Source organism: Sinohyriopsis cumingii, chromosome 12, assembly GCF_028554795.1.
Source record: "Sinohyriopsis cumingii isolate HCF-2022 chromosome 12, ASM2855479v2, whole genome shotgun sequence".
NCBI lineage: Eukaryota > Metazoa > Mollusca > Bivalvia > Unionida > Unionidae > Sinohyriopsis > Sinohyriopsis cumingii.
The window spans coordinates 20,618,156-20,762,334 of NC_142972.1; the positions used below are offsets into that span (position 1 = coordinate 20,618,156).

The 144,179-nt window shown below is 36.1% G+C and overlaps 2 protein-coding genes across 4 annotated transcripts; both read right to left on the bottom strand.

The window, feature by feature from the left end:
- Positions 1-4,295: 4,295 nt before the first annotated feature.
- On the bottom strand, positions 4,296-68,404 carry LOC149786070 (hsp90 co-chaperone Cdc37-like). 2 transcript variants are annotated; one of them, XM_089976360.1, is made up of 12 exons: positions 68,272-68,404; positions 54,801-54,934; positions 51,222-51,273; positions 49,143-49,184; positions 42,754-42,858; positions 38,965-39,015; positions 31,798-31,857; positions 28,992-29,150; positions 26,171-26,283; positions 20,872-20,992; positions 10,671-10,739; positions 4,296-6,862 (listed from the first exon to the last, which is right to left on the bottom strand). In XM_089976360.1, the coding sequence occupies exons 1-12, from the start codon at positions 68,308-68,310 to the stop codon at positions 6,638-6,640; spliced, it is 1,170 nt and encodes a 389-aa protein (XP_089832486.1). In that variant the 5' UTR covers positions 68,311-68,404; the 3' UTR covers positions 4,296-6,637. The 2 variants fall into 2 exon arrangements, with proteins under 2 accessions (XP_089832486.1, XP_089832487.1); XM_089976361.1 differs by lacking the exon at positions 49,143-49,184.
- A 5,360-nt stretch (positions 68,405-73,764) lies between these two features.
- On the bottom strand, positions 73,765-107,012 carry LOC149786071 (uncharacterized). Of its 2 annotated transcripts, none has more exons than XM_089976362.1 (11): positions 106,716-107,012; positions 102,837-103,018; positions 95,071-95,178; positions 91,649-92,245; positions 90,137-90,376; positions 86,727-86,834; positions 85,364-85,525; positions 84,746-84,870; positions 82,917-83,130; positions 81,110-81,391; positions 73,765-74,290 (listed from the first exon to the last, which is right to left on the bottom strand). In XM_089976362.1, the coding sequence occupies exons 2-11, from the start codon at positions 103,003-103,005 to the stop codon at positions 73,875-73,877; spliced, it is 2,421 nt and encodes an 806-aa protein (XP_089832488.1). In that variant the 5' UTR covers positions 103,006-103,018; positions 106,716-107,012; the 3' UTR covers positions 73,765-73,874. The 2 variants fall into 2 exon arrangements, with proteins under 2 accessions (XP_089832488.1, XP_089832489.1); XM_089976363.1 differs by lacking the exon at positions 106,716-107,012 and adding an exon at positions 104,487-104,506.
- Between the last annotated feature and the right edge of the window lie 37,167 nt (positions 107,013-144,179).

The following is a 144,179-nucleotide window of genomic DNA, read 5'->3' on the forward strand; positions in this document are numbered from 1 at the left end:
AAGTTTGTATTATAGGGAAATAAATTAGTTGTTGAATTTCACAAAATTATTTGCTGAAAGTTTTTCAGCGGTGGCTAATCTTCTTTAAGTAAGCAATGTTGAATATAACATGGCAACCAAAAAAATAATGAGAAGACAATGGTACAAATGCCCAATATGTGTGGGGTTTTTCATGCTGGGGTGGTTAAGAGTTTTGAAAGCTTCTCATTTACCCTAATGGGAGGACACCATTTTTGTCATTCAGCCAGGTGATTTTGGAAAAGTACAAGCTAAGCAGTTGCAACAGCTCTGATTTTTAACTGGATGTACAGTGGATAGGTAGGTTGATTGGTATATAGACAGGTATGTAGGTTGGTGGGTAGGTGCATCTTTATAACGATGGCGGTCATGTTCTTTCAAAACATCTTAACTAAGCCTACATATAAAATTGTATACAATTTTATATGGTGTCATCCACTGTTGTTCCAAAACATTTTAAGTGAGCCTACATATAAAATTATATACAATAAAATTGTATACATTTTTATATGGTGTCATCCACTGTTGTTGTTTCAAAATACCTTAACTGAGCCTACATATAAAATTTTATACAATTTTATATGGTGTCATCCAATGCAAAATTATAAGGCATCATCCACTGCAAAATTTGGCAAATTGCAATGGACTAAAAGTTAAAAGAAGGTAAAAAAAAAAATGTTTATCCATTATCCAATCAGGTTGAGGGAGCTACATTTACATACATCATATAACTAAACATTAGTCAATCTATTAATGAACACTGCATGGTAATATCAAAATGTTCTCCTTTCATTAAACATTCTATATAGAGTACTAATGGTGGTGCTTCACAGTTACAAAACAAATGAACAATTTTAATGACACATTTGTTATAGCTGGGCCATTGTTTTAAACGGGTGTTTTTTATAAAAGGGTATTGTATTTATTCATGCATAACATCCATTGACTTTGAATGGCATAGATACAGATCTGCAATCGCATCAAGTACCCACAGATCTGGGTCAACACTTTTCCACCTAAGTAAATATAATAGTATTTACACTGATATCATAACACATTATATGATGGCAGACCTGGTGTTGCAATGTTTGGGATTGAGCATGAACATAGAAAATACTGTATCTTCTCAAGACTCAAGACATTTTAAACATTATTGTATGTGTACTGTTTAATGTCACATGTATGAATGGTTTTCAAAGTGAATGATGAGCCCGCAAGTCAGCTGAACACTAAAACAAGTCCATCCAACTTTTTGTTGGTTTTAATGGCCCTTTTAACACATTATTGGCTATATCATGCAGAGGAAAGGGGAGATAATTGCCTTTCCCAAGGACACATTAAGACAGCCAACCTAGGCTGATGTAGTTGGGTTTGAACCCGTGACTTTTGGATTTTAAGACACTCAACCAAGTTACCACAGCTCCCTGATGGATCACACAGTACAATGTTTTTTTAAATACACTAAATTATAATCTGCATAAATTAACAGATCTTGTAACATTACTTTAGGGAAGAAAAAGTTTTAAATAAATATGTATATATATATATATATCAGTATTATTGTATATTTCATAATGAGATATTGAAATTTATTACACATTTCATAATGAGAGTGTAAAATATATCAGTGGGAGAAAAATATCACACGGTGATGACACCACTTTTATTGCCACAGTGATATCACTTTTTGGACTACTTTCTTTCTCATTTTTGATTAGTACATCTGCCCTTATGTATGTTATTCAGACCTGCATTTCCATATTTAGGCCTATTTTATTTTCTCTCTCTCCCCCTCCCGGCCTATTTTATTTTCTCTCTCTCCCCCTCCCTCCTCTATCCACATCATGATGAATAGATCTTAAAGACTGTAGACCCTCTAGTATACATTAATGTAATCAATGAAAGGTACCATCAATAATGAATAACAATGGACCACCAACAAAAAGCAGGCTTCAAGTAATAACTTTTATATAGTTTTCCACATGAATAATATAAACTGTCAGTCACTAACTTACATCAGCTGTTGTTATTTGATATTCTGTCACCCATACATATACCAGTTACAAAACTTACACTCAATGGCAAATGGTACACATTTGTAAGAAAAACACTTCATTACATATACTAATAAAATTGTTTAAGTAGTGATTTTAACTGTCATCACTATGATAATCATGTCTGAAAATGATGGACTAATCAGGCACTGATTAGTGTTGATTGGAAACCAAAATTAAGTGAAAATCAAAACTTGGGTGAAGAATCTGTAACCAAAAATGGACTGCAAGCCTGCCATCACACAAAATTCATCTATAAATGCAGAAGAAAAAAAGAAAACTAAAATAACAGTAAAAATCATCAGAAGTAAACTTCCAATCATTAAAATCTATTGTTCAATGATGTTACGCATTGAAACGTGTTAGTGGTATGTCATGTTATAGTAGCCCCCACAATGTTCACTTATCAAACCATGCAAGAACTGGTAACAAAAATAAAAATTTCATCTTTGCAAAAACATTAATTTGACAAAATCACAATTTGAAGAATTATAATCCACAACAATCTATTTCTAAAAAGTTGCTGTCCAAACATTATTGTAAAATGTTTGAATTTGTTATTGATGTAGTAATGCCACTGTTAATAGCAATGACACACAATGGAGAAACTGATCAATGGAAATTGAATTTGTTATTGATGTAGTAATGCCACCATTAATAGCAATGACACACAATGGAAAAACTGATCCATGGAAATTGAATTTTTTTATTGATGTAGTAATGCCACCGTTAATAGCAATGACACACAATGGAGAAACTGATCCATGGAAATTGAATTTGTTATTGATGTAGTAATGCCACTGTTAATAGCAATGACACACAATGGAGAAACTGATCCATGGAAATTGAATTTGTTATTGATGTAGTAATGCCACCGTTAATAGCAATGACACACAATGGAGAAACTGATCCATGGAAATTGAAGGCTTTAGCCTTAAAATATACATAATACCATAAAAAGAATCTGTTTTTGGAGCAGATATAAGAAAATATTTCACTCATGAACTGGAAACTGTATTGTCACAAGTCAAAAAAATGTATATATCTTCTTTATATCAGTGTGTGTGTGTGATTTGATTTTTTAACATAGCTTTTAGCAATTTTTCAGACATATTGCTATGATGTGTGCAGTGTAAGACAGTTTATAGTGATATCTAACACTCAGGCATCATACCGCAGACATGTAGCATAATGTCCCACCAAGTCACATTATCCTGACACCAGGCCGACCAGTCCCAACACTAACCTCTTAATGCTGAGCATCTAGAGAAGCAGCTGTGAGAAAAATGATAACACCACAGTGGCAATACCCCTTTGGAAAAACTTTTTCCTATTTAGGAAATATATCTACCCTTCTGTATGTTAATCAAATCTGTATTTCCATATTTAGGCCTAATTCATATTTCTTCTGCTGCTCTCTCTCTCATAAGCAGATATTAAAAAAAAGTGCAAGCAAGTCCAAAATTTCACATCTGAATGTAGAAATGAAAAAAAAAATAACAATACAACTATCATTAAAATCTTGAGTTTAAAGAGTTTATTCTCTGAAATTTGTCAAATTTTGCTTGAAAACAGTCATTAATTTGACAAAATACACAATTTGAAGTATTATATGTATAAGCTAAATTTTGTCTAAGGTTGCTGTACTAAAACGATTATCAATTTTAGAACTTCTTTTTATTTATGTAGTAATAATGCAGGTGTTAATCATATAGGTACATACTGGTGAAAAAAAGTCCATGCAAATCAAGTTTTTGTCTTAAAAAAGATATTATTAAAAGGAAATCTCAGGGTTATTATTTTAAGTAGATACAAGGAAACCTTTCAATCATGAAGAGGAAACATTCTGATTGTCACTTGTGCTTTTGCCACTTGCAATAATATTTCTCACATCACTCACAAAATATTTCCCTATATCTATGAAACAATATGTAGATATCCTCTGTATAGCATATGACCGTTTTAAAGTAAACAATACTCATGAACATACAATAACATAACATCTTGTCTTACTCATGAACTAACTTACTGTAACATCACATCTTGTCTTATTTTTTGTCTATTATCAATAAACTGGTGCAGGAAGTAAAAACCTCTTACTTAATATAACAGGAAGTTTTATGGGTATTTACTCAAGGCTAATTAATGTAATTGTTCATGATTTATGATCAATGTCCCTTAATGCATTTTATTTAAGGTAAAAAAGACAAATAAGAATATAGGAATGGTAACAGTATTTTATTTCTGACAAACTGATTCCATGTAATAGTGTTGAATTTCAAGCATACTTAGTCATAGAAATGAAAGCATACACCTAAATCACAAGAAATTTAATTTTACATCCACAGTACAACTATCAGAACTTTGTTGTACACAGGGCAAGAATTGTGAGACAAGAACTTCTGAAATGAACCATTTCTCATCAGATGTACACAGACATTTTGCATATATTGTTTTCTTAATCCTCCATATTCCCTTCCTCACACAGAATTCAATTAATCCAATCCCCTTTTCTTCCTGAATTTTAATGTACAACAGATGGTTTCCAATTTAATCTTATGCTTAGTGTACAGTGGAATTAAACATGGAGTACCAACTAAGGTTTCTAATGCGCTATAAATTTTATTTTCTTCAGCCAAAGGACAAGTGTTTGATAAATGAGATGAACATGGACATATTTTCCTCTGCATTATGTCAAGATCTATTGCTTTTCAAGGCAAGATCCAGGTATTCTGATCCTTCATTTCACATAAATTTCTTTCTGAGAAGTATGAGACAATCTAATGATATGCGACTGAGAAGTATGAGAAAATCTTATGGTATGCAACTGACAAGATGCAACTGATAAGTGTAAGGAAATCTAACAATGCAACTGGGAAGTGTTAGGAAATATGATGATATGCAACTGACAAGTGTAAGGAAATCTAACAATGCAACTGGGAAGTGTTAGGAAATATGATGATATGCAACTGACAAGTGTAAGGAAATCTAACAATGCAACTGGGAAGTGTTAGGAAATATGATGATATGCAACTGACAAGTGTAAGGAAATCTAACAATGCAACTGGGAAGTGTTAGGAAATATGATGATATGCAACTGACAAGTGTAAGGAAATCTAACAATGCAACTGGGAAGTGTTAGGAAATATGATGATATGCAACTGACAAGTGTAAGGAAATCTAACAATGCAACTGGGAAGTGTTAGGAAATATGATGATATGCAACTGACAAGTGTAAGGAAATCTAACAATGCAACTGGGAAGTGTTAGGAAATATAATGATATGCAACTTTGCTAATACTGCTCATCATCTCTATGAAAAGTGTCAAGATATTTGAGAAAAAAAACATGTCTAAAAATACTCCACATTCTAAATTCATCAAAACAGAAAGTTCGCATTAAGATCATGAAATAAACAGTCATGAGAAATTACAGCCTTTATAGTACAAGATTTCATTGCATCAATCTATACACATGATAAATTTTATGTAAAACATACTATTAATTACACTGTTCTTTGACGAACATGCAAAGTCATTTGTTCTAGTAATTATCTGAACACCGAAAACCTGTAAATCCGAACACTTTTGTCTCCACCACACTCCTATGGATTTAAGGAAAAATCCAAAATTAACAAATCACTTCCATCAAAAATAGAGGAAATCAGTTCCCAGAAATCTTCAATTGGATACCCAGACATCATGATAATAGAAATCTTCAACTGGATACCAAGACATCTTGATAATAGAAATCTTCAATTGGATACCCAGACATCTTGTTAATAGAAATCTTCAATTGGATATCCAGACATCTTGATAACAGAAATCTTAAATTTTATACCCAGACATCTTGATAACAGAAATCTTCGATCGGATAGCCAGACAAAAACCATGTAAAGAATTTAGCACATTGATGACCATGATAAGCTCTCTGCATATTTTTATTCATTTATATGTGGAAGCATGGCAATAAAATGCTGAGCAACCATATGTAAAAATGACATAATTTATGACTTCATGTCACACTGACCTGGTATTTTCCTTCTGTTTGAGTATGGTCTTCATGTGACTCACATTTAACCAATGAAAGAAACTAGTCAGAGGTGGGATAAATTAAATTACATATATAAAAATGTATCTTCTTTGGCTTTATCTCTAATTCTATGACCTTTCCAATGTTTATGATGCAACCAACTTTGGTTTTTGTTGTTGTTTAAAACCAATACCTGCGCATTACATTATTGGTACATAATATTTACAAATTTTAAAAGAAAATCTTAGCACTGACAATTCTGTCATTGTTTGCCTGTTGCTGCTATCTGCCAAAGCAAGCAAGGCAAGAAGAGCAGAAATATATAAGACAGAATGTAAGGTGGCAGATTTTAATGAGAGTCCATTTTCATCTGTTGTTCCTCCTCATGCAAAGAAATGTATCAGCAGCTGAAAACAGAAAAAAATAGGCTGAACTAAATATAGAAGAAAAAATCTTCGGTCAAATGCTCTCAAGTCTTTCATCCCACCAATACTGTGGCATCATATGTTTGCAAGTCTTTTCACTATGGAGTTTCATTTTTCCCCAGGCTCATCATAAGTCTCCTCTTTATCATCATCTACATCCTGTTCTCCTGATTCCTGTACTCCAAGCTTTTCAGAGCCTTCACGAGCATTGGGAACCCACAATCCTGAATCTACACATCGCTTCATGTAAAACTCAGCCTCTTCCTTTGGGAGTTCCAAGATCACTTTCTGAAGAAGCTCAGTGTCTTTTTTCTCAAAACATTCTTTTAATTTCTGAAATGAATGGAATATGGTCAAAATGAGAAATGAAGTTATATTGAAATAAACAATACTTACATTCATACCATTCAACAATCCTGCTAAAAGTAGTATGATATAAAGTCAGTATGAATCCCAATCATATTCTAGAATTCATGGCATGCCAATTATACACTAGAACTCAAGGCAAGCCAATTATACTCTAGAATTCAAGCCAAGCCAATTACACACTAGAATTCAAGCCAAGCCAATCATACCCTATAACTCAAGGCAAGCCAATTATAATCTATAATTTAAAGTAAGATGATCAAACTCTACAATTAAAGTCAAGACAATAGAACATACATGAAACCTTTTATTTGTTCAGTTTTGAAGACAAGAACCCAAGAAATAACAGTAAAAGCTATTAACACATTAACCCCTGACGACGAGTATACTCGTCGTACTTTTCCTCCCTGATCTCCCACGTGCTTCGCTAACATGGCTGAGTTTACATAGCTTGTATCCCGAGCGCCGAGTTTGCGAGGCAGTATTTATCAATGCCTTTCTCCCACATGACGAGTTAAATCGGCACAAACCATTGGTTGATTTGAAGCCATTTCCTAATTATACAAGCAGCTTAACCAATAAAATTGTAGCTTACATAGATAAAGTGAACACTGCTGAACGGAGGGAAAAAAATTTGACTTCGATGGCAGCAGAAATAGTTAAAATATATACATCTGAAAATTATGCAAATTGACGAGAATCATCAAGTGGGAGCAGACTTTTACTTGACAGATTCTGATGGAGAATTTTCAGGATTTTACAGTGAGATTGATAGTGACATCGAAAAAGCTACTGAGAATAACAGCGGTAGTGACGAGAATGAGAATGTTGAAGAAGAAGAAGAAAATGAAAGTAGAGCTGATCGATGATCGTAAATGATAAAACACACATTGACAAGAGGCTATACAAAGGACCAGCAACGGATTTAGACCCTGATGCAAATGCATTTGATTTCGTGGAGCTTCTTTTTCTTTTGAATAATCATTAAATAAATGTTTGGGAAACATATGTTGTTAACATGAGTGTTCTTAGTTCAAGGTTTGTTAAGTGTTTTATTAGTTTTAAAACTTTCAGTGAGAGTTCTAAGGAAGAAAGGTAAGTAAAGAGCAAGTAAAATATGCCCATTTGTGTACAGTATTCACAGGATGTTTAGTTTACAAGAGACGACAAGTGGAATTTCTGTGTACATAAAAATAATTATTTCATGTGTTGATGGTGTTAATAATTCTGTGTGAATTCATAATGGATTTTATGCATTATTCACGGCAAGAGAAGCAAATTGGCAAGTACATCATTTGTTTTCACCATCATGCATTAGTTTTATTTCCGCATGTAGCATGAAATTTATACCATTAAATATGTAAGTTTATTGAGAACTGCCGTGCCAAATTTCAGCTGAATTAAATGAATACAAATAAAATAATAACAATTTTATTGCAAGTAGCCCCCTCTATAAAAATCTGCAATCCAATTGCTGTCAGCTAGTCTCAGGGATACAGGCACTGGAAAGGCTAACACTGCTCTAGGTGATCTCTGCAAGTATGCTGCACGGGACTGCCTAGCTGTTTGGCTCAGGGGTTAATGTGTTAAGAAACCAAACCTCAACATGATCAGAATGTTTACTGCTATCAGGTTTTTACGTAGAGTGGTAAAAGTGAGTGGTCTCACTGTAAGGCACCACAGTACAATGCTGCCTTTATATATAATGGATCCAATTACAATGCTACTTAATTTATATCCACATGTATGCACAATTTCACTTTTTGATAAATAATAACCCATTAAAATTTAATATAAGTTATAATGTAAAACATTGATATTTTGCATACAATATAAAACCATAATAATTATAACAGTAATTATGTCTTTTTTCAGCAGGAAACCCAATTAGTTTACAAAAAGTAGTCTCCCTTGGTGTTTTCTATTATGCATGGGAGTTTTACAGATACTATAACAATGCCCCGTTTCACTATGCATCTTTGGCTTTGCTCCTAAAACTAAGATTTTAAAAATATTCTTATTGTTTGATTGTGACAATTAGTTTATCATTAAACATTCAGCAAACATCATGAAATAAACAAGACACAGGACAGTTTGGTGGGGGGTGCATGAATATAAAAGGACAGTACTTAATGATTCTAGAATCCAAATATGATAGCTATCCCTTCCAGGACTTGTGACTACAATAAAACTTTAACTGAAATCAGGAACAAGAATTTTAAATGACCCTGACCATACCTAAGGACTGGTGGGAGGGTTGAGGTACATGGATATGAAAAGACAATGTTTCTTGATTCTACAGTCCATGTATGATAGCCATTCCTTTCAGGACTTATGACTACAATAAATCTTTAACTGAAACCTTGAACTAGAATCTGAACTGACCTTGACCTTACCACAGAAGCAAGGGAGGGTTGGGATACATGAATATGAAAGGACAGTGCTTACTGATGCAACAGCTAAATATGATATAGCTCTCTCTTCCAGAACCTATGACTATAATAAAACTTTAATTGAAAACTGGAAGAATTTGAAATGACCTTGACAGTACCTGAGGACTGGAGAGAGGGTTGGGGTACATGGATATGAAAGGACAAAGCTATCATTTCTACAGTCCATGAATGGTAATAAAAACCTTTCATGGCTCTGGGACTTGCAAGAATACAATTATTTTTAACCAGACATGCAGCTTGCCCTAGGGCCACTGAGAGGGCATGGGTGTATGCATATTAAAGAATAGATGTCAGTAATCTTAAGTCCAAGTATGACAGCTAACCTTTCAAGTGCAAAGGACTTGTGCAAATATGGAAAACTTTTTATAAAACCTGAACATTTTCACACAGCCTTGACCTTGCCTGAGGGTCAGAAGGAAGGTAGGGTTGTGTTAATATCAACCCTTTCCATGATTTAGTACTTAATGATCATACAGAAAAACTTCAACTGAAAATTGAATGAACATTTTCCAATAGCCATAATCTTATTTGGGAGACAGTGGGATGCATGTAGTTGAAAGAACAGTGCTTGTGGACTATACTCTCCAGGTTTTACAGCAATCCCAGTAATGGTTTTGGACTTGCAACAATACGGAAAAAAATTAATAAAATATATTATACTTTCAAATGACAATAACCTTTTCTGGATACAGAGAGAGTAGGGGTGTTTGGAGATGAAATACCAATGCTTACAGATTTTTTAATTTAACTATAAGAGATATCCATGAAAAAGTTAGAGAATTTTTAACATGCAGAAACAAATTAACCAAAACCAAAATTTTGATGCCATTGCCACTACTATCAGATTGAAAGCCCCCATCTTGCCATCGATTATATATATATATATATATATATATATATATATATATATATATATATATATATATATATATATATATATATATATAAAGAAACAGGCAAGACAAGCAGTATTTATATTTTGAATTTCCTGTAAATATTTGTCTATTATCCCCTATTTTTTCAGCATTTCCTAAATCTAAGGATTTCCAACTTCTTTTTCTTCAATTTTAACAAAGTTCCAAGACGTACAGTCTTAAAACTACAGTTATTTTACATCATTTTTTTATTATATTTATGGCAAACATCCTAATTTTATGAGAAATATCATAAATCAGATCAAAATGTAAACTCTCAATTTGATAAATTTTTAGAAATTTATTGAAATTGGGAACACATCCATCTTTAAAAAGTATGGAGAAAGAGATATTGCTTGCATCTCCATGATTCTAACATGTGGATCAGATTCTATGAACATTACTTACATCTGGTAAAGATTCAAACACTTCAACTGGATCTAAACCACCTGGTCCAAGTCTCTTCTGTCTTTCTTCCTGTACAGATAAATTGATTATGTTAATAAGGATGCTGTATGAAAGAAATTAATAATTTTATCTTAAATAAAGGAACTGAAACAACTGCTGAATAATTTTTTTTTGTTTTTATGTTTTGTGATCACTGGCCTGAATATTTATTACAACTACTCAAGTTCAGACTCAGATTTTAGTAGTCTGTAATGAAGAAACTAGTCTGTATACAAGTTATTTGGAACGTTGTGATTTATTTAGCACAAGAGGAACTAAACAAAAGGAATTATTTTACAATGCTTTTCATACATATTAACTAATCCTGTCTTGACAAAGATCAGCCCCTCACTGTAAGGACATTCATCACAATACAGTTCTTATTGTAAGGGAAGTATGGTCATGGATCCACTAATAGTACTTACATTACATGTATCAAGTACTTACCATGTACACTCACTTGTAAGTTGAGTGAAACTGCAAACAACAAAGGCCATGATCTGCTATAGCATAATGCACCTGAAGATCAGGATTTATGTTGTTTGTTTTACAGATTACTCCTAACAAACTGCACAGATCCAGTCCTACCAAAGCATTATGTGATGGCAAATCTGCATCTGTGCTGTTAGCAGCTGGACTCAATTTGTAAGCCAGTATTTCATCATTCTAATCTCATTATAAGGCAGTATACTCTATGGCTCTCATGGAGAGCATTATAATGAGGTAGTACTTTATTTTAAGAGTATAACAATCACAGCTGACTCCAACAAAATTCCAACAATCAAGAAATTCTTGGATGAGAATCTACACTTCCAGCAGGGACACTCACACAATGGACTGATCTATAAATCCATGAATACAGATTCTGACACAGTAACTCTATACATAACAACTGGTAAAATTCATGTACAAGGGCCAGGCTACACAGAATGGGTAAATTATTTTATCAGCACTTGTCAGCAAATGGTAGACAACACCAGATTGAAATCAATTACCTCTCAGCCAAGGGCTTCAACACCCATCCCTGAAGCCCACAGATTTCCAAATCCAGTCAACAGTAACACAGCTTTACATGAAATAAGCCAGATTGCTATCAATGTGGAGGAAACTCCAGGACCCCAGTTTATGATAGGTGCAACAAATTCCTTTGAGTTCCATGGAACCCATAACCAGCCTTGTACCTCCACACAGTGCTTAGTAGTGATAGGTATTCTCCAGGCCCAAGTAGAAAGGTTAGAACAGGAACTCTCTGCACTAAAGTCAAAGAGTCTACACAGTGTTCAAATGGATAAACCAGGTGCCAAAAAAGTGTGCCAGACAACACAATACACAGACATGTCAAAGGACCAGAAAGCATGTCAGGGCACTCAGACCATACCAAAACCAGCTATTAGAAAAAAATCTTTATGCACACAAACAGATGCAACCACACCAATTAAACAAGATGAGTCTCTTCTACAGGTATTAGATGGGCAGAGCCAAAAGTTAGCTAAAGCACATGCTGTAAACACTGACCATCATGTGTCTCATTCGACATCAAGTCCAGGTACTGAAGAAACTGTTCTAAAGACAACCTCCAATTACCCACAACAAGGAGCTAAATTAAATACAAATACTAAATACAGCAGTCGCCAAACTCTCAGTCAGTCTAGTCATGGAAATCAAGAAGTTCAAACAATGCATCTGAACCCCCCACTGGTCAAAATCAACAACATAGTTAAAGACAGATCTCTTCTCCTAGGATCATCAATAATCAAAGGAGTAAGAACAAGAGGGTTATATAAAACTGATGTAAAAACTCATAGAGGTGCTACTATTAACACTATTACAGAAATAATATTGGAAATGGATATGTCACCATATCATACTGTAATTCTTCTCATTGGTGGCAATAATTACAGTAATGGCCAATCTTTGAAGGGCATTGAGGATGATTATGAAAGTTTGTTGTATGCCATCAGGTCCAAAAACGCAGAGTGTAAAATAATCATCTCAGGTCTACCGCCAAGAAGGGATGCACTTATGACTCAACTAAATGACACCATAAGTATGTTGTGTGAAAATTTCCAAATACTCTTTGTTCCGCAATACTGGACCTTCTTCAAAGACAATCGAGTGAACCAACAATTGTACCAGCGAGATCAAATCCACTTGTCCAACAGAGGTACTGCCATGCTCCTTAGGAATATAGACCAGTACATAAGACTTATAAAAGGGGTTAGGCATGAGACAGACAACTGCTTGTATTGTGGAGAGCACGGTCATGTAACACAGCGGTGTCTGCATGGAAAACAGATTCGCTGCCATCTTTGTAACGAACTAGGACATAAGCAAAAGTTGTGCACATACCAATAGGTAGAAGGCTATGATGTACAGGCCTGTGCAACACATATCCAGCAACAAAATGCTTTAGAATATGTGTATACTTTTCAATGCAATAATTATAATTCTATAAACAGGTTTCAGGCACTATCTGATTTGTGTACAAAGTGCAACTTGTTAACATGTAAACAACTGTGTGATACTGTTCAAGTTACTTCTCCCTCTGAGGCCCCCCAAGTGTCTAATATGTCAATGTCTTCTTGTATGTATGTAAATCAGTCTTGTGCTGAACATTTTCATGTATCCACTACATGTGGTCATGGTACAACAGATGGATCTTGTATGTTATCTTCTTCATATGTTTATGTAAATAATCAAGGCAATGTAAAGAAATCTGTCAAGTCTAAAAACAATACATTGCATACTGCCTTGTCTGAAGATCAATCCTCTGATCAAAATTGTCATGTATTTGGCCTCCTCAAAAGAGGTCTGCAAGTAATCAACCTAAATATTCAACACATCATTCCTAAACTGAATGAGATAAAGTTAATATTACAGCAAACTAGATCAGTCAATATTCTAGGTCTATGTGAAACCTTTCTTTCCGATGATACTGATGATTTGGCTCTCCAAATACAGGGGTTCAACTTTGAAAGAAAAGATAGGGAATCCATGGGGGGTGGGGGTATTCTTCTCTATGTAGACAGTTCCATTAGTTATAACAGACGTGTTGATCTAGAGACTATTGGGGTAGAGAGTATCTGGATCGAAGTAACCCTTGCCCAATCAAAGCCAATACTCTTATGTTCGGTTTACAGGCCACCTAGTTCCACAGCTGATTGGATTGATAGATTTGAGGTTCAAATTCAAAAAGCATTACTTAAGGAAGATTTAGAAATTATCATATTAGGTGATTTTAACATTGACTATATGAAAACTCCACCATTAACATGGATAAGTAACTTTGAAACTTACAACTTTACTCAATTAATTAACACCCCAACTAGAGTAACGGATAAAAGTGCTACTATCATTGATCATATCTATACTAATAAACCTGAAAATGTAAGTGAAATTAAGGTACCAGTGTATGCACTGAGTGACCACTACCCAGTCTGTATAACTAGACATGTTCCGAAATCATCTAAAAATGGCCAACACATTGAAATTCAATACAGGGACTTCAAACAATTTGATGAGGAAATGTTCTTAAATGATTTAGTTTGCAAACCTTTCCAATCAGTCTGCACTATAGCTGATGTCAACACTGCCTTGGACAAATGGTATCAGATGTTCAATGCAGCCTTAGACAAGCATGCCCCAATTAAAACAAAAAGGGTTAAACACCAAATTACACCCAAGTGGATCACCCCTGAGATCAATGAGGCTAGGCACCTAAGAGATAATTTCCACAAGAAAAAAGACATCAAAAGCTATAGAAAGTGGAGAAATAAAACTAAGCACCTGATAGATAAGGCAAAAGAGAACTACTATAAACAGGCTATTAATGAAAGTAAGAGTACCAAAACATTGTGGAAGCATCTAAAAGAGCTGAACCCATGCAAGAACAGTTGTCTTCCCCCTAGACTTAAGCAAAATGATGATATAGCAACATCTGTACAAGACATTGTGGAAATGTTCAACAATTTCTTCATAAGCATCTCCAGTAAGAGTATTCAGAACCAGACTAATATCCCAACTGAACTTGATGCTCTTCTATTATTTATAAAAGCTAAAATTCCTGATGATAATTATTTTTCAATAGCTAATGTTAGTGAAGCTGATGTTTTTGATATGCTAATTAAGGTTAATATTAATAAATCCTCTGGATTGGATGGTATTGGTCCACGAATTCTTAAAATTGCCGCACCAGTAATAACAAAGTCACTAACGCATATCATAAATTTAAGTATAATGAGTGGTAATTTTCTAGAAACACTGAAATGTGCAAAGGTTACACCTGTCTTTAAGAAAGGAGAAAAGGAGGATCCAGGAAATTACAGACCAATATCAATTCTACCTGTATTGTCAAAACTATTTGAAAAGCATGTAGCCATTCAGGTCTATAAATTTTTCGAAATGTACTCTCTATTTCATAAAGCTCAATCAGGATTTAGAAAGTACCACTCGTGCCAAACAGAACTTACCAAATTAATTGATCTTTGGCTGAAGGAAATGGATAATGGACATATGACTGGGATTGTTTTCCTTGACTTCAAGAAAGCCTTTGATCTTGTTGATCATGAAATTCTGCTGCAAAAGTTGAACTGTTACAGATTTGACAATCCTTCTTTAAACTGGTTTAGATCATACCTAAACCAAAGGTCTCAACAAGTAAGCATTGGTAATATTAGCTCTCAAACTCGCACTATTCATTCAGGAGTCCCTCAAGGCTCAGTTTTGGGCCCTCTCCTCTTCCTTATCTATATCAATGATCTACCATTAAATAATGAATCCACAAACACAGATTTGTTTGCAGATGATGCAACTTTGTATACATCTAGTTCTGATACTGAAGTTATCCAAATGAAATTAAACTCAGACCTTATCAGAGTCCAAAACTAGGCACAACAAAATAGGATGATAATTAATGAAGGTAAAACAAAATGTATGATTTTAGGGACATCACAAAAGCTACACAAATCAGGGAACCCAAAACTGTCTCTTGCAATAAATAATCATCCATTAGAAAATGTCAAACATGAAAGGCTTGTAGGTGTGTCTGTAGATAATAATTTATTATGGAATGACCATATTGATAAGCTTTGTAAAACACTGTCATCCAAAATTGCCCTTCTCAGCAGAATCAAGAAATATTTACCTATGGAAACTCGCAGTCTATACTACAAGTCATATATTCTTCCAACAATGGATTATTGTTCTAATGTATGGGGAAACTGTGCCAAATCTGAGCTTGACAGGATTTATAAACTTCAGAAACGAGCAGCACGTGTAATTTTAGATGCATCTGTTGATCATCCCTCAAAAGCATTATTTACATAACTCAAATGGTTCACAATATATGACAGGATAGATTTTCACAAGGCAGTTCTTTTATATAAATGTCTACATGGAACTGCACCAGAGTATCTTCAAGACTTATTCAGGCCTTTTTCAGCACAATACCAGTTGAGATCAATATCACATGGAAACCTTCTAATACCAAAACCAAGAACAGAGCAATTTAAAAAGAGTTTTCAATACTCTGGTACAGTTCTGTGGAATAAGCTTCCACTACATGTAAAATCTGCTGAAAATATTAGAGTATTTAAGAAAAGATATCATGAGCATGTATGTGTTTCTAACAGATAATGGAATTTAGTATTTTAACACTAAACATGTTAAAATAAACAGTAATTATTGCCATCTTCATAAAATGTGCATTGTTATACTCTCCTTAAGAGGGCCTCAAGGGAGAATAGTCCTTGACTAATGAGTCACCCTCTATAAATAAAGCATTATTATTATTATTATTATTATTATTATTATTCATCCTCACCCCTATATTATCAAACTGATTGAAGATTTGTTTGCCAATCACTATTAATGAACTTCATTTAGTCACAAGACAATTACAAATTAGTTATAAATAAATTAAATGTTATTGCAAGATAATTACCAATTCACTTTAAGTGCACTGTATGTTATTACAAGATAATTATCAATCTGCATAAATGCACTGGATGTTATCACAAGATAATTACCTATTTGCTAGAAATGCTCTGGATATTATCACAAGGTAATTACCAATTTACTATAAATGCACTGGATGTTATCACTACAAAATTATAAATTCATTATAAATGCATTGGATTTTATCACAAGATAATTATGAATCTGCAATAAATGCATTTGATGTCACAAAATAATTACCAATTTTCTATAAATGTATTTGAATGAGAGAGTATGTGCTGCATCACATTTAACCGAATATGGGATGTATGCCATGCCACATTCAACTTGGAACACTGTTGGAATGTAACCAAGATGGTCAGTTGTTCAAGTTGAATACAGTATAACATTTACATCTTATCAAATACACAACATTATGTACAAAGTTGGTAAATTGCATCAAAACTGTATTTATACATATGTTGTATTGACAAAAGTATTTAAGCTTACAAAGTTTTATAATGGTGAAGGATAAAGCATCATACACAGCATATTTTATACAACGAATATCTTGCATCTATTGTTTTCTTTTCCAAACCAGAGATGGTTTCATAATAGGATCAACTGACTTGTAACCAAAAATATGAACTCTTAAGTGAATAATTTTGAAACATTTTCATTTAGCTTGCATTTCCTTTGCACTTTATCTGCATTTGAAATGTACTCAAGATTAATCGCATTTGCATTTCAGATTTCATATTGTTTTTCATATATGGTTTCAGAAATGCATTTCAATCTTGCAATTATTGTCTCCATTCATTGTTAAAGTGCAAAAGACAGCATTTAATTTATGATAAAATATAACCATAAATGCAAAAGACTAAAACAAGTGTCCCTTATTAGAGCTGCGAATGGGTACCCTGGTACTTGGGTATCCACCCATTTATGATAACCCCCCGATAATAAAATGAGCCATCAGGTACACACTGACCATATACAAGTTTTCTACCAGTGCATGTAGCCCCATAAACCCTTGGTTTGTAAAGGCAGTACTCACTTTGTTTTCAAGCTGACAATCCTTTTGATCTTGCCATGAATTTAGTACATGTATCTGTTCAGTGCCAAGCAGAGTTCTTCTTCTACTAGTAACTGTTTGACCTTAGTCTCTTAGCTTGTTTTCCCAAATTTTATTGGATTTAATTAGAGCATATTGCAAGCTGTTAATTTATTTGTGACATATGCCAATCAAAAATACAAGTAAATTTTACATGGTCCATCTGTCCATCCATCTATCCATTTATCTATCCAGTTAGGCTTATTTATTTTTCCAAAATACAACTCTGGTTCACTGAAGACAAGTCACCCCTTCAGACAGATCTAACTTCAAAATACATTCTGACTTACATGCTTCAAACACTAAAAAAATACACTTTTGCATGCCGTTTGTGTCAGTGTCAACCTACAACAAAGCAGCTCAGGTTTGTACACATTTAATACAACTTCCTTTTGATTGGGCATCCGGGTAACCAATCAGTAAGATTGACAAGTACCCAGTAGAATTTTTCTAAATTTTCACATCTATATTCCTTAATGGCTCTGATCTCTCCCAGCTGAAAAGAATTTCCAAGCTTTCAAGAAAAAATACTTCTTTTTCACTGCTGAAACCATCTCTTATATTTTTGGCTGCTGTGGCATCCATATTGGATGTATGATCTGATTGTTACCTGATGTTGATATGACCATTCATTCAGAATGAGCAGCAATAACAGTATCTTCAAGATGGCCATTCTGGTGGCCATATTGGATGTTAATGGTGGCACTCTACAGTTTCATATTTTGCATAGGGTTAGAATTTTAAAGAAAAAGAATTTCCCTAGCTTTCCTCACTGGTTATACTGGCTATTTAAAAAAGACCTTGTATATCTTAGGTATAATTCAAAGAACCTTTAATTCCCTATATTTTGATGTATGATTGATGGGTGTAATATGGATTATTGAGTATACAGCTTGGCCTTACTCTAGATGTGCACCTTTCAAAAAAGCACTAGCTCTACTTGGTCATTTTCACTTCCTGAACTCCAGAGGTAAATTGTATAATAAGGAGCCAATAACTTTTTTTTACATTTTATATAGTTGGTAATTTATTCATTGCACTTTCAGAAGCTGGTATTGTCTAGTCTGGCAAAATTCATTTTCCCTATTTTAATAGCTTCTATGGATAGTGTACTTTAGACTAATTCAGGCATATTTTTTAGCACAAGGGAGCAGTCATTTTAGTTAACAGTGTGCTTAAATCATGTACAATTTCCAAAAGTACAATATCCAAAGAAATATCGTCCACATTACATTAATATAGCATAGAGGTATGCCAACATTCTCTCCACTGTGCATGTTTTAAATACCAACAACTTCACCTTACATACATCACTCTCTCAAAAGTACATAATAACTGGTGAGTGCCCCCAATGTGGAATCATTTTCCTTCCATACCAACAAGACATCATAAGAATTGTTCTGGTGAAAACTTCATTCATGAGTAGCAACAGCAAGATTTCAAGATGGTTGCCATGGCTATTATTCGGGATGTCAAATTGATACCATTTTTATTTAGGACCAACCAGATATATAGGAAGTATTTAAGTGAACACCTCATGCTGATATGACCATCCATTCAGAAGCAACAGCAATAACAAGGCCGATCCTGTGGTGGCCATAATGAATGTCCGAGCCCCACCAGTTTCTTTTAGAACCAAGTAGACCTTGGGATGTATGTGTGTGCAGAGATTCATGTTTGGGAAAGGTAGCAGTAACAAACTTGTGGTGTTGGACATAAACACACTGGAAGTCAGGCAATGGATGACACAACTGATTCACCAGGAAATATAATTGCTGTTGCTAAATTTAGAAAAATTTTATGGACTTGAAAACAATGAACAGAATTTGACAAACATTAACATGCAAGGGTACTTTCGATCCAGATTTGACATATTTTGTAAAGTAGTTTTTGATAAGCTGTTCAAATGTTTTTATATTTTAGTAACGGCTGCCATATTTGATGGTAAACCAACATAATTTCTATTTAAAAAAAAACTTTTGAGGCCCTAATGCCATGATACCTTCTTTCAATTTTGGTCAAATTCTGTTCAGCTTTTTTGAGAAATCATAGGAATGCATTTCTATTTTTAGCAATGGCAGTCATGTTTAATGGTAGATCAGCATCATTCTGAATAATTGTGAAAGCCATTCATACCAGAATGCTGTCACATCTGGTCACATTATGTACAATGCCATTTTGAAAAGATGTTTATAGTTTATATATTTTACTAATGGTGGCCATGTTTGATGGGAGACAGGCATCATTTGCAAAAAACACCAAAAAACATTTATGGCAGGATGCTTCCAGTCAAATTTACTTAAATGTGATTCACAGGTTACAGCAAAGTTGTTTAAATGTTTTTGGAATTTTAATATCAGTGGCATATTTGATGACAGATCAGCATCATGTATAAAAATCTTAAAGATCTTTATGCCAGGATGTTCTATGCCAAATCTATCTGACACTGGATGAGTGGTTTTAATAACTTAAAAATAGCAACTGTTAATGGAGGAATGAGGGACAACCTTAAAGCCAGGTGTGGTAAAAAAAAATCTTGTGACACCTATAGCAACACTAATAACAGGAACAACAACAATAATCTGAGCTCTGTATAAAGATTTAATAATCTGGTTATCTGAATCCCACGTTCGGAATTAACTGCATTTAAAAAAAATAAAAATCTGACATTTTGTGATCACTGAAAAACTAGCAATATGCAAAATTATGATACCAGACTGAGTCTTAAAATATCAACACATTAATTATGCCTATTTAAATGCACCAAACATCTTAGTGATCAAGGCATGTCCACAGTAACAAAGTATTATCAATTCAAATGTGCACAGAACATCTCAACCTGAACCCCATGCATTGCTCATTTTGATGAATGTGCCATAATGTAACGTGGAATGCATTTACAGCAAAAAGCATACGAGACAACTTTGAATTAAATTGTTAAACTTTGCAAGTTTTAAATAATTTGAATACATTAATGAGATCCTGTTACTAGTTGATTTGTCTGTAGAAAGGACAGAAATAGGTTGGTTATCTAGAACTATGAATAAAAGAGAAATGGCGATATTCAAGTTTTGTTATTGGCTGAAGCTAGTAACACAAGAAGGCACAACTTACTTCTTCATGTTCTTTCATGGCTTCTTCTATTCTTGCCTGGGCTCTTTTCTTCACTCTGTCTTTGAAGGCATCAAGCTCATCATTGAAAGCGTCCATATATTGTTTCTCTCCTACTTTTATTCTGAAAATAAAAAAATACATCATATTTAATAAAAGTATTTAAACCTGTGCAGTAAGTTAAACAAGTAAGTCCAAGATCACTTGTGTGCCCGACATCTGCCTAACAAGAGTGTAATTGGTCAAGAACTCTATGTCCGAAGAATGTTTTCTCTACGAATTTCATCCAATATTGTTGACTACATATGTCATGAAAACAATTATTTCAATGTTTCTGTCAGAGTTGCTCAAATTCTGTTGAACAGTATTTGAGGTAAAGTTGTGTAAATGTTCTATTTTTAGCAATGTCCATGATATCTGATGTTGGATTGACACAATTTCTATAAATGTTAAAGGCCTCTATGCTAGGACAATGTCCATCAAATTTGGTTTTAAAATGTTAACCTGCATTTCATTCTATTTTTTTGAGCACCAGCCACATCTGATGGCAAACTGGCATCCTTTGTACAAAACTTTAAGTTATTCATGCCAAGATGTTTTCTGTCAAATTCTGTGTAGTTTCTCAGATATCATTCAAAAAGGATCTTTTAATTTTAGTAATGGTAGCCATATTTGCTGGCAAATTGGCATCATTTGTATATTTTTTGGAAAGTCCTTATTGCAGAGATGCTTTTGGTCTAATTCTGCTAACCAGTTTTTGCAAAGCTGCTTCAAGATTTATTTTTTTAATAATAGCAACCATATTTAATTGTAGACTATTATTATTCACTAAAACTTAAATGCCCTTTACGCCAGTATGCTTTCTGTCAAATTTGATGAAATTCCTTTAAGTGGTTTTTAGGAAGTTGTTTCAGGTTTTTCTATTAATGGCAACCATATATGAGGGCAGATTGGCATCAACTGTAAAAAAAAATTGAAAGCCATATATGCCAGGATGCTTGCTGTAAAATTTTGTAAAATTCTGCACATTAACTCATTTTTCTATCTTAAGCTCAACTTGCCAGGATCCTTTCAAATTCTGTTGCATGTTTTTTTAAATAAGTCTTTTAAATGCTTTACTGCTTTTAACAATTGTGATCATATTTAACAGTGGATTTAAATCATTCATAAAATACTTAAGACCCTTCACACAGGATGCTTTCAGTTCAATTTGGTCACATTCTGTTGAGAGGTTTAGGTCATTTAAACATTTTCCGTGGTGGTCATATCTGAATGTAGATGAGCATCCCTTTCATGAACCTGAAAGCCCATCAAGCCTGGATGCTTTCTGTCAAATTTGGTCAAATTCTCATAGATAGGGTTTTCATGAATAAGACATTGCACTGTTAGTAGTGTCTCACAAACTGTACGCTGACGACACCCAAATATACAACTCTAGCCACCCAAACGAAGTTGATGCTACCATCCAAGGTGTAGAGAGGTGCATTTCTGATGTGAAATCATGGATGACATGTAACTAGCTACAGATGAATGATGATAAAACTGAGGCCATTCTGATCACAACACAAAGACTTTCTCAGTCACATCCTTTACGTTAAACAATAAATATCAGCAACACCAACATCAAATTCACACAGTCAGTACAAAATCTAAGTGTCACTCTGGACAGTACTCTCATGTTGCACCAATATGTCATGAACATATGCAAGGCTGCATATCTTGAGCTGAGACGCATCAGCTCCATTCACAAATATCTTTCAATTGATGCCTCTAAAACACTTGTATGTTCATTAGTACTTTCAGGGCTGGACTATTGTAACTCAATTCTGTCTGGTTCATCCTGATATCTACTTCAGCAACTTCAAAAAGTTCAAAACACAGCTGCTCAGATCATACTTAGAGTACTACGATCAGAGCACACCTCCCCGCTGCTCTGTACCCTAAACTGGCTATCCATTCGATCCAGAATCAAACACAAAATTTGTTCTCTGTGCTTTGTTTCAATGACGGACTCCAGTCCACCATACCTATCCAACCTCACCCATGTATACACACCAGCAAGATACTTATGCTCCTCTTCTGACAATCGTATACTCATTATTCCCACTACAAAAATGAAGCCATATGGATAACGTTCTTTTGCATATCAGGGCCCAGCAATATGGAACGAATTGCCCACTGAACTTAGACACAAAGACACAGTAATCCCATTCAAGAGTGTTCTTAAAACTCACTTATTTTGACTGCAAGAACAAACTTAAAGACCTAATAATGTTCCCTACCTTAAATATTTACAGCATCTTTTTATGTTTTCTAATTTCATGGTGTTTGTTTTCTGTAATAATAATCATTATATATGTTTTTTGTGTTATAGGTGTTGTCTAATGTTGCAAAGCACTTAGAGCTTCTAAAGATTAGGTGCTATACAAAGTCCTCATTATTATTATTATTATTATTAGCAATTTAATTTAAACATATTTCCAAAATTATCCAAAAGGGGTCAGGCCACAAGATCTCACAACATTAGATAAGCCATTCTCCATACAAGTATAGTAGTATGAAATAATCAAACATGACAAGCAGTAGAAAGGAAATGGAAAAAATACAAGAAAACAAAAAACTGGAGGTGCTGAAAATAGCTTTGAAAAAAGAAACAAAGATATCCATGGGAAGCAATCAACAGTATTACAAAATGTATGAAAAAAATAGAATTTATTATGTTATGCACATGCATCAAATATCAACTGCTCAATGGACTGTCTAAAGAAACTGTTCATTTGTATTCAGAATTTGAGGAAGAAGCAATATTTAAAATGGCTTGGATACTTAATCTAATTTTTAAAAAGTTCAAGATATTCAAATTTTGTTAGTTTTTAAGTTCAGGTGAGGCAAATAAAATCATATTTGTTGCAATGGGAAATTGCATTTCATTAAAACGCTGTATTAGATTTTGCCTTTGAACTGTATATCAAGTACAAATGAAAATACAAAGATATGCACTTTCTGTTTTTAACACAGTCACACAAGGGATTATGTTATCAGGTGATTGTCATACTGATCATTTTAAGGTCAATACATTGGGAACAATAAAGTATTTATGATCACCAGAAAGATAATAAGAAAGAGTAATACTTCATGTATTAATATAATTGTCCAAGTTGGGTAAATCTCCGCTTTGACATATTCAGATCAGTTATTTCATATGGGAATACAAGAAATAATGAAAGATTTATTTTCTTATGTTAAGTCTAGCCTTTGGTCTACACAAGTTTTGTCAAATACATCAATTTTATCTTGTTTTTTTGTGTGTGCACTATGAGAAATTAGAAGTCTTGTTGTGAAAACTGCAGAATCAACAACTCAGTGTTTCATTTGGGGTGCCATTATTGTTTCCTGCCTATACTAGTAATATTGCCAATCAACTTAGCCTCATCAGAATTTTTGCTGATGACAGTTCTCTTTCAATGTTCTAGAACTTAGATGTATGCAAGATATTCACTGCATACTCAGTGCCGAGTCAGAAACTATAAATGACTTGTCAAATCAGTGGCTACTAAACATTACCCCACCAATGACTGAATTCATGTTATTAGCAAAGAGAATAACCCACTCTTTTCCAAACTGAAGTTCCAAAACAAATAAATGAATTATTTTTGACTATCAAAGACACTAGAAGTATTGCCACAGTGTGTCCCAGCTTGATCCTGTGCACCCCCAGCCAAAAGTTTGCTTTTCATCAGAAAATAATGAAAAAAAAACTTTTCTTTAGTGGATATCCATCCATGCCTGTGTTGGCACTAGCAATGGCCAGAATAGCTCAAGGTGATAAAACTATAAGATGGCAATGAATATCAACTTTAAAACATCTTATCAGGTAATAAAAACATTCAAAGTTTGTGACTGTTTACCAAGTTACAATTTAGTCCTTTACGGTGTTTGTGTAACATTACGGAAAGGGAAGTCATGTATATGGCAAGGGAGATTACATTTATTTTGAGGTTTAATTAATGACAAATGAGGTAAATTTATGCAAATTCACAATTTGTAATTTAATTAGTAGTCTATTAACTTGAAAAGAAAAGTAATTATAAACCAATGGGAATTTATTATAATAAGTGCTGGTAGTGATGACTGAACACTACAGTAACGGTGGTTATATCTGATGATGGCTCAGCATCATTTATACAAATTTAAATGGGGGCCCTGAATGGCCAAGTGGTCTAAAGCACTCACTGTTCCGGATCACTGCCATCTCACCTCTGTCTGTGTGGGTTCGAGTCTAAGGCTCGGCTAGCATGGGTATGTGGGAAAGCCTGCCAGTAGCTTCTCGTGGGTCGGTGTTTCTTCCCTGGGTTTTCCAGGGTTCTTCCTCCACCAGTTATACTGGCCACCATGTATAGCCTATCTTGTGCTGAAAAATGGCATTAAACCCTAGAACAACAACAACAAATTTAAACAACCTCCATGCAAAGTTGCATTCAGCCACATATGGTTCAAATTGTCTGTTTGTGTTGGAAATAGTAATTGTTAACAGACACATGACACATAACAATCCATGCAAAAACAGATGCATGGCTATATCATAAGCTCAGCTGGACTTGGAGCTAGAGGACTTGAGAAAAGTTATTTCTAAATGTGCACTTTTTAAATTTCCTATGCTGTCATCAAAATAGCATTCAAAAGTATTTAAATAAACAGAAATCCTTATTAAATTCTTTTTATCTTCTGAAAAAAGTGGTTTACTCGGTATTTACCCTTTTTTAATAGTTTGATGATGATAAATTCAATCCATCTATAATGTCATTTTAATCAGCCTCCATCCATCATTAAAGTATTTCTTTTTTCTTATTTGGTCATAAGCTGGACAAACAACCAAAATGGAATTCATCTTCTACCAAATAAACATTATTTAAAGCACAGCAATTGCATGGTTTGGTGACAAATAATAGTAAAAAATATGGGGTCCATTTGAGCACATGGAACTTGAGTCAGGGCTTGTATATTTTTTGTAAGACAACAGCCCTGGGCCTGTGTCTGAAAAACAATTTCTTTAATCACTGGCCTGTAAAACTGATACCATGAACTTAAGTCCATATTTATGTGAAATACTCAACTACAGTGCAACAGTAAGAGTAAACAGCTCTGCTAGACAACGGTTTATGACAAATTTATATCACCTTTAATTCTTTAATCCGTGGCCTGTAAAATTAATACCTTGAAATGAAATTCATATTTATGTGAAACACTCAACTACAGTGAAATTGTAACAGTAAACAGCTCTGCTAGGTTTATGATAACTTACCTGGAGAAGAAGGCCCTTATACAGTTTTTGGGATCAGTATCCAGTTGCTTAGCTAGTTCTAGCATAAACTGCATCACAATAGTCTGATGGGCAACTTGATTCATTAGCTCTTTCTGTAGAAACAGAGGAATATTGGGAAATGAAAATTACTCTCGCAGTCAGTTTTGAAAATCAAAACGATTCGCAAAAAATACTCTCATCAACTCAGACTTGCAGTGGACCCTTAATAAATATCCAAGTCCTGACTACAGAAGTTGTTTTTTATAAACATAGCTACCTATCTTTATCATTCAAACTATAAGGGCATGTTAATAAAACCCTGGAAGACTTTGCAAGTAAGCATGTGAGGAATCATGAATGCAAATTAAAAAGTGTAACAAACAAAAGTTATTAAAAAGTCATATCTCTCTTACATAATTTAAATATTATATGTAAAAAGTGATTGATACTCTAATAACTGAAAAGAAATTCCAGGAATTCAAGTTAAGACCATTTCTTCTTTTCAATGCCATGTGCTGAAACCATCTCTAATATTGAGTGACAAGAGCCAGAAGTCACAAGGGTCAGAAGTCAAATTTACAACAACTTCAGCTGTACTGACATGTTCAAAATATTTTATAATCAAGCTTTATGTATACAGTCACTGCAGGAAAGCTTATCCTAATGTGATGGCATTTGCATTTTATAACCACTGGGTCACAATCACAGGGTGTGGATGAATATGGTCACAGGGGGAGATGATGACTGTAATATTTATAAAGTTTCATGCAGATCCAATGAAAGCTGTGAGACTAGTTGTGTTCACAACATTGCCATACACTGCATTCAGGGGCATTAACTCATAACAAGTTCCTCAAAGAGACTAATGTTCTACTGCCTGAATAGGATTTCATGAATTCAAGGTAAGACCATTTCTTGAGTCTTTTTATTATTTTCAATGCTGAGTATCAGACCTGCCAACTACATGTAACTACTGGATTTGACTGAAAAACATTTTGACCAAAAATGATCAAAAATTACTCACCAAACATTTTGGTATAAAAAAATTTTTTTGCCATGTGAATCCAGGATGTTCCCAGATAAATCAGAACAGTTGGCAGGTCTGGAGTATGGAAACTACCTCCAATATTCTTTAGCAATTCCAACATACCAAATCTGGTAACAAAAATTTGTTATGGATTCTGGCACTGAATCTGATACCATGGATAGTAAACCACTGAGCTTGTCTCATTATTAACTTGTCTCAATGTCAACATATATATACACATGCTGAGTTTGGTTAACTCTATATTTAATATCTGGAGGTTTACTGTGTGGGGGGAGGGGAAACAAAGTGACACCATTCAAGGTATTCATCAGATGTGTTTGATAAAATTCTTATCACACTTTTCTATATTATCTCATGCTCACAAATCATTACAGCTAAAAACAAATGATCGTAAAATCAATGTCTGAGTGTCAAACTTTTTCACTGAAATATAACTAGAAACAAAGTCTGGTCAAAATTTACTTGCTGTGTTCAATTAGGTAATAAATGCAAACAATACCTCTGACTTGACACCAAGGTCAATTAGGTCTGGTTTTCAAAACACATGCAAGGAGTTTTGGGAGTCAGAGTTGCATAATTCTCATTCAGAATAAACTAAATATTGCACAAAGTATTTCTGAGAAAACCTAATTTTTGTATGCACCATTCATGCAAACAGCAGTGTGAACAAAATTTTCATTACTGCATTTTTTTTGTAATCAACTTTCTCTCTCTGTCTCTCTGTCTCTCTCTCTCTCTCTCTCTCTATATATATATATATATATATATATTTTAAAAGTGAAAATCCCATGACTTAAGGACCATATGTGAGACTAAGGATGGATAATAGATAATCAAGGCAGTAAGCTCTTCTGAGCTATGACCAGTAGCGCTAAAAACTATCAGTAAAGTGATTTTTCCATTTGTGCAGCTTTAGGTGATGACCATAATATATATCAAGTTTCATGGCAATCCATCATAAATTCTGGGAACAGCTAGCAATGCTTACAAGATTGTGTACCATATCAAACAATGAATGGATGAATTGATGGACAGACATGAGAATTGCTATATACATATATATATATATATATATATATATATATATATATATATATATATATATATATATATATATATATATATATATATATAAATAAAGAGTTATAAAAACCACAATATCAAGATTACTCTGAAGCTGAAGGTGCTGTTTCACTGTAGAAGAAATAATGATAAAAAAACTCAATCCATGGAATGACCCATAAATCTGAGAATGACACAAGATAAAGATACAGCAAATACTGAATCTATATTCCAAACCTAAACAGGGAGGGATAAAATGGAACCGATATAAAAGGCCAGTAGAAAAAAACGTAACATTTAGGTTAATCTAAAATGTGAACTGATATACAGATGAACAAACTGAAGACTAAATCAAGCTTCCATCAAAGTGGACTTGAAAAAACCCTCAGTGTTTTCATCTCATTTCTTCACAAATTCTAGCATTTAAAAGTTTTTTTTTTTATCACAACAGATTTGACAATACTGTGAATGATAAAATATTAACCAGCTTGAAAATAAAACCTGACACATATTTTCTTTTAAAAGATTGTTAATATTTATTAAGCAGGAACCAATACATTGATAATAGTAACGACAATTTGACTGTCCATCTCAGATCAGCTGTTTCAGTATAATAACATGTCACCAAAAGTTAAGGAAAACAAATTCCTACAATTTACAGATGCCTAAAAGATCACAACTTATTAAAATCACAATTATCATCAGGTTTACCTCTTCAATCTGAAGGTCTATGCACCAAAGAACCAAGTAGTTTGCTGTTTCCTCACATACCAGGTAGGGATGTTCCAAAAGATAATCCTGGCTTGTATCATATTTCCGCATCATTCCAAACTTTTTAATCTCATCCTTGTATCTCTTCACAAAATTTTGCTAAGAAACAAAAACGTAAAAAAAAAAGTTCAAAGAGTAAGTCATATTTATTATTTGGATGAGACATTTTGAATTTTTGCTAAAAGATAAATTTAAATAAGTGTTCTGTAGAGTGAGATCACTTGTCTTGCTTAGACATTGTTGATGCAGTCAGCACTTGTGGAAAAAGCGACACCGTATGTTTGGCACTCTGGACATAAAAATGAGTGGTTATGGGTTTGAACTACTGTTGCATCCAGCTGTAAATGGAGACCACCTTCATGATAAACTGCTATGTACTGATCTCTTGTATAGCTAAGTTTGTACTCTCAGCCACTCCTGTCTTGCAAAGCAGGATAACTTCCCACTTCATACCCAAATAATTCCACGCAGCTGATGTTGTTTCTGAGTGGTAGGTTTGGAGATATTTTTTCAAATGCTTGTAACACTGGATGATAACAATTTATAAACTCATTTCAAACTGAAACTGGATAAGCAAAACTGGTGCAGAACAATTAAAACTTTAATAATACACTTTGCATTAAACAATAGTAATGGGATTGAAAATATGTACCAAAACGCTAAATGTAAACACCTGAAGTGACAACATGTATGGATGATATTCAAGTGCAAGTTTAAGACGTGCTAGAAAGTCCATTTTCTGACAAGGTAATTCTTGAATACATGAAGAGCAGGGTTGGTAGGTGACTATTTTGACTAAAAAACACTGAAAACTATCAATAACTATGGACTATCCGCTGTTTTATCTACAAATAGCTTTATATAAGTCGCTGGACTCACCAAGGCAAAAAACAGTGAGTCAAAATCCAAACCTATGAGTCTTATTCAAGCCGATGATCAGTTTTCAGTAGTTTTTAAAAAATTACATTGTTTAAACACACAAAAATAATATTAGTTATATAATGAGACTAAAGCCAATAAGGCAATTCCCTTGCCAGAAGCATCTGAACATTCTATATTTGTTAAAAATCTTCTTGATGGTTTCATGTCATCTGAAATAATCTGAGCATATATGACAAGACGTTTATTTTTGGCTATGTCTGTGCTTTCATCTGCCATTGCTGTCACAAAGGACGAATTTTGCATGTCATGTATAAGACTATCCTCAACAATGTTTGATTGGCTCTCCAGTAATTCAGAACAGGTAGTAGCTGAGTCATACTGATTGCCATAATTCTTTAAATGCCAATGGCATCAATTTCTTCAGCCATTAAGTCAGCTATTAAATTAAGGAGATCTGTATTTAAAAACGGGATGTCTTCTACACTCAGCCAATGTAAACACTTAAGTTGCACTTTCACTGCTATGTCTTGTTTGGAAGAATGTTTTTTTAAACCTGCATTCATATCTGCCTGGTGTTGTGTACCTTCAATCAGCAGTTTGTGTTCTGGCAACCCAACATGCCTTGCCAGTGTACTGTTCTTTAATTATTCTTTTTGCACATTTGGTCATGGAGTTTTTTTTTTAAGCCTCTGTACATATAAGGCAAAACATAAAGGCTTCTTCACTGTCACATTCTTCACTTAACTTCTTTTTAAAAATGCAGCCACTGTGTTTTCAACCACTGCTGCACAAATTACGTTTTATCTTATGAGTAACCATTACCTCATCTTTGGATGACGAAGGCTTCACTGGTTCAATAACAATTTTATTATCATCGTCAGTCCAAAACACTGTCCAAAAGATAACTTTGTTTGTTTCTGATCTATTTTAATATTTTTGCCTTGGATGCCATTTTCAGTCAAATGCTGACAGATCTTGGAACAACACAAGGCATACAACTGAGCAAATGGAAATTGTTGCTTCACTGCGTGACAAAAGTGCACATAAAATAGTAGTTTCTTGTGAGAATCATTTTAAAATCATGTGGTTTTTTTCCGCCTCTTATTTGGGTGGGGTGATTATGCGGTTCTAGCATCCTTTTTGCTACAAATGATGTCACAGTTACAGGTCACATAAGTTCAGCTCTAGGCTCCACACTCAGTTGTAACCCTATGTATTATGATAACATTAGCGTAAAAAACTGATGTATGCATGTTCTCCCTGTTTGGGAGAATTGCAATCTGGCCATTAAAGTAGTTAGACCAAACCTTAATTTTGTGTTAATCAGCAAAACATAATAGTGAGGTGCATCAATTTATGTACTGGCAACAATTTTTAGACAGAACCTTTATTTTTTGTTAATAGGCAAAGCATAATTTTGTGACACGTCAATTTACAAACCGGCGTCGATTTTTGTGCATCAAATTGGAAAAGTCTGCATATTTGACACATGGCGTATGGGTAGATAAAACACTGGCTATCAAAGAATTCAAGTGGAATATGATCAGAAAAAAAATATCCATGAAAAGTATTTAATTCCTAGAACATAACTTTTCATAGAAAGAAAAGATGTCTTCCAGAAAAGAATAAAGAGATATACCATTATGAATGGACCTATGACTTGAAGTCAGTCTGGGTCAATGCCAGCTAAGAACTTTCTAGAACAGAAGGATGGTGCATCTGGAATGAACAAGGGGTTCTTAATGTGGAAAAGTAATCTAAACAATAGTGACAGGTGCCATGTTACATGTACTTATATTAAACTATAGTTAATTACCTAGGGTACATGCTGAAGTGGATCCCAGAGAAAACTAAAATTAATTACCTGTCTGTTCACTTTTTCCTCTTCTGTTAATTCTTCCTTTGGTTTGGGTTTGTTGATAATCTGTAACACAAGAAAGTTTATATTACTAACAATTATCAAATCTTGTCTGATGAATTTGTCATAAAGAAAATTAAAATACTTGCTGTTATGGCAAATTTTTTTTATTGTTTATAACCTAGAAAAAGGTATGAATTTTAATACAAACAGTAACTAAAGGACACATTAACACAAATTTATGCAAATCTCAAGCTGTTTCAAGTTTGCAATATCCAAAACTTTGCCAAAACTTGACTTTACAGATACAAACCTGCACCCTACACTAAGTTTCTCTTCAGAGACCTCCAAATAAAATTATTTTTACAAATCATATACCCAAGTTTTTTAAAAATATATTGCTATGTTGTCAACACTGAGGGGCAGAGGAATCATTATAACACTAAAACCGTCAAATATTAACAACAGCATAAGAGTTCAAAGAATCACTTAAGGATGATCACTTGTGGATGTGAAGTATTCCACTTTATAATTAAGTGCAACTTGAAGGGACAGACACTCTATTGGCCAAAATGTATTTCCAACAATCCAAGACAAGACCATTTGTTCTTTATAACTGCTGAGTTTAGAACTATCTCTTTATATTCTTCCACTAAGAGCTGAAACTGACAGATCGTTGACTGACTCTTGGGAAAATCTGAAGACAAAGAGTTATGATCTTAAACCCAGGAATCAAGAAAATAAAATTGAAAAAGAAAATAAACCTCTGAAATGTATTTACATTTATTGTTAAACAAAGAAAGCATCAAATAATGTTATTTAATTTCAACATCACATATTACATTGAAATGCATTATTTATTAAAAAAATCACTACAGAAAATTATTAATAACTTCATAAAATTTGAAATTTGTATTAACCAGACCTCCTTCCATTATCTAAATTGATTTTCATCATTTGGCACGATGCATTCATGGTTTTCATGTGCATTTTAATAGATTACCATCTTTCCATTTCTTACTTCCATATTCATAGTCTGATTCAATCTCATACTGATATTTCAATAAGATAAATGTCAAAATAATCAAAATAATTCCTCTGATACACTAAATTGGTATTAATATGTAATACTTAATTTAAGAATCAAATCAGTATATCCCCCAGGGCTGTAAAATTGAGGGTAACAAAAAACCCTTGGTGTCAGAACTGGGGGTCAAATAAAAATAGTGGGGTCAAAAATGTACTGACAAATTTTCATCTGACCCATACTTTTTCAGCTTGAAATAGGATATTGCAACTTGCACAACATACTATCTCTTTCTCTCTCTCTAAACATATAAATAAACCAACATGCACAATTAAGAAACAAATGCATCTTCCATTCAAAGATTAATTGTATTTGTTTTCCTTTTAAAGTCATACAGTGTACTTTTAATAGTTTCCTTAAAATCTTTTTGAAGAAATATTATAGACCAACACATTATATATAAGCCAATATAAAAAAGCCAAATAAATCTTTTTAACCAAATGGCAGTTAATTTACTGTCTGTCATAAAATGTGTACTATCATCGGTTTCATTGTACTTCGTCCTAAAACACATTTATCCAAAAATCAAGGAGGCTAATGATTCATCTTCTTTCTAATAAGTTACACTTGAACTTTAAGATCTTTCTTTTAATGCAGCAAAGTTAAAAACTAACAAAATCTGCAATGACCCCCTGACTTTGTAATCCAAATAACGCATCTGTCTCGGCAAGTCTACTGATTTCTTTGTTGTGAAAGAATGTCTTGGGTTATAATGTGTTCTCCAGATATCTTGTGGCAAATGAGGGCAGATTTCTTTTTAAATTCTTAAACCCTGTCACGAAAGGATTATTCATTTTTGCAGTCTTTGCAATCACACGAGCAGAAGTCACACCGGGAATCCTAATGGATGTGCCGTATTCCAGTCAAGGGAATTATTTTCTCCATTTTTCATTCAAGTGAGATCCACAGTTACTCTTTTGTGTTCTGCTTCTTTCACTTTCTAGTGCAACATTTGATACCTGACATCTTGCTGAGCTCAATGGAAATCATGTGAGAGCTCGTGAGATATGGGGAAGCTACTCAGTCATAACATTGCCTATGCTAGACTGGTTCCCTGTTTTGTATGCTTCCTGCGTTGCACTCCGCTATACAAACAGGAGTGTACCGCAGGAAGCAAACAAAGCAGGGAACAAGTCAATGCCTATGTTCGAAGTATAAACAATGCCATCCCTCATCCAAAGCATTGGATATTAAATAAATCCTGATTACATGATGCGAATCCTTTGGGTCAAGAAAACGCACGGCAACAAAATGTGTGCGTCAACTTCTCCAGTGTGCACCCCTGACGCACAAATGTGCGTAAAGGGAAACAGTGTAATCAAATTTGATACATGATTTCATACAATCAATAATGCAGAATGATGTACATCATTTAACAGTAATGTTTGAAACGATAAGATATGAAATAATTTAATAGAAACTTAACTGAAATCAATAATAACTAGTTTTTCACAGATATTATAACATCAAAAGAAACACATGGAACTCGCTGAAATCAATTCTCTTTGATTTCATCTGCCATTTTTAATTTCTAGTCATCATTGCCAATTCGATACTTAACTTAATAAAAGGTGCTAAATTCCACATATCTCAGTGCCACTCAAAAAACCTTTTAATCTTCTCAAAACAAAAGATTAAAGTTGAGATCCACATCAATTATCAGACAATCCCACACAGCTCTTACAACTTCTCATGAACACCCTCCTAACTGATCAACAGGTCAGGCCAGTGCAAAGACTTGTCTGTCCAAACAGCAGAAGTTCAAAGGTTATTATATATGAATACAGCATTTCACACGAAAGGCAAAATTTCCAAGAGTTGAACTGACACACAGGGTGGAATGCACACAAATCAGTCAAATATGAAATCCATGCAACAGAACCTACGAGTCTTGGTCAAAGGGAAACCTTGAATGATAGATGAGTTTCCATTGGCCTCTGTGGTTGCTATAATCGATGTAGGACTAACATCATTTTCATTTAGGACCAACCAAACATCATTATAAGTCTTTTACTCTTTCACTGAAAACCTGATATCAATCTGACCATCCATTCAGAAGGAGTTGCTGTAGAAGATTTTCAGGATGGCTGTTCTGACTTCTATATTGGATTTTAGACTGGCACCATTTTTATTTAGAACCATCTAGATCTCACAAGAAGGCTTTTGGAAAAAACCCATGCTGATTTGGCTATTCATTTGGAGGCATCATTTTCATTTAAGATTAACTAGTGATTGGCATCATTTTCATGACGAGCAATTGGCATCATTTTTTTTATTTAAGACTAACTAGAGTACTGAATGGCATCATTTTCATTAAAGACTAACAGGCAACTGGCATAATTTTCATTTAAAAGACTAACCAGAGTATTGAATAGCATCTTTTTTTATTAAAGACTAACAAGCAATTCACATCATTTTAATTTAAGACTAGAGAATCTATTGGCATAAGTTTCATTTAAAACTAACTAGCAGCTGGCATCATTTTCATTAAAGACTAACAAGCAATTCACATTATTTTAATTTAAAACTAGAGTATTTATTGGTATAATTTTTATTTAAGACTAACTAGCAACTGGCATCATTTTCATCAAAGACTAATTGGATCATAGATTGGCATAATTTTCATTTAAGACTAACTAGAGTATCAATTGGCATCATTTTCATTTCAGACTAACTTGTGTATCAAATGGCACCATTTTCATCTAATACTAACTACAGACATGACCTTGGTCTTCCATAAAAAAAGCTGAAAAAATCTGATAGGGGGTTTGGGGGTCCTCGAGGTCTCGAGGGACAGTGCCCGATCCAGGGGTCCAAAGGCCCTCAGCCAAAAACGCATTTTACACTGATAAAAAACTGCTCCTGGTGCAACTTATGATGATAAAATAAACCACAATAATCATTTGAAAAACTAATAAACTTACCAAAATGTTCAACTTGAGTTCAATAATTTCACAATATTTATAGTCACGTGAATTTGTTTTCCAATACTATTGATGCTGAAGTTATTTCATGTGCATGTTTGTGTTCATATCATAATTAAATAATTTGCAGCAATTATATTTTATTTCTCTCTTTTCATAACAAATCAGTAAAATAAACACCCAAGTACATTAACTATATACAAATAATCCCATACATTCACTTGTCTTTTTCTCCAATGGACACAATCTGTTGATATGCCAGTGAAGCTCTTTCTGAAGCTTTGGCAAAGATTTCTTTAGCCTTCCTTTCTGTGCAATCATTTCTTTTCCTTCTCAATGACAGCCTTTTTTCTTTCAAGCTGGTGCTTGGCGACATGGAGTGTGCATATTTTGATAGAGGGCTACACCTGTTTTCTCATGCAAGAAATCTATCTTTCTTATAGTAATTAATTGCACTTTTTCCATATGCCTTCTGAGCTTCAATTTTTCTGTATGCAGCTTCTTTTGTGGGTGCTGTTCCAAACTCTTCCAACTGCAATTACCGTAATTAAAATCTTTATTGCAAAGGTCACAAAATTCCAGTCCTCTAGCTTTCAGTTTTCTTATAAACTGACCAACTACATTTCTGTCAACTTTTTGCCCCGGCCATTCCTATTTCCATACGTTTTTTAAACATTTATCTAAACTTTTTGTGTCATGGTCGCTCTCAACAACTCGGGACACCATGTTTTGCATTACACGAAGATTCATTGGATGAATTTAAACCTTTGACCGATCAGAATAATCTTTATGTGAGTCGTGTGCTAATTAATATATGGAACGAATAATTTACAAGGGTCATTGCTGAATGGGAGCAGACAGACAGTTTTTAAAAAACTGGATCGGAGATGATATAAAAAAAATGGGATATATCAAGAAAAATCTGATTCAGGTCAGGAGAAAAGCAGAATTCCGCTTTAAAACATAGAAAAATCATGTCTGTAACTTGCAATTGGCATTTTTTTCATTTAAGACGAATATCAAATGACATCATTGTCATTCAAAACTAATCCAGAAATATTTACAAAATGATAAATAAATTATTTATAGAAGAATCACAGTATGCAGACTCGCTGTCAGTAAATATTGAATATATGTCATAACGTGTGTAATTTTTATTCATGTTGTGTTTTATGTTCGTGTATTTTCATATGTTGTATTTAGGTCAACTGTAAGCAAAATGTTCAATGTCAATTGTCACTGATATTGTTCGTATACTGTATCAATTGCATCTACTAGTTAAGCCTTTTACATTCTAATTCATGCCATCCACTAGTCCAGCCTTTTACATTCTAATTCATGCCATCAACTAGTCTAGCCTTCTACACTCTAATTCATGCCATCCACTAGTCCAGCCTTTTACGTTCTAATTCATGCCATCCACTAGTCCAGCCTTTTACATTCTAATTCATGCCATCCACTAGTCCAGCCCTTTACATTCTAATTCATGCCACCCACTAGTCTAGCCTTTTACATTCTAATTCATGTCATCCACTAGTCCAGCCTTTTTCATTCTAATTCATTCCATCCACTAGTACAGCCTTTTTCATTCTAATTCATGCCATCCACTAGTCAGTCTTTTACATTCTAATTCATGCCATCCACTAGTCCAGCCTTTTTCATTCTAATTCATGCCATCCACTAGTCCAGCCTTTTACATTCTAATTCATGCCATCCACTAGTCCAGCCTTTTTCATTCTAATTCATGCCATCCACTAGTCCAGCCTTTTACATTCTAATTCTTGCCATCCACTAGTCCAGCCTTTTTCATTCTAATTCATGCCATCCACTAGTCCAGACTTTTACATTCTAATTCATGCCATCTCCAATATACAGCATAATTTATAAAACTGTTATATGACCATGCTTTCAGCAGGAGCAATAAGAGTTTCAAGATGTCCACCATGATGGCCAAACAGGATACCAGAGAGATACCATTTTAATCAAGGGCCAACTAGGCCCTGAGATGACTGTTTTCTAAGCTTCACATCAATCCTCCAAGTTTGTTTGGGAGGTGTAAAGATAGCAAACTTGTGCTAACAAATGGATGGGTAATGGACAACTGGCCATCTAATAAATGCTTCTGGTATATGACCAGCAGAGATAAACTTTTGTATTACTAGAAAGCTAAGGGTTCAATAAAACCAAAATCACTAAAAAATATAGGCTGATGTGTATTTTCTTGCAGTACGTTTAGATGATTCTCTTTCCCAAAGCAGGGTTTACTGCATAGATAAGCATGGGGAAAAGAACCCTGTCACAAATTGCCCAAGAAAATAACAGCAGAAACATTCATCAAATTTGCACAGCATGAAAATCTTAGACTCCTCCTATCGAAGAAAGGCACAATGGTTGGTGAATTATTTCCAGTATGATGCAATCATGGAGAACATATTGGCTTTCTAGAAAAGAACGCATGTACAGTTTATTTATGGCAGGTCATAAATCACTAAAGATTTTCCAAAATCTTGTATAGTTTTTGATAAACTTATTAAAATTTGTATAACAAAAAACCTAAACTGTCACCAAGAAACTTCCAGACGAAAATTATCTATCGCTATGGACTTTTACAATGGTGGCCATGTACTAAACTTGGGTCAAAATAAGAGCGCTTTGAGTGGAATCATCACAATCAAGGGCAGTACAAATTTGTTTATCAATATGCGTAGCTCTCATTGTGACATCACAGCACGCAATATTCAATCCGGATTGTACTGGATCACACCTTTAGGTTCATTGCGTCCAAATATGTCTACATACTTTAACATTGATTTTGGCATATGCACCTCTCAGGGCATCTCAAAATGACCTTCCAAAGGAATATGGGTGTATATGAATCCAAATGAAGTGAATGCTTGCAACTTAAAGGTATGTGGAATCAAATTCTAAAAAATGACACCCATTACTGAAATAGCCAGTATTGAATGCCCACATGACCTGTGTGACTTGTACTATATTTATGAACGGCAACAACTGCTTCACAGCTCCGGCAGAAGGTATGTTTGGAATCTTTATTTGCAAGGCTATCTGATTCCATGATTGATAAAAAAAAAAACATGTTGCTCTACTACCTCCATTAAATGCTTTGTATAAATTACCAACAAATTAATGAATCATACTCACTGTTTTTGATTTTCCTTCATGACATATTGTGTCAATATTCCATGGGGTGAGCTGCAAGAAAAATGACATTATATTAAATAATTAACAAATTATTGGACATATATAGGAACAAATGAAAAAAATCATTAAAATATATCTCACACAGAAATTAACTGTTACAACACTATGGTCTGATGTAACAGAAAAGAGTGAAAATAACAAGTTTTGTGAAATTCAACAATTTATTTCCTTAGAATACAAAGTGAAAACGTAAAAAAACTTACAGTATTGTGAATTAAAAGTTCTATCACAAGTCCAAATGCATGAGTTGCAACTGAATTCCAGTGGTATTTCAAATAAATTAAGAAAGTGATGTGATTATGTGCCTGTAGTCTCAAATGTGCTAATGTGCTAAAAGTCTTTTGATGAATCAAAACAATATAATCCAAAATATCCTTCTCTTAATTCACTATAAAATTCCTAATTAATGTTTAGTCCAAGAATATTATTGAGCACTTTCTAATTCTAGTGAATATTAATTCGAAAAAATTAACAAAAATTAAAACTGAACACAACAATAAGACTCATTCTGCTTCAGATGTTAAGTCAAGAATAATGCCAGCGTAAACAAAGTTATATACTCCTCTAATTGACATAGGTTGTGATTACCATTTTCTGAAAATAATCAACTTTAGGAAATTTCCATTCTGGAAGTTTCTAAGGTCAGAATAAAGACTGTATCTTCAACTCAAATTTAAATAAACAGGTTTACAATGAATAATGATCTGTTTTAGATCACAGGACAAAAAGTGATCTAAATATTTAATCCACAATAATAAGGAAATGTTAGCTATGTATTATGTTGTTTACAAAATATGTCACTGGTCAGGTACACTATTCACTTAATGCTGGACAAGGTCAAGTATAAAATACAGATGTACATAACAAATAACCATTAAAAAACCAACAAATAACATAGATTAAATATAACTGATATTATGTCATATCACATTTACTTAGCTTTCATCACACAGGGATATATAAATCTGTACATATGCATGGTTGTCACTGGGCAACCAGCTTTGAACATGGTTACCACACTTTCTGAAACAAATTTTTCCCAAGTTTTTTTCCAGGTTTGGATGAAAATGATTTGATCATATATGACCAGAACAGAATCAACAACCCTGAATCATATTAAAATTTGAACTTTTAATCAACACTATACAGCCAGTAGGACCTGACATGCCATTAAAGCAGGCAAGCAAATAATTAACCAATCTACTTACTGTGGTCATAAAAGACATAAAACAATAAAAGAACATTTTTCCCATATCAAAGTAGAGCAGAGTTGATAAAGCCAGAGATTTTTTTTTGTTGCATTAGTACAAGCATAGTTCATCCATCAATGATTACCTTGATTAACCAGAGGTGAGGCCTTACATATAACTTATGCAGCATGAGTCCACCCATCTAAATCATATACACTCACATTCCCATACAGTTAATCTGTTGAGGAAGACCTATCACAATATACAGTATGTATACTAACATCAAAAGCTGACTATTGAATAATGATGGATCTTTTCTTTTCCTATGTTAATACTGGATATATTTCAAAACACATGATATTTTAATCAAACTTGCTTCTGAATCAAAGTTCAAAAGAATAAACCCACTCTTCAGGACAACATACTCTTACCCCCACCCCCTTTTTTGTAAATTCACCTCATTTTCATAGCCTAATAATATAAATATACGTGACTTAGCCATAGGATGTAGCTGACCTAATCTATCAATTCTGTAAATTATTTGACCCTATCTGAAAACAATGCAAGTCCAATTCAGAAATGCATCAGTGAGTTTGTCATAGTTGTCAAGGAAAGGGAAATGACTTAGAGACATGAACGGCATCTGGTCAAATTTCTTTATCAATGATCAATTTCCATGTACAAAATATAAGACAGTTTCTACTTATTTGTTTTAGCTCACAAAGTACTCGTTTTTGTTGTTGCAAGTCAACCTTTGTAAACGCGTACTATCAAGTGTCACATGGCATGATGGGAATATTTTCACATGTGAAGGATATATTTTTCACATGTAAAGATAAAGACATGAGGAAATAATATGAAAATTATTTTGCCAATAATTGTCTATATTTCACACTTAAGTATCTAATATATATATATATCTATTTGTACATCCACACTCTAACCACTGTGGAGATCTTAATAGTAATGTGAACAGGTAAGTATTCTGAGAAAAATATAAATTACTAGAAATTTTTTACTTTCTCCATTGAATGTTCCCCCCATCCCATTAATCCTAGAATAGGGAGCATATACAGAAGCAGAAATCAGTGTGTGAAAGGGAAGGACCTGCTGTAGCCAGTTCTGGGAACTCATCTGAATCCACCAGAATGGAGAGGATATCACTGATTATTCTGATGGCAAGACAGGATTGTCTTTTCTGGACTCCATCCTCTGGTGTCAAGAGACTTTGAAAAAGCCGAGACACTGAAACAGGGTTTTCATTATCCTGCAACCATTCACTGGGTACAAAAGGACTAATCCCACTATCTTTCCTCCAAAGCAAATGGGATCAATGATCCCTTTTCAACAATCTTTGAGGATAGTGAAGGCCTTCCCCTTTTGTTGAATGAGGCAGGAGGGGACAGAGTAGGTACATAGCTTGTCACATTTACTGCACCTTAAAGTCATGTCATGGAGGTGGTGGGGGTCAAGAAAACTCACTACCAGATGGCGTGATTTCCAAAAGCCCATAAAAATTAAACTGGAATGTAGGGGAGGTGGGATTAACCTAGAGAAAAGTGGGTGGGAGGAGTATTGACCCAATCCATGTGCCTTTTCTTTTTTTAAAATATTATCAATCAAAACTTGTCAAGTTGCTGGAAGAGCACTGATGGTGACCAGCACTCAAAGCATGTGCCTGATGACAGATCCAAGACCAGTGTGGTGAAAACCTGACAGCACTCGGAGCATGTGCCTGATAACCGATCCAAGACCAGTCTGGTGAAAACCTGACAGCACTCAGTCTGCTTCAGATCTATCAGAATGTGAGCACCATTCTTCCCTATCTTCAGGAAGACACAATGCACTCTTTTCAGTCATTGGTATTTCACCTCCCTTAAGAGGGTGCTGCCTATTCCTGCTGGGAATGCACAACTTGCTCTCAGACACCTGCACATTTTATCCCTCAGGAATCAGAGGCCTTTAGGCAATCTCCAAACCACAGAAATTAAATGGCTCCTTGTCCATGCCCACTGGGAGTGTAGAGTTTCTTAAGATTTTAGTGATTCAGACCTTTTCATAGGAATGGACTACATCAAGGGTCCTCCCTTCCTCCTCAGTAAGTGAAACAACTTTCTGCCAAGTCCCACAATGCATCTGTCCACATGCAACAAACAGGACAGAGTGAGATATTCCTTATGTTACCTATGACTGAGGAATCAGACTGGGATCATGTTCTTTTAAATTCTTGGTCCTCAATTAATAACTGGAAAAGAAATATTTACCTCAGACTGGAAAAGGTAAGCAATGCAACATTAGCAAGTACTATATTACTGATATAAAAACTTTTAAATTTTTCATAATAATTTTTGGGTTCCCAGACCAGTCTTTCATTTTCAAAAATGGGATTGCCTGATAATAATTTTTATGTTATAAATGCAACAGTCCCCAAGAAGTGGAGTTACATGAACGAATTTTACACTAAAACACGCCAATAACAAAAACATGATAGATGGAAAAGTGACAACTATTTCTTAAGCAAAATGAAAACTTGAATTACCTTCTCTTTCTTCTTAAGCTCTTCTTCTTTTTGTCTAAACTCTGCTTCCTGTTTCTCCAACTCAGATACTTCCAATTTCAAATTTTCTAATGCAGGTACATCTGACTGTGGATAGAAATGATAGAAATTAATAACACAACAAGACAATCAACGATATTTTAACAAGAGTCCCTTGAACGGACTGATCTCTAATAAATACTTTAATTTATGAGGGTAATTCAGCAGTATAATATACTATTCTTTCCACCTTATCATGAACAAAAAAAACTATTGCAAATAGTAAAAATATTATTGACTTGAAGAAAAGAATATCCAGGAATCACTTATAAGTTGGGGTGGGTGGGTGTCTTTTTAACTGCCAAGTATTGAAACCATCTATGATATTCTTGAGAAATTCCATCACAATAAATTTGCTACAAAAAAACTATGTTCTTATGTTTGAGATAACATGTTCACTTGATACTTGCCTGAGAAGCTCTATTATTATTGACAACCAGCTAAATATCACTAAAGGTCTTCCAGTGAAAATATCCTGTCACTGTGAATATCCATTCTGAAGAAGCAGCAATGATAACAAGACTGTCAAGATGGCCACCACAGTGATTACTTTTGTAAATTTAGGACCAACTAAACATCGCAAGAAATATCTCAGTGATAAACCTCATGTTGCTGCAGCCATCCATTTAGGAGAAATGGACTTAACAACATTGTTATGTATGTATCTTCCATCAGTTAATATCACCTCAGCACAATAGTGATTATATGGCTAAAAGCAATGTAACAAATGAAGTACTTAAGATAAAACCCTTCCAAACAAATGCAAATCTGACATACAACAAGACAGAATGTAAGGTAAAGATGTTAAAATTCTGTAAAAGGTGTGTAAAATAAAAGATAAGGAAACATACAATGCAAAACCCTTAACACATATGATCAAAAATATCTAATGCATTCCCTCAAAAAGTCAAATATTGTCATGGCTGGATCATACTAGATATCTGAGGGTCTCTATTTTCATTTAGGTCAAACTAGACACTGGGATAAAGGTGTTTTAAAAGTTTCATGGCAATCCTTCAAGTAGTTTAAGAGTGACAACTTATGCGAATGGATGCCAAATGACTGCCAGATTGTGGCTGGACAATGGACAAAAGTCCGTCATACAAGCTCTCCTGGTGTATGAGCAGTAGAAATACAAATCTGAAAATGAAGCCTGATGAGGGCCATTATATTGAAAATTTCTGGTATGATCAATTTATCAGGTTTCTTTAAGTATTTCATACAGCTGCTTTTATTTTGCCAATGATTTTCCATGCCATATTCCATACAGATTTCATCAATCATAGAGTTGTTGTTGTTGTTGTAGGGTTTAACGCCATTTTTCAGCACACGATAGGCCATACATGGCGGCCAGTATTAATGGTGGAGAAAGAACCCGGGAAAACTCCGGAAAGAACCACCGACCCACGAGAAGCCACTGGCTCAATCAAAGAGCAAGACTTGTTAAATCTTAGTTACATAAATTCAGATTATAACTTCTTTATATATATCAATGGTATATTTAAAACTAGCAATGTTCTCAAAGTGCTTTTGATGGTTTAAATTTTGGAGTGAGAATCAAGGTCTAGGAAGTGGTAGAGATCTTGAAAGCCAGGCTTGGAAATCATAAAACTATAAGTCTGAAATTGAGTTTCAGCCAATCAAACATGAGATTACAATTGTAAAGTTCTTTGTGATTGGCTGACATCAAATCCCATGCTCAAACTCTATCCCTTAAGTTTTATGATTTCCTGGCCAGGGGAGACCAATTAGATACAGTGGGTGACAACTTACATTTGAATGTTTTGGAATCAAAATTATTTGCTGGGTTCAAAACATTCAATGCCTTTATTATTAATCTGATATCGTACAATTATTCATTATTCTTGAGGTGAACATAAAGTTTGATGAATAGGAAATTTTGTAAAATTTTTATTCTGGGCAAGAAGACCATTTAAGAATTTATCTGGGTCAATATGATGGGATAAATGGTTCATAAAATATCCTATTTACTAAAAATAAACTCCACCACATTATATTTCAACGAAAAAGTTGCAGTTCAGTTTGTTTTGGTAAAGTAGAAACATCAATATAGCTTCATCATGCTAGATTGTAACACACTGGGGACACAAATATGTCAATAATGTCGTACAATATGTAGCTATATCACGTATCATACAGTAGGCGGTCATCCATGAAAATGTTAGATCTCACTGTAATCAAGCAATAAATATTTTAAGCAGCATTCTGTGTGAACCAAGGTAACTCTACAATGGTCATGTGGGTCTTAGGGGAAAATAGTACTTTATATCTAGTTATCCTCATAATATAAAGTGTTTATTATCATTATCATTATCATCATTAAAACTACACCAGAAACAGTGAAATGTGTATGTAACTATTGGTTCCAACTGTGTTTGGTTTAGGACTGGTTAATTGCAATATTCTCTGGTTCGTTCATCTGTCCCCAAAAATATAGTTGGTGGGGGGGCTGTTTTTAATAATATAATATTTAACTACAATACTGCACTGCTCATCTTTCAGGATGCCAAGTTCCACATCCAAGCTATAAGATCATACGTGATCATACCCGAAACTCTGACAAGTAAATGAACCCTAGCCATAATCATCACTGAACCATGAACCACTCTTTGCTGCTGAAAAGGTAAGATCATTCCTCCTCCTCATCAAGGCAAAAATAAGCGATAGAACTGACTTGAAGGAGAGACTTGAAGCAAGCCCAAATCAATGGTTCCCAAGAGGTGATGGTTTATTTTTTAAACAAGGCCCAAAGAACACACAAAAGATTCTCTCTAGGTATTAATGAACAAGAAACCAGTCTCTGCAGCTCAAAATACCTGAAATGGTTGGAAAGATGAGGATTTGATCTGATGTAAGGACCTCTGAGTGGGTCAAAAAAGGAATGCCCTATAGCCCTTAACTCATTCAGCCCCAATCCCACCTGTAGGCGTGATGAGGCTGTACCCTACTTCTGAGCTCTGCAGTATCAAGGTCATTTAAGACACACCAGAGTGAGTGGTATTACAAAAAAGCAGACATATGTAGCTTTACAATGATACAAAATAAACAGGACTTTCTACTTGCATTACAAAAAGCAGAGAGAAAAACATTTTTTTAAGCCCAATTTTTTTGCACCCAAGATTTTAAGGCCGGATTTTAAGACTTTTTGGCCTGTGATCTAAGGCAGACTGGTCTGAACTGCACACAGACAGGTGATCCTTTGCAAAATGTAGAATAAGTTGGGGATTGGGAGTAAGAAATGGCCAGAAGATGAAAATGATGGGTCCAATAAGCAAAACGCCGAAAGAAAGAAAAAAAACTCCAACTTTTACTCTTCTGTACATGTGCATGCCAAATAGCCAATGAAAAATGACATCTGTAGAATAACTACACATCAGTCTAAGCAAAAAAACTCTTGGATGTATTATTCAGAATTAATCCCCAAAATGTGTTTCCTATCCCTATTTCAGGCGAAAATGACACAAATCTCCAGGGCCAAATGAGTTAATTGGTGAATTTTGGTGACATCACAAGCTCTGAATATTCTCTATCTATTTGATCATGTGTGCATTAATCTTGCACATAAATTTTAAAAAAATATCCATTCCTTGACAATATCTAAGAAATTTCCAAAAACCTTGTTAATAATGGACACTGAAAATTCTCTCTCCTTGAAAAACAGGTAAAAAAATCAGCCACTGCACTTAAGACAGCTAACATGCTTCCTACTTCCCAAATCACAGATTCTCTGCTTTGCACTAGAAATCCTAGTAGTGAGGCTGTCATATTGACAGCAATGCACTTAGTAACCTTGCTCATAAAACTGGCCTGGTGGTTATTTTGTTAGCAGTAATCAAAGTGTGCCAGTGAAGAATCTGGGCTAATGTGAAAGAAGGTCCCCACTCTGTGATAACCTCTTGGTATCAAGCACTAGAAAGTCAAGGAGATCACTGATAACAAAACCATAGAGGCCACAGGGATGCTACTTGTGTACTTAGTCTAAAAAGTGTGAGGGTGCACAAACATAGACAATGCCACTTAAAACAAAGACAATCACTGTCCAGAATCTCTGAACCTGGACTTGTGAGATGTAAAGGCTTGGTTTTTGGTTTGTCATCCTGTCTCATTGTAAACAAGTCTGTCACAGGTTTCAGCACACTCAAAAACATGATTGTTCTAACTCCTGGTACAGAGAACATTCAAAAACCATCCAATGATTGTGCACCAAGACATTCCTCTAGCCAGGAATATGGTGGACCTCAGCATGATCTCCGTAACTGCTGCCCATTTATTAATGTAGGAGGGTCCAAACTTCCAGTGCTGCCCCTCGTTTGGAGCATCTCCCCTTCCAATGATACAGATTATACAAGGCTCGCGTCAAGGTCCTGCAAGACCAAGGATGTTTCCAAGGCAACATCCCTGTGGAGGTAAAGCACCTCTGCATGGAGTGCCATAAGCATCAACAATGCATGCCAAGCAATATTAACCAATATCCTGGCTACAAGCATCAATTCCTCCCAGGTTTTAACTGAAAGGACAAGAAAAGGTCCCCATGAAAATTCCCACTTGTGATGTACATCATGCGCAAAGGGGGGGGGGGGGCCTTGAGGGGCAACCCCACAATAAACCTAATCCCTGTCCTCAGACTGATAATGGGACTATCCCTACTAACAGACTCTTCAGGAGGATGAGAATGCCTCCCAACCCTTTTGAAGTAGTCTAGAAGAAGAACGGCTGGTCCCCTCCTATTGTTAAGCTCCACAGGAGCATGAGGAACTGACCCAATCCTTGTCCTCAGACTGATGATGTAGTTATGACCAGTTCTAGAAGACATAACCAGTGACCAGTGTCAGAAAAGACTGATGACCATTTTCATCAGAAATAGATTCTGTACACTCCTGAAATCAAGGAATGCCTACACTGATGGAGTTCTACAATTCTTCAGATGCATTATGTTACTTGATCTCATGAGACAGGTCCCATATATTGCTGGGACTGAAGAAAATCCTATTCTGAGATCCACAGAACAAAGAACATTCAGTATTGTTCTTAGAAAAAACCCATATATATTGCTGAAGCAAGTACACTCTGAAATGAAAGATATAAAAATATTCTAATGAGAGTATTCCTCTGCTGTGCAAGCATGTACTTGTAAAAATATTGTCATGTCATCTTTTCTCAACAGAAAAAAAAAAAAGGATTCAGTTCCTTAACTATAAAATGGTGTGTGTGTGTTTGTGTGTTTTGGATATTTAAGGTAGCTTTAACAATTTTTCAGTCATATCGCTACAATGTGGCTGTTTATAGTGATGTCTAGCACTGGGGCATCATGCCCCAGGCATGAACATGATGTCCCACCCAGTCACATTGTCCTGACACCAGGCCAACCAGTCCTAACACTAGCCTCTTAATGCTGAGCGTCAATCGAGGCAGCTATTAGTACCATTTTTATACGTCTTTGGTATGACTCGACCAGGGATTGAACCCACAACCTCCAGCATCTGAGGTGGATGCTCTAACCACTAGGCCACCAGAGCAGTAACTATAAAATGGTTGTTGGTGTTGTTGTTGTTCTAGGGTTTAACGCCATTTTTCAGCACAAGATAGGCTATACATAGCGGCCAGTATAACTGGTGGAGGAAGAACCCTGGAAAACCCAGGGAAGAACCACCGACCCACGAGAAGCTACTGGCAGGCTTTCCCACATACCCACGCTAGCCGCTATAAAATGGTAGCAATACTTACTTGATGCTAGAATTTATTATATATACTGACAATTCAAGTATTTATACAATATTGTAATGTCAGATTTTTTAATCAGTTGGAAAAGGGGAAAAAAATCCAAACTGTGTGTGTGTGTGTGTGTGTGTGTGATTTGGATTTTTAACGTAGCTTTAATAATTTTGCAGTCATATCACTATGATGTATGCAGTGTGGCAGTTTATAGTGATGTCTAGCACTGAAGCATCATGCTACAGACATGTAGCATGATGTCCCACCCAGTCTCATTATCCTGACACCAGGCCGACCAGTCCTAACACTAACCTCTTAATGCTGAGCACCAAGCGAGGCAGCTGTTAGTACCATTTTTGTAAGTCTTTGGTATGACTCTGCCATGGATTGAACCCACAACCTCCTGCATCCGAAAATTCAAACTAAAAGCAAATAAACTGCTGGAACATTAAAAAGAACAACAATATTTACCCTATATAACCATTTAGTTTATGTACTGCTGGAGCAAGTACTTACAGAAATAGTGTTATATAATCTTATTCTAACTGGATTAAAATGAAAATAAAAATTCTTAAGTACAAATCGGTAGTAATACTCACCCCTGCAACAATTACTGTATGTACCTCTGAAGCAGTCTTACTCTGGATGAAAAAACAATGAATAAAACTCCGGTCTGCAACCAGACTGCAACAATTTATTATATGCTGCTGTCTGTCCCACACCTACCAAGTTCATGAACAACTGTAAATAGTACACAGCATGTGCTGCTGTCTGCCCCACACCTACCAAGTTCATGAACAACTGACCATTGTACATAACATATGCTGCTGTCTGCCCCACACCTACCAAGTTCATGAACAACTGTCCATAGTACATAGTATGTGATGCTGTCTGTCCCACACCTACCAAGTTCATGAACAACTGTCCATAGTACATGGCACGTGCTACTGTCTGTCCCACACCTACCAAGTTCATGAACAACTGTAAATAGTACATAACATGTGCTGCTGTCTGTCCCACACCTACCAAGTTCATGAACAACTGTCCATAGTACATAGTATGTGATGCTGCCTGTCCCACACCTACCAAGTTCATGAACAACTGTCCATAGTACATGGCATGTGCTACTGTCTGTCTCACACCTACCAAGTTCATGAACAACTGTAAATAGTACATAACATGTGCTGCTGTCTGTCCCACACCTACCAAGTTCATGAACAACTGTCCATAGTACAAAGTATGTGATGCTGTCTGTCCCACACCTACCAAGTTCATGAACAACTGTCCATAGTACATAACATGTGCATCTAAGCAAGAGGTGTGAGTAAATACATTGGGCTATCACATGTGCCCTTGCTTGCAAATTTTGCACTGAAAAGAAATATTTTCACAAGGAAACAAATTCTCAAACTAAAAATGGGTAGGAATTACTTAACTGCACCAATACTATCAAGGGGCACATAGCAAATCTACCGCAGTCTGTCTTTTACCTATTAAGGTGCTATCCTGTCTTAAAAACCCATGAAATAAAAAATTCAAGTAAAAATAACACTCAAAAGTTGCAAGGACTATGGGGACTAACACTATAATGAATGAAATATACAAATGGATTACTGCTTCAGTGGCCTAGTGGTTAGAGTATCCACCTTGGATGCAGGAGGTTGCTAGTTTGAATCCTGGCCGAGTCATACCAAAGACTTATAATAAAAATGGTACTAACAGCTGCCTCGCTAGGCGCTCAGCATTAAGAGGTTAGTGTTAGGACTGGTCGGCCTGGTGTCAGGATAATGTGACTGGGTGGGACATCATGCTATATGTCTGCAGCATGATGCCACTATGCTAGACATCACTATCAACTGCCACACTGCAGATATCATAGTGATATGACTGAACAATTGTTAAAGCTACATTAAAAATCCAAATCACACACACACACACACATTTAAGTGGATTGTGGGAAACACATTGCGAAAACCAAGAGCAAAGGCAAAATCAATGAGTGACATAACAGATTTGATTGATGGTGCATCCAAGTAAATGAGGAAGTAAACTGAATATGGAACTGATACAGAGACATCAGACTGGGACCAGGTTATTTTCTATTTAGAATATTCCATCCTAATGGGAGAAGTAGTCATGTATGATCATGTATAATCTGTAGCTTGGTCATCAAACTTAGCATCATAGAAGGCAAGCAATACAATATTGGTAGGTAATCATTACTGCTAGAAAAACAACATTGATAACAAAGTAATATTCTTTCAATGATACAAGGATACAAATGAGAGGCTTGCATGACAGGAGAAACTTTTATTTGTATATGCTTGTCTCTGTATACAATGTCAACAATATTACCCAAATTCTACCAAATAGTCAAATATTATACTGTTCCCTTGGCAGCACATTTCATAATTAACAAATGTATTGGAACCATCTTGCATCATTCAGTATGAATCTAATACCAAGTTTACAGCTATTAAAACATTTTCTTGTGCATAAAACATTTTGTCATTTATACCACATTGTGAATTCACTATGATTTGTGGTTTATGCATTTTCCCAGATTTCATGGTTGCTATCAATAAAGAATTATTAGGTCTTCTTTACATTTACAACAAGCATTACAAGAATCAAGGAAATAAAAATAAAAACTTTTTAACTGCAGTTATTTTATCTACCTTTTCTGCCTCTGCTATTGCTTTCTTCATCTCAGCCATTTTCTGCTGATGACTAAAATATAAAGAAATATATGAAAACAGGGTTGTGAAGATCTCTCAGCCTGACATATGGTACAAGTGAAATTTTTGGTCGGGTTATTGAAACTTTCTCAGGTTTGGATGTACATGCTAAACCTCCAGACTGGCAAAGTTGATTTGCTGTCCCAAAGGGGGTAAGTGTGCAAGACCAAATAAAGCAACTATGTGCAACTGAGATTAAATTGTCTTGTCCTATAAGACAGTAAAAACTGACAATAAATTCAATTCTGAATAAGAGTCCCTTGAAACGACTGATACTCCGGTAGCCAAAACAATTAAAAATGTCCATGAATTCATGATAAAACCATTTCTTCTTTTTAATTGCCAGGTGCTGAAACCATCTGATATTTCTGTGCAATATAATTTTCAAATTAGCCACTGTGCCAGCCATATTAGATGTAAGATCAGCATCAAAGGACAAACTGGACAACAGAAGAATTTTAGTGATAACCAAGGCAATATGACCATCCAACCAGGAAAGTGACAAAATTTTCATTACTTTCATTCTTGCAGCTATATGTGAGGTCCGACTGGCACCATTCTCATTCAGGACCAGCAAGATATCAATTTGTCTGCCAGTGACGTTCCATTCTGGAAAAGTAGCATTACCAAGATTTTCAAGATGGAAGCCATGTTGGCTACAGTTAAATCATCACAATTTTTATTTAAGACCAACAAGACACCGTAAGAAGTAGTTGTTATGACTCTATGGTCTAAACAAAAGTAACAGAAAAGAGCAAAACCCAACAAGTTTTGAAAAATTCAACAAATAATTTCTTTCCCTAGAATACAAAGTAAAAACTTAAAAAGGATTTAAAGTATTGTTAATTAAATCCCCAATAGTCCTAAATGTCCTATCATGAGTCCAACTAAATGAAGTCCAAATTGAATTCCAGTGGTATTTCAAATAAATTCCAATAATGAATGCGTTAATGTGCCTGTAGTCTCGAATGCACTAATATGCCAATGACCTGTAATGTGGTAATGTGTTAACAATCTTCTGATGCATCACAATAACATACTAAAAAATGTCCTTGTCTGAATTCATCACAATTTCAAATTAATGTTTTTGTCCAAGAATATTACTGAGCACTTTGAAATTCCAGTGAATAATAAATTGAATAGATAAATAAATCCAACCAAATTAAAAACTGAACACAACAGAAAGACTGATTCTGCTTCAGATGTAAAGGCAAGAATGAGTAATGTTTCAAGTAAACAACATTAGATAAAAGCTAAGAGACAATAATAAAGCCAGGATGTAGGTCAGTTTCCTTCATAAAATATTCAAAGTTGTCAACAAGTTTACAAATTTCCAAGTAAAAACTAGTGTCCTACATTCAGACAGAAGTAAATATGTTAATTTCCATTGATAATGATCAAAGTATATCATCTATACATTAGCTATATATTATGTTATTACAAAATAAACATCACTGGTCAAGTACACCATTATCTTGATTCTGGACAAAGGACAAAAACAAAATACAGATGTACATAACATATATTCATTCAGAAAAGCCAACAAACAATACGAATTAAATATACATAACAAAGTCATCTTGCAAAAACTCTATGCTATCTGTTCAGGGGAGTAGCAATAAGATTATCAAAATGGCTGCTATGATGGATGTCAGACTGGAACCATTTTCATTGTTTCATCACACAATGTCTTTTAGTGAAATTTCCAATGTCCAAATGGGACCATTTTCGTTCAGGACTAACTAGACACCATATTCAGCCTTTTGGTAGAAATTTCATATCAACAAGTTTTTATGTTCAGAAGGAAAATCAATAACTAGATTTTCACAATGGCTGCCATGACCAGACATCATACTGTCACAATTTTTATTTGGGACCAACCAGATATTACCAGTCTTTTAATGAAACCCCCATGTTCATATGAACATTCACCAAGGAGTAGAGATAACAAGATTTTTAAGATGGTCCCAGTGGTGGCCATACTGGAAGAATTTAATAAACTTCCAAATAAAATTAGCTGGCAAACATAGCATTTTCATATACATTATCATCACTCAAATGCACCAGGGTTTCTCTTGACCAGTACTCCTGGATTCTGTGACCTGAAAGTGATGCATATGAATTCCACCCTATGCATTGGTTTGACTACCTGAATTATTTTAATTCAGTATCAAATTCTATCATCAGTACTATATAATAACCTTTGACATTCTTGATATTTGATTAACTATCTGTATGCACCTGTGTTATCCACTAATCAATTACAACTGTTCTCATGAGAAGTTGTAAGTCATATGGGTCTGTCCAATAACTGATACAGATGTCAACTTAGATCTTTTGATTTTTAGAAGATAAATAGATTCTTTAAACAACACTAGTTGAGATAATTGGAATTCAACACCTCTTTATAAAATAAGATGGCAAATCAGCTGTGATGAGTAGCAATTACAAATGGCAGTCAGAAATCAAAGGGAATTTATTGGTGTAATTAATGATTTAATTGGTTCTCTGTAAATTGGTCACGCTTCTGGTATTAGTGAATTATTTCCTACTTTATCAGGTCAAACATTTCTGTTACACAATTCTTTTGTTGATCAAGCATCATATGAACTGAAAGACAGACAATTAAAAGAATTCCCAGCAAAAATTTACTCTGACCTATAAGAGGAATAACTTTTTAATAATTTTTAACAATTAGCTTTAATCAGCTATGAAAAACTAAATTAAAGCTGCCTTCCCAGAATTCAATAAAATCTTTATATTAAAGATGCACTGTTCTGTTATTTTCTACTAAATAATTTTTCTGTTATCAGCAGGGTCAGGAGCTATTCAAAAAGGTGAGAAAGATTTTCAGTTGACTACTTGTCCTTACTCAACTTGTGCTAATCTGACTCATCCTACACGGTACATGATATTGAAACGCTTCTTGACTCCTCTCACACAATACACAATACTTAAAATTGGACAAGCTTCACATTACTTGCCCTTCCTCAGCCACTACTAATAAATACAAGTGGACAAATGAACTTCTCAAATGCAGACATTCATTGCAAATATGAAGAAAATGAGATAGTTTTATTTTCTTTCAAATATGTATAAACAGGTATTAACTGATTAAATATTATGAATTTATCAATTAATGATGCTTGTAACTAATCATCCTGGGTGAAATTCTACACGATTTTGGAGTCGAAAAAGACAATGAAACAAAACCATTCACATATTTTATGTGTTTGTATCAATTATTTTAAATATCTGACTTTCACTGCAAGAACACCATGCAGTTTCTGGTTGGAATATTCCTTCTTATTATGAATCAAGGGACTACAGATTTAATGCAGCAAGAGTTCAAGAGACAGCTCTCCATATCTTATTTCTATGAAGGATTCTATCAGGATTTCAGAGGCTGTTTAAGTAATCCCAGGCATTCAAACCAACTGTTTAAGTAATCCCAGGCATTCAAACCAACTGTTTAAGATAGTGAAACTTGCTGATACAAAAGAAAAATAAGATAGCAACCTTAGGCGTGCCTTTTCAAATTCTTCTTTTTCCTTTTTCTCTTTCTCCATTCTCTCAAGCCTAGCCTGGTGCCGCCATCGGAATAGACTAGGTGTGTCAATATTGGGATGTGTATCATCCTCATCATCAGATATCTATCAAAAAGAGAATAATATATAAATGGTCTTTATGGCATAAAATGTATTCCATATGGAATTTATTCTTAATATTTTGACCCTGCATTTAATCAAAATTACACTGTTTTATTTGCATGTCACAAAGCTAGAGATTATATCTCTTTTTTTTTAAACCTTTAAACTGCTTTAAGAGTTCTGAATCTACCACATCTTAGAGACAAGATAGAATGCAGCTGTAAGAATGTGTGATATTTACTGTCAGTCAAAACACAATTTCTTCATGCTTCAATGAACTGTTTTGTAATCAACAATTTTCTAAAATTACATGAAGGTATCTTGCTTAAATATACCAGAAGATGCATCTCTTCAACTACACCAGCAATAATGAAAGCTAGGCATTTTCCGATTTATTTATACTCACAACTGAATGATCTCTGAACACTTATTTTTGGTCATATAATTATTTGCTGAACAGCAAGTATATACAAGTCTCATGCATCACACAAACAAAAGACACTGAATACCATTTGTGCATGCCATTTTTTAATACAATGATTGTGATTCTAAAGAAACCAATTTTTTTTACTAAAATGTTTCTTTAACAAGATTTACCCGATCATAATACCTTAGGAGAACTACTACATCACAAATCCAGCCCACCCAGATTAAAACTTTTAGCTAAAAAAGCTAGATGTTACCTACCCACCTTGATGGCAGTTAGAATGATCTCCCCTTAATACTGGGATTGCAGTGACATTGTCAGTTACTATTTATGCTCATGCTGAGTAACATTCTCTCTACATACATAGAGCCCTCGCAAAATCAATACAAGCAGTTTTGAAGTTATCTATCTTAAACAAGTTGGAGGGAAACATATTTGAAGAGGAAACCAAGGTGATCAATCATCAGATACAACTCAGACAAGTGCCTTTTATTTCTTATCAAATAAATCACACGAGTCAATAAAAAATTATTATCTAGTCATCAGCAACATGCATGAAACAACTTCTAACCAGCATACTTTTGAAAGTTGTTAGGCTCGAACATTTGGGGTTTATAATCTAGGCTAAGTCATGGCTTGGAAGTAGGTAAATTCTTTAAACGTCAAAAAATTATGATTAAAATTTATTTTCATTTGGCAGATAGCTAATTGCTTTCCAAATTGGCTTCAAAAATGAATTACACCTGAACATTATTACAACAAATGAAATGATCATGCTCTGCATTTTATATATGTAGTGAAATCCGACTTCAAAGAAACGCTGCCGCTGTTCACAAACTTGTCAAAAATATAATATATATGGGTTAAATATTCTCATTCAAGGTAATAATATGTAATAACTTTTGTTCTTGTACATGCATCTATCATTTGTTAGATATACCTATAATGGGAATGGGTTGTTCCACTTCCTGATCCAACCTATGCAAATTAGCACAATGAGCTCAACCACTGCAGCCTTCAAACACTTCTCAATAGCTTTTTCTTTTGTTTTAATGATTACTGAAAATTGTGTTTTCTCAAAACACAACTGTGTCAGGGGGTTTGGGAGTACAAAATCAAATTTTTTCCATGATGTACCATGCTTCAATCTGATTAAAATCCGATCTCAATTTCATGTTGGACAGTGAAGATCTGATTTTGACTGTGCTGTGTTTTGGCAAGTATGTCAACATCTTGAAAATACATGTACACACTTCAGTAACGCAACCAAAGTTTCCTCAGGCAAATTAGACTTTTTTCCGACCTCACTTAGAATACAGTAAAGCTGTACCAATGTCACTTTTTGCCAATCATGCAGACACCAAGTATAGCAGATTTTTAAAATTGCCGATACCAATTATGAGACCGATTATTTCATTATTATTTGTTTTATAACAATGACTAATTAAGAAACATAAACATATTAGTATAAAGGTATTTTGTCATGTGAGTTATCACAATCGTTTATGCGGCAAGTGAATTTGAACTTCTATACAAAAACCAACAGAAACCGGGCAAGTACATTGCAATTTAGAGAAAACAATGATCACACAAACATAAAACTTGAAAAACTTTAAACTAACACTGATAAAACTTATGGTTTTCAAATTCAAGACATAAATAAATGAAAATGCATTAAGCTAGTCTTTTAACTTACGTTCAGTGATGCTGGTCGCCATTACTAGATTTCAATAAATAACTAAAAAATGTTAATAACGATAGCCCAATAATAATTAATTAAAATTAATTATACACATGCTTTAAGACTAAAGTTAGATGTCACTGTATGCTGGCTGCAGCTAATAGTGAACGAATAGTTGAGGTAGGTTGGATTTAAACAACAGTAACATTTCTCCCTTCTCACCAAGTAACGATCCGAAAAAATCTGGCCTGCGCCACTAAATAGCTTCTCACTTGGAACGCTTGAAGCTGGTGAAGACAAATACCGTCTAGCTAATTTGGCCAAGTAGAAGAACTGAAACCTGTGAGCACTCCACCAGCTGCATATGTCTTCTTCTTGTAGCAACAGAGGGATGGCCAGATACAATTCAAGTATCGTGTCAATGGCTTCTTGCAAGTGGGTTGTTTTGTTGACGGTATAGACAGGTTTGTCACAGGCCACAGAAAACAAATCCCGAAGATGCGATGTTGATGGTCCAGTGGCGTTTGTTTCAGTTTCAGTTTTTCTTTTTTTGGTCGTGGGTTCCTCCTGCTTGTCAGCTAACGCAACTATGATGCATTCTGCTCTTAGCCATTCTTTGGATCTGATCACAAGTATACTTCGCTGAATAGGTGATGTTTCAATCATGGATTCAAGATGTGACCAAGACAAGCTTCTTGTTGCTGGCAATGTCAGCAAAGCATGTGTTTAGTAATGTCAATATATCAGGGTACATTGTCTGAATACCTTGACTCACTTAATGCTCTCAAGCCAGCAACATTCTGAGCATTTTCAGCATAGGAAGAATGAGGATACTGATGTTTGGCTATCTATCACTTACTTCCTTGGTAATGTCCATGAATGGGTCTAACGTGTCCCCAATATTGTTAATCAAGACCAACTATTGAGCTGTTAGGCTAGCTGGGTCATAGAGAGTAGCGTAAGTCTCAAGGACTTGTTTTTGTTCATAAAACAAAACCAACATATTGCATGTAGAATTTCAGCATGTCTGGACATCCTGGACGAGTTTCTGATGGGCAACGCCAAATTCGTCCTGCTGCTCTTTGAGCTGCTGTTGTGCCAGAACTTGCAGACTATGGACTGCAAAATCGCCAAAACATCTCTGACAGCTCATTGTGACAGAATGCCATCACTGACAACAAGCTGCAGTGTGTGTGCAAAACAGCTGATGCTGCTGATTTCAGCTAGACACATGGCTTTAACCATGTTTGCACCTCCGTCACGCAGAAGAACATGGATCTGAGTTTTGGGAATGTTGTATTCCTTGCATAATTTGTCCAGTTTGCTCGCCAAATATTCTCCTGCGTGTGATTCCTTGAAAGGCATTGCTGCTAAAATTACCTGTTTCCGCTGAAAGTCTTTTGTCAGACAGTGTGCCGTAATAATTAAGTCAACAAGGCTACGCCGATGGATGGGTCTGACCACACATAAGAGATCAAACAAAGGTCAGATTGGGCAGACACTTAATCACGCACCTTGCTTTGTATTGCCTTATGCATGTCAGGCATAAAAAATGTGGAAAAGTACTTCCGTCTTGGAATTTTATAGCTTGGTTCTGCCTTGGCCATCAGACGCCAAAATTCAATGTCTTCAACGACGGAATATGGTTGCACATCTACTGCCAAGAGCTCTGCAATAGCTTTGTGCCAATTGATAGCTCTCGGGTTGTCAAATGCAAATGGATGCATCCAGTTCAGCATGGCGTCAATAGTAAGAGTACGAGGAGTCACTGCAGCTACTGACGTTAACTGTACAGCATCCTTTTCTTTTTTCGATCTGCCAGAAACATGCCATGTTTGACATGCAGCGCAAGTGCTGGACAAGATTTGATGTCGTATAGTTTTTAGAATCCTTTCCACCTCTGGAAATGCATGCTTTGCAAAGTGTACAGTTTGCTTTGGACTCGTCAACTGCATTTACTTTTAAGTAATTCCAGAGTAAACTTGAGCGTTTCGAGTTCAAAATTATGCATAATCTTGGTAGAATATTTAACAGTGTACAATATCTAGTCAATATTAATAATCCAATCGACTCGCTCTCTTGAAACAATGCTTTAAATCAATTAAGATACTACTAAAATGTCCACGAGGTTGGATGGATGCACACACCACTGCAAGTCGTGTGCTGAAGCAGCTCAGCAGCTGGGGTATCCAGGGGTAACGTCGCTCGCACTGGCATGACAATATCAATGCTGCATAATATTTGTATGTCAGCATTCAGCTGCTTCATTGTCCAACTGCTATTCGTTGATTAGCAGCATTGCAATACTGGCTAAAGAACAGATTAACTATAGTGAGTCATAGTTTCATAGTAGTTGGAAATTCCGCTAGCTATCTAATCTGCCTAACTATCTGCTAATGCGTATGCTGAAGTTCAACAGCCACACGAGGCCTCATTGGCTGGTTGGCTGCTGTGATAGGGATGAATGCATGAATGGTATTGATAATTTGTTGTGTGCAGACAAAAAGCAGTAGTTTACAGCAAGTGTGTTAAAAAGTATTTACTTTTAAGAATATATTGTCTTTCATTTAACCCCCAAAACAAATGTTTATTCCTTAACTTCCAATATTTAATTCTTATTTAAAATTCAAGCCATGTTAAGATGAATGTTATGACTGAAATTATATTTTGGATATTTGTTTACATCGGGAGAGATCATTTCTGCCGATACCGATTGTTCTAATAATCAGCCTGATTATGAGTATGGCCGAGCCGACTAATTGGTACAGCTTTAGGATGGGCCCAATCTAAAATTTGAAGGGCTCCAGGCATCGTACTGGAGATTTTATTAAGCACTGAACACGGTGGCCATATTTGTTTGAGTCAGTATGTTTTCAAGCAAAAGATGTTTATTTCATCATCTACATTTTGGATTTATATCTCTTTCAACCCATGTATAAAAGAGTTCCTTCTATTTATCTGTTTGATTCATGTTAAAATATTATAACTAGACACTGCAAATATTGGATGTAGACAACAGTTTTTACTGAAATAGACTATTCTAGAAATGAGAAATGGACAGCGAGCTTAGACGGTGTAAGGAACCCCTTGGACACAATCAGGTTAGAAATTATAAATCGATGAATGAAATGACTGAGTTTTGTGCATTTTTTTATATCCTTCAAGTATATACAAAATGACTGCACAAAACTTAGTCATTACATTAATTGATTTGCACATTCTAACTTAATTGTTGCTAGGGGTTCCAAAATACTGTCAACTTGCTCGCGTTTCAAATAATAATAATAATAATAAATAATAATACCGTATTTACCATATGTTTTCGGACTGCAACAAATAATTACTTTTTTTGTTGTCCGAATACATATCAAATTCTTTAATTAGGTGTCCGAAAACATACATTTGAAGATAGATTTATCCCTCGCCATGTCTGTAACGAAGTTACCGTTAGCTCACATGACGACGTGCTGCCATGAAGTAAAACAAGTATTTTGTCAAGCACCACGGAAAGGATAATGAATGAAAATCAGGCATTACTTGCCTATTTTGTCTATGTGATACATGTCCATCCACCAGAAAACACAGCCATACATGTATTACAGCCACGACTGTGTGCGTATTTTCCAAAAGAACCGCCATATTACTATATAATCTTGCAATCCACAGTTTAACCCTCTGCTAATCGGTGATCATTAAAATCTACATTACCAACGCGCGCAAGCTTAATTTCTGTGTAATTAAGATATTAATGCAAACTAAATAAAAAGATTTTAGAATTATAATTTTTAAGATATTTAAGACAGAAACATTAGTATCGAGAGTAGAAATACCGGTACATGTATGATGGCTAATCTTAGAGCACCAAAGGTGAGAGGCTCCATATGGGGTGAGTATTGTATGCACGCATAGGAAGGGTAAAAATAACAAGCAAATGTTGCAATATACGAGTCGGCGTGTTTAATATGTTGGTATTTTTAAAAAAAAATAAAGGTGGTCTATTTGTTGTGGTTCTCTCTTTTTTTTCTCCCCACCTAGCCGAGGGTAGCTTCAAAATGAGTAGAGCTTGCTGACTCGAAACAATCGACTGCTCAAAGATTGTTTTGATGTACCGTTATGTCGGAGATTTCAAGGTGTCTAGGTGATAATTGTTAATAATAAAACTTGTGGGATTTCTTTGACATGTGTGTTTGGAAATAAAATGCAGCCATCTGGATTTCATTAAAAGAGCACACGATGTACCGAACATTTAGCACCCACAATCAATATTTATCATCTACAAAGAGGTTTACTACCAAAAGAACAATAACTATGTTTAAACTTTGGTATATAATGCCTCAGGGATAAGGGGTTTGTTTTGTTGCACAATGCCAATGAATTTTACTAATCCATACCGACTCACCGATGTATTGTTTAATGATATAAAGCAGGGGTCATGGTTTCTAATCAAAGCCATAACTGTCACACCTGTCTGATGTGGTTTCATGTGTAACAATGTCTACACCAACAACCAGTTGTATTTTTTTAGCCAAATCAAGCTATTAAAATATAAAGTATAAATAAAATACCCACCACTATCAAAAGTTTATATACTGGATAGCTGTCATTGTGAAACATAATATTGTTAGTACTCTAATAATTTTGATGGTTAAGTTTATCATACGTTATGCAACAAGCGAGGAGGCACTGCCTAGTTCGTGGAGGGACTCTCCCTTGCTGAAATCGTCTCCAAAGAGGCCAGTAGGCCGTCCACAGAAGCGACTTCGAATTAATGATTCTGAGGATGCATCACAAAAAGAACTGCCTACGAAGAAAGCTGCTCTAGATGACGAGTCTGATTATCTTGAACCCGAGAGTGTTCCACCCAGTTCTGTACGTGGTCACTATAAACATTATACATTAAAGCAAAAGCAGGATATCGTTAACAATGCAAAATGTCTCGGAATTAGACCTACAGCAGAAAAATTCAAGATTCCGAAATCCATGGTGAGTACCTGGATGAAAATTGACTTTTCTGCCTATCTGAACTTGAACGGACATTTGCCTAAGTGTGGACGACCCATTTCATATGGACAAACTATGGATGATAAGATAGCTCAATGGGTGCTCACTCAACGTGACTTACAAATTCCAGTCAGTGTTGAGGGAATATGTATATATGCCAAGGAGCTTGTCTCAACAGAATTTCCAGAAAGCAAATTCCATGCCAGTCGTTCATGGGGAGTTTCATAAAAAGACATGACTTTGTGCTCAGAAGCAGGACCTCTCCTGCCCAACGTTTACCAAAGGATTTGGAAGAAAAGATTGCTTCGTTCCACAAGTTTGTGATGGATAGATGTGAGGAGAACGAGTTTGACAATAAGTTTATTATTAACATGGACGAGACACCGATGTACTTTGATCTTGTGCCAGGGAAAACGGTGGACAAAGAAGGAACAAAAAGCGTTCTGATTCATACAACTGGCGTGGAGAAGAGACACATTACTGTCGTTCTAGCCATTGCAGGTTCTGGCGACGTATTACCGCCAATGATTATTTTCAAGGGAAAGAGACAGCTAGATCTGAAGGCTCCAAAAGGGTGGATTATCGCAGTTCAAGAGAAAGCATGGATGGACGAAACGCTAAGGCTGCGATGGATTGAAGAAATTTATTTGCCATTTACCAGAAGAGAGCGATCACTATTAGTTATGGACTCGTTCCAGGCTCACATCACTGATGACGTGAAGAAACGTCATGCCAGCAATAATACCTGGAGGCTGCACATCCAAATTGCAACCTCTTGATGTGAGCATCAATAAACATGTTAAGAGCTACCTCCGCCGCAGCTGGACGGAATACATCAGGGATGCTACGAATGCATTAATATCATCTAATGAAAGCAGCAACGGACGGATCAAGACAGCCAGCAAACAGACTGTATTGGACTGGGTTGTAAATGCCATGGACACATTGAAGGAAAAGTGCACAATGATAATTAAATCTTTCAAGGTGTGCGGCATCAGTGTCAATCTGAGCGGAAGTGAAAACGCGCTGATCAGAAATGACAAACAATTAAATAATATGGATGATGATAGTGATACAGAATTTGAGGGCTTTTCACCCGAGGACCTACAAAAGGCTATGGACAAGCTACTTGATACTGAATAATATATTTAAATATATTACAGCATTAAATCATATTTCTTTTCATTCTTTGATATTGCTACTTATTGTGTATGGCTTAATATAACAATGTTTATCTATCTGCATACATACATACATAAATATATACATACGATTAAAAAATTTAAATTATATTAGTTCATGGAAGTTCATGATCACAATAAATAATTATCTACCAAATGAAGCGAATTTTGTATCAGTTAAATTAACGGTAAATACGCTGTGAATTTTACAACAAAATGAGGCAACAGATCTTCCTAGATTGTGTCCGAAAACATAAATTGTAGAAAAAATTATAGCAATGTCCAAAAACTTACAAGGCATTTAAATATTATATTTTCACAAAAAAAAAACGGTGTTCGAAAACAAACGGTGTCCGAAAACATACGGTAAATACAGTAATGACTTTATTTAGAGAAAGTAACTCAATTAGTTACAGAACTAATCTACCTTGAGGCCTTCTATCTGTTATGTACAATATATACAGTATATACAACATGATGTGAAGAATCTGACTTGACACTAAATAATTAATTAATTTTAAAATTCAAAGTATCTAGCCTGGAACACATGCAAAGGCATCTGTGAAAACAACAAACATACATAACACATAAAATATCATCCTGCATTGAAAAATTCAACTATGAAAATGATGCAAACTTACAGAAAAGCAGGCGGTACATTTTTTTACTAGAACTGTTTAATTTTCTAAAGATTTCATCCATAAAAAGGCATTGATTATGAAAAGATGAAATGCTAGGAGCCTGCTTTAAGTCACTGGGAATGTTGTTCCATACCTGTGGACCAGTATATTGAAAACTTTTTTTCAAACAATTCCTTCTTTGGCCTCGGTATAATGTAGTCTTTTGCTTCTTATAGATCTTAAATTTGGAGTACCATGAGCATCTCCTTGGTGACAGATATTGCTTAGACAGACAGGAATGGCTTTTCTAGATACTTCATACTTCAGTTTGGCCTTTCTAAGAAATATTCTTTCATGTACTGATCAAACCTTTATATTATTCATTACATCTTGGAAATTGTTTTCACATTGATCTAGAATTAAATTGAAAGCCCTTTTCTGGAGTTTTAAAAGTGTTGTTATGTTTGAATTAGAGGTATTACCCCAAATTACATTACAGATGTCCAGATATGGCTGAATATAACTTTTATAAAAGATGACCCTTTACTGAAGAGGAATGTCTGTTTTGATTTTCCTCAGTAGCCAAAGATAAGAATTAACCTTTTTTGAAACACCTTTAATGTGAATAGAGTAAGATGGTCATGTATGAATATACCATGAATTCTATCTTGAGAGGTCATATTAAGGCTCACGCTGTCAAATAGAATCTGGAGTTTGTCGCTATCTAGCCTTGCTCATTTTTGTTGTGTTGTAATTAGTAGGGCTTTCGTTTTTTTCTGTATTTATGATTATACTGTTTTCCTCGCACCATACTTGAAGTCTGTTGAGAGCATCTTGTAAGTTATTTTCAAGTACTGTTTTGGTTTTACCCATCTCAGACAGTGTAGTATCATCTGCATAGAGGTCAGTGGAAGAAATTGAAGTTTCAATCCTAAGAGGTAAATCGTTGATTAACAGAATGAATAAAAGAGGTCCAAGGACAGAGCCCTGTGGTACTCCACAATTAATCTTTTTACTTTCAGAAAGTTAACCATTCAAAGATACTTATTGCACTCTATCAGTTAAGTAAGAAATAAACCAGTTTTGGGAGTTTTCACTGCATTGATAGATTTTTAGTTTTTCAAGCAAAATTTCATGGTCTACAAGATCAAAAGCTTTATGAAAATCAACCATAATAGTGCCTACCATTTCTCCTTGATCTAATGCTTTCAGCCATTTATCAATCAAAGATACAAGTGCAGTTTCACAGGAGTGATTCTGGCAAAAGCCAGACTGATTATCATGAATAAGGTCATAAGTGTTCAAATACATGTAGTTGGGAAAAGAATCATATATGTTTCTTCTAGTAATTTGGAGAGACGAGGAAGGATAGAGATGGGTCTGTAGTAATTTACATCATCTTTTGTTCCTGCTTTATGCAATGGTATAACCTTGGAAGTTTTCCCCGTTTGTGGAAATTTATTAGACCTAATACTTTCATTGCAAATGAAAGCTATACTCTGTACGATTTGCAGGTGCAGCTACCTTTAGTAGCCTTGGTCCAATCATATCAAGTCCTGTGGCTTGACAAACACCATTTTTTAATAAATTTCAACACAAATTCTGGACTTATTTCAGGAATTTCAAACTTTATATTGTTTGCTACTTTTTAGCACAAAAATATCCGAGTTCCATATGATCAGATGAAGTTCTGGGTTCTTATAAGTTTTTCAGCAATTTGAACAAAAAAGTTGTTAAAAATATTTGAGATGTCAGTTGGATTATCAGTATAAATGTCCAAATGACTAAGGGATAAAATTTCAGTTTTACTCTTACCTTTGCCTGCACCAAACCCTGTAAACACTTTCCAGATAGCTTTGGAGTTATTTTGGTTTTCATCCAGCACTTTTTTGTAGTGTGCTTGTTTGGCTTAATGTATCATTTTAAACTTTATTCCTCCAAACTATATATTCAGTTTGATTTCCTACTGATTTTAGTTGGTCTCTTTGCTTTATAGCTTCTAAAATTTCTGGGGAGATCCAGCCTGGCTGGTGGTCTTTCTTTATCCTGTGTTTTTAAAGGGGCATGTTTGTTCACTATACTGATGAATAGATCTGCCACAGTATCTAAAACATCATCAATATCTTCTAAGATCTGCACTTTATTCCATGGAATCTGTTTCAGATCTTCTAGAAATTTAACAGTATCAAAAGTTTTGAAAAGATCTATATGTAATGGATTTATTGATATTATTTTTTGATGATATGCCATTGACTTCACGTGTTAGAAAAATTGCAAAGTGGTCACTTATACCAATCTTTGGAACCATTACTTCCAAAACATTTTCTTTTGTATTGGTATAAATATGATATATGTGTTTTAGAGGTAGATGTTACTCTGGTGGGTTCATTTATTAGTTGCTCCATACCTAACGAAGCAATAAAATTCATCCAATTCCTTTTATTTGATCATTGAGAAGGTCTCTATTTATATCGCCTAGAATGTAAAATTCTTTCTCTTCATTTGAAATTTTATCTACTTGAAGTTCAAAATATTCACATCAATTAGTATGTGATGATGAGGGTCTGTATGCAAAACCTACTAAATAGGGCTTAGCTTTTTCTGGAGTGATCTGTAGCCAAATGGATTCTATTTCCTGTATTTCTATGTCTTCCAGTCTGTTACAAATAGTACCATTTCTAACATACACAAGAAGCCCACCACCGCCTGCTTTCCTATCCTTTTGATAAGGTTTGTCATAGCCATTGATATACAAGAAATTTTCATCCTGATTTTCTGTTAAAATTGTTTCTGAGAGTCCAAATAAATGGATATTATTATTTGGAGAGGTTAGCAGTAACTTCACTGGATCAATCTTTCCATGAAAACCCTGAATATTTAAAGGACCGATGTATAAACCTTTGCTAGAAACTCCTAAATTCATGAGATTAATATCAATGCTATTAGAGGCACTCAAGGAGACATTAAAAGTATTAAAACCATGTTTACAGGGATCATTATTACAACTATCATTACTGTATAAAAAAAATTGTTTTTCTACAACTGCATTTTCTGCTTTTATAACCATTGTATAAATCTGAACTATCAGTCATATTTGAATATGTACAAGGAGCTAGCAAGTTTCACATTCAGAATATCCATCAGCAAGGGATCAAATCTGTTTTGACAAGGGATGCATGGTACATATGACAGTCCTTGATAGACTGGTCCTACTGCTGAATAGTCTTCCAGTGGAGTTGGAGTTGAGATGGGTTTACAGGGATGAAGTTTGTAATGTGGCTGTAAGACCAGACTACATGAATGACTGCATTTATATTTTTTGCCAGCTTTTCAACCCCTTTGGTAGTCAGGTGAATATTATCTCTTTTTCCAAATAAATGTTGCATCACTTGCTCCTCTTCATCCAGGAAACTCATGTAATTGTAAACAATATCACACTTTCCTTCATTTGACAGTCTTCAAATGACCTCATTGATATCTAACACATCACAATCTCCCCTGGGGGCCATTTCACACAATGCAACCTGACAGCTTTGATTGTGCTTATGGATGTGTGCAAGTAATTGGTCATATAGTTCTTCAAAATGTTCTAGATCAGTCACTTCACTGGCATTGTTCCCTCCAATATAGAGGACTATTTTAGTAAACTTGGAAATCAAAAGGGGTTTCTTTAGTAACACGGTTGCCAGATTTTGCTTAGTCCAGTCTATGCTTTCGAGCAACAGATCTGATGTAGTTCACCATCTTTAAAAATCTCAATAATTCTATATATTCTGGATTTACATATTTTTGATCACATTTATGTATGTGTTCCTCCTATTTATTTATTCAATTTCTTTTAGAAATATTAAAACTAGACATTGCAAATACTGGACACAGACGACGCAGTTTTTATTCAAACAGACTATTACAGAAACCAGAAACGGACAGCGTTGTCCGCTTGCTTCTTTACATCGGGAGCTTCCGTTTGCGTTGATACCCCAAAAATTCGATTGTGTTAGAGGCCTCTTGGCTACTTTCAGGTTAGAAATTATAAATCAGTGAATGAAAATTTAAGTTTTTTGCATTCTTTTTTCCTATCGTTTTTCGTTTTAAAAGGGGGGGGGGACAAACATGAAACAAACGGGAGGGTATGCGAATATGTGATGTTACAGAACCATGTGAACAGGAACACTATTAAAATATTTATTAAATTAAAATATTAAATTAAATAGTATTATTAAAATATTCTTTCAGGTGAAATAACTAAGTAACTTCCTGATTTTTTAAATATGTTCTGCGCTCACAAACTTGTGCATTGCCTGGAATAAAAACAGCTGCTTCCAGAAACTTCCACATACTCACCGCCCACAATTTGTTGGTATTTACTTGCTCAAAAATGAATGAAATTTTTTAATTTTGCACAATATTATTTTACCAAATATCCATACCTCAATGTGATCCCATTTACTGTAATTAATTGTTGACATTTTAGATGAACGACGTAAATCAACACAATTGTTGCAGCTTCTAACTAGTCTCAAACCGGAAGTTTATTGATTCGACGTTAACATCCAAATCCGGATCAGGAAAAGAAAAAGTGCTTGGGTACGGAAACACTGATTTAAATACACTTCTACAAATGTTCGAACATTATTTCAAAAACTTTTTGGGACAATAATAACTAGATTTGTGTACTTACTGACTGGCAGATTGACAAATATAGTTGTTGGTAATATTTCATAGCACTCTTATTTTGTAAGAAAGAGACTGGTTAACAAATATTTTTGTTGGTAATTTTTCATAGCACTCTTATATTGTATGCAAGAGCACCTATTAGTTATGAAATTATTTTCCTTGGGAATTTTTCCATTTAATTTTTCCCTTTCATCTGCTGGAAAAAAATATTTTTATTTTCCTTATATCAATATGCTTTGTATTATCATGTTAGAAAACCTCTCCCATTAATTAGGATCAAGCAAAAACGTATGACCCAGTTTAATTCTTTTCAAGACACCACTACCACCAACCTAAAATGGTATCACATTTCAAAACAAACAAAATTATTTTGATTTTTCACTTTCACCATGAGTATATTATACACTCATATGTTGGGGATTTTACAGTGTACATTAGGTACCCAGAGCACAGTAAATAACTTAAAAAAATAAATCCTCTCAACTCATATCTGAACACAACAGCAGATGATTCCACAGACTGAACTTAAAATAGAACATTTGTTGACCTCATCCTATATATACTAATTTCACCTGACCTAAGACAAAATAGAATGCCAGGATATAGGTCATTTAAAACAAACAATTCATTGAACTGTAAACAAGTTTGCTTCCAGAACATTCTAAGTTTGTAAATACAGTAAGGCTTTAAACTCAAATCAAAGTAAAGATCTTTTTAAAAAAATACAAAAGTGAAGTAGGCCAAAATTCGACCCTAAATCACAGAAAAATGTCAAGCACACAATATAAATTAAATATACATAACACATTGACAAAATAATTATCAAAAACATCTTAAAATAATTAAATGTTTAATGTGACATGACAGAGTGGACATAATCTTTCCTCTGACCTTCCCACCCCTTGCTATGATTAGCAGAGGCATAACTATTCCTTTGACCTTCCCAATACCTTACCATAACTACGTGGGCATAACCTTTCATCTTACCTGCCCAAAACACTGTCATAGCTGAGTATGTACTACCTTTCCTCTCACCTTCCCACCACTTACCAAGATGGAATCAGCAAAACCATTCCAGTATATGCACAGTATCTATCAGGGGTTGAAGATCATATTTAACTCCAACTGCCATTCAATCCACTCAAGGATGACTAAGGTGCCATTACAGTCAACCCAACCTTAGTGGACATGCCCATAAAAATGACATATGATCACAAATAACATACTTTTATTAACCCCTTCTCTTCATTTTATTTTACATATTTCACTTTATAAAAATGGTACCTATTCATGAACACCACCTTTCTGTGGCTGCTGTGTCCTTTCTAGATGGATTTCACAGCATATGCTGCACAAACTGCAGTGAGCTCAAAAAAGAATAATGAAAATAAGGAACCTTCTTAAATTCAGGGCTCAATGCACTGCCATGGGCAATATACTGGGGCACCATAATAGCCCAAAGGTGTGCAATTCTTTACTCAGGATCTTAATATTTTATGTCCCATCCTGGCCTTTGGAATGAGTCCCCATACAATTGGCTTGAATCTCAATTGCTTCAGTCAGCTTAGTTGTAGGTGGGGAAAAAACATTCCTTCGAAAATTAACTTGTGATGGACTTTTTGCCTCCCATCCAAGAGAGGTAGTGCTTGTGGCATCTGTCACTCAAATAATACAAGCATGCCACTGACCAATTCTTTTGCCAGCTGTATAATCAGGCTAAAGCGAGCCCAACCAAGTAGAGCACATACAATTTTTCCATTTAACCACTTGGTAATTTTTTATGTTAAAATGACAGTTTTAATAATAATAATAATAATAATAATAAACAACTTTTTAATGTTTTAATCAGTGTAAAATTAGTTTTGTGGACTTATATAACTTCTGACCCTTATATTATTTACATATTTACACGACTGATAATAATAATAAACAACTTTTTGATGTTTTAACCTGGGTAAAATTAGTTTTGTGGACTTATATAACTTCTATTATTTACATGATTGATTACCAGATTCAGCTAATGTGGGTATGTGAGAAAGCTTGCCTGTAGCTCCTCATGGGTTGGTGGTTCTTTCCGGAATTTTCCTGGGCTCTTCTTCCACCATTAATACTGGCTGCCATGTATAGCCAATCATGTGCTGAAAAATGGTGTTAAACCATACAACAACAACAACATGATTGATTACTCAGATTCATTCAACACACTTTTCTCTCCTTCCCACCCTCTCTCCCTCACAAACACACACAAACACGCATGCATGCACACATGCACATACACACAGATGCATTTTTCTCTGATTATAGTGACATCAGATTGTAGTTTTGATAAGTAAAATAAAATCATTATATTTGACAAGTAGATGTTAAAATCCCCAAGATATTTACATCGACATTATTTACACAACATTGTAAAAAAAAGCAATTTATTTACAACATTGACATCATTTACATGATATGCAAAACGCCCTGAGTTATTTACAACACTGACATCGTTTACATGATATGCAAAACGCCCCGAGTTATTTACAACACTGACATCATTTACATGACATGCAAAATGCCCCGAGTTAATTGACATCGTTTACATAAAATAGTGTAGCTGGAGCAATTGCAGTGGACGTCTTTCAGTGTAATAATCGTATAAGTTATTAGTCAATCAGTGTTTAGTCTTATATACAATTTACCAGTCAATAGTGAAACAAATGTAATGTTGCAATTTCCATTATTTTCTTTGGAATATTGTTCCAAATGGGTGAACTGGAGTAATGAAAACGTTTACAAAATACTGTTCTAAATGAGTCAACAGCAGTAGCAAAAACTTTGTTAAAAAAATCTCTTTGAATGGTTTTTGGAAAAAAAACATGGTTGGCTGAAATGGATACTAAATTTAATCCATTTCCTTGCTCCCCGATATGAAACACTTCAGGTTATGCATGGAAACTGTGTTCTTGGAAATTTCTGTTTATAATAATTCTTGCATTAGCTGTTAGAATTTTCTTACTATATATTGCACATTAAATGTTGCCAATATCATAAATATAAATTACTGATAAGGGTCTGACCTACAGTTTGCATGTTTGTATTGTCTAGAATGAGATACACTGATCAATCTCAAAAATGTATTATCATTATAGACCATACCCAAGGTATATTGATCTAGAATTATGAAACCATATTAGACCCCTTCTTATGTAGTCTTTAAGAAATATTTGTAACTCACAAATTTTAAGTTTACAAATTATTGCAAAATAAACAAATCCAAACCTTACAGTCAATTACAACAATAAATTGAAACGATATTCATAGGAACTGACTCAGAAGTCAAATTTGTCACAGCTAAGTATTTTCTTGTCCAAGGTGGCATCCATATTGGATGTTCCAAATGTTTTAAAAAGATCTATGTGTTAATGATTAGTTAGAGCAATTCTGTTTTCTTTCTGTGAAGAGCAATTCTGTTTTCTTTCTGTGAAGAGCAATTCTGTTTTTTTTCTGTGAAGAGCAATTCTGTTTTCTTTCTGTGAGGTTAACTGCTTCATGCTATAAAACTGGGGGAAAATTCCAACTTTATTTGCAACTGGAAAATCAAGAAGGCCATAACTTTGACATGTGTTACCGTGGGAACATAAAATCTTTGTTTTAATTATCCCAGTGAAAGAAAAATGGCACTTGTATAGGATCTACAGTTAAACTCCCATAATTTGGCCCCTATCTAGCCCAGTTTCTACAAAATGACCACACCTTTTGATTCCCAAAGAGCAATCACAATAGGAATCAAACCTATCTAAACTGGACAATACTATAAAACAATATAAAAGTAGTTTCAGTGGTGATGGTTTTGGAAAGCTTTGGCCGAAAGGCAAGCAAATTGGGACTTCAAAACTGAAGATTTGGAGCATGTTATTGGAATACAATCCATGACTTCTCCCTAACCAAATGCAAATTTTCCAAAAACACGTTTTACCTCAAACATAGATATACAAACTTTCCATTGGTAAACATCTAAAACAAAGAAAATTACCATGTCTTCATTGATAAACCCATCCTCAATAAGACCATTGCCTCTTTAAAAGATGTTTTAGCAAATTGTTATGTTAGGAAAGCACTACCTAATGATAAACCCATACCTATTTTTTCAATGAAGGTATGCAGCTAGGCTCCTGTGTTTATCATGGAAGAAATACAATCATTTATGAACCTCATAACACGTTTTATTTAATCTTGGCAAGCTTTGATCATACAAACTGATAAAAATATTAAACTTTGTACCATTCTTTCCCTGTGTACCATGAGCAATGTTTCAGTCACTTTCACTTAACAATATTAGCAACTGTTAAACTCTTATTTTCCAAACATATTAAACTTATTTCCAATTACGTAAGAATTTCAAATGTGGTATTGTTTTGGTTTTTAAAAAAAATAGTTCTCCTCAAATAAATGTATAAACTTATGTATGGCTTGTACAAGACATGATCTCTTTGGAAATAAATCATATATTGGAAAACAAAAAAAATGACTTCTAAGATAATTAAACCCTTGTGAGCTCAGAGATGTAGAATGGGGCCTAATCACCCTCCTGCAGGTTGTAAAAGGCCCTAACATTTTTGCACTTAAACTTGTCCCTTGATGATATTGCAGCCGAGGAAATCTTCAACTATCTGAAAGTATTCTGTTTATATTAAAAATCTGGCTCTGAATTTTGGAGATTTTACCACTTTGCAGTTTTATCTTCATTCTGTGCTGCCCCTATTTTACAATTCCTAAACTTACATGGCATTGTATTTCCAAGATTGTGTTGATCTGCCATTGAACTCTATAGATACATGCATATGCAAACAATTATTTTTAACTGTATAAGGAAAATTATGATCCTTAATTACAAAAAATCATGGAATGTTAAGCGGTTAACAAGCTAATGATAACAGACAATGAGTGACAGATGGATGGTGAACACAGGGTCATACCATAATACTGGAACATGTTTGGAAAGAAGAAAATGAAAATACCCCATCCCAAATTCCTTTCTATATCATACCCAAACTTTTGACCACTAGTAACTTACATTAGTTTGTTAAAGGTTTACAAAGAACACTGGGTTATTATCTGAAATTTTACTTTCTAGAACAGGACAAAAAGAAAGAATGACAGACTGATGAGCTGTCAGACAATTCAAATGAGTCTGAGAGAGCAAGAGATGAATGGATAGCAGGACACTAAAAAGGGAAACTGTTTTCAGAAATACAACACAATAATGTCTGAAGAACTTTAATACGCAAATATTTATTCTTCAACAAGTTGATAAATTTGTTCAAATGTTCTGATAAATCCATGAGCAATCTGATCCTTATCATAGTTTAATTTAATTATCACTACTTCCAATACAATTATTTGATTGGAAAACATCATCAGATGTAACTGATTCATCAATCTTCATTCTGTATTTACACTTCTTCCAGTGGCGATCTCGGTGATATTTGGTTCCAAATCGTTTATCACACAAATTACACATGAATTTTCTGTCTCCTGAATGGACAAGCATATGCTTTTTCAGATTCTGGCTTTTGTAAAAAATTTTACCACACAAATCACAGTTATAAACAACTTCTTTAGTGTGTATGTACATGTGAGTCTTTCGGTCAGAAGGTCTGGCAAACCATTTATTACAATGCAAACATGGATATTCTTTCTCCCCCGAGTGAGTCAAGAGATGAGAGTCTAGATGAGCCTTCTGTCTAAATGTTTTCGGACACATTTGACACTGGAATTTTCTTTGCCCTGTCAAAGAGAAATCAATATTTTATAGTAAGATATATTCTTTGATAAAATTTACCATATACTGAAAATCAATCTCCCAGGCAAACAAAATAAAGACATTTTTTACCCTCTTTTGATTCAAAGATTACCAAAGAGAATCTCTGAAACCTGAAACCATCCAGAGATATCTTACCTTATAAAGTAACTCAGGGCTGTTCCATTAAAGCATACATGGGACAAAGGGAAGGCGCTTTGAAAGTGGGGTACTCACCCATAGATGTAGTTTAGAATTTTATTTTAATGTGAACTCTGTGAATCAAAGTACCCTGGCATATATTTTTTAAAAACTGCCTTCCCTGGGTACCATGTATGTTTAAATGGAGCAACCCTCAGTGCCACCAAATAGACAAGCGAAAAATATCTCTTTTGCTTAGGAGGGCTAAATTCTGAAGTAATGGAAGTATCTTCTAAGGATTTATGATTGGACAATGGATAGAAATTGGGCCTATGGCCCTGAACCTGTTCAGCATTACATTCTAACGGAATGTCAGCATTACATTCTAACTGAATGTCCTGAAATTCCAAAACAGTGTAACTTTACTCAGAATATAGTTTGATCCATAAAGATTTCAACAAAGTCTCTTTTACTGCATACTGTGTTACAATAAGGTGTACACAATGTGTTTATCATGATTTGCAGGTTGCAGTCAAGTTTTCTGCTCAACAGTTTCACCACAATAATAGCTATGAAAGCATTTTTTTAAAATAAATTATATTTCTCCGATATTTACCTAATTACTTTACATTAGGAAAACTTTCTATGCATCCTCCAAATTCAGCCCTCCCAAAAAGACCAAAAAATGTCTTCTTTCTGTGTGCGTGTGCGTGTGTGTATATATATATATATATATATATATATATATATATATATATATATATATATATATATATATACACCCCCACCCACCCATACACAAAGGGAGGTAACTCTTACAGGTTAATTCCCCTTTCTAGCTGTTAGGTGGTCACTGTCATACCTGGATATACTAGCATTTTTAATTTAGGGATTCTTGGAGGTAAGTATTATTAGAGAAACATTATCTGATCACATCATATTAAGAGAATAGATAAGAGGAGAATGTATGCTGATCATCCTACCGTTACCTGTCATCTAGCAGAAGTATGCTTGATGTGCAAAAAAGATTAACTTCACCTAATGATAGTTTCGCACAACAAGAGACAATTTGTTTATACACATGCAAGGGAAATCCTTGTGGGATTCAGGACTTGATTATTGTCTCTCCATCAAAAGTTTCCTAGGTGAATCCAATGAAAATGGTAAATTCATGCCAGGGTCTAACAGTGTGCTTTGATGAATGGGAAGTGGTTACTGTCTGTGCAGCTACCACTAACCCAACAAGATTCAGTTCTCTCCTTAGTGAGGCCATGTCATATAAATGGAAGCTAGAGAAGGCAGACTAGTCAGGTGACTCCACTATAACCCAAACTGATATATGTACATTATGTTCAATGCCAGGCTCATGGAAGTTGGTCCTATTTTGTAAGTTGAGATTTCATGAAATCTTCATTAGATCTTGCTGGAGTTCAGAGTACACTGATTTAATAATTCCCATTAGCCAAGCAGCCAGCATTTGTGGAGTTATGTCTTGTATTTCTGCCCTTTCAGAAGTATGTCAAATGAATTGTTCAACATTATCAATAATGTGCTAATCAATAAGTTCCATACATGTGTGGGCGGCACTGAGAATGGCTTTCATTTCCAAGAGGTTGATAGAAGAGCTTCCACTTACTACTGACCATCTCATTAAGTCCAGTACTTAGTGTGCTCCCCAACCAAAGAAACAGTTGGGGAGCCATAAAAGACAATGTTTTGTTTCATATTTTCTTTTATGCATAGGCTATACTTTAGACGAATTTGGGAGAAAGATGTCAAGTTAATATGTCTCATGCATTCCATATCTATGTGGACAAAATGCTTAGAAAGGACAAGATCCAACTTCTTTACTTTGATCATCAATTCTGAATCACTTGTGAGGGAAGTAAGGTTGTTCATGTTGTGAAACAAAAACTAAACTTAACAAATATTTCTGTAGTATGTTGACCAGGAATGCTGCCTTCTCTGTTAAGGACATCATGAACTGCTCAAAAGTCTTGTTAATAATCCAACTTCCTAACTGGTATCTTCTCCAATGGATGAATTATACTTTCCATGTGTTTGGGTAAAGACGCCAAGTTTATATGTGTTAAGGGTTCCATACCAAGTTGGACAAAATGTTCAAAAGTGATCAGGTCTTACTTCTCTACACTGATCATCAAACAAAAACCAAACTTACTGAACGATTTTTATGGTATGTTGTGCAGGAACATTATTTTCTCTGAGGCAGACATCCTGAACTCTTAGTGAAGGCCCAAGCACAGGGATATTGTCTAATAAATCAATATATGAAAGGATGCGTAGGACATGTCAAAATTAGTGAAGACCCAAGGGCTCTGATTGTGTCTTAAAAATCAGAATAGTGAAAAATGCGTTGGACATGTCAAAACGTGTCACATACTCATTGTAGGTCCCAAAGGCCAGTGGATTTCATCACGAAAGTTATAGAGTCAAAGTGTGTGTGGCTTTCATACTACCTACACCATCCTTTACAAACAAAAAACTAAATTTTCTTGTGTAAAACACACCTTTCATAGGATCGCTTGGGAGTTGCTTCATAATGATATTGAAACTGGAAGGGTTTGGACAACAAAATTCAGAGACCTTTTGGCACAGTTTGGGTCAGCCATCATTTTCTGAAATGACTTGTCCAAATTTGATGAAAAGGTAGTCGACTGGAACTTCAGGTGGATAACTACAGGGCATGGGTGACAGTGTATCACAGACTATTCATGGATAACCTGGAGAAGGAGAAACTATGTTCCTCCATGTCCCCTTCTGATCTGTCTATGAAAAGCAAGTTTCTGAGTAAATTATGTTTTCCAAGAATACTTTAACATTACGATATAAGCTTGTTACATCCCAAATCCAGCCCAACTAAAAGAAGAAAATTTGTTTATGTATATATTATATAAAATGGAATAACTCTTGCCCATCACCTCTCTTGCCACCACAAGCTAGTGTGATGAAGGACCAATCATTGGAAGTAACATGGGTAGGAATTGTTGACAGAAAGGCAGAAGCCACATCTACTATCGTCTACAGTATTGGAAAAGATCAGTTTGGTATAGAAGAAAAGAAGCAGGGAAATACATTCCCAAACAAAAACCGCAGACTTCGAAAGACTGCTAATATTAGAGCAGAGTTGCTGACAGAAAGGTATCACAATGAAGAGGCTTAAGAGAAAAAGGGGATGAGTGACCTCAAAAATCACCTACATGAAAGGCTGAAGACAGTGAAAAGAGCAGAGAATATCTGGAAGAACAGAAGAAATCATATGCACTTCACTGCCAATCCATCTGGCTTTGTTGAAGATCTGTTAGGAGTATAAAAATCAGGAAGACTTGAATGTGTGAAACATGAGCTAGAAGAACACTTGAGAAAAAACAACCAATTGCAACAGACTTCAAAACCCCGAAGAACCAGCAGTTGCAACTTACAATTCAGAATAGATACTACAATAAGTGAAGGGCATCATAAAAGATGCATGGGCATCAGCTCCTGGACCAAATGGTGTTTCTTGCAAAAATATTGTCCACGACTAAATGTATAATTTTGGGGGCTAATAAAGGTCATATGGAGAAGAGGCAAGCTGACAGAGAGTTGACCGCTTACAGAGGCTGCTTTATTCCAAAGGAAAAGAATTCAACAGGAATCAAGCAATTCAAGACAATATCCCTTCTAAACATGGAAGATAAGATATGCCCCATGTCTGATTAAATATGTGGTAGAAAAGTACATCGATACTTCAGGTCAGAAATGTGGAGTCCTGGAAGTACCTAGTTGCCTTGTGTTAACTGAGATCATCCAGGAGACTAAGGAAAAAAAAAGGTGATTGATCTGAAAGTGTTGTGCTTAGACCTTGCCAATACACACAGTAGCATTCCACACAAGTTGGTGAACCTGATTTGAGAGGATTATCATGCAGAAGTTCAAATACATGCTTCAACACTACCTAAATAACTTCAAAATGTGTATCGCCCTATCAGACTACACAACAGCATGGCAGTGATTAGAAGCTGGCATCATAACTGGATGTACCATTTTGTTGGTTATATTTTTAGTTTCAACAAATCTCCTTGTGAAGTAAGCTAAAATGATGAGTCAAGGACCAATTATGTCATCTGGAGTTCAGCAGCCTCCTACAAGGGATTTCCTGGATGATATGAAAATTACATCAAAGAAGGTAGATGGATTTTAGAAGATCTTGGAGACCTGTTTAACTGAGACATGATAAAGTTCAAGTCATCTAAGTGAATAAGTCTGACCTGAAGAAAGGGAAGGTGCAAGATAGATACAAGTTCAAAATAGGAGAGGAAGTGATACTAACATTGAGTGATCAACCGGTTAAGGATCTCCACAAGTGGTTTACGGACTCCATGAATGAGAGAGAGAGTGCAGCAGACATGAAACAAGAAGCCAAGTGCTGGATGAAATCCAGTCAAAAGTGGGCTACCTGGGAAGAAATAGACCTGGTGCTACCATTATGGTGTTACACCAAAAATACTTTAGTCACTTCTGGGAAGTCCTACTGAATGTTCAATTCATATCTGTAATGATGGATGGGAGTGCCAAGAAACTTCATTAGTACTGGCATGTACAGTACTGGCACAATTACCACTATCATCAGTGACAGAGGATTTGAAGGCAGGGTTATTAGCCTATTTCTTTAAAACATTTCAAGGTTTTTTCAAGTTTTTTCAAGGTTCAAAATCATGTTTTTCAAGCTGCATTCTTACATTAATTTTAAAGGATACATCAATGAAACTGTATGTAAACACAAGTTAATATGGTACTTACTATTACTTCATACAAGGAACATTTCTTGCAAATGTGTTTCATTTTAAAAAAAATGAAGCCAAGATTATGATTATTGATATCATTCCCATTAACAGTAAACATTCTACACTGGGCATTAGGATAAGGAAGAGCTAATGAACAATGTTCATTTCACTCTGTCTACACTAAACTATGTACAACGTCCAAAATAATTTAGAGTGAATTTTTCAGTTCCTGTAGCTTGTCATCAAGCCATTTTTCAAGAGTTCTAAGTTCAGCAATTTTGTCCTTAACACTTTTCCTCAAACTATTTGATGTCATGATAAAGGAAATGTTCCTATAGGTCTCGGCTTTCAGTACATAGTCATCATCAGCAACTGTCATTCTCTCAATGTCTTTTTCAGTACCTGTCTTTCTTCTTCACCCACACCCATTCAACAACAAAAAAAAGTAACAAAGGATATTTGTTTTTTTGTATTATCACTCATTTAAAAACAGCATATGGATATTTTAAACCATTTCATATTAGATATATTAATATTTCTCTAAGCTTAGCTGTAGTCTATATTTTTAGATTCATCGTGTTCATTGCACTTATTGTCTGTCCTATTTCCACTCAACCGAACTATGGAACCAGAACGAACTAATTTCATAATTAAGACTATATACAGTTACTATTTTAAAACTTGAATCTGTGTTCACATACTTCTATTATCAAAAGTAATTTCATGTTGAAGACTTCTAGTTTTGTTTGCCATAATAGCCACCATTACGAGAGCTTGGTGTATTTTTCCCCAGCTGCATGTGACCATAGAGCAGTCTCTCCCATTGCAAGCAAATCAATATCCTTCTGACATAATTGGCATTTTTCAAAGCTCTCTGAGAAAGATCTCATAATCCAAACTTTATATTTTTCTTCAACTAGCCACCAAGGTTGGAATCGGCGGCCAGCCATTTGGAAGCGTACAAATGATTCAAATCTAAACCATGGCTACATCCGGGCTTCATACAATTAGAAGTTAAAATGTACAACTGCACAGTGGCCAGTTACAGAAATTTCCCTTCTGGCACAAACTTAGCAAGAGGTCTTTTCTTCATTTCTTTTTTTATTTAAATCTGTAAAACAAACACTATTTATTAATTCCTTTCATTTGAAGAAATTCAATACTTTTCAAGTTGCCCAGATAATATTTTGAATTTTCAAGGTTGCCTACAGACCCTGTCAAGGTGACAAAGACCAGGCAGGTGATGAATTTGAAAGAAAGTGCAGCAGTGGAGGTACAAACACTGCATAACTGCTACAATAATGATATTTAGTGCATAATAATTGCTCACAAATCAATTCTGAATAGTGAACATGTGGAGGTCACCTATGTACAAAGGCCAGTTTTGACTTTTCCCATAGGTGGCCACTACTGACATGTTTGACTATCATTATTTTTTGTTATTCTGGTTGGGATTTTTTCTGTTGCAGTGGTTGTTGTGTTGTTCATTAATGCTACTGCTACTTATTCTATATAATTAATTTATTTACATGTAAATATTTATGTGTGTGTGTGTGTGTGTGATTTAGATTTTTAATGTAGCTTTAACAATGTTTCAGTCATAGCGCTATGATGTCTGCAGTGTGACAGTTTATAGTGATGTCTAGCACTGGACATCATGCCGCAGACATGTAGCATGATGTCCCACCCAGTCACACTATCGTGACACCAGGCTGACCAGTCCTAACACTAACCTCTTAATGCTGAGTGCCAAGTGAGGCATCTGTTAGTACCATTTTTGAAAGTTTTTGGTATGACTCGACCGGGGTTCAAACCTGCAACTTCCTGCATCCGAGGCGGATGCTCTAACCACTAGGCCATTGTGGTCAAATATTTATTTACCTGTATGTATAGATAGATGTGTCCTGAGATTACTAGGATCAGAGAACTGCTTTCCACAGGTGTTGCAAGTATGTGGCTTAATGCCCATGTGACTTAACATGTGGTTTTTAAGCTTGCTGGAAGAACTTAAGCCCTTGCAGCAAATCACACAGTTCCACCCCTGCCGATGTTCTTCTGGATGCTGCTTCCGTGTGTGTTCTTTTAACTTCATCTTCCCTGAGAACAGCTTTCCACAGAACTGGCACTGCAAAATTTTTTGAACACTTGGATCCTGGGATACACCTACAAAGTCAAATAAAATAACCAAATATTTCATTTCAAGTATTGGTAGGTACAATTAATTAAGAAATTAGACATCATTCCATCATAATCTTTCTCTTACAGAGATTTAAACTCAAAACTGGCAAAAAATAGACAAGATAAAAGGCAGAATTAAATCTCTGAGTACAAACCAAGAACTGATAAAATGACTGTGTTCAACATACTCACTAGCATCTCTGCATTTTTGAAGTTGCTTTATGTTAAATTTTCTGTGCATAATGCACTTTTGATCTCATTCAAACTATTTCATTCAAGTTGCAAGCCATGTTACAAACATTTTAATTTGACAGATATATTGTGATGCTACAATTCAAAGTACCTTTGCATTGACCCTGACAAAACTAGGAGACATAAATTTGATAGAGCATGTTCTAAGAAACACTTCTACCTGGTCTGATCAAAAGTGACCCAGTCATTGTAGAGAAGTTGAAAATAGGTTTTCTACATGGTTAATAGTTAACGTGTTGCAACAACGGTCACCCTGAACATAACTTTGATAAAGCATTTCCTAACAAACCTTCATATCAAGTTTGATTAAAATTAGCTCAGCCATTGTAGATCAGAAGTTTAAAAAAACACGTTTTCCATATTGCTGCTAGGGATAATACACTGTTGCTCATGAAGCCATATGAAACAAATTTTGATAGAGCATGTCCAAAAAAATATTCCAACCATAGTTGATCAGATGTCCTGAAGAACAAGTTGAAAATGGACTTTACATATGACTGCTATGGAATATACCCCATTGCTAGGGAATATACCCCATTGCTATGGAATATACCCCATTGCTAGGGAATATGCCCCATTGCTAGGGAATATACCCCATTGCTAGGGAATATACCCCATTGCAAGGGGAGCTGCCCTGAACATAATTCTGATAAAGCATATCCAAACAAACATTCTTACCATGCCTGATCAAAACTGGCTAAGCCACTCTAGAGAAAAAATCAGAAAAATATCTTCCACCTAGTTCCTACACTGCTGTTAGTGGCACCATCCTGGATAAAAGATTAATAGCTCATATCATAACAGGCATTTTCACCAAGTGTTTGACTGGTTCAGCAGTTCAAGAGCAAAAATAGGTTTTTGACCTTGTTGGTAAGGAAGTTAAGCAGCTGCTAGGGGAGCCACCCATAAAAAAATTTTGGTAGTGCATACTCAGAAACATTACAACCAAGTTTAATTAAAATGGATTATTCATTCTGGAAAAGTCAATCACTGATAGGGAAAACACAAATATTTGGTTAAGTATGTATTGAGGAATATTCATACTAAGTCTAAAATCTGCCCAGTGCCTATTCAGTCAAAGTTGAAAATAGCAATTTCCAGTGACACACCCAGGTGAACTAAACCTTCAGAGGTGATTTTGTCCTGATTTACTTATTGCTAACACAGTCTGCTGAGGTCACCAACAAGCCAATATTGATTAAATGTTGTCAACAGATCAATTGCTAAACACTACTGAATGTAGGGCTGTGATACTAACCCATATTTTTAGCACAATTTGTGGAATACCAGACAAGCAACTCTTGGTCTGGGTCAATCTCTTTAGAAGTAATGACAAATATGTCGCTGTTTTGCTGGTATGCAATGATATTCTGGTCAACAAGTGAGCTGGCGAGACGAAGAAACATCATCCAATTACAATTATCCTCATTATTCACATCTATCATCTCTGCCTTACCCTTTTCATCAAATACCTGCATTAGGAAAGAAAATCAAGTAAGCACAGAAAACCTATTGCAATGAATTTTGCAGACTTTCTAAACAATTATTGTGTGAATTATAAATTACACTACTGAGATTAGAATATTAAAGTCATTATTGATTATTAAACAAGCTTCGTTACTACTAGCAAGATTGGGAGCGAACAGGATTTCTTTCATGTTATTCATGGCCATCTGTATGCGTCATCACTGCAAACTACATCTCTCCAAATAGTATCACTAGTTGCATTAAAAACTAAGTCTTTAGTATACAAATATCTAAGGAGAGAGTGTACTATTCTTATGATTAAACTTTAGTCTCTACTATATAAATATCAAAAATAGAATCTACAATTCTGATGATAAGACCTCCGTCCTCACTATACATGTACTTAATAATACATTACTCTGGTGATTAAGCTTTAGTTTAACTATCCATGTACTTAAGGATACAGTCTACTATTCTGGTGATTAAGCTTTAGTTTAACTATACATGTACTTAAGGATACATTCTACTATTCTGGTGATTCAACTTTAGTTTAACTATACATGTACTTAAGGATACAGTCTACTATTCTGGTGATTAAACTTTAGTTTAACTATACATGCACTTAAGAATACAGTCTACTATTCTGGTGCTTAAACTTTAGTTTAACTATACATGTACTTAAGGATACAGTCTACTATTCTGGTGATTAAACTATAGTTTAACTATACATGTACTTAAGGATACAGTCTACTATTCTGGTGATTAAACTATAGTTTAACTATACATGTACTTAAGGATACAGTCTACTATTCTGGTGATTAAACTTTAGTTTAACTATACATGTACTTAAGGATACAGTCTACTATGCAGATGACTAAACATTTGTCTTACTACACATGCACCCAAGGATAAATCCTGATGATTAAAGCTGTTTACTTTTTATTGTCCATTTTAATTATAAGTAGACTTTGATAGGGTCAGTAACATTATTCCCAGTTAAATCTTTAGAAAAATGCATAGGCTTTCATGTCCATTATGTGGCAATTACGGTACATGTCTGCTTGAAGGTAGCAGAAGGTATTATGGGGAAAGTCAAAATGTCTAATCTTTAGTAAATGTTTCACAAGTAACCTTGAACTTGGCCATTGGCCTGCTCAACAAAGCGATCTTCCATTTGCCTGACACTAAAATCCATGAGTAAAAGTGGTGATTATCTATCTAAGCAAACATGAAGTACTGCCCTTGAAAGAAAAGAAAATTTACTAAACCATTAAGCACTTAAAGAAAATGACTACAACCCAGCTGAAACAGTTTTACGATCTAGGTTAAAAATGAGTCACATTTCTTTCAAGATCTGCTTCAGGCAAAGATCTGACTATGAGTATTCTTATGATTATAATGCTTAAGGTTGATTTGAAACTAAGATCTGAATAGTGCAGCACTTTGCAGCTTAGTGTCCACAAAGCACCTACTTGGCTGAATCAATGCCAACCCAAGATCAGTGGTTGCCTCTGAATTTCATAATCTCTTTCATTTCAAAGACCATCTGAGCCATGGAAAGTATGTGGTATGAGTTCTCACAACATGTACAATCAATGAAATCAAAAGTAGTATTTTTACTTTCCAAATGCAAAATCCAAGATCCCCATTCTTTTCTTCATGTGGTGGAGGGGGAAATGGCTTACGGAGCCCTATTAAAGGTCCAAACCTAGTCCTTGCACAAATAGTCTGTTTAGCCCAGACTCCTGAAAATCAAAATTTGGGAAACAGAAATAAGTATATATGTAAAAAATCAAAGCATAATCTACAAAAAATTATGGGATGAAATTACTAGCAATATGCAAAATAATATATTCTTGGACTGACAAGTGTTAATTTCTGATTGTAAGAATATCTATTTATGAAATCTTTCACACAAAAAGTGTGGAAGGTTGTGTACGATTGATGATTAGAAATGGTGGTTGCTGGCCAATCTTGCCTTCTCCATACCAAATACAAAGTATATATTCATTTCATCAAAGACATTTGAAAGAGTAATAGAATGAAATTCCAGCTGTATACATTTTACTGACCACTCATGTCAAGTGTTATGTAAGTTGACAGATTAAGTATCACCATGGGCAGCACCTCCCTTGTCGAATTTCCATTAATTAACAAAACTATTGATTTTAATAGATTAATTCATTTCACCTGACCTGCAACTCTAACAAATAATTCCAGCTGATGGCTTCCACTTACCCAGGTAGTTAGGAAACTGTGACATACATGACTGCCTCAGGTACAGACAACTGGGCAAGGAGGCCCTTGCTCGGGACAGTAGTGGAGAGTCATCCAAATGTGTAAAGTTTGTGTTGTGTAAAAGGCACCGCTCTGACAACAGCATGTTGCATTCAATACAAACTGTACAAAATACAGAAAATCATGAAGTACAGAGAAACCTGACAACAACAACATATTGCATTCAATACAAACTGTACAAAGTACAGAAAATCATGAAGTACAGAGAAACCTCTGACAACAGCACGTCTCGTAAGACCACCCCTTCTGCAAATAAAAAGTGGTCTCTTAAAACGGGGTCATGCAAGATTACCTGTTTTCAAGGTGTAAGCAAAAATATCAGAAGCAGCTGTACATGCATTTTATTAACTATTCAAAGGCTTCTTAAAATATTGCAATCATTTCATCTCAAAGTAATTTTGTATAGCAATAAAGATACACATCTATCATAAAACATTTACAATTATATTAGAAGATTATATGCAAAAATACAGTATCATATGAATTGCAAAAATTAAGGTAATAATTATTTATCCTGTCCATTTGTTAACTTGACATGTCCATACATTTCAGACTTAGTTCATCTGTAACATAAGAATTGCACTTTGGTATAACCCTTATTCATCTTTCGCATGAATTGCACTGCAGCAGTTTTGATCAGGCTTTATGGAATATGTACATAATAATCAATGAAATCAAAGACAGAACTCACTTATCAAGAAACAAATAAACTTAATTAAGGACAAAACTAAATAAACTTAATTAAATAAATGTAATTACAGACAAAACCAAAATGCTTAATTCAAAGATAACAAAAAAAGATTAACTTAATAAACAGGCTGCACCATGATAAATAGATGATGGCTTGGTGTGTGGGTTTTAATAACATTAACATAAAAAAAATCAATAAACAACTTGAACATTTCATAATGCCAATCAAGTCTGGTAAATGATAATCACTTGTTAAAGGCAAGAGCAAAAACAGGTCAATCTACATATTAATAAAAAATAGGCATACCAATATTAAATTGTCTCCCTTAAGTAAGTTTGATAAAATATGCTTACAAAGATTTTGGTCAAAAAATATGCATACCAATATTAAATTGTCTCCCTCAAGCAAGTTTGATAAAATATGATTACAAAGATCTTGGAACACACTAAAGGTAATAAAATATGAAACTTTTGGCTTGATTAGGCTCAATGGTGTTTAAACCATACTGTTTACAAGAAATGTAGTGAATTGACAGATAAACAGCGAGCACAAAACCAATGCATCCCCTCTCCTGAGAATGGGGTTAGACAAAACATACATTTCTTTACTTACATGTGGATTGGTCTGTCACTACTGGTGGGTGAAGAGCAATACCCTTGCTTGGTAGCTCTATCTCTCTGGCATACACTGCCTTGGATTTTGACACAGTTACTGGTACATCTGGGAAAGAAAGACTGTTCTTCATTAAAGATTTAATTTAAAACATGAAAGCCTGATACAGTGACACAATAATGTTGTTTTCATAGCTTTGGGTACTGTACACAAAAGGATTTATTAAAATCTCTCAACTGTGTTGCATTTTATATATTGTATCTATGTTGTCAGACTCTTTCAATAGCCAACAAGCTTTTACATAACGATTTCTGCTGGATAATGCATCTCAGTTAATCAAATAATATATAATTATAGAAACAAATGAATAAAACACAAGTATGACAGTGTTTGCACCAGTAAATTTACAGTTATCATGCTGATAAAAGCAGCAATACTGGCTAATAGGCAGGTAAAACCATGGCAGGTGATGTGCACCATATCATTTACATATCATAATATATGATATATTTATCATACTGCATGCATCTTCTCTTTTATATACGTGAATCGGGTGACTAGTGTAATGCATATAATCATGGCATATGATTATATCCACTGATTTAAATATCTCCTTAAAAACTGTTCACAAGTGAATTTTAAAAAATGAGATATATCCAAGAAATTTACATAATGCATTGTCTGTAGTTCTTGTACAATTTTGTATCATTTTATAAATAAGTTTATAAATAATAATTAAGCATAAAATTAATAACCATTTTTTGCTTAAAACATTTTCAAAGATTTAACAGGAATTGATTTCTCTGTACCATAAATCAGTGGACAAAAAGCAGTCATAAATTTAAGGTCAGATCACTGAAGGTGTATGAAACGTTAAAGACATTGCAACAAAAACTTCAAAGTACAAAAGAATTGTATATATGACATACATGGCAACAACCAATAATGCCCTTCCTATGTTCTACTTGACAGCCACACTACAACTAGTCTGTGTTTCCTCTGACCCTTGGCACCCCATTTTTGATATATGATCATTTATGTTGGGGTGCAGGGTCAGAGTCCACTGCCTATCAGAAAGTTGGAATTTGCCGACACCATTTAGTGTCGACATAAGGTAGCCGTTAACAGAAGATATAAAAATGTGTTCACCCAAGCAAAGTCGTGTTCTACACGACTGCTATACAACTCTATTTGATACATTATAAAAGTCTCATTAACATAATGTTATTTCTGTTTAAAGTATCCACCTGCGTAAAGAAATATATTTAGATGTAAATAAATGATATTTTAGTTAAACTGGATCGGTATTTAGCATTCCTTTACATTTACATGTCAGAGAAAACATTCAGTTACATCTACAAATCAAAGCAGCATTCATTTAAAACATCATAAAAAGGGAGCATTCATTTACATCAACATACCAAAGGGAGCATTCATTCGTTACCTATTGAAGGGAGCATTCAGTTACATTTATTTATCAACGCGAGCATTCATTTATGTCTACATATCAAAAGCAGCATTCGTTTACATATACATATCAAAGGAAGCATTCATTTACATCTATATATCAAAGGGACTGACCAGGAATATTAACTTCTGTCTGGTGGCCAAATTATTATCCTTGACCTTAACGCATATATTTGTCATCCTTCAAGCTCCTTAAGACAGTTTAACAGTGGAATCTGAATATAACCCATCTGTGACATTTATGAAAAGTAGACAAATCAAATTTAAAATGAAATCCCTGACATAACAAAGATTTAACATATAACAATCTAATTCCATGTCCACTTTGTTGCCTATCAGATAAAGCATTATATTTCTACAGTATTCAAACACCCTCCCATTTATTTGTACCCCCTGCCAATGTTAAAAACAAAGTGCAACAAGGATATAAAAATGGTAAAAAACGTATTAATTTCATTCATTGATTTACCAGCTCTAACCTGGCAACCAGGGGGTCCTAAACACTGTTAACTTGGTGTTTTAAATCAAATGGGAGTTTCTTTAGTAACACAGTCACCATATTTGCATGGACAAGTCTATGTTTTCAAGCAACAGATGTGATGTAGTTCACCATCACTGATAATCTCAATAATTCCATATAGGGGGCACTCACTAGGTATTATGTACTTTTGAGACAGTGATGTATGTAAGATAATAATAATAATAATAATGAGGACTTTGTATAGCGCCTAATCTTTAGAAGCTCTAAGTGCTTTACGACATTAGAAGTTGTTTGCATTTAAAACATGCACAATGGAGAGAATGTTGGCATACCTCTATGCTACATTAATGTAATGTGGATGATATTTCTTTGGATATTGTACTTTTGGAAATTGTACATGATCTAAGCACACTGCTAAACTAAAATGACTGCTCCCTTGTGCTAAAAAATCAGCCTGAATTAGTCTAAAGTACACTATCCATAACAGCTATTAAAATAGGGAAAATTAATTTTGCCAGACTAGATAATACCAGCTTCTGAAAGTGCAATGAACGAATTACCAAATATATAAAATGTAAAAAAAGTTATCAGCTCTTTTTTATACAATTTACCTCTGAAGTTCAGGAAGTGAAAATGACCAAGAGAAGCTATCACTTTTTTGAAAGGTGCACATCTGGAGTAAGCCCAAGCTGTATACTCTATAACCCATATTACACCCATCAATCATACACCAAAATAAAGGAAATTAAAGGTTCTTTGAACTATACCTAAGATATACAAGGTCTTTTTTAAATAGCCAGTATAACCAGTGAGGAAAGCTGGGGAAATTCTTTTTCTTTAAAATTCTAACCCTATGCAAAATACAAAACTGTAGAGCTTCACCACATTTTGGAGTTAATCTCTTTGAACATATGTATACAAGAGTTCCTCCTTTTAATTTGTTCAATTTGTTTTAGAAATATTAAAACTAGTCACTGCACATACTTACCTCAAAAACAGTTTTACTTCAATGGACTGTTCTAGAAACCAGAAACAGACAATGAGCAGTCTATCTTATGTTTACAACGAGAGCTTCTGTTTGCTTTGAAATGCCAATAAGTCCAGGTTAGAAATTATAAATCAATGAGTGAAATGATTAAGTTTTGTGCATTTTTACATCCTTGATGCTTTTCATTCTTAAATTTGTTAGAGGGGTACAAACAAACCAGAGGGTATGAAAAACACTATAGTTAGGGAAAGTTATTGTTAGCATATGTTTCAAACAACATTTGTCACATATATAAACATGAAAACTATAATTTGATTAGTGAATGAAAAGTTAACAGAGAATGGTTCTCTATCACTGCCTATTACATTTAATTATTATAAAGGAGGTCTTGAATTTAATCTTACTGACTAGTAAAATTACAAGCCATTTTGAAAAACGTAAAGTTAATCCCTGATGAATAACACCAGTAAGTACCTGGTGAGGATTGTAGCGATAAATTCTGGTTGACTGACTGGGACCCCTGTATTTCTGCTTGTGACCCATGAAGCTGTAGACATGGAGTAGTACTGAGGTTTTCTCTTCCTGTAACATCCTGTAAAACTTCCATTGTTGTGTGAATGTTAGATGGAGAACTAAATACATCAGGCGTCGAAAGCAGCGGACTTAAGGTACCTTGCATTGTCAGACAACCAGGCTGGCTAGTAGTGATCACTTCTGAAATGAAGCATTTTCAGTGAAATACTCATTACGTCTTTAATTTTTAGTTATCGTACAATTTTTTAAAACAGCATACTAGTGAAGATTGCTGTAGATACTGAGTACCTTCATTTTTCACACTTTCCTGTCTCCTGGATCAGTAGAAAACACTTATATTGTTCCCAGTATCTGGTGAGTACACTTGTACACATTTTATCCTACAATAAATCAAGAACTGGAAAATTTTGTTTTCACTTTCTAGCATTTGTAAACTTGAAAAATAAAAGGATCCCTTGACAAGCCATGCCGATGTGATCAGCTCTTGTTCAAACAATTAAGTTAATGGTCTATACTTGTAAAACAAATGAAAATGGCTGTAAAACAAATGAAAATGTTGATTTCACTGAAGAAAAGAAATCACAATAATACAGTTACTAAATTCTGCAGCAATTTTGTGGCATTCAATTCTTGTATTTTGTAATTCTGTATCTTTTCAAGAAGTTGAAAAGTACTCCTATTTAATTTTTCAGACAGATTTCCTTTGCAAATTCCAAGGAAATGTATAGCAAGTGAATCAAAGTAGCTTTACAGTATTTGTTTTCTAGCTGATTATTAGCTGTGTGTGTGTGTGTATATATATATATATATATATATATATTTGTCCATGTCATGCATAGTACATAGAAAAATTAGTTAATGTAACAGAAGATCAGAAAAATATCCATGCTTTATTTCTTCAGAATATATATATATATATATATATATATATATATATATATATATATATATATATATATATATATATATATATTTCACGAAAATTAAAGTACAGGTTGTCTATTTTGCATAAATATCATGAAACTAGAAAGAGTTTGTTGACAACTGAGTGGAAAAGCAGTAAATGATAGGGCATAAATATATATTTAATATCAGAAATTACCCAGTTTCTATATTTTCACACAAAAAAGAAAACACACTACTAAAATTAATTTTATTATTCATACCCCTTAAAATAATTCCTAAAAAAAATTTTTGATAAAAGTTTAACAGTTCACAATTAAGCATAATTTACTAGTAAGGATACCAACTGCCTTTAATAATTTCATGCATTATTGTGTACAAAGTAAAGCCAGAAAAAAGGTATACTTTACCATTATGGATTCTAACATTGCATTGCACTTCAAACCAATGTGGTTACCATTTTAGAAAACAACTTTCTTAAATCATAAAGAAGAAGAAAAAGAAGATGAAGACAACATTAAAATAAAAGTTCATTCCCTACTACAATACCTGATTCACTGCACCCTACCACCGTTCCCAATGAATCTAATGATGAGAGTGACACATCCTGTACTGATGACCCTGTGTTAGTATCTCTCCCGCTCTGTGAACTACCAGGCACACTTGCTCTATTAACCATGCCACTAATGTGACCACTGATAAAACTGCCATTTGTGGTGAACACATTAGCAGTTTGACCACCGGTCTGTCCAGTCTGTGTGATAACTCCACTCTGTCCTTGGCCATTTATTACTGAATTATTTGTAGAGGTCAAAGTCCATAGATGAGTATTTAACAACCCTGCTGCCAATGGCTGGCCATGGTTGGTCTTCTGAGTACTGCAGATTGAAGCACTAAACTGATCAGTGTTGACACTACTACAACATGGAAGCATGTTGCCTATTTGTTCATTTCCTCCCGAGCTAAGAAGGCTTTGCGAGACTAAAGCCTGAAGCAACTGAAGATCAATCACAGGAGTGGCTCTGTCATTACCATTTGTGTTAGGAACAGGTGCTGGTGCAATTGGTCGCAGATGAGAAGACTGCAATATCATCTTTTCTGGTGGTGGAGGTGAAACTACAGACAAGGGAACTGCAGTAATTGACACTGTAAAAAAATTCAAAGAATTAGCATTTACAGGGTATTGCACTTTAGCATATATAGTGTATTAGACTTTAGGAAAAGAATTGCAAAAGAAGTTTGATATTTTCAACCTGGAATCAAGAACTGAAATTATAAATCATTTAACATTGTTTTATACTATCTTAAATACTGTGGTATCCTTTATTTTCATGGACCTCAATTGGTGTGATTTTGTAAAAGACTTTTCATGAGAAATAAAGTTGGTGGTTTTGCCTAAGTCTCAGCCTCTGCATAATTGAAGGCATTTTTAATTTTGTGGATTAAACTGTCTATGCAAATACTGAAAATAAAGAATACAAAAGAACAGAACTATGCCAAAAACAAATGGCAGCTGCTTTAATGGTTGCAACAATACTACCACCTATATGGGCACAAAACAAACAGCAGTGAAGATCAATCAATTTCCTTATGCTTTTTCTCTTTTCTCTCTATCCAAAACTTATCTCACAACATATTGATTTAAGGCAATGAGTGGAAATTACAGCTACTAGATACTGTATACTGTGCAAGCTGACTGGAAAATTAATGTGGGGATTTGAGCTTGCCCCTAATTAATAATACAATATACAACTAAAGTACAGATTTTTTCAAGAAAACACTTAAATTTTGTTTTCTTTTATCTTTGCTTGCACCTTAAAACCATATGCTGATAATTATTGTTATGAAAAATACATGTAAATAGAAGACTGATATGTAGTTGAAGACAGTTTCTATGTGTATGTTTCTGATTAAAGTTCAATTGATCATGAAGATTTAAGTATCCTTCCAGTAAAAGAACAAGGGAAAACTGAGTCCCTTGCTAAAATATTCCATTATCAATGAATTGGCTCTTTGTTTTTGTTTGTTTCTTCTGGAAAGTGTTGTGTCCACTCACATTCATGTCATGGGATTTTCACCTTGAAATCAGAGACTCGTCATTCTCATGGCCCTTGCAATACATTACTTAACATGGTTCTTGCAATACATTACCTAACATGACCCTTGCAATACATTACCTAACATGGCCCTTGCAATACATTACCTAACATGGCCCTTGCAATACATTACCTAACATGGCCCTTGCAATACATTACCTAACATGGTCCTTGCAATGCATTACCTAACATGGCCCTTGCAATACATTACCTAACATGGTCCTTGCAATACATTACCTAACATGGTCCTTGCAATACATTACCTAACATGGCCCTTGCAATACATTACCTAACAGAACAAAATAAAGTACAGGTACTCTAATTCATTAAAATTAGGTCAGTAAAAATGTGACAAGTGAGAGTTTGGGTGACAAGTGAGGTAAAGTCCATTTATATTTATTTATGAATATTCAAGATTTTCAAGATGGACACCACTGTTTCCATGTTGGATGTAATATCAGCACCATTTTCATTTGTGAGCAACTAGAAATCTTGAGAAGTCTTTCAAAGAAAATGCCATGTCAATATGACGTTTGTTTCAGGTGCAGCAGTGATAGCTAAAATTTCAAGATAGCCATCACAGCTGGCCATAATGATGTCCAAAGGACACAAATTTTATTTAAGACAACTAGACATCATGAACATCTACTCAGAAGCAGTAGTTATAACAAAATATTCAAGACAGTAGCCGTGCTGGAGGCTACTTTAGCACCCTTTTCATTGAAGATCAACTGGACATGGGCTTTCAGGAGAAGCAGTGATGTCTGAGGGACACCATTTCTTTTTCTTTACAGCCCAATTAGATCCTGGGATGAATGTGTCTGAAAGTTTCATGGTAATGCTTAAATTATTTTAGGAGAAGAAATTCCAAAAAGAAAACTTTCAATAACAGACAGATGACAGACATGTCACAGTGACCCACTTTTGTACTGAAGGTGTGGTACTCATCACCAAGTTGTATGATTCCAGGTATATATACAGTGTGCAAATTCCTACTTTAAATGCAGAAAAAACACAACCAAAAATGCACAGCTAATATACACAACCTTGGCCTGCTCAGCCCTGTATCCATTAAGTATACACTATGAAACAACTCCATAATGCTGTCAAGGACCTAGAAAGTTTCAAGTACATCTGAGGCTGCTTTTATCTATGCAAACACTGATGCTAATGTCAAGGTTAGGATGCTCAACAACTCATCTCTACTTCAAGAGCTCTTCTGTACTTTGTAAAGGACAGTAAATTACAAAATCAAATAGTAAGAACATATAAACTTGGTTATTTTGTGCAGTTAATGAATATCAATTTCAATTAAAAGAAACACTGATAGAAGATGATGATAGACCTGGAAAATACCTGTACAAATGGCCATGTTTGCATGACAAATGGTAGTTTTTTCAAAGGTATTATAAGCAAAACTGGTATCTGGTTCTCCATTGCCAAGATTTTTATTGATACAGTAGTTTAATGAGTAAACCTGTAACACTACAGCAGTTTTACCCACACTGCCTTGCTGAAAATTACCCACAATGCCTTACAAAAAATGGTTAATTACTACAAGAATTTCTATGCCTATCATATTTTGCTAGAAAGTAGACATCAAAATGAAACAAACATTCATTTACCTCCTCAAAATAACCAAGCTTATGTGTTTTTAAGGTTTGTGGTTATCATTTTTAATTGGTAAAATACTTTTTCTGAAAACTGGAAGTGTCTACCTATTAGACAGTGCTAAAGTGGGCTTTATCCAATGAAAATATTAAAATAAGGATCACACAAAGTCTTGAACCTAATAAAATGCATTTTTATTTTCAAGTGACTTTATACAAAGAGTTAAAGTTCATATGATCTCTTATTTTCCTGCAAAAGACTTACCAGGTATACCTTTCTTTATCCCCTTGTTGACAGACAGCATTAGTGGTACTGGTATCGATACATTTGACAAGGTCATGGCCGAGTTCGGACTTGCCGAGGCTGATGAAACTATAAATTTAGAAGGAAAATTAAAAGCAGTGGAAAACAATAAAACTGATATAAAAGTCTGTCCCCTACACGGAACTTTACGATCAATGTTAAAATATTCTGTTTAAGAATATAGTGTATGTTGAAAGTGCTTATTTGTGCTTGTACTTTTCATAGTTCTATTGCAAAATATGTCACAACTAGGAATCACAATCTTTAACAGAAGCATTACTTTAGATTGGTCACCCATCTTTAAAATGTTATAGTTGTAAATAATTGTCTACAAATGTTTTGTTTAAAATCCTCAACAGGGATTTTTATGCTTTGAATAGATGAATAGATGACTGTACTATGCAAAGGACAAGGTGTGATAATAACCAAGTTTGTCCCCCAATCAGATTCCTATAAAAATTACATAAATAAAAGAGGCCCCTCTTTCTTCCCAAAATATTAATTCTTATCTAAAATTGCATTTAATATAGAAAATCAACTACTACAAAGCCAAACAGTTTCCCCCTTTGTTGTGGAACCTATTTTTGTGCATTAAAGACACTGCAGCTAACATGCCACTATCATGCAGACTGCTGAAAGAGATAATCTGAAATTCTGTATCTGCACACATTATGCCCAATAATCAATGAGAGTATGTCTTTTTGTTTTGAAACATCATCTAAATGATGTATATATTTATGTTCAGTAGAGCTGATTACCTCTGACACCTATTTCCGTTTTCATTTAAACAGTTATCCTTTTGATTATGTTTAACAATTACTAAGCATATCACATTCTTGACTTGATTGCCACAGAATAAGAACTTGTGAACTTCCTTACCATAAATAAACACCCAAACACCACACACATCTTTTGAGTAGTAGTAACTGTGTATAATTACGACTTAAAACCAAATGTTCAGAACATTAGTGATCAAAGCAGTTTTGCATATGTATCAGCAGGGGAAAGCTTACATTATACTTTATTTTATTACCCAATCAATAAAATTCTTCTTTATATTGGTCATTAATCACAAAATTTAGATACTTTTTTGCAATTTGTACGAGAAAGTACATTAGCTGTAAAAGCATGGGGAACACACTCACCGTTGGGCATCTGTTTTTTTCTTTATTTAGGAAGAGATTATAAACACACACATGCATGGGCACATACCTCAGACATGACATTCAGCTTTTGAGCATCTGGTCTCTTTTTTATATAAAAGCAGCATACTTGAGGATAACTATAATTTGTAACTGATTTTTTGGCTGATATTCAGTCTATTAATTTATTGTTTAATCTTAAATAATGCAGCAGCTATGGTTGACAGTGCTGCCAGGTACTGACAAGATTTCAGTTTGTGTATGCATACACTCATACGTGTATATACTCCACACACATGTACAAACCAAGTTGAAAAATAAAATAAAATATGCATAAGACATTGAAAATGTAGCAACTGAATCCTGGCAAAGTACTAAAGATATGCTCCAATAGGACCATCACCACCACCAGATTTTTCTATCTTCACAAAGCATAACTCTTCAGGGATATTGATATATAAGTACATGTATATATGACCATGGTCCCCCAATTCACATGTAACCATATTATGTATAAAGAGGTACATAATCCCCTCAAAAGAACTGTAACAGGTAAGGTATTCTGACCTAAAATGTATGCATACAAGCCTCATGTGACACTTGCCCTTGAAAGGTTTGTATAGTCATATATTTTGCAGCTGAATGGAGAATTTATGCAAAATGCCAATAATAACCATTTTTGATTCAATTTACTTGTGATACATGCCATCCCTTTATGACTAAGGGACAGACAATTTCATTTCTTAAGAGGAGGGGTGGGACTTTGTTGTTCAGTTGGCAGAACATCATATTCATAATCTATGGGTCGTGGGTGTGATACCTTCAAAAGCCATAACCCAGGTCTGGCTATCTTGGTGTGTCAATGGAAAAGGCACGCTATTTCCACTTCTGTGGCATAAAATCATCAATATCTATAAACCCCATCTACCCTGGCCATTTTTTGACAACATTAACGTATAAGCAGTCAGTTAAAATTGGCTTATTTTCAAGAAAAAATACTTCCAAAGTTATCTTAAAGCTCCTAATTCTAACCTTTGGATAAATAGCAGTTCAATTTCTTTTAATCAGAAACATGTAACAAATGGAAAGTAAGACAGAACTAAAGAAATTGGTGTGAACAGAATACACATGAATAACAGAAGGCAAAATAAATATACACTATAAAAAGTATTTATATTGAAAAGAAGACAAAAAAATTTAATTTAAACACATTTTTAAAAGACAAAATAGCCTACAATTGGGCTCGAACTGCTACTATCTTAAACAACAGTACTTAAGGCACAACCAATTTACATTTACATCATCAACCAAGCTAAACAGAGTGTTGACAATTTACTATGTATAAACAACATCTTCAATTACCTGGGTTTTTTTTTAACAACAGATTTTATTCATAATTTTGCACTAGAAGCAAACAAACTGTACAATTTCTTCAATAAATATTTCTTTGAAAATTGCTGGAATCAATAGTTTGTGTTCAAATGTCCCAGTAGCTCACAGAGTGGGTCTATTTTAAATCCCTTCTACAGATGAACATTATAATAATCAATGAAATTAAAACAAATGAATACTGACAGCATTGAAAACTGTATTTCATGTGACTGGATTCAGTTCTAATTACATAACTTAAATGTGTGAGTATGATTCATGCTGTTCATATTAGCATCCTATTTCCCCATCACAGTAGAGTATAGTATAAATAATAAATGCAACTTAATATAACTAGGTAATAAAAAATATGCAGAGATTATGTTTCTTACAATCATTCCATTTGAACAGGTCATTTAGCCAAAAATAGCAAAATCGGCATCTTCTATATTTAGCTCCTCTCATCCAAATATTCTGATTGTGATCTATGCTAAAGAAGTGCCCTCAAAATGCAACCAAAAGCAGAAAGAGAAAAATACAATTGCTTAAACAAATATCAACTGACTTTTAAATGTCAATTTTGTTGTTGTTGTTGTGGGGTTTTAACACCATTTTTCTGCACATGATAGGCTATGAATGGCAGCCAGTATTAATGGTGGAGGAAGAACCCAGGGAAAACCCCGGGAAGAACCACCGACCCACGAGAAGCTACTAGCATGCTTTCTCACATATCCACATATGCTTAAGGAAACATAAAATGACATTCTGTGTTACTGTGAAATGCTCCCCTAAACTTGTACACTGAAAAAAATGGCATATGGTCTAAGTTGTGCATTTTGCATTCATTTTTCACCACACTGGCACTGAGTAAAACCAAGATCATGTATAAAATCTGTGTATATGTTAAACAGTTATGAAAAGTATTTTCTGTCAAAATAAGAACGTATTGTCGAATGTGCTGTTAGTTTTTGACGACTTCATAGAGGCTGAAATCTGTTAAAATCTTTTATTTTTTTAAAGATCAGCCTGATTAGGAACAAACTTTACTGATAATTTCACAATATTTTATTATATCAAGTGTACTTATGTTGCAGTTGATATATACTGGATATGGCAAAACTATAACAGACACCATAAATAAACTACCAGTAATAGTCAATTTCAAATACTGATTTTATATGTATGATTGAAAATGACATCAATGCTCGATGATTAGGTAATGTCTGCTTTAGAATCTAACCATTTCTTTGAAAATTAATGTACCCTGCATGAGTGAAACAACATCAAATTTTTATTGATTTCAACTTCTTGAAAGTATCATGTTGTTTCTTGACCAAAGGGATAGTTTAATTTGTATAAATACATTCAAGTCAGCTGCACTTTTCACATTTTCTAAATTTACACCTTATACACAGGTGCTGATAACACAGTCGCATGTGATAAATATGATCCTTTATAAGACAAAGGTATATGCATACAAAATGTATAAAACAACTTTTAAGATAAAGACAATAAATTTGTGACATTTTCTGAGACCATTACAGAGATATGAAGTCCATACTCCTTTCATTTAAAATACTGCTTCCATGTCGGCAAACTAGCACATGGATGTTTACAAGATTCTGAAGGCAAAGTCGAATTCTCAACCAATAGAGCATACAGCTTAAAAACGATCAAATGATGCAGTAAAAACACATTCCAGTCAAAGCTGTAATTTGATATCTTGCCTCTGTGAATGTAATCTCAGTGAATGTAATCTCTGTGAATGTAATCTCCTTGCATATAATCTCAGTCAATGTAATCTCTGTGAATGTAATCTCAGTGAATGTAATCTCAGTGTCTCAGTGAATGTAATCCCAGTGAATGTAATCTCAGTGTCTCAGTGAATGTAATCCCAGTGAATGTAATCTCAGTGTCTCAGTGAATGTAATCCCAGTGAATGTAATCTCAGTGTCTCAGTGAATGTAATATCAGTGAATGCATCCATTGTGTCTTTAGCAACCTCTGTATTACTTTAATCATGTTTCATATGTAACTAACAAACAACAAGAATAATATATGAACTAGCAGACTAGAAAGCATGTATATAAATATACGCCTTTCCTGCATCGACCCGATATAGAATGATGAATGCATGCATGCATGCATGCATACATACATACACACACTCACACACATTTCACAGCAAACCACAAGAAACTGCAGGAGTAGTTGCACTGACAAAATTCTGTCATATATTGTATCCAACTTAAGTCAAAATAAGCAACAAGTTCTGTCAAAATGTCCATCTTTAGAAAATGACCATAAGTACAGTCAAACCAATTTATTGATTATCTCAAGAACCTGTGTATGTCAAGTGTTTTTGTCCGATCCCAAAAAATCCTTTGTTATGCTAATTTTTCCACACTTATCTCAACCCCTGTTAAGTCAATAACCCCATTATGTCGGGCACAAGTTTTGGTCCAAAGTGACATGTGGACCCAGCTTAAAAGTGCAACTTTTAATGTCCATCTCAGAGAAATTTTACAACAAATGATCTGGCATTTCCACTACACTGGCAAGGATGGAAAAAGTTGGTACAAGACCAAATTTTACCGGTACAAATGCTAGTCAACTAATCTCATCAATGCATAGTTTATGTCTTGAACAGAGTGGAGAAAATGTAAACAATATTTCAAAGTAAAGAAACTGAATCAATGCATTTCTGACCTTTACAGGAGCTATGTTCATAATGGACGGGGTTACATATCAACACCAAGACAATATAGTTTGTTCCACGCAGCAATCGCAAATTTTATCTTATCTGTAACTCAATAAATGTAGCTAAAAATACCTAATTCGTTTTACATTATATATTTAAAATGAATTAGGTACTTCTAGCTACATTTAATGATGCAGTTACAGATAGGATAAAGTTTGTAATGCTTGTAGTACAAACTACAGTGTAATCCCATTCCAGTATTGTCAGTCAGTCACCAACTTAATCCATACACAATTAACAACTTTGATTCAGAGTTTTCTTTATAATGTAAATCAGTAATTAATAAGTGTTTCCAAGCTAGATGCATGGCTAGATCACGTGACTTACAATCATCAATAAGTAGAAACTGGCAAAATTCCAAACCAAGCTGGTTCCCCCTCCCTCATAAACACGTCGTTGTTAATTTGTTTTAAACAAGAGTAAATAAAAGCACAAACATTATTTAAAAAATCCAAGAGCCCAATATTATTTTAAATGAAGTTGTCGATGGCTGCGCAGTGATTACAGATTCTTCAACGCAAATGGAACATAGCACAAAGTGACTCCTTGGATTAATGTCTATGAAATAGAAAGAAGATGGCTTTAATCTGTATTGTTTTATTTGAATCAAATATCAAAGACTTGCAATCCATCAAAGTGATATACAGACTCTCCTTCTGGCGCTGTTGTTGTTGACGGTGGTCACTGATCAAAGTCGGGAGGGTCATGTTACTACAACTGTATGAATAGAATAAGTCGGCAACTTACAGAAGTTGACACTGAGATAGTTAAATTTAAAGATGTTTAACACATTTTACAGTTTTTCGGTACATGAATACAGACAGCCTCATCTTTTTTTCTGGCACAAAGGCAAATTTTATCGGGTAAAAACTGGCATACAGGTGTAAAGGAACATCTGATAATAAACAAAAGTGATCAATTTTCACGCAAAATTTTCGTCAGTTACATTTTGCTACTAGCTAAAGTCAACACGAACAAAAGAAAATATTTTTTTAAAAAGTACAGTCCTACATGTATGTGTACTTAAACTGGCCTAAATTTTGGTCAGTGTCAGAAAACTATTAAGACTACCGAAGGAATGAGGCTATTCACAGGGAAAGAAAAACAACTTTAAATGACTGAACATACTTAAGTTTTGTAAAAATGTGCGCCTTATTACTTAATCTCATTTTAAAGACCACCAATCCTTTTTTTGTGCAACCAGGCATGACTGAACTATTATTTTTATTGTGCATTAGAAATGCCATTTGTTTTAGAAATGAAATGCCACATTTCTGGTACTTAAGATACATAATTATTATTATATAATAGGTTTGACGGTTATGTCAACGATTTTTTGACACACCCGACATAATCGAGATAACAGGGTTTGACTATACCAAGCTTAGATGATGACTGTAATAAGCCCTGAGTTTTGATGATGACCATATTTGGTACCAAGTTTAAATGATGAAAAGTACAAAGTTTACATGGTGACCATATTCAGTACCAGTGCAGTGTTTAAAAAAATCTGATAGCCTGACAACTGGGTTCCCTCTAATTTTAGATTGGGCATGTCCTTTATTCTATGTCAGGTGCCCATCAGGCTTGTCAAAAAAAAAAAATCTAATTTGCCTGAGAAAACTCTGATCACACTAATGAAATGTGTAAATCTATTTTCAACATGTTGACGTACCTGCCATAACACTGCGCAACATAAATCAGATCACCACCAGATGTTAATCAAATTGAAGTATGGCGTGTCATGCTAAAAATATGATTTTGTACTCCCAAACTGCCTGACACGGTTGTGTTTCAAGAAAACACAATTTTGACTACCGGTAATCTTCAAAAATAGAAAGAGAAAAACCTTACCACTTTCATTACATGCTTGTTACATGTAGCATGTATAAACGGTAAACAGTCATGATTGGAGCTGATGTAAAATTATCTCTTGGGCAGTTTAAAGTGGAAATTAAAGGCATAGAATTCAGTTTTTTTACAAGCTCAACTGGCACCTCTTTTAAAACCCAGGAAGGGCCCAATCTGAAATTCGAGTGGCCACAGTGACAGGTATTGGGCTATCATATTTTTTTAGCAATGGCGAAGCCAAGCCTAGTCTAAGCCAGTAAAATGTGAAAGGAAGGTTGCAGTGATCTTCCTTTGCAGTAAGGGTGTGGTGCTAATAGAGATATATACAATCATATAGTTTCAGAATTCTAGCATGAACAGAGCTTTAGAAATAACAGTAAATGTCAAAATTCATTCAAAGTCTGTGAAGCATGAAATATAGATCACACTGACTTACATTTGTGATGAGGGTGTAGCACTCATACTGATGTATCCCCTCACCTAGTTTCATGGACCCAGGTAGAACAGTTTTTATAGTGTGCAAAATAAAACCAATGTAAAAAGTGAATCAAGAATGAGTAACTAAAGTACAAGATTATGAAGCAAGATAGGCATTCAATAATTACCAGGTCCTGTGTTCTGTGCAGTACTGGTGACATTTGGCTGTGCCTGTAATGGTGTACCATTGGGTAGGAACTGGGAATCATTTTGTAAAAATGCCTGTGTATTGTTCAGGAGAGCATTAACTGCCAGAGTCAACTGGTCTATGTTGATAGACGGCAAGGGATCAGACATCTTTGTTTACAGCCTGTAAATAATAATTACTTACATGTACGGTAGTTATAATTCATACATTCAGTGGCTGAAGAAGTTTTTCAGCATTTTTAGAGGCACACTTCTATTAAATTAATTGAAAATAATACACACATATTGATGGTGCATGTATACTAACTTTAAGTAGGTGAATAATTATTGTAAATAAATAAGAGTCACCATAGATTGAATGCAATATCAAAAGTAATTAAAGTTGAAGAGCTTAAAAAGCAAACCTGTAGCAAATCATCAAAAATATGTACACCTTGTAAATAGTGTACATGTACTTGTAAGAGAATATAGCCCATGATCTATTATGCAAAAAGAGTTCAGTAAATAAAATGGCAATGTTACAAGGTTCTTGTTAAGTACTTTCTGTGAATCACAGACCTTCCAAAACTACTGCGCTGCATGTGTCTTAAGCCTGTACATTCTAAGAACCCCGAAGAACCATCTCCAGACCTACAAGTTTTTAAATTGTATGTATTATTACTGAGTACATGTTTCAACCCAAAACTATTTAAATTATCTGCAATTGATTCATAAAGAGTAACAATCATACTACTGGCTTATGTATATCTTTTTTTCATCTACTTTTTATATGAATTCAAATCTCATATTCATGTTGATTTCCGAGCATAGAATTATTTTCATTCCAAACCAATCATTGCAAAATCATTTATAACAGTAGTTTTGTTATTAGGAAGTGTTTGTTCTCGTAACATTTTTATCATCCAATACACTGAAGACAGGCAAATAAGCACGGTAATTTAAATAAGAAAGTCCTAATAATCACACACTCTTTCATTATTGGTAATTTTTAATTACAGGTTGTGAGTTCAATTCAATTAAAGCATGAAAAGAAATATCCCACAGTGGCACACCTGATATTTTTGATGAGTATTTGCTCACCAATAAAAACTATACATGTATCAATATAAAAAAATCACAGATCAATAAACAAAATAGTCCCTTGAAATGACTTCTGCAGATCAATAAACAACAGTCCCTTGAAATGACTTCGCAGATCAATAAACAACAGTCCCTTGAAATTGCTTAGTACGCAGATCAATAAACAAAAGTCCCTTGAAATTACTTACGCAGATCAGTAAACAACAGTCCCTTGAAACGACTCATGCTCTACTGGCTGAAAAGAATTTCCCAGAATTCAAGATAAAACCATTTCTTCCTTTTAACTGCTGAGTGTTGAAACTATCTCAGATATTCTTCAGTGATAACAAGATTTTCAAATTAGGTGCTGTGATGCACATACGTGTACTGGGTGTCAGCTTGGCACCATTTTCATTTCAGACGATTGTTTTTGTTGTTGTTGGTGTAGGGTTAAACGACATATTTCAGCACACGATAGGCTATGCATGGCAGCCAGTATTAATGGTGGAGCAAGAACCCCCCGGAAAGAACCACGGACCCACAAGAAGCTACTGGCGAGCTTTCTCACATACCCATATTAGCTGAATCCTAGATGCAAACCCACGCAGACTGAGGTGAGATGGCAGTTATCCGTAACGGAGAGCACTTTAGACCACTCGGGGCCCCTAATTTCAGACGAAGTAGACATCATTAGAAGTCTTTTGGTGAAAAGCCAATGTCATAATGATATCCATTCAGGAGTAGTGTCAAAAAGATTTTTTGTAAAGATAATCATCATGGCAGCCATATTGGCACAACTTTCATTTAGGACCAGCTAGGTATAATAAGAAGTCCACTGGTGAAAACCTCATGTTGATATCCATCCTTCTGAGAGGAGAACAGATAATATTTTCAAGATAACCCACCCCCCATGGTGGCCATATTGATGGTTAGTCATTTTTATTAATGATCCACTTGATATCATAATAATTCTTCTAATGAAAACCCTATGTAAAAATGACTTTCCATTTAAGAAGGGTATCTAAAACAAGATTGTTAAGATGGCTACATACTGGATGTCAGATCAGAACCATTTTAATTTAGGATCAACAAAATATTGTAAGAAGTGTTTTAGTGAAAATCCATTGCTGATATGAGCATTCATTCAGGAGAAGTAGTGCTAACAAAGTGGTAACTGTGGTATCCATATTAAACATAAAATCAACATTTTAATTGATGACTAACTAGACATAATTGGAAGTCTTCTGGTAAAAACCCTATGTTAATATGACTTTCCATTAAGGAGTAGAGATAACAAGACTTTCAAGATGACCACTGTGGCAGCCATTTTCAATGCCAACAAGACGTTCTAAGTAGCCTTTTGGTGAAAAATTCAGGTGGATACAACAATTCATTTGGGAGTAGTAGTGATAACTATATTTTCAAGATGGCCACTGTGTGGTGGGCCATAATGGTTGACAGATCAACATTTTTATTCATGACCAACTGTACATCTTCAGAAACATTTCAGTGAAAACCCCATGCTGATATGACCAACCATGTAGAAGGAATAGCAACAAGAAGATTTTGATGATGGCTGCTGTGGTGGCCATATTGAATGTCAGACCGACAACATTTCCATTTAGGTTTAACAGAAGAGCATAAAAAATCTTTCAGTGAAACCCCGTGTCAAAATGAACATCCATGTAGAAGGAGCAAATATTTTCAAGACGGCCATTGTGGTGGCCATATTGGACATCAAAATCTTGATATGACCATCCATTTAGAAGGAGCTATGACAAGCTATAACAAGATTTTCAAGATGACTGCCATACTGGACATCAGATCAGCACCATTTTCATCTAGGACCAACTGACATCATAAGAAGCCATTTTGTAAAACCGCATGTTGCTTCAATCATCCATTAAGTAGATAGCGATAACTAGATTTTCAAGATGGCAGTAATGAAGGTCATACTGGATGAATCCTATCAACCATACTGAGAAATGAAGAGAATGGATCCTATCAACTATACTGAGAGGAGTCAAAAGTCTGCAATCCAGAGGAGATTGCTTATTACTGCCAAACAACTGATTGTTGTAAAGAAGTGGAAACTGTGATATCTATTATTACCCACCCACCCCAAATTCACAGAAAATTGAGTACTGAGGAGAAAACGTTTTCCACAGGTCATATTGTTTTCAAAAAAATAATTATAAAACAAACTTTTAAAATTTTGTGAATAGTGATATCATGTTCAGTTTCATAACTTTGTTTCGGCAAGAATATGAGTCTTGTTTTTCATGGCAGCTCCACTAGATTTTAATTCTTACAAAATTGGCATCATTCACATCATTACTGCTTGATTACTAACACAATATGGCACATAGAGCTCTACTGACTTTGGTTTGATATTATTGTTTTTATTTTTATTTTTATTGTTATGATCATCAAGATCACTATTACTAATGACAGTTCAGAAATATTACTAAAGCTGATTGGTCACAAATGTATTCTTTTCAATGGACTCTTTATTTTCTTATCTGGACATGTTTTTGTTTATATCTCTGTACAGTGCAGGACCATTTGGTGTTTTTATTTCTACATGGTTTTCTCACCTTAAACCAAAATTACTATTTCTATATGGACCATTTCTATTTCTGTATGGTTTTCTTACCTTAATCCCAAACTTCTACCGAATGAAATAACATGCAGGATTTAAAAAAAAAGAAGAAATGAATCAGCACAATGTCTGTTTGGATCATATCTGGTTATATTTGTGTACTGTATTTTTTTTGTGGGGGGGGGGTAGCCTTCCTTACATGAATATATTTATATGCATATGTCCCCAGTGAAATAACTTCTTTAGATCAGTTTAATTCTCCAGAGCCGACTCTTCAGCTTTACAGTACCAGGTCACAATCCAGCCAGTTCGCAGTCCTAACAGTAAATTATCGCAAAACCAAGTTCGGCAGCCATAAATGTTGGAATAAGTATGGCATATGTGGCTATTTTACACATAAGTATGGGCATTCTCATGATGTTCCAGCACTGGTAAAGCTCCTATATTCCTGTTCTGAACGAAAAGAAGAACCACCATTCGGAGCCACTTTGGGTATTTGACAGGCAAAAATATGACTACGATCAGTAATAGGTTGAGAGTCACCTGGCCTCAGACTGAAATTATTCCCCACCCCCACAATCCTTTGAGGTTGACGAAATGAGGAAGATATTCCGAAGAAATAGTGCGATGTTTGTACGATCTTTTTGCCAGTGGTAAACTTAATCATTGTAATAATTTATGAAAGGGTAAACCTGAAATATTCTGAAATTATATAGAACGTTGCATTTGGATTATTCTTTAAACTTTAATGAAAATAGTCAGATGTAAAAATGTCTTTGCTTTCTGGTCATACAAATGCTTTTTGTTTACTTCCTCTGCGTCTGTTTGTTTACATTAGTAAGTTATATAAAGGAATCTGGTCAAGTTATGATGAAACCTTGCAAGACAAAAGAAAAGTGCACGTGGTCTGCGGCCACCTCGAAGTTGCGAATGTAAAAAAAAAATATATATATAAAAAGTTATAGTAAATCGGAACATATCTGCCTTTTTCGTCAAGCCCAGAAAAAGCCATGGATGTAATTCGTTGCCGTTCAGAACTACTTCGTTCACGTGGCACAGTTACAATAGAAATATGATCGGCCTTTGGTAGTGCACAAATGAGGTATATTCAGCCAGAGGCGAATCACAAGAACACCTTGATATGTATTCCAACAACCGCTTTAGCAGTTAACCCATGATGCCACGGAAACGACCGACCGATCTTTCGGCCGCCGTAAGGGACAAAAAACGTAGAGGTATTCCGATTGAATAGTGCTGCAACTAATATCACGCAACGAATACAGGACATCGAGAAATGGATAACAGTAAACAAATACACAGGGATAGGATAATATATGAACAAAAACGAAGAAATATACAAATTAAGTTCAACTTATATTGTTATTAAATTAAATTTTTCACGTATTTATATAAAGAATTCATCTTACTTAATTACCGCCATTATTGTAATCTAATTCATCGATTTTTCCTTTATTATATGCACAATGTGGGTTTTAGACAATTAACAAGTTCCTATAATCTTACTTTTTTAATCATTGGAGACAGTAATCGAACAGTGGGCCTCTGATGTACCAAGCGTTTTCACATACAAAGATTAATGTATTACTTTCCGGAAAAAGTATAATGGCTTTACCAAATTATACGTATAATTTTGGGTGATGTAATGGTCTGCAGAAAATGTAGCCAGCGTGGTAGAATTAGATATTAAAATGCTTTATACAAACTGTTGGATCTACTGAAATTTTAAAATTATTCTTTGTCACATCTCTCTGTGGAAGACGATGTCATGGTAACAAACATTGTTATTACTGGATGATACTGCCCAGCCTGTGAACACCATATTCGTACCAATTCCAAAATGTCACACGTTTGTCCAGAAAAGAATGACTGTCATATTTTTGACCCAGCCGTCGAGTTCGATTGTACATGTTACATTCAAACGGGACCAACGTGTAGACTTTCTCACTTTTTTTACTTGAATGTCCTCAGGAATTCACATTCTTAACTTTTATGTAGTTTGTCGCGGTTGTCACGACTTTATGAAGGAACCTTTATTTCATCACTGTTAGAATAGTAGTGTGATCCCAGGGACGTGAAAAGGTATTCAGTGGCTCCCATACTGTTTCTGATTTCGCTCAGTGGAGTTAGACTCAACTGATAACATCTGGAACAAACTGGTCTTGTATCGCTACGGGAACTGCCATAAATACGATAAAGTAATTGCTCACAATTGCTCATGATACGACGGACAGTTTCTTTTAATACACTTTTCAAAATAATATCAAAGCCAAGAGACACGTCGTGCTCCCGCATTGCCTAGGTCCACTACTATGACCGTGAATGTACGCCAACAAAATGACAACAGGATTTCTATGGCTGGAATCAAGCCCAAGCCTCAGACACTTTAGATTTTCAAGAAAAGAAGTTGAAATATTGTCGGCCCTATCTGGATATTTTACGACGCTGTTGTGGAAAATGTCGGCAGTTATATATCGAACACGGATGTGTCGATCCCTTGAACGAAGCTTCTACCAATGCCAAAGCCGAACTTCACATATTCTGGTAGTAGTGAAGGGGGGCACTTTACGGACAATGGGAATTAGCATTACAGACCCCCTTGGGTTAGATTACGGACAATGGAAATTTAACATGGGGAAAAATCGTGGGTTAGATTACGGACAAGGGGATTTAACATGGCGAAAAATCGTGGGTCACTTTACGGACAAGGGGAATTTAACATGGCGATAAATCGTGGGTCACTTTACGGACAAGGGGAATTTAACATGGCCAAAAATCGTGGGTCACTTTACGGACAAGGGGAATTTAACATGGCGATAAATCGTGGGTCACTCTACGGACAAGGGGAATTTAACATGGGATTTTTTTTTTTTAAATTTTTTTAAAAACGGGTAGGCAATTCAAAGACTATCTCTTTTCGAGAAATATGGCTGGCCCTGAAAAGGGCCTTTGGGTTTTATGTTAATCTATTCATTAACATAAATGGCACCGCATTGGTCTTCTTCTTGTTCTTAGGCTACGTCTCACTGTTGGTCCGTACATCAGCACTCTTTTTAGGCATCCTTGTCTTTCAACGTAGATCCTACGTATCCACAGGCTGGTGTTTGTCCTGTGGACAACGGTCCACTTCGATCGGACATACATGAGCAAGTCTGTCCGAAACATCATGGAAGACACAAGGGTGGATGACTCAACTGTGGTCCACATCTTGAAGCGACGAGAACAGGTGAATCAATGCAGTCAACGGCGCTTATTTATAGGTACAGGTAGGATTGAAACGGATTGAGTTCATTCACCAATCCAAACACGCGTTACAAAATTCAGCCAGCCGCATCCAATCCGAAGAGAGCAGTCTGTGACGTCACGTAGTCAATATAGATCTGCTAGCGCTTGTGTGCAGTCAATCTATGCGACAGTCATTCAACATGACGGAAACTCAGAAAACGATCCATTGGGGTGCACCAGCAGGGGAGACTGCCCAAGGGAACTCGGACTTACTTTCAGAAGAGGTGAATTGGGATTTTGTGGATTTTCTCTCTTCGCAAGAATTTGTTCCGGAACCTGCGTTACCTTCTTCATTACCGCAAGTGGAAAATTTTAGACAGAGACAGAAAGAAGAATTGGAGAAATTTATACAACGACAAAAGGAAGCGGTACAAGCTTTTCTCCTACAGCAACAGCAACAAGAAGAAGAGGTAAGAAAAAAACAACAGCAGCAACAGCAAGAAGAAGTAGCAGCAAAGAAACAAGAGGGTGAAAATCAAACGGTCACGGTACTGTTGGACATTTTAGCGGAGTTAAGAAGTCTGAAACAAATGTATCAGACTTCTTTATCACGACCGAAGAGAATACGACCTTCCCGAGCCAAACACGTTAACCCTGTGACTAAGCCTACCGTGCCACCCTTAGTGATTTCAACCCAATCATTATCATCATCATCATCAACATTACGCAGTCCAGAAGTAGGCCTTGGCCGTGGCAAAGGCATAAGGCAGTTAAAGCTGATTGCTTAAACTCACCCCTACACCATGAAGAAAAAGGCCCTTTTCAGGGCCACCCACATTTCTCGAAAAGAAATACAATTTCAATTTGCCAATAACTCAAAAAATAAACCTCACCCATTTTACCCTTATAGTACGTGTCTGTGTATGAGTACGTGAGTGTACGTCCTTATTTTAAAATCAAAACTCAAAGACACTTACCTTATATCATTCATTTATTCTTTTCTCCATTTTTTACAATTCAATTCACAATACAACACTTTAATAAAAAGTTCATTTACTTCTTCTCTCTCCTTGTTTAGTCTCTCGGTTTTTTGAATTTTTTCACCGTCACACTCTTTTCCTCTTCTTCCTCCTCACTTTCTTCCCTTCTTCTTTTCTTCTCCTGTTTCTTTTTCTTCACCTGTCTGCTTTCTTCCTCAGAAGAATCCCTCTCTTCTTTCAAAGAATCCCTTTCTTCTGAAGAATCCCTCTTTTCTTCTGACTCCTCTTGTTTCTTTTTTGGGCAATCTGGAGACCAATGTCCTTTTTCTTTACAATAATAACAGGTATCTTGACTTTTGTCTTTTTTATCCCCTGTTTTTTTTCGTTTTTCACGGTCTGGACACTCTGAAGACCAATGCCCTTTCTTCTGACAGATATAGCAAGTATCTTGACTTTTATCTCTAAAGGAAGGAGAGTAGTCCGTAGGCTGGTCTGAAGAGAATTTTCTAATAACCCCTCGCAAAGCTCTGACGAAACGTTCCATCTGGTTAGTCTCTTCCATCGTTGTGCTCGGCTTGAGAGTGAAATGAATAGTGAAAGGACAAGACACACACCCTTTTATATACGCTGGTCTGCTATGACTATAAAGTAGTTTATGGTGTTTGAACTTGAGTCATTTGACTTTTTGCTTTCAAGATGAAACGATCCCATTCATTTGAGAAGAAAGAAGAAGAAAGAAGTAAGAGGCAGAAACGTGATCTATCGCCTCGTACCAGGGCTGAAATCTTGGCACAAATTCATGCCAGTGATTTTGAAGAGGACATGAGTGAACCAGAATCCAAACCCTCTAAACCAAGTTCACCACCCTTAGTCAACCCTGAAAAGTACTATTCCATTCGAGAGACGGAAAAGCGCTCCTCTAGAAAATTTAGAACCACGGCTTACAAATACACAGTGAAGTTTAAAGATTTCAAGTCCGAAGTACCGTTAGAGAAAGCAGAAGGGTTCATCACCGGAGTGTGGGATTCTTTGCTCACCACACTCAAGCGACAATGTCAACCCAAAGAAGACGATCGCTTGAGACTTTCCATACAACACGACGGTTTGAAATCCCCTGTTTGGATCGAGTTTAGCACCCCTGCAGAATTGACTGCTTCCAAAGTCATGGACAAGATTCAACACGTACAACAATCTAATGATCAGTTTGACATCACCGATGGTAAAGCCACACTGGACATGACCCACGTCTCTCCTCCTCAAGGGACAGGACGCAAAAAGATGTTATTGGTGGACGACCTTCGCAACACCAAAAAGAGTCTCGTCCGAATTGACAACCCTCATGACCAGATGTGCTTAGCCCGTGCCATCGTGGTGGGACGAACCTATGCCAACAAGAACGACACGGTAGAATGGCAAAGAACCTGGGACACTATTCAACGTTCCGACCGAGCCAAACAACGAAACGAAGCAGAACTCCTGTTACAACAAGCTGGCCTGCCCAAAGACGCACCCTGCGGCATTCCTGAGATGCAAAAATTGCAAGATGTCCTAGCTCCACGCTACACCTTGAAAGTGCACCCTCAAGAAGTGCGCGGACCTCTGTTGTTTCGAGGCCAAGACTTTAAGGACGGAAAATACATTCATGTCTATTATCACGATGAACATTTCGATACCATTACCAGTATCACCGGATTCCTAGGATACAGTTATTACTGTGAGAAATGTGATCATGGTTATAACAATCGAGAGCAACACAAGCATTGCGGATCGAAATGCACAGGATGTTTGGCCTCTTCACCCTGTCTGAGCGAAGAACCAGTGCCTTGTTCCACTTGTCTGCGCACGTTTGTCAGCCCTACCTGTTACCAACAACATTTGAAGACGCAAGGTTCACAGCAGAAATGCGCTTGTCAACTGCTGAGATTGTGCTCTACGTGTGAACAAGTCATACGTACCAATAATACCAAGGCACACGTATGTTCAGGAAAGAAAAAATGTCACATTTGTCACCACATCGTGGACTTGGAACACCAATGTTACGTGCAAAAATATCAACCCCCACCAGAGAAAGAGGACGGTCACAGGAAGAAAGGCAATTTCATCTTTTTCGATTTCGAATGCATGCAAGAAACTGGCATTCACATTCCTAATTTCTGCGTGGCTCATCGAGCGTGCGAGAAGTGCATTCAAGAACCTATCTTCAGTCATTGCCCTCACTGCAGCAAGATTCCCGGAGGGCGTGAAAAAATCTTTCGGGGACCCAACACGTTAGCCGATTTTGCCCAATGGGTCTTAGACCCCGTCGACAAGACGTGGAGCCAAGAGGACATCGAACGTTACGGAGATTGTCATCGTCATGCCACGGTGATGGCTCACAATTTCTCCGGATACGATGGACAGTTTCTTCTCAGATACTATACGGAACAAGGCACCGAGCGTCCTAAAGTGACTTTGAACGGAGCCAAAATCATTTTCATGCAAGTGGGACAAGTACAGTTTAAAGATTCGATGAGTTACTTGGCCATGCCTTTGAGTCGAATGCCTAAAACGTTTGGAATGACAGAAATGGCTAAAGGGTACTTTCCACACTTTTTCAATACGGAAGCCAATCAACATGCCGTTCTACCCCATTTACCTGAGGCTCACTATTACGACCCCGACAACATGCGTACCGAACAACGAGAAGCTTTCTACGCTTGGTACCAGGCTCACGCCTCGGACCCTTTCGACTTTCAGGAAGAAATGCTAAAGTATTGTCGTTCCGACGTGGACATTTTACGGCGTTGCTGTGGAAAATTTCGAGAACTGTTCATGGAACACGGAGGGGTCGATCCTTTGAAAGAAGCTTGCACCATTGCCAAAGCGTGTTCCTTAGTGTATCGACAACGATTCATGCCTGAAAACACCGTGGCTGTCATCAGCCCTCAAACGACCCACTATGTCAAACGTCAATACTCGGTCAAAGCCCTACGCTGGTTACATTACTTGTGCGACAAGGAAGACAAGTGGATTCAGCATGCCCGCAACGGAGGGGGTGAAAAGACCATCGGAACGTATTCGGTCGATGGCTGGGACTTAGAAAACCCCAAGATTGTGTACGAGTTTAACGGTTGCTTATTTCACGGATGTCCCGTCTGTTACCCTGACCGTGGCACTAAAAATCAGTTTTTGCAACGAACCATGGAAGACTTGTACCAGGACACTTGTCAGCGGCGCCTAAAGTTAGAACAGGAAGGATACCAAGTGGTGGAAATGTGGGAACACGAGTACGATCACCGTATGAAAACCGATCCCGAGTTTAAACGCCTCGTGGAAAGTTACAAGCTGATGGACCCGCTGAACCCGAGGGATAGTTTGTACGGAGGAAGGACCAATGCCACCTGTTTGCTGTACCAAGCCGACGAAGAGAAAGGAGAAGAAATCAAATACTTGGACGTGTGTTCGCTGTATCCCTACGTGTGCAAATATTGTCGCTTTCCTGTAGGGCACCCGCAATTGTTAACGGAACACATCGACCTGAAAAACATTCGACAATACGAAGGCTTGATCAAGTGTAAAGTTTTGCCTCCCACGAACCTATACCATCCCGTCTTACCTCACCATTGTCAAGGCAAACTGATGTTTCCCTTGTGCCGTACTTGTGCCGAAACGTGCAACCAAGACCAACCTTGTCAGCACAGCCAGGAAGAACGGGCTTTGACGGGAACCTGGGTCAGCGTAGAATTGTTCAAAGCTCTGGACATGGGATACGAACTGTTAGAAGTGTACGAAATTTGCCACTTTCCCAAGACACAACAGTACCGCAAGGGTGATCCCAGTCAGAAAGGCATTTTCGCAGACTACGTGGATGCCTTTTTGAAACTGAAGCAAGAAGCCAGCGGCTATCCTTCCTGGTGTCACACTCCCGAAGACCAAATACAATTCAAAGAGAAATACTACGAACAAGAAGGCATCACTTTAGACCACATCGAGAAAAACGAAGGCAGGCGATCGTTTGCCAAAGTGATGTTAAATTGCTTGTGGGGTAAAATGGCACAACGACCGTGTTTACCCAAGACGGAATATTTGACAGAACCTTCCCGCTACTTCCAGATGATTCACGACAAAACCAAATACATGAAACACGTTGACGTCGTTCGAGAGAATTTGATCTTGGTCAATTACGAAGAAGATCTGGACTTTGTACAAGACGACCCTTTTGGAAATGTCATCATTGCGGCTTACGTGACAGCCCATGCTCGCTTAAAATTGTACGAAGCTTTAGAACTGTTAGAAGAACGCGTCCTGTACTTTGACACGGACAGTTGCATTTACATCCATCACCCGATTCAGCATCACCCTAACATCGAAGGAGACCGTTTAGGAACCTGGACAGACGAGCATCCCGACGACAAGATTCTAAGTTTCGTCAGTGGCGGTCCCAGAAATTACGGCTACGAATACCGGGACAAACAAGGAGAAGTGCACACCACGTGCAAAGTGAAAGGACTGACTCTGAATTATCGTACCAGTCGAGTGGTCAACTTTGGGGTATTGAAAGAAGCCTTGCAATCGGGAGAGGATGGAAACTTTAAAGTGACCACTCACCAACCGAACAAGATTGTACGTTTACCCACTCACCACATCGTCAGTCGACCCCTGGAAAAAATCTATCAAATCGTGTACCAGAAGCGAGTGAGACTTCCCAATCACTTTACGTTGCCGTACGGTCACGTCGGTATTGGTCTGTATATAAAAAAGGACAACGTCCAAGATCGATAGTTCATTGTGACTACCAAGACCGAGCGAACAAGATGAATACTTTGAAAGAGGCATCGTTCCAGTTTGGGGATTGTAAAAAAGTTGTATCTTCCTCTAGTGTGACTAATATTGGATGGATAAGACCCATGCATTGCGACGGAAAATGTCCGGAAGGAAACTGCGATTGTCCATGTGGTTACCATTGCAATTGCGTAACGGAGTTTGCAGACGAGTGCGATTGTGAGCCTTGCGATGGGACCGATGCTGTACCTTGTGACCTGAGCGATGCCGTAAAGCATCATGGGAACTTTAGTGCCCCTACCCCTATCATGGAAAGTGATGCTGTGCGTATCAGACCTGTGGGATGCGAAAGCGATGCTGCTCGTCCTCTTGGACATTTTACTGGGTTTCGTTTTAAAGGGGAATGTTCACCTTCACGTTTACCTCCCTACGGATGTCATCCAGCCCTGAGCAAACTCCTACCCATGTCATTCAACCCTCATCGAAACGAACCTGTGAAAAATGAATATTCGTTTCCTGTGCGTTTGTCGGAATACTGCGACTTTGAAAATCGTCTTCAATCGTTCAAAGGAAAATGGCCAAAGTATCTGGGAGGACCGACCCCCGAAGAATTAGCCAGAGCCGGATTTTTCTACTTGGGCGAAGGAGATAAAGTCAAGTGCTTCAGTTGCGGTGTGTCACTTCACCACTGGGAACCGCAAGATTCGGCCTACGTAGAACATGCTCGATGGTCACCGAATTGTCATTACTTACCTTTAGTGGGACCGAGACATTGAAGGAACTTTTTACCATAATCATCTGTTCATGGATACTTTACAAGAGAACATTCGTGCTTTGCCTGTGGAGTTGAGAGAACGCATTTACCGAGAACTGGTCAAAATACAAGTGAAACGTAAAGAACAATTGCATCCGTTACGTCACCGGTGTTTGAACCACTGGTACCTGAAGGCTATACAAGGACTGATTCAATTGAAAGTGTTCCATTGGACAGACATTGATCAACGATCCTCTAGTTTTAAAAAGGATTGGTTTGGTATGGACGATTGTAGTTATATCATTGTAAACGTACTGCATCGAATTCCAGAGGAAGAGTTAACGAATTACCAACATTTTGAACACAATGTCAACTTAGTGAAAGAGGAAACTTCTGAACGAATTGTAATGTGTAGATTAGTGACTCAACGATTTAAATTCGACACTGAAGTGAAACCATGTTTGTGCAAAGAGTACATTTCTTGTGTCAGACCAAAGAGGATTTAGTATGACCTATTCATGGATACTTTACAAGAGAACATTCGTGCTTTGCCTGTGGAGTTGAGAGAACGCATTTACCGAGAGCTGGTCAAAATACAAGTGAAACGTAAAGAACAATTGCATCCGTTACGTCACCAGATCTTTAACCACTGGTACCTGAAGGGTATAAGAGAACTGATTCGTCAGAAATTGTTTCAGTGGTCAGACCTTGTTCAATACTTCCAGGCCCCCGATGATTCACGTGTTGATCATTTTGGTTACTTCGAGATTCACCTAGAGCAACCCATTGAGGAAGACGAGGTAAAGGATTACCAACATATTTTACGTGGAATCTACTTAGCGGAAGAGGAAACTTCTAATCGAACTCTGACGTTTCGGTTACAGTATGCAAGATTTACATTACCCACTGGAAAACGAACATCACTGGCTAGAAAGTACGTGTATTCTTTTCGAAACAAAGAGACTATAAAAACAGGCAGCTATGCCACGACTTATGTCGTATGTAATCCAACAGATTCCGTGGAAGGAACTCAATGACCATATTCAAACCGTGGATCATTACCATCGATTATTGCAAGAACTGTATCCATTCAATTTGGGACGACAAGTGGTGTGTGTCTTAGTGACTTGTTTTCTGGGATTTCGTTTACCAGCCGATTCTTTGTGGACTCTTTACGATCAGTACTTACCACCTCCATGGCCTTAAATGGTCACGAAAAACTCCTTTTGCTCAAAGCCTTGCGTTTTCATCTGGATACTTCTCGACCTCAACAGGAAAAAAAGATTCGTCAACTTTTAGCGACCCAAGACGTGTATGACGATGTGTGTGTAGCTTGTGACTTACACCCTCATTGGACAGATGTTCGTGACTGGAAAAAGGGGGGTTTTGAGGCTTGGACCCAAGAAGTGGCCCAGTATGCACAAGAGTTGTTCAAGGAAAAAAGTTACTTTTCAACCTGTGTTAGTGACGGTGCCAGAAGAACCCGTCACCGAGAACAACCACTCGCTTCAGGACAGGACTGTCATGGACATGCCTGAAAGGTCATTCCGGGAGGACACTTGTGTGACAATACCTCATGTAGAGACTGTAAGAACATTACACACTGTCCCTAGGACATCTTGGTTAACCAAAACATGTTGTACAGACACTTGTTTATATTCCACTTTGATCGCTTTGCTGTGTTTTATATTCCTGTACATCACTATTTGGGTTGTATGTATTTTTGTCTTTCGTGTTCATATTTGAAACATTCAATAAACGTGTTCTGAAAAAGTATATAAACTCTTGTCTTGTTTGTTTTTCGTGTCACAAGTGACATTTCTCACACCATGGCTACCTCTGCTGTCTCTGCTCCCTCTTCCTCTACTGTCAAAGTCATCGACGAACACTTAGATCGTGCCAGTTGGGAGGCTTTGTATCTTCGCCATCCCTTTAACATGCTCATTGCTGGACCTAGCGGTTCAGGCAAAACCGAATTCGTCAAACGTTTGATCGAACATAAACATCATTTGATCGATCGGCCCCCTCAACGAATCGTGTGGTGTTACAAAGAGTGGCAATCGGCGTACAGCCTCTTGCGAGAAAGTCAAGGCGATTCCATCGTGTTTGTGGAAGGCATTCCTAAAGAAGACGACGGCATCGTCTCTGACTCCCGTCTAACCCATTTGGTCATTTTCGACGACATGTTAGGAGAAGACGAAGAAGAAAATAAATTGTGGTTCACGCGCAAAGGGCATCACCGTAATGCCAGTGTCGTTTACATCACCCAAAATTTGTTTCAACAAAGTAAAGCCCATCGCACCATCAGTCTCAATGCGCATTACGTGGTCTTGTTTAAAAGCCCTCGAGATAAATCGCAAGTGCAAGTCTTAGCCAAACAGTTAGGAACGCCTTGGCTGACTCAGGCGTACGACGATGCCACTCAAACGCCACACGCCTATTTACTCGTCGATTTGAAACCTACGACCCCCGAGGATTTGCGATTTCGTACCCACTTGTTTCACCACTGGTGCCAAGACGGAGGGCCTGTCCTGTACACGTCTCCGTCCTCGACATCATTTCACTCCCCATGAAAGAAATCTATAAAAACCTCAGACCCTTTTTCGTCTGTCTCACACAGTGTGAACATGACGTCCCTTCAGTCGCATCTTCCCGTCAAATTGATTCGTGCCTTGTATGGCATCAGCCGAGAAAAAGATCCACAAACACGAGCCCGTGTCTTAGAAGCTAGTCTCAAAGAAGTCTTACGATGGTTCACAGTGACGGCACGTCAATTACTCCAAGGAATCATTCAGATTCCTCATCAAACCCAACGCTTTTTCGATCGAAACAAAGTCGCTTTGGTCCAACTGGCCGATCCCCGCATCGACACTCAAACCAAAAAACAAATCATTTTGAAACCTGGAGGGAGCGGTACTCTAGGAGGGGTCATCATTCGCTCACTCTTAAGATGGGATCCTAATGCCCCCAAAGTTATCCCTAAGACAAAAGTCCAACGAAGCCCCAAGAAGAAAAAGAAAAAGACCAAGTCCCCAAGAAGAACTTCTCCAGTGGCGGGACCCTCCTCTTACCAGACACCACCCCAGAAAAAGAAAAGAAGCCCCCAGAAAAAGAAACAGAGAAAAAGTCCCCAGAAAAAGAAAAGTCCACAGAAGAAGAAGAAAACTAGTCGCAAGAGAGGCACTTCGGCCAGGACGCAACCTTACACTCGCAAGCCACGACCTGCCACAGCGGTGACTGCGTCTCCGGCAGCCTCACGTTTGTCCACTTCTCCGTTGATGTCACCAGGAACTGAAGAGTACTTGGAGACGTTGATCACACCAAGAACTTCTCCTTTGATGACCCCCAAAAGAACTTCCCCAGTGGCAGGACCTTCCCATTTAGCGGCAGTGGCTGCTGCTCACAAAGTACCTTCTCCCAAAATCAAAGTCCAAGAAAGATCGGGCATGTTACAAAGTTTACTGGATTTGTCCAAACAAGAACTGGCTCGATTTAGTCCGTTACGTACCCCTGCACGACGTGTCATGCCTGTCCTCAAACTGATAAAACGTAAAGACAATCAGTGGCGACGCGTTCCAGTATAAAAAAGGCCTGTGACCGAGTAGGGTATCAGTGTTTTTTTGGTGCTCCTAAAGACTCAAAGATGTCACCCTCCAGAAAACCCCAAGGAAAGAAAAGGAAAGGACTGCCACCACGTTTAGCCAAACATGGGGACCTGTTATCTGTCCTGTCCAAAGCTTCTCCACCCCTACGAAAAAAACTCATTCAAACGGCTTCCAAAGAGGTCATCGATACCGTGTGCGAATGTTGTTTGAACGTTTTGAAAGGCACGATCCCTTTGTCCAAACACCAGAAACAATGCTTAGGCAAACATCGTCACGTTCTTCGGAAAATGGTTCAAAAGAAAGTTCCCATTCGTCAAAAAAAGAAGATGTTGGTCCAACGTGGAGGCATTTTACCTCTCTTGTTAGGCCCCATACTGAAAGGAGTCTTGGGAACCATGTTGGGAGGACTGGTGGGAGCAAGATAAAAAGGCCTTCGGAAGTCCCAAGATCTCAGAATTCACCCCTGACAACCCCATGGAAGGACGAAAACTAGCTTTAGTGCCTTACAAACGATGGATGGAATACCATCGGTGGCAAGAACAACGCACCCCGCATTTACCTCCCAATCCCAATTTGAGCGAGATGTCCCAGTTACAACACGAATTGCAATCCTTGCTGGATCGCCAAGATTTGTCCGAAACAGAAAAATCGCAAAAGTACGGTCAACTCTTGCAAAGACTGCAACTCTTTCACCAGAAAGCTTTAGACGAAACAGCTCTACCCACTTTGAAAGATTTTAAGACCTTGATGAAAAGTCCAGCACCATCACCAGTACCAGTACCAGTACCACCAGTACCCGTGACCAAGACAGAAAAAGGAAAAGAAGAAGAAGAAGAAGGGTTTCAAACTCCACCAGAAAAAGTACGCAAGTTAACAACACCACCTACCTCCAGAATTGGATGGATTAAAAAGATGATGGCCACCCCTTCTTCCTCACAAGAGAAAAAGAAAGTGAAGACAGAAGTGAAGACAGAAGTGAAACAAGAACCGATATCCCCTGCTCAGACATCCTCCTCCTCTTCGACACCTATTGCTGGCCGCACACGCAAAGCCTTGCAATCCAAGAAAATACCCCAAGAGAAAAAGAGTAGCCTCTTCCAAGAGTGGGTGCCTTATTAACACACCAATCAACACAAAAAATGGAAAAAGTCTTAGCCAGCATTTACTACGATCCCTCCCATCCTGCAGGTTACGCAGGAGTTCAAAACTTGTATCGTGCTGCCAAAATGCGACTGAAAAGTCTCCGTTTACCTCAAGTGCAACGATGGTTACAAGAACAAGCTACCTACACTTTACACAAACCCATTCGACGCAAGTTTGCCAGAAGTCGCACCCGAGTGGAAGGCATCGATCATCAATGGCAAGCCGATTTAGCCGATGTCTCTCATTTGGCCAGCTACAATCGTGGTTACAAATATTTGTTTTGTGTCATCGACGTCTTTTCCAAATTTGCCTGGGTCGTGCCTTTGACTTCCAAATCCAGCAGCGAGTTAGTGCGAGCCCTGCAACGGGTGTTGAAACAAAGCGGTCGTCGCCCTCTTCGATGGCAAACGGACAAAGGCACCGAATTTCTGAACCAAGCTTTCCAAAAAGAATTAAAGAAACGTGACATTCATTTTTTTACCACCGAGAATCCCGAAACCAAAGCCAGCATCGTGGAACGTTTTCAACGCACTTTGAAAGAACGCATGTGGAAATATTTTACGCATCACCACACTCTGAAGTACATCGACATCTTACCGCACCTGGTGCAAGCGTACAACCAATCTTACCATCGAAGCATCGGACGTGCCCCGCAAGACGTGACTCCCGACAACGAAGTGCTGGTGTTCGAGCGCCTGTTCGGTACGTCCCCGACGAGGGCTGTCCCCAAGAAAAGTGGAGAGTTGACCGTAGGAGATTGGGTGCGCATTGGCAAAACCAAACGCACTTTCGACAAAGGTTACTTACCTAACTGGACGACCGAACTGTTTCGCGTCACTGGACGAGTACATGGCCGTCATCCTGCCGTCTATAAATTGGAAGACATGAACGGAGAAGTGCTCAAAGGAACGTTTTATTTGCCCGAGTTACAACGTGTCACCAAAAAAGAAGACGACGTGTACGACATCGAAAGCATTCTCGAACGCAGAACCCGTAAAGTGGGCAAACGACGTGTCAAAGAAGTCAAAGTACGTTGGAAAGGATATCCGCCCAGTTTCGATTCTTGGATCGACGCTTCGCAAGTCATCGACTATAAAAAGAAGAAGTGACCATCATGCCCTTTCACACATCAGACGCAGCTACGTCGACCAGTCCTTCTTCCCCTAGTTCTTCTGTGCAAGATTTACAAAAACAACCCTTGTGGGTGTGGTGTGGAGAACGTGTGCCTAAAACGCAAATCGTCTTTTTCTGCCAAATCTTCGTGGTGTATTGTGTCATCGGGGCAGCCATCGCCAATTTGAGTTTGCAACAAGGAGACAAACAATTGTGGACCATTTTATTGAGCAGTTGCATCGGTTACCTGCTTCCCAATCCCTCCCTGAAATTCTCCTCGAACGGGAACGTTGTGTCCAGTGCCAGTGCCAGTCACCACTCCAACAACAACCACAACCAGAACCCCATTTTGGGCGGAGACACACCTCTGACATCCAGTAATATCCCCTCGGACAGCCACAGAACTCTGGAATTATGAGTCACCAAAACCAATTTTACTTAACCTTACCCAGTGACAGTTCCATGGAGGTGTTTCCCAACAACACGTTGTGCTGTTACACGGCCAAATTACCTCAAGCCATCGCGTTAGATCACGAAGCCCATTGGGAAGTGGCTTTAGTGGAAATGATTCACCCGACCCAAGTCCTCAATGTCATTCCCCAGCAAAATTGTTTTCAGGTGGAAGTTCATGACAAACCATTGCAAGAGGAGTTGGATAAGACTAGCACATATACCAATAAAACCTATGATGAGAAAACTAAAACGTGGACCTACAACTTGTCCATTCTCCCAGGCTATTATTTCAGTGGTCATCATTTGGTCAGCGCCATAGCCTCCAAGTTTAATGGTGTGTTTGGGGAAGTTTTTAAGAAGGATAATGCCAATGTCAAGAACAAAAGTGTCACCATGGAGTACCACAAAGTAGCTCGTCGCTTCTTGATGAAATTTGAGCGAAGTAAAATCGTCTCCATTATATTTTGTCCTGAATTGTTTGACATGTTGGGCGGGGACATGGAACTGAGGAAGAAATTAGAACAAAAAACACCACCCGAATTACCAGTCATTTACGACAACGTGACTTTTGGCCAGTATTTTCGTACCCCGGTAGAACTGAACCAAGGACTGAATTTGATCTTTGTGTATTCCGATGTGGTGGAATACAACGTGGTGGGACACACCTCCGTACCGTTACTGCGTGTCATTCCTTTCAAAGTGGATTCTGCCACGAACGCTGACGAGGAAGGTGGAAACACTTACCACGTCCACCGCGAATTTGTCCATCCTCACTATTTGCCGGTCAGCAAGTCGTATTTGGACACGGTCAACATTACTATAAAAGGAGATTTGGGACAAAATATTCCATTCACCAAAGGAAAAGTCACGGTGAAACTCCATTTTCGAAAACGGTTCTCTCACGACTCGTAAGTAAGTCATGTATCCAGTGTACCGAGGGGTGGCTCGACAGCGAGGACACGGTTTAGGAGACATGTTAAAATCGGCCTTTCGTTCGGTGGCCCCAGTGTTGAAACCGATGGTGACACGCGGATTGCACGCCTTGAAAGATGCGGCACTGACACAAGGCAAAGAATTTCTCCAAAATGTCATCATCGACAAACAAAACCCTAAAGAAGCCTTCATGAGGGCAGGTAAAAATGTCTTGCTGCAAACGGGCAAAGACATTTTGGGCCGACGAGACACACCTATAAATGCCCTGCACGCTACCGAGTCAAGCATTCAGCAAGGACAAGGCAGAAAGAGACGAAGAAGAAGAAAACACCCTTTCACCAGACTTCAAGCGAGAAAGGCCAAGAAAAGAAGAACCGTTCGAGACTTAGACGTTTTCGATTATTGAAACACAGCAACAACAAAAAATGATGCACCGAGAGTCTTGCGCTTGTTCCAAGACGGAACTGGATCTGTTTGCCATGCCCCCCACCATGATGACCATGCAAGAATCCCAATGGGTGGAATTTAATCCCATCTCCTCATTGACCGATTCCGCTCCCATCGAGTTTGAAATCAAGGGGCAGCCCGAAGATTACATCGATCTGAATAGCAGTTACTTGTACTTGAAAGTCCAAGTTCTAAAAAAAGATGATAAAGGAGTAGAAGACGATGACGAAATAGCTCCCGTCAACAATTTCATGCATTCCTTGTTCAGCTCAGTGGATTTGTACTTGAATAACAAACTGGTCAGCAGCAGCATGGATACTTACCCTTACCGTGCCTACCTGGAAAATCTCTTGACGTACGGAACAGATGCCAAGACAAGTCATCTCAATGCCTCTGTGCTGTGGGCAGATGACACACCGGACAAGTTCGACGCAATAGATAAAAGCAATGAAGGCTTTGAGGCAAGAGAAAGCAAAATCTTAAACAAGAGGAGTTTAGAACTGATGGATCGTTTGCATTTGGACATGTGGTTGCAAGAGAAATATTTGCTGAACGGGGTGAATGTTCGCTTGAGACTGAATCGTAGCAGTACCACTTTCCATTTGCAGGCTGTTGATCTTGCTAAGGCTCCTAAAATCATAATCCAAGAAGCCAAACTCTACGTACGACGCGTAGAAGTGTTACCTAAAGTGGCAAACGACATCAGTCAGACGTTGAGCAGAACGACCGCCAAGTATCCCATCCGACGCGTGGAAGTGAAAACGTTCACCATTCCCGCTAACCTGCAATCCATAACCCAAGATCATCTGTTTCAAGGACAGCTACCCAAGCGTTTAATCCTTGGTATGGTCGATAATGAAGCCTTCAACGGAGCCATCCATAAAAATCCTTTCAACTTTCAACACTTCGGCGTGTCCAAGATCGAAGTCAGTCGCGATGGCAAGACCTTGTGTACCCGACCCTTTGAACCTAAGTTTGGTGACGACGAGAAGAATTACTTGAGATCGTACTTGTCCCTGTACGAAGCCACGGGTCAGTTAGGAACCAACACCAGTCACGGCATTGAGTACGACGAATATGACAAAGGCTATACTTTGTGGGCTTTCGATTTCACTCCAGACCAAGGCAGCGACGAGGGACATTTCCACCCTATAAAATCTGGCCAGATTCGTGTGGAACTTCAGTTTGCAAAGCCACTGAACAAGACAGTGAACGTCATCCTGTATGCAGAATTCGATAATACCATAGAAATCAACAGTTTGAGAGAAGTCATTCTAGATTATTAGAAAGCCATGGAAGACTGTTATCCCTCTTTACCTAGTGGAGAAACTTCGGACATGGAATGTGAGGAGACCGTGGAAAAAGAAGAATCTCAAGACAAAGACGAAGAAGTTTTGATGAAGTCGAGATGGCCAGAACAAGAAGCCCATTTAGTCTCCTGTTTTGCCAAACACTTGGTCGACAAAATGACGGAATTGATCAAGAAAAATTGCTATGGATGTCAAAACGATCATCCCAGTCAAATTCAACACGATAAATGCCTGATGTTGAGTCAAGAAGAAAAATTGGACGAGTATCTGGACGAAGCTTGGAGTCTCATCTCGAACGAAGACGTGTTGCACCAGTGGTATAAAGACTTGCGTGAACATTCTTGTCCACCATTAACCACTCAAGAGATCCATCGTATCGAAGCTCTCCTGAATCAGAGTGAAGAAACAGAACGAATAACCGTTTATTCGTCAGACATTTTCAAGCAAAAAGTCAGGATCGAATTGACGACGTATTATTACCTGTGAAGAAGAAAAAAACAACACAAAACAATGGATACCTGGGAACTTTATTACCTTTTGAACCACAGTTCGTATACGTCTTCTTGGAATCCTGTCGTCTGTGCTAAAGATGAACTCCCTCATCGCAAACCTAAAGACCATCAAGCTTACGTGATCAACACGGACGACAGTCATCTCCCAGGAACCCACTGGGTAGCCGTCTACTTTCCTCAAGAAGGATGTGTGGAATATTTCGATTCGTATGGATTGCCGCCTTTGGAAGACGATATCATCGACTTTATGAGAAGAAATGCTCAAGCCACCCGATTCAATAATGTGAAATTACAAGGCACAGATTCCTTGATGTGTGGAAAATACTGTGTGTATTTTCTGCATCATCGCAGCCTGGGCTATTCCTTAGAACATTTAGTGACTCATTTCGATCCTCGTTCTTCTGCTAGAAACGATGTGAAAGTAGATCGATGGTTTTGTGACCATTATGCTTATCTCTTGTCTCAAGCTAGGAAACGTAGTGTCCATCAATGGCCTAATGATTTCCAACAGTGGAAATCACAGTTTCATTCACAACGTTGTCAGCCTTGTTTAAAGTAGATTGTATTTGAAGAAAAAATATTTGTGATTTGAAAAAAAATTGTTTGATGTGTTAATGTTGGATTATTGTTAGAGTTGTTGTTAGTTAGTGTTAAGTGATTTTTGAATAAAAAATGTTGTGTTTTGAAAAAAAATGCCTTTGTGGTTTGTTTAGCTATAAGACTGTTGGATTGATGCTCTTTCATTTCTTACTATCCCTCTCATGAACGTTGCGGCTCGAAAACCGTGTGGGGGATGTTTTCCTTCACGTCCGCGCTTTCACTTTAAGAACCGGGTTGTTCCCAGTCTAGCCATCCATTGTCGACTCATCCTCCTAAGAAGATGTGCTCCAAACTAGCTAAGCTCAACGAAGCCTACGTGAATTTGCATAGGGTCAGACACAGTCTGATACCGAAGCCAGAAGAAATAGAGAATGTGAGAATGTTAAAAATCACTGAAGACCTGATAGAAGAGCTCTTCAGAGAAGAAATGAACAGGGAGAAAGAAGAATGGACAGAGAAGTACAGACTTCAGAGACAGCAGCAACAACAACAGCAGCAGCAGCAACAGCCTGAAGCTGACAGAGGCTTTGTCGATTGTCGTATCGACACCAAAGAATTCTTCTTCTCTTTCCGAAGAAGCAGACCTATCGCCAGAAAGTCTATCCTCAGAGGACATCGCATTCTTAGAAACTAAAAAAGAATGCCATAGCAAAACAAAAAAACAGCCCTTTTCAGGGCTACCCAATACTCTAGAAAAGAAATAACTATTAATTTGCCAATGTGTGTAGGTAGAGTAGTGTGAAAATAAACACTAACTCTTCCTTAAAAATTTTGAGGGTATGTGTTTGTGTGATTGTGTTTGTAAGTGATAAAGTAGGTTGGTGTGGATAGTAGATTAAAATGATGTTTGTTTTTTGGGTTGTTTGAGGTGTATATTTTGGGTTAGATTGGATTGCTTTGCGTATGTGGATAGTCAATTGAAGTGATGGGTAGCATAAAAAAGTGAGCAAGTGTTTCTTTTAGGTCCGCGCGTTGTTTCTTGGTCATGATCTAGGTAAGATCCATTTTATGTTTTTAGGGGGATGTTTTCCTTCACGTACGCGCTTTCAGTATAAATTGAAACTCGTTCGGCAGTCCAGCTACCCTTGTTGATTGATCAACACCAAAAAATGAACACGAGACTTGAGAAACTGTTGGAGCTTCATGTGCATCTGGAATATGCCAGGCGCATATTAAATGAACTGGCCGCGGAAGCCATTGTTGAGGAGGGAAGGATAAGAGAGGAGGAAAGAAGAAACAAAGAAGAGGAGGAGAGAAGATATAAAGAAGAAGAAGAAAGAAGATATAAAGAGGAAAGAAGAAACAAAGAAGAGGAGGAGGAAAAGGAGAGAAGAAATTTCAAAATCCCAGAGAGCGAAAATTGGGATTCTGAAGCGACATATCCTGCCTCTGCTCTCTCCCCCCAAAAGGTAAAAGATAACTGGGGGATAAGATGTGTATGTGGCGCCAGGCCTGGAAGGTGCCACCATTAACCAGGTGTCCATGAAGTTCCAAACAAAACAGCCCTTTTAAGGGCTACCCAATACTCTAGAAAAGAAATAACGATCGATTAGCCAATGTGTGTAGGTAGAGTAGTGTGAATATAAACACTAACTCTTTATTAATAGTGGGAGTGTATGTGATTGTGTGTTTGTGTTTGTAAATGTTGAAGTAAGTTTGTGTGTTTGTGTTTGTAAATGATGAAGTAAGTTTGTGTGAATAGTAGATTATGGGTTTCTTAGCGTATGTGGAGAGTATAGTTTTTGTTATATTATATGAAATGAAAAAGTAGGGGGATGTTTTCCTTCACGTTCGCGCGTTGTTGGGTCATGATCTAGGTAAGATCCATTTTATGTTTTTAGGGGGATGTTTTCCTTCACGTACGCGCTTTAAGTATAAGAACCCACAGTATTCGTCGTTCAAACCATTCTTCATAGAAGATGGCTTCAAACCACCTGGATAAATTTCAATCATTGCAAGACGTCCTTGACAATTTGGGAATGATAGAACAAATGCTCGTACGACTAGTTGAAGATCACTATTCTTATAGTCCGCATAGAGTAAAAATGGAAATTAATAATTTAAGAAAAGCAAAGGATATGATAAGTGGTGTGATGAAGGAAATAAAGGAGGAGAAGGAGGATGAAGAGGAAAGGACAAGGATGAGAGCATGGAATGAAAAAATTGAAAAAGAAGAAGAAAATGAGAAGAGGAAGAAAGAAGAAGAGGAGGAAGAGAAGAAAGAAGAGGAGGAGAAAAAAAAGAAGAAAAAGAGTGTAGGTGAGAAAATAAGAAGTTGGTGGAGGAAAAGAAGAAATTAGAAGCAGAAGAAGAAAACCCAAAGGCCCTTTTCAGGGCCAGCCATATTTCTCGAAAAGAGATAGTCTTTGAATTGCTTACCCCTTTTTTAAAAAAATTTTAAAAAAAAAAATCCCATGTTAAATTCCCCTTGTCCGTAGAGTGACCCACGATTTATCGCCATGTTAAATTTCCCTTGTCCGTAAAGTGACCCACGATTTTTGGCCATGTTAAATTCCCCTTGTCCGTAAAGTGACCCACGATTTATCGCCATGTTAAATTCCCCTTGTCCGTAAAGTGACCCACGATTTTTCGCCATGTTAAATCCCCTTGTCCGTAATCTAACCCACGATTTTTCCCCATGTTAAATTTCCATTGTCCGTAATCTAACCCAAGGGGGTCTGTAATGCTAATTCCCATTGTCCGTAAAGTGCCCCCCTTCACTACTTCTGGTGTTTTTCAAAACCGATCACTGCTATTTAGGCATTATGGGATTGAGGGCTATATGCAAGATTTTCTTACCTCCGAAATTTAATAGCTTAGCAACGTGCAAAGCTACGCACCTATGAATTTGAAGATTTAACACCAGAAGTGCTCATATTAGCATTGGCAATTTTACATATTGCAAAAACATATGTGAACATATTATGTTTACGACGAATTTAACTTTGTTTAAATCACGATCAGGATATATATTCAAATAACATTAGCAAGACTTATGAATAAATAAAGGAATGGAGTCAATCGTATGGAACTAATCTTGGCATACAGACGTGACTTCGAGTTGGTCGGCATAGGTATGATATCCGAAATTGGAAAGTAAAAACCAGATAGGAGAGTAGCTTATTTAGCGACTATTGCGCAGCGTGTGCCCAAGCAAGTAGAATAATGTACTAAGGAGGTTCGTACCAAAGAACAAACTAGCCATAATAATTCCAGAATAGCAGCAGGGAGGGTGAACAGACCACTTTTTTGAAGGGTCTAAAAATGAAATAAACCCTTGTAAAAAAAAAAAAAAAAATAAAAGACTAAATAACGTAAATAATAATTAAACTGAGCCTTCTAACCACCAGCGGAGGCTTCTCTAATTGGGTTAGCACATTTTATTATTTTGCTTCTTCATGTACTGAAAATATAAATGTATACTCGTATGTTACGAAACTGGACTAACTCGGTGGTCGCACCCTCCCTGCTGCTATAAATAAATCATTATCATATCAATCTCTCAATCAAATATTTTATCGAGACTTATACGATATCGTGATCGAGGATCATGTAAATTTATCGTGATAAATCCGTGTGGGGTAGAATGCGCTTTTGAAAAGAAGTTTTTAAACTTTATCATGACCATATCTTCACTACACCAAGCCTGATGAATATTTCATAGAGTATGTCTATCGACTCCATTAAACACAACTAATATATTACAGTTATCTACGATTACTTTAGGTACTTGTGTGTATCGCAGAGTAACATAAATCACATCAGTATTTTTATGTCTGCCTCGAGAAAATATCCGAGCTGGATTTGATTGTTTGTCCAGCATCACATCATCGTATACAACTAAATTATTAATAAATCCATCAAGGTCATCTACGGACGGTGCTTCATCAATATCAGTTATAAAATTAATAATGTCATCGCCATCTTCGTCCAACAATTTTGCATTTTCATTAAAATCTTTAAGTACATCGTAGCATCTCTGATCATCAACCGACGGAGCTACTAAATACAACTTATCCCATTTGAGCCATCTCATTATCAAAACAAGTAATAATTGCGTCTTACCACTTCCAAACGGACCTATGATAATTGCTCTGATAGAATTTGGTAGCGCTGGATGATGTTTGACTGGCTTTTGCTTTCGTGTCGCTGAGAAATCAATGACATCCATGTCATATAAATATAATAAATAATATGGATCTATATTGTATTCGATGTAGAGCATTTACATTCACGCGTGGACTAGCAACAATAATAACAAAAAATAAAAATAAAAAGCGTTCACTTACAGGTAAATGTGTGCGATGTGGTACAAAAAAAAAAAATATAAATTTATTTCTACCAGTAATAAAATCGGTGGCGATATCGTTACTTCGTTAGGAAAATTACCAGGAACTCCATGAGCTAAATACCATGGAGAAAAACACCTTCCTGGATATAATTATTGCGGTCCTGGTACCCGACTTGATGAACAAGACCAACCAAGACCCGGTGAATATCCAATAAACGCTATTGATAAAGCATGTCATATTTATGATGTAGCTTATAAAAGTAAAGATTTACTACAAAGACATTGCAGATGTGAAGTTGATTCATGCATTAAATTCTATAAAAAATAAATCTTTAAAAGAATCATTATCTAATTGGGTGATAAGATCTGCGATGAAAGGTAAATTATTATTCGGAGCTGGTAATTAATCAACTGATTATTATAATGGAATCGATTTATTATAGCCCAAGAGGATATTTGAAAGGTAGAGCAGCTATTAGTAAACTCGCTGATGCAGCAAATGTCACACATTCTATTGCTGCAGCATCGTTAGCACGACAGGCAATATGGCAAATTTTATCTACCACCACCGAAACGAATTCAGTACGCACATTTTGATGTCAGCACCCCCAATGAAGTTCATCAAGCAGATATTTTGTTTTTAACACACGATACTATCAAAATTGATAGACGCCAATCAACGAACAAATGCGCATTAACTGTCATTGACGTAGCAAGTAGGTATAAAGAAGCGGAACCATTATCAGCTAAAAGAACAACTGAAGTTGTATCTGCTTTTGAACGAATTTATCAACGAGGACCCTTGCGATGGTCACAGTTACTACAGGTTGATCCTGGCAAAGAATTTATAGGTGCAGTATCATCGTTGATGAAGCAACATAATGTCAAAATCAGACGAGGACATACTGCAATTCATCGCGATCAGGCAATTGTTGAACGATTTAATCGAACACTTGCTGAGCGGTTATTTGGATATCAATATGCGAATGAAATAATTCAGAAAGATATAAGATCCCGCGAATGGGTTGCAAGATTGCCAAGTGTGATATCTGCATTAAATAATGAAATTACTCGAACAACTGCCATGAAACCTATTAATGCAATTACCAAAAAACACATACCAATACAGCAGCATGAATTTTCAAAACAATCAGTATTAGGTAATGTTACTGTAAGATATTTGCATGAGCCTGGTGAACTTGAAGGTGGTAAAAAAAAGAGCGACTGATCCTATTTGGAGTATTACGGCACATACAATTTCTAACGTGATACGATCCACAGGCAGACCTGCAATATACAGATTAGATTCAACTGCTCCTCAACGTGGATTTTGTACGTGAACAATTACAAGTAATCCCTGAAAATACGCAATTACCGCCGCATTCACTTTTGTAACGTGCTAGCACCTCGACGTTGATTACACTCAAGACAAGTCAGCATTACATTTTCGCGTGTATGACCAAGACAATGATATTTATCGGAGCTCCTTTCCATTTGTATTTCCATTCGTTTAATACTTCTACTGTTATTGTTTTTACTATTATTAGGAATTTTAGTGTTTTTTCCAACTTAGCAACATCATTTACTGTAAATCCTTTATCCTTGACGGATTCTGCCCACTTATTTATTTTTTCACGTCGTAGATCTGTTAGTTTATTTCCACGTATCGCGTTTGTGAAGTGTTCTGTAATTCGCAAAATTTAGCCTTGACAAAGTCAAGGAAGAAAATTTCATCGGTTTGAGATCTTAACGCTAGGTTTGTCAATCAGTGGATATATTGCATAAATAACTGCGATCACAGGATACGCTCGCTCATAATACGGTTTGTCATTACCAGTCAATATTCCTGGTTTGGAGTTTTTATTTAACGTAACAATATTTCCAGTATGACCACGGACAGGGACACGTTCGTCACGGATAATCCAAGTATCACTTTGTTCGGTATCTACAGCTACAATAAATTTTACTCTGAAAAAATATCTTTGATTGTCGAGATAATTGATCCTCGTCGCAGCTCGATCATCGTTCATTGTAGCACCGATACCATTTTTATTGTTAATAAATTTAAACGTGGACCACACATGAGATGCACCATCGTCACGAAATTCTTTCTTGGCGTCACGAATACTTTTAATCAGAGTTTTAGTCGGATCAACCAGAGCTCGCCTAGGCATGTCAGGGGTTCTTCTCTCAAGATCGAATCTGGATTCAGGAAACTTCGTTTCCCAAGGCTCGATTGTAGATAATCTGTCAAACTCTTCCATATTATAATTAAGGCAAATATATATTTAAATTGAATTTTTTAGTCGACAATTTTAATTACATCATCACGGGGTGCTTCATAATTCGTTATAATAGGATGTCGCACAAACTCATTTTGCTCCATTATATATAATAGTATTATTTGTCTAAATCATTATTTTAAAATCGAGCTAGATAATCTTTCACATTTCTTATAACTTTATCATCCTTGATTTTATCATCCTTGACACTGTCAAGGTTGTTATACTTTTTAAATCATAATGTCGTCTCGAGGGGCCCCGAGTAGCTGAGTGGTCTAAAGCGCGCTCCGTTACGGATCACTGCCATCTCACCTAATATTATAATTACTATTTATTTAATTATATATATATATATATATATATATATATATATATATATATATATATATATATATATATATATATATATATATATATATATATATATATATATATATATATATATATATATATATATTCTACATCGCTAAATCTGAAATTTTTATCGTTGGTGTGACAAATTTCAGCAGTATATAAGGAAGATAATTCTGTCAAGGATACGATGAGCGAGTAGAATTATCTCCCTGTATTTTATTCGCTTATAAATAAATTATATTTTTTTTCTTTATTTCTCCCCATTGTGTTGTTAAATAAATTATTTTTAAGCTGTTTCTGTTTGGTTGGTTTTTTTTAAGAACCATTATCTTTATTTTCATGACTCTGTCACGTTTCTTGCTTCATCTAGAATTAGTCATCGATAATAATAATAAAAAAATAGAAATACAAATAGCAAATAAGCCACGCCCATTACGTGAGCTCTGTGCCGTGAGAACTAAAGTAGATATAAGTATATTGTGCCGTCAGAATTAAGTTAATGTGTTTGAAAAGATTTAAGTCAAGCAAAATTTTATGTTGTGCTGTGATAGAATTAAGTTAGATAAAATTGTATGCTGTGCTGTGATAGAATTAAATTAAACAAATATGTTGTGTTGTAACAGAATTGAATCAAACATTATATGTTGTGCTGTGATAGAATTAAACCAAACATTATATGTTGTGCTGTGATAGAATTAAATCAAACATTGTATGTTGTGCCGTCTTAATTAAGTTAGATAAAATTTTATGTTGTACCGTCTTAATTTAGATAAAATTCTATATTGTGCCGTCTTAATTAAGTTAGATAAAATTATATATTGTACTATGATATAATTAATTCAAACAAATATGTTGTGCTGTGATAAAATTAAATCAGACAAAATTGTATGTTGTGCCGTCTTAATTAAGTTAGAACAAACTGTATGTTGTGCCATCTTAATTAAGATAGATAAAATTTTATGTTGTACCGTTTTAATTAAGTTAGATAAAATTGTATGTTGTGCCGTCTTAATTAAGGTAGATACAATTGTATGTTGTGCTATGATAGAATTAAATCAAACAAATATGTTGTACTGTGATAGAAATAAGTTAGATAAAATTGTATGTTGTGATAGAATTAACTCAAACATTGTATGTTGTGCCGTCCAAAACAAAAAACGGTCAACGATGACCTTATTATATATATATATATATATATATATAATGAACTATACAAATAAAAATGCTACTATTTCTGCAATAAAAAAATTAAAACATGACGGCATAACAATATCAGATGATCTTAATCCTGAAAAAATTATTTTGCATTTTGAATCATTACAAGAACGTAAATTTTGAAGGTAAATATACGCTACCATCAGAATACAAGTTCATTAAACTTATTCAGCAAGCTATGTTCCAATCGCTGACTATGGTCAAGGAAACAGAAGTTGTAAAATCCGTACCCCTCTCAAGCGTGATCGAAAAAAATTAGCTCAGGATTATCTCACGAATACGAAACAAAAAAGATTAACACTCGTATAAGACAATTAAAAAAGATTATATCAAATCGTGAAACGAAAGTGCCGTAAGTGACTTTATTAACAGTGTAATTTCTAAAGAGGATTGTGAAAGTGAATAATCATTCAGATTATGATACTTATCCTCTTGACTGTCAAGGTTCAAGGGATTGAGATTATTTTTATTATGTATTTTTCTGTTTTCAGTAAGATTTTCATTATTGTAGTACCTATTACCCCATCAAATTATAAAATCTGAATGGTTTTCATTATTTTAGTACTATATACCCCAACAAATTATAAAATCAGTCCTATAATTATTATTTTTAATGCTATATACCCCATCAAATTCGATAATTAATGAAGATTAAGATTTTTTTTAATTCTGATAATAATAGTTATCCTTGACTATCAAGGGTTTATGTAATTTTCTGTTTTTCAGTAGGATTTTCACAATTACGAGTACCATATACCCTATCAAATTATAAAATCTGACTGCCTTGACTTGTAAAAGTTGAGTATCATTTACCTAAAATCTGGACGAGAATCAGTAAAAAAATAAATTCTGTTATAATATATTTTTTGTTCCCTGACTTCAAGAATCATTATTATGTAATTTTTTAAAAAATTGTTCTGTTTTCAGTAGGATTTTCACTAGTTTAGCACTATATACCCCATCAACTTGATTCGATTGTTTGATAATCTGAAAAATTATGGGTAATTTACCCATGAACTTGAATTTTTCAAAAATGACGCGAGTGACATTACACTGCATAACCCTGACTATGGTTAACTCTGAACTGTAAAACCAAACATGCTTTCAGAAATTCCCTCCTATTTTCTCTCAGTTTAGATTATGGATAGAACAAGGCACGTTTTAGTGCTGCTTTTTTTCCTCGCCCTTTAATTTGTGAAAATTGTGCAACATTGTTTTTAGCGTGTGCTGCAAAACACATGACATCTCTGAAGTTTGGGATATGTTAAGCAAATGTTAAAGCAGCCAGTCGACAATAAATAACACACTACCTCTTTTTAAAATTAAATTCATAACTGAATGAAAACAATGAACATTTTTCACATAGAATGCATGGTTGTCTACATTATCTTTACCGAAGAAGAAAAAAATAACAACCAAAAACGAAGTCCTACGTTTGTATTTTTTATATACCATTCTTTCTATCTTTCTGTAATGTTAAGTCTGTCCGCACATCTCTAAAAACACTCCAACTAAAGTGCCGCCCGGTCTACTCCCACCCAGTGCAGTAACACTTGTGTCCGTGTGCGTGCGTGTGAGTGGAACAGGTACAACTAAATTAATTGCATGTTTAACTTGGCTATCTCTTTCAATATACCCTTTTAGCATGTTAATGTGACAGAGTTGTTTTTGTTTACGCCTCCCAGGAGTATTTATGATGTAATTTAAATCATTTATTTTGCTGTCAACTGTGTAGGAACCATAATACTTGGCCTGAAGAGAATTTTGTGGTATTGGCAAGAGAGTCAGGACTATATCACCAGGCTGAAAACTCATTTCCTTCGAGTTTTTATTATATCTTAATTTCATTTTGGATTGAGTAGATTGTAGATTTGCTCTTGCGACCTCACAAGCCTTTGACAACTTGTATTTAAATTATAAACATAATCAAGAAGATTAATTTCAGAATCTTTATTAGAAAGAAGTTTTCTTTCAATAACTTCAATGGTGCACGCACAGTATGTCCAAAAGCAAGTTCAAAGGGAGTGAAACCTAAAGATTCTTGAGCTGATTCCTTAACAGCAAACAATAGTAAATGAATGCCTTTATCCCAGTCTTTACCCGAATCAAAACAATAATCGAATCATATTTTTTAAAGTTTGATGGAATCTTTCTAATGCACATTGGCTCTCAGGGTGATAGGCAGATGATTTGAATTGTTGAATGCCTAATTCGTACATAAGTTGTTGGAAAATTCCAGACATGAAATTTGAGCCTTGATCAGACTGTACAGACTTGGGAAGGCCAAATTGAGTAAAAAAAACGACTTTATTAAAGCTTTTACTATTGTTGTAGATTTTATATTCCTCAAGGAAATTGCCTCTGGAAACCTTGTTGACGCACACATAATGGTCAACAGGTATTGGTTACCTGACTTGGTCTTAGGTAAAGGACCAACACAGTCTACCATAATTCTACTGAATGGTTCGTCAAAGGCAGGAATAGGTTGTAGATGAGCTTTGGGAATTTTCTGATTTGGTTTTCCTACCATTTGACAGGTATGACAAGATCTACAATATTTGACAATATCACTTTTGATTTTTGACCAATAAAAGTGAGTCAAGATCTTGTGATAAGTTTTATTAATCTCTAAATGACCAGCCAAGGGAGTTTCATGGACCAGACTAAGTATTTCCTGTCTGTAAGGTTTTGGAACTACAGTTTGATAGTTCACTGACCACTCATCGTTAGTAGGTACCTCGGGAGGCCTCCATTTTCTCATAAGAATTCCATTTTTAATGAAATAACAGACAGGAACTTCAGTGGCTTCAGTTTCACTAATGGCCTTCTGAAACAAACAGGAGATCTGAGGATATTTTACCTGTTCAATGACAAGTGGTTGTCGTTTATCACCCTGATTAGAATAAAGAGAATGAGTCGTTAAAAGAGGATCACTGTGATCAATACCTTCTGATTGATCCAAACAAGGAGTAAAAGTGACCTCATCAAAAGCCTGACCAATACATGTGTCAGCTAAAGGAATACTGCCTTTATCAACATCATTCTCAAGTGCTTTCTTTGCCATAGCCCTGGTAACTGCACAAGCTGTAAATACATCAGGGAATTCTTTTTCAACTGGATCGACTTTCTGATCCAAGCAAGACTAGTCAGTTACAAGTGGATTAACCACACCCTTGTCTCCAGCTAGGTCGTTGCCAACTAATAAATGAATGCCCTCAACGGGTAAAACAGGGACCATTCCGACCGTCAAGGGTCTTGAAACTAAGTCTGATGACAAATTTACACAATGGAGAGGAACATCAACAAATCCGCAATTTACTCCCTGAATAAGAGTACTCTCGTTAGAAGAAGACTTCTCAGGAAAAGGCAAAGTACCGACAATAAAAGACTCTGAGAAGCTCCTGTGTCCCTTAAAATTTTAATAGGGATAGGATTGGCCGAATCACCCAAGAGTGATATAGAACCCTTCGATAGGAATGTTTCATAATTATCCATAATCAAATCAGACTGGGGTTTGTTAGACCCAACAAATGTATTGTTTTCAATACATGACCGTGACCGTGACCTTGACCTCTTAGAAATAAGAGCATTTGGAATAGGTCTGTCTTGATTCTGATGCCTATTTTGCAGTTTGTAGCAATCAGAAATAATGTGTCCTTTTTTCTTTCCATATATACATGTAGGAAGAGACAAGGATCTTGAATCAAGCTTCTCCGAAGTTTGATTTTTAGAAGTTGTGCCAGTTTTAGTTTTAGAAGGGCTTGTATTAGGCTGAAATACTTTTCTGCCAAAAGACTGTTGAGTAGAAGTCTTATTTACAAAAGAAATTTTATGAGTTAAAGAATACTCAGCAGCAGCACGAGCAGCATTTTCCAAGGTTTCAATCTGATACTCATCAAGATAAGACTTAATGTCACTATGGACACAGTTTTTGAAATCTTCAAGTAATATAAGTTGTTTAAGACTTTCATAATCTTGTTCAACTTTCTTGGCTAAGCACCATCTATCAAATAACTGCTCTTTTTCTCTAGCCAATTCGAGATGAGTTTGTCCAGCTTCTTTTCTATAGTTTCTGAATTTTTGCCTACAAGCTTCAGGGACTAACTCATAACCCCTTAAGATGCATTCTTTGACCGTATCATAGTCACCGCTTTGTTGAACTGACAGTGAACGGTAAATATCACTAGCTTTACCAGTGAGTATCCATTGTAATAATTGAATCCAATGCTCCATGGCCACTTCAAATTTTCAGCAACTTTTTCAAAATAAGGAAAATATTTGTCTACTTCTTTTTTCTCTGAAAGGGGGAACTAATCTAATATTCTTTGCAAGACCAAAACTTAAATTTGGATTTGAAGTATGAATGTGCTTTTCACTTGCCAGTTCCATTTTTTTCATTTTACATTGATATTCCCTCTCGTCCTTCTCTCTTTGCATTTGTATTTGTTCTTTTTGTAACTGCATTTGTCTGTCTTTCTCTTTTTCTTGTCTCTCTCTCTCTCCTCTTTCTCATATTGTAACTACATTTGTTTTTCTTGTAATTTCATTTGTTCTTTCTCTTTCTCCAATTTCATTAGTTCTTTCTCTTTCTCCAATTTCATTTGTTCTTTTTCTTTTTCCAATTGCAACTGCATTTGTTTTTCTCTTTCTTCTTTCTGAAGCTCCAGCTTCCTCAACTCCAATTCCATCTTGTATTTTAATTCTAATTCCTTCATTTTTGTGTCAGAGTCTGATGCAGACTTACTGACTGAAACCAAAGCACTTTTATCCAAAACGTTCTTTTCTACCAAATACTGGACCAAAATATTTCTTATTTCCTGTTTCGTTAAGGAAGCCTTTACTTCAGAAAGATCGTATTTTCTGGCAAGTTGAATCAAATCATATTTTTGGAAAAGATCTAATTGTTAATAGGTAGGATTTGAAAAAAGGATTTCTACTTTTGATGCCATTTTAGAAAAAGCTTGTCGATCTCACTAAAGATTTCAAAAACTAGGGGAATTCAAATTTCAAAAAACAATGTTTTCTGAAATAGTTTAGCCAAAATTCAAATATCAAAGGACGAGCTCCCAATTTCTATGTTATGTGTTTAGACTCGAATAAACAGTAACACAGAAAGAGTGACAGCAATGAACTTTATAAATCTAACAAATAATTTATTTTCCTGGAAAAATTCTGTAAAAATGAATAAAGGAGAAGAACTTACGGTTTCAAGAATCAAATCCGAACATAATCTAAGAATAATCCACGAATTATTTTGCAAAAGTTCTAGTAACTAATAATTTCAAGTTCGAATACTGATGGAAAATCCAAGATGGATGACGATGACGTATGCTGTAGTCAGTACTGTGCTTATCTACAGTTCCTTGTAGAAATACAAATAATGGCACTCCGGTGTTGGAAATCCAAATTAAACTTGTAAGCAATGTCTTTCCAAAATTTCTGTGTGAGCACTCCTCAAAATATTTCCAGACAAAAAAAAAAATAAGAATTCCTTTGAAATCCAAAAGCAGCAGAGGGGGCGGACAGACCAAAACTATTTTCATGACAAACCCTTCCAGGAAACTATTCCTCGATAGAGGGCTTATTTCGACGAAATAAACCCTTCTATTCAGAATACAGGACAAAAAAAAATGTCCCCGACGATGCTAGTATCGCTCGCGGGGTCGTCATTGAAAAATCCATGGGTCGGTCCGGCCCCCGAGAAATGCTTCGACGCCAAGGAAACATTTTTATGTTAGCGGAATTAAATCATTGACAAATAAATAATGGCAAATATCGGAGAAGCACTTACTACTAGATTAGCTCGAGAACGTCTCGAAGCAATTCAGAAATTTCTTCCTGTCCGTGATAGTGTCAGACAAAAATTACAACTAAGACAGCAAGCGCGGGAAGTCTTTGCAGAATCCGCGGAGGAATTATTTAAACCCGTGACCAAAGCTACTGAGAAAGTTACAACTGTCATCAAGGAAGATCTTCTTCCGGTATCAAAACAAACTGCGACGCAGGCTGAAAAAATAGCAAGAAGAACTAAACAGACAAAGAAGATTTTACGAGATCTTCCAACTGATATCGCTGCGGCTCAACCTCCACCTGTCGGTGAAGAAATACTTGAAGGTACTGACGTCGCCGCCGGGAAAGAAAAACCAAAATCAGTAAAGGAAACCGCAGAATTGATTAAAAGATTTAAGGAAGATTTTATCGAAGACATTAAAAATACTAAAAGGGAAGAATTACCTAAAAAAGTATTACACGGTTTATATAATAAAACTAAAATTTTAACCCCCACCCATGAAAAAGCAGTTGATGCTAATATTATCAAATGGATATATCGAATATATACAAACAAAAAGCAAGCTAGAGATGATGATCCAGATTTTATAAATTTTCATGAAGATTTAACAACCCTTCATAAGATACTAGTAAAACAAGCAAAAGAAGAACAAGCAAAACAAAAACAAATAGAACAAAAACAACCCGCCGGGTATCAACTTCCTCCACCTCTGCAACAACAGCAACAACAGCAACCTTCTTCTCGGCAGCAGAAACAAACTCGGCAGCAGAAAAAACAACCTTCATCATCTCAGCCACAACTTCGGCCGCAATCTCCAGAGGGGGAATTTCACGACGCACCAGCCGCTACTGGTAGTGGTCTTGGTGGTCACATTATTTGTCCTGATAATATCATCAATGACGTATCACGGTTGGAAGTTCTCATCGGAGGAAGACGTGCCGGAAACAACTCTCCGGAAATTATAAATGAAGCCGCAGATATCTGTCAGAGACTATTTCAGCGTGGCATTATGGATATCGGCGTTTACCGGGGGCTCATTGATGAACTCGCGGATGGTTACTACAGCGACTAGTAAATTTAGTTAGAGAAACAATAATTAAATAAAATGATACTACACGATTCTTTTCGCAGACCAAGAAGTGTCAGAGTAGTAAACTCACGATTACCAGTATACGAGGTTGTTTACGGAGATGGAGTCGGTGATGTTATTAGGGATTTAGTCACAAGAATCGCTCCGAAAGCTGGACCGTTAGCAAAACAATTCGCGATGAAAGCCGCTGATGTTGTCAAGGATAAAGCCATTGGCACTGTTGGTAGTCTTGCCGGAAAATCATTTCAATCAATCAAGGATCGACTAGCACAGCTAATACAAAAAAAAAACCCAGTCAAGAGGTTGGCGCCAGTAAAACTACCATCCACTGAAGTTATGCCGGCAAATGTTAGTAGCGTAGTAAATAAGGCCGTAAATCAGAAATTAGCTGAGATCGCAACAGCGGGAATTACCTCCAAAGCGTTGCAAGATAGTGTAACTGCTAATTTGATAGCTGGTAGTGGTTTCCGGTGATGATAACATTTTAATTAGACCATCACGAATAATAATAATGTTTGCACAAAAATCCAATGACGCGTTTGATATGTCCAAACCAGTACTTAAAGATGATTCTGTACGTGATTTTCAATATTATTCTTATGAAGCACGTAATCCTAACCAACGGGGGAGAATTGAACTACAGGTCCAGGATACAAGTAGATACTTCTTGCCCGCTGAGGCCTTCATCGAGGTTGAAGGTAGGCTTTTAAAGAATGATAACACTAACTACGGAATCGGCGACCGAGTTGGATTTGTTAACAACGGCATCATGGCGTTATTTAAATCCGCTATTTACATGATAGATGGAAAAGAAATTGAAACAATTCATGATAACGTCGACGTTGCCACAACAATTCTCGGGTTGGCGAGATACTCGGATGATTACACCAGATCAGCCGGACCATCAATGATGTTTGCAAAGGATATAACCGACAGCCCCGAGAACAGGAATGTAACAATGAATAATACCGGTGACGCAGTTGCATCGATGAACGAAAATTTTAATTTGGGTTTTGCAACACGTAGATCGATGTTAAGTGGAGATGAAGAGTTCTCAGGTGTGATTCCATTGTCTCACATCTTTGGATTCTGCAGAGATGTCCACAAGGTCATATTCGGTGCCAAACACACAGTTGTACTTGTGCGAAAACCTGATGATAATGACGCTATCTGGCGAGATGCTGCTGTTGCCCCTGGTCAGGTAATACTAACTAAACTGTGGTTGTGGATGCCAGTGTTGTCTCCGTCAATCACCGAAGAACAACGACTGTTGTCTTTTATGGACACGGGCGGTAAATCACTGCTATCCTGGAAAACAACAACCACGGACGTTATTCAGGGTGATCATGGCGGGTTGTTTACATGGCATATATCATCGCAACAAGGAGTATCAGCACCACGAAATATTTTCATTGCATTTCAACTCCGTGCTAGAATAGGTAGCCAGGAAAGAAATCCAATGGTATTTGATACACTTGGAGTTTCAGAAGTTTCGTTGAGAATAAATGGGCATCAGGAGCCATCTGAGGATATATTAATAGATTTCGAACATCATCGTGTCGCACGCGCGTATCATCGTCTGATGTCATTTATGGGGCGCGACCTTAATGTAGACACTGGCCTGCAAATATCACAGCGAGACTTTATGAGTTTATATCCGATTTATTACTTTTCGCTGGAACATCTTGATCTGGTTAAACAATCTGTTGTCGACCTACATTTCCGAGCTCGTGTAGGTGCTCCTGCTGGTGGTTACAGAGCGATTGCTGTCATACTCTCCGATAAAGCAATGCTGCTTGAAGGTGTTGGCGGACGAATGAGAGTCATTGACGCTCCAGTCGAGAATATGTAACCTAATTAAATTCAGTCTTTGAAATATAATGTCATACAGTCACGTTAATGTCGCCTTGACTTCCGGTCAGACAAAGAAATTGCAATCGAAGAACGCAAGCGTGTGCGGGACATCAATAACGTTAAAACGAGATCAACTTGTTGGTGGTTCAAACAAGCTGTCGTTGACTAATACTCAGCTTAAACATTTTAATAAGGCGTTAACAGCAAAAACCGGTGTCCGACTTGATTTTTCTGCTGCAGCTATCAAAGATATGACCAAAACCGGTGGAATATTTCCGCTCATCCCAATACTAGCTGCTGCAATTCCAGGATTACTTGGCGCAGCGGCAAAAGCTGCAGCGTTAGGTGCAGTTGGAACCGCAGCTGGAATGGCACTAAAGAAAGCAACCGGAAATGGATACAAAAAAAAGGGACGCGGTCTAAGACTACCAGGAACTCCGGCATCATGGTACCCAAAACGGGTTTAAAAACGCTTCGTCAGTCTCCAATGTTGAAGCTTCCAGCGTCTAATTTTGATTTATTAGATGCTGTTAAAAAATTGCGTATAAAACATTTCAGAGGTGTATTCATGCGAGATCAATTACCGCAACAACCGAATAATCCAGAAACTGGCATTATCAATCTCGACAACAAAGACGGTCCGGGAACTCACTGGGTTGCTTACGCGATCGATCCACGTGGAATTATCTATTTTGATTCGTACGGTTTAGCACCGCCAGTTGAGTTTCTCAAGTATGTCCGCGGAGTGCCTCGCACTCTCAACAGCAGATTTTATAATGTTCCAGTGTGGCAGTCGACGCTACCAACACAAACATTAGTTGATCCGCCCATTTGTGGGAACGAGGTTTTAAATGTTCTCGATGCGATCTCAAGAAATCCAGCAACTCCTCCTCATCGAGTAGTGCATGAATATACCGCATCGAGAAACGCTA

Bases quoted from the DNA above. Each gene is read 5' to 3' on its own strand.
- LOC149786070 (XM_089976360.1), bottom strand. From the start codon at position 68,310: ATGTCAACAATTAATTACAGTAAATGGGATCACATTGAG. The intron at 51,274-54,800 runs GTTGCTATCTTA...TTTATATTTTAG, and splicing joins TTTGAAAAGGCACGCCTAAG to TCATCAGCAGAAAATGGCTG. The intron at 6,863-10,670 runs GTAAGTAATGTT...CATTCATTTCAG, and splicing joins TGTTTGAATCTTTACCAGAT to AAATTAAAAGAATGTTTTGA.
- LOC149786071 (XM_089976362.1), bottom strand. From the start codon at position 103,005: ATGTCTGATCCCTTGCCGTCTATCAACATAGACCAGTTGACTCTGGCA. The intron at 90,377-91,648 runs GTATTGTAGTAG...GCTTCATTTCAG, and splicing joins GGTAGGGTGCAGTGAATCAG to AAGTGATCACTACTAGCCAG. The intron at 81,392-82,916 runs GTTAGTATCACA...TTGACTTTGTAG, and splicing joins AAATTGTGCTAAAAATATGG to GTGTATCCCAGGATCCAAGT.